We start from the raw sequence: 144,179 nt of genomic DNA on the forward strand, positions 1-144,179 counted from the left end.
AATAATAATAATAATAATAACAACAGCAATACTATATATAATAATAAAACTAATACTAATATAGGCTATATATATATATATATATATATATATATATATATATATATATATATATATATATATATATATATATATATATATATATATATATATATATATAGCAAAATAATTACGTGTTATAGGTATTAGAACTAGATATATGCTAATTTACTCTAATGATCTACTTTCCAAGGCTATGTATAATTTACTCTAATAATCTACTAAACTAAGTGTAATATAATATATAATACAGGCTATGATATATAATGATAACTACAAACTCGCCATACGTACAACCAACACCTCAACACCAATGCAACGTACTGCAAAACCCACTCGAGTTTCGAACCATTTTTATCCGGAGGCGATACTCTGAGTGAAGCAATGACGTATTCAACAGAAAACGAGGCCTCGTTTGTCATCGTCACGTGATTTTCACGGAAACGATACAAGCCTCGAATCGGGGCTTCATCTGGAACGCCCCTTTTTGCTCGACACAAGCTCAAGAATTCACTGTTGTTAACACTGCTTACATTAGATAAATGCAAGTAATATAAAGAAACAATTTTACATAAAGTAAGCATAAGTTGTCTCTCTTATTTGTCCATTAGTACTGTTGATAAATTGAGAAACGTTTGTGCTGGATTAAAAAGTGAGGTAACACATCAGCAACTAGAGACGAGATAGGAGAGCACACAGCGCATTGAGAACAAACAATGGCCATGTGCTTCCACACAAAACATGTGGGACTGCCATGATCCTTTCACAATAAGCCAGAAAACTTTGACAGGGCTATGAAAGAGCAACACACTTTTCTTAAAAATATTTAACAGCATTATACATGAATGTCATTTCTATATAGGCTACAATATAGATACTATATTGATACAGACACTGCCAAGCTGCAGTACTTAATTATAATAGATAAACTGATAAATGAATTCTTAATATTTGTTTAATCATATTGCTATTGTATTACTGTTCATATTGTTGATTACCTGTGAATATAAATGACAGAAATAAGATGTAACAGGAGCGAACACAGTTGCGTCTTTTCTTTCCTTTCTCACCTTTACACTCACCAACACGGTTGATGTTGACAAACTGCATGCAGCAGCACAGATCTTATGACCCATGCTGCAGAAGATGCATCAGCATAAAACAATGCAGTCTGTGCCGAGACACTGTAAGACAAATCCACAGCACCCTCAACATCATACATTGTTTTTCTCTATATTAATATTTCATTTACTGCTGCTCATGTGTTATCTATTTCCAGCTAGCAAAAAAATTTGAACTCATTGTTTAATGTTTATTTCAGATGTGATTCTGAACAAATGTCAGGGATATGGTAGGGATTTATTTGATTACTCAGCAGCACAGTGACTCGACACTTTCCAGCTCTGGCATGAACCTTTCACTGATTCATCACAAGCAATCTCTCCGAATCCCAAAACTCTTATCCTGTAAGTATTCATTTACAATCAGCATCATCATTTTGTTGTTATAGTACACTGAACAACACTGTCATCCATCTTTGATGCTGAATTGGCAAACCTGCTGGTTTGTATATGCACCTTAGCAAAGTGTTGTGATGATGTACATACTGTATAATCACGAGATGACACATATCTGAGATTTCTGCTAGTCATTTTCTATCATACAGTATAGTATATGGTGTAAAGCCATTCACATTAGTTGTAAATGCTAAAAGGTTTCTTGATGTATGATATACAGAGTTAATTTTTAGACTGAAACTGTGTGTGTGGTGTGTGTGTGTGTGTGTGTGTGTGTGTGTGTGTGTGTGTGTGTGTGTGTGTGTGTGTGTGTGTGTGTGTGTGTGTGTGTGTGTGTGTGTGTGTGTGTGTGTGTGTGTGTGTGTGTGTGTGTGTGTGTGTGTGTGTATGTGTGTGTGTATTCATTGATGATGATGATGATGATGTAGAGTACATTCTATATGGCAAGACCTTCATTGATTGTAATCAGGATGCTTTTCATGGCACACAGAAGTCACTTCACACACCTTGCAAACTAAGTTCAATAATTGTGTGACGACTTTGTGTAAATGTGTCAAACCAGCATGAATCATAATGTTTTCTATGTTATAGATTAATATTTAGATTGAATTGCATTGGCCGACACAAGCTCACAAGAGAGATCTGACAGATGCTTTCATTGCCTCAGTTTGACAGTACTGCTGTTTTACTTTCTTTTTATTCTCTTTTAAGTTTTGTTGGGATTCAAGTGTTTTGCATTTAAAATAAATGTTAAATAATGACATGCCCATATACTTGAAAGATGACCTGTAAGATACATGTAGGATACATGCGTACATACACCTATTTTAATTGTGTCTATACAGCATGCATCTAAAATATCACAGCAAACTGCATATACGGTAAGCTTTACAGCAACATAACATCAAAGCACTCATTCAATCTTGTTTGATGTTTTCATGAATAAAAAAACAGTAAATTGTGCTTGTAGTGGCCTGGCCACAATCACTATTAATGCTTTTTAGAATATTGTATTGCGGTGTAAGTTTGAGAGTATGGTATTTACTAAGTATTTTTGTGTATATTATATAATGTTGTCGTTGTGTGGTTAGCTTACCGTATATACGAGGGGATGAGGGTGGGGCTTGAGATAACGTCTGCTGCTTTATTGGTCGCTGGGAACATCACTCAATCGTGGTAATTGCTAATTGGTCAGACAGTTACAGGCTGCGATGTTTGTTGGAGTCGGTTAACTTTTAAGTGTGCGGTCGTGCGGAGTCGCGTGTCTACTGTTTTTCATCAGGATAAGATTATACTTTTATTTCTAACCAGAAACTCCGATATATCACAGCAACATTATTTCCGATGGACGAGGCTGATAAAGTTTCCTCCTGTACACCTGACAAGCTGCTCAAGAATCAATCAGACAAGAGCATGCAGCACGCCGACGACGAAATCATCGCTCCACAGACAAATGAAGAAATTGTTACTTCACAGACAAATGAAGAAATTGTTACTTCACAGACAAATGAAGAAATTGTTACTTCACAGACAAATGAAGAAACTGTTACTTTACAGACAAATGAAACGTTTATTACTTCACACACAATATCTGTAGAAGCTATTCCTCCGGCTGTTGAAATCAGCATTTCTCTGAAGACAACAGAAGTAACCGTTACTGCACACCGAGCAGAAGAAACATATACTTCCCAGATGGGAGAAGATCCTTCAGAAATAACTCGATTAAATAACACAAGTCATCAGGAAACAGTCACGTGGACTTCGCAGAGAACCGAGGATGCAGCAGAAAGATCTCCTCAGCATCCAGAAGTCGGCTGTGTTTCGGCGATTAAAGAAGAAATCATTGCTCTAAACACATCAGACGTAACATCAGAAATATCGCCGGTAACCGCATCTTCTCCAGCGATATCAGAAGTGAGCTCCACCTCAGCAGCTGCTGTTGTAGGCTTACAGACAGACTCGGAGAGAAACACTCATCTCATATCTGGAGATCTACAGGAAAACAAACCCTCTCTTCATACACGTGAGTCTACTTTTAATGTATTGTGATGGTTTTTGTGTTTGCCTGTAACGTTATATCAGAGAGAAATATTACGATACTGATAATATATCGCAGATGATTCATTATTGCGCGAATATTTTGTTGAATTGTCAATAGCAAATGTTTATATTGTGTGAACAGTTTGTCGTCGAGGCCGTGTTTTAGAGAACAGCGTCGTTTTGTGTAGACACGAGGGCGTCAATCGCCTCAGTTTGACGTAAAAGATGAATACATGTTCTCGTGCATTATTAAACTGATCTAATGATCGGTGCAAAATAACGACAAAAAACTACAAACAACGCCTTCACAAGAGATAACATTTACCAGATCATTGCAGTCTGTATATAACGGGATTTAATGCCGCACAACACGAACAGTCTCTCTCTCTCTCTCTCTCTCTCTCTCTCTCTCTCTCTCTCTCTCTCTCTCTCTCTCTCTCTCGACCAGGTTATGTTAGTTTATTGTGATGTGTGATGGTGGTGGAGTAGCTCTTTTGTCTCATGATTCAATGCCACGCCTCATTTCTTAACAATTTAAATGCATAATGCTTGACGTATACTGTATGTTATAAATGTAATTTAATCACATCTCACACCGGCCTGTAGTTTTAAATTGCTGTAGACTACAGGAGAGACAGACACACATTCATAAAGACATTTCTGCTCATAAGCTCTGGTGAGTTAACAACATTCACATTTTGTGTTACTTTTAACACAACTAGTTTTATTTAACACATAATCTACACGAAATGACACAAAATGTGTTAAATAGCACAGCACAAAAAAAGTATAAAAATAAACGCACCCTTTCTCGGAGTGTTTTACCAATATATTACGATCACATTATGGTTTTTGAGACAAGGATCAGATATTTTTTGGGATCAGCAAAAAAGGGGTGGGAAAAATCTAATAAGAATAAATAAAGAATTTACAAAAATGTATTAAAAAGAATGAAGTTGCACATTATTAGGGTCTAAAATTAGCATTTGGTCCAGAAATCTAATCATATGAATATATATACACTGCCCTAGAAAGGCAAAAGGCAGTAACTTCGTTTTTGATTATTTTTATTTATTTATTTATTTATGAATATATACAATTTATATATTTATTTAAAATATTCTCACATTTTGAATGTATTTAAAAAAATTTTAAACGGTTTTATTTAGTAATATGCCGTTACTTAACAATAGATTTTAAAGGCGGAGTCCACGATGTTTGAAAAACGGTTTGGAAAAGGAAGACGGGCCGACTACCAAAACACACTTATAGCCAATCAAATCAAATCAAATGCCGGGTTGCGTATGTGTGGGGCGGGTCTATCAACAGAAGGTCCAGATTCTATTGGGGTAGGGGCGTGTTTGTTTAGGCGATTTCAAATATCAACACTGGCTTTCAAACATCATGGACTCCGCCTTTAATAGTTAACTTTTTCATTCTCAATGTTTAACAGACTTTTATTTTGACACTTTGCTGGATAAGACAGCATATTTCTAGAGCCTACACTTTTATTAAAATAAACTTGTGAAATAAATTCTTAGAGCAGCTCTGGAGATTAGGTTTTATACGTTCACCTGCTCATATGATAAATCCATGAGTGCAGACCTGCCAGCCTTTACGCATTTTGCATAATAGATACGCATTTAGACACCAAACTACGCTGCTACGATTTGTCACTTCAAAATATGCGATAAGCCATTGATGGCTTTGAGTTCGACTGTCTGTGCATTTGCACACTAGGCAACTCGTCTGTGAGTGTAACCGCATTGGGAAGCAACCTGTTGGGAAAAGAAGACCTCGACCAATCATAGCGCTAGTTTTAAACTCTTCAAAGCGAAGAGCAGGGAGCTGTCAAAACGAATAACGAAAATGTTTTTCATCTCGGTCCATCTTCATACTGTGATTTGTTTTACAAGAGAGGATGGTTCTAAACACTTTTTTTAAAGGTAAATGGGCAGCGTATGGGAATTGTGAATTGCATCCATTGTTAATTAGCCTGCCAACCAGGGGGGGTCTAGACCCCCTTTTACCATTGCACGTGCCCCAGTGTAAATCTGTTGTACCCAGTATCCTATATTGTGTCTCAAGTTTAAGTTTTTAGTTTATTTGCCAGTATATTAATTAGAGATCGACCGATACTCATTTGTTTAAACCGATAACAAATATTTGAATGCTTATGTGCCCGATAACCGATATGCTGAACCAATTTTTATTTACTGTTATACTTCTGTTTTTGACATAATTGCTACAACAGGACTGAACTGAACAAACCCTTATAATAATAATAATAATAATAATAATCATCATAATCACTCCCTCTTTGCATACAAAGTCATAAATAGAGGGGTCTGAAAGAGTGAATAATAATATTAATTTAATGAATAATGTTCCCAATACATGGACCATTCCAAACACCCCTATCATTTCGTCAGAAATGGACTGATCCAAAGTTCGCTCTGCGATTTTGACGGAGCAGGAGAGAGAACAGCATAGCGGAGTTGGCTGCATATTGTACATAGTTTATAGAGTAAAACAGGTGGATTAAGTGCCTTTTTTGAGATATAATATCATTGTCTTGACCAGCAACCTGTAGCCTTCAGCAATCCAACCAGTAGTTAGCAAAGAGATTTTACAAATAATATCACTGACTCGAATGCATTAAGGAAAGTAACAAACAAAACTGCTTATATCATTGAATTTTTTAACTGGTATTTGATGTCAGAATAATTAATATTTTGTTGTTATAGCTTATGAAATGGCTGTTGACAGCGTTGTTTATCTATGCATTTACTCACGCATTAACTGGATCAAACTGTGACCGCTTGCAAAGGTAATAAATAATTAATATCCACAGACATTTATTTAGATATTTTAGCAAAATAATGTTTATCTGGTAAATGTTAATATAACTCAGTGTAAATCTTGTTAAAAGTTAGTTGCATGTGGTGGCTGTGCTTCAGCCTTCAAACCCGGTAAGTAAACAGCAATATGAACGTGATTTTACGATGCTAATGATAAGCATAAATAACAGAAAAATGAATTTAATTTAGCGTTTTTAATTCCACAAAGCATTAATTCATGGCTGTTTTATTCATGCAAAACTACTTCGTTATTGGGAGCGGATTTTATGGATCAGCGTGACACTGTGAGTTTGTCTCTATTCTTGAACAAGCTGCATACATTGCTTTTAATAAATCAACTTATTTAACATAACATACATTAATGCACAATAAGATGTGTTATAAATGCTTGCAAATTTGCGAAGTAAGTATACTCAAAGACCTTTTAATGAAGTCACGTCACTCCGCCGTCATATTTTCTGCGCTGCTGCTGCTGCGAGCTCCTCTACTCAGATGCGTCCAGCGCGCAATTCTCAATTCTCTCGTTTATCGGTCAATCCGATATTACAAAACCGATATCCGATCATCGGAAAATGAGCAAATATCGGGGAAAATATTGGGAAAACAGATATATCGGTCAATCTCTAATATTAATTTACATTGCTTAAAATTGTGGCAAAATCTGAGCTATATGAAAAGTAATTCATGCTTGTAAATGCGTTGCAGTCCCACAAATAACGGAAAAGACAAATTGGCGCGAGCACGCAGAAATCGATGTCCACGAGCGGAGCATCTGTGTTTACTTTTTGTAGCACTCAGCCGCCGTTTACTTGGAAGAGCATGTGACGGCACGCGAGAAAACATGACAAAAGTAAGTTTATAAGGCCCAGTTTACATTAGAGCATTTGCGTATGGTAAGTGACACCTCTTTGCAACTTGCTTAATGGCTAACAGAAAGCGATCTAACATGTGGTTAAATTTCACAAAGGATGATGCAGACAATGCTACCTGTAATATTTGTAACAGTAAGTGCAAGGCAAGCAGTGGTAATACATCCAACCTGAGGAAGCACTTATTTAAACACAGTGTGTATTTAAAAGCACAGCTTATTAAGCTTATATAAAAGCTTATTAAGATGCGTTTTCGTCGATCGGATCACTAGTGGACGAGAGAGACAAATTCTGTTTACACCTGGTATTTAGCAACACCAGTCCGTCTCTTTTGTCCACTTTCGATCGCTTCTGTCCTGATTACTTTGAGTGGTGGTCCGTGGAGACCGCGGGGAAGTCCCTTTGCTTTCGTTTTAACGCAAACTGGAGTAATGACGGGTTTAAATGGACGTGAACTAATACTATGCTTGTGTTTTAAGTAAACATGCTGCACAGTGTTTTGTACATGAATATGTTAAAGCTTTCTCAGATTTTTCAGCACAATTAATGAAATAAGATCACACAACTTTCACGCGCTCGCGAAATGAAACTGCGGAGATCAGCCGCTTTTAGCTTTATCAATGAAAGCCTAAGGACTGTGTGTTCACGCTAAAAGTCAGAAATGACGTAAAACTTTGTCCTCAGTACCTCAGATTAGATAAATAGGAGGAGAGAAGGCAGTCCGTGTGGCTGTTCGAACACATTTAACCACATGCGGACCAAATGCCAATGCTGGCCAGATTGGCAAAAAAGTATTTCTGTGTCCAGTCCTCTTCTACATCCTCAGAGCGAGTGTTCTCTACCGCTCTGTCATGGCTTTTACCTGAGAACGTTGACATGCTGATTTTTCTAAAAAATCAACTGCTAGTATTGTTTTCTACATAAAAGTTTACTTTTATGTTGCTTTTAGGACGTTTATGTTCATTGATCATTTGTCTTACTTATATATTTTATTTATTTATTTTATTTATATGTAAGACATATGCCCTGGATGTTATAGGGATTTTTTTTTTTTAAAGATTGTCTGTAGGGCTGGGCGATATGACCCAAAAAATTATCGAGAAAATCTTTTCCATATCAGTCGATATCGATAATTATCATGATAAATAACAAATCTTTACTCCTGTCAAATTTAAAGGCAGATTTTTGCTCCTGAATGAAAATTGTAAAAACCAGACAGTTAATAATGGTTTTAAACTACTTTTTATTCAGAACATGACAAATACAAATACTAAAATCTTGTTTTAATGCATCTGTATTAAATGTAAATCTATTTGTTATGAAATCAACACATTTCTGACACAAAAGCAGCAGACTACTGTCCCTTGAAGACCCCTTTAAGTTTCAATATACTGAGTAACAGCTGTTTATGTTCACTTAAACAAGAAAGAAAACTTAGTTCAGTTATCACGCGTGTGTTATACATATACGAGCTATACACGCTGATAAATGGATATCAAGAGTGTCACGTTGCTGTGGGAGCGCACATACGCAAACACTATATTCACTGCAGTGTTGGATCTGCTGCTTTTCCTCAGTTTCCTGAATTTGTGAATGTCCTGTAAATATACTTTTAAAGCTGTGCGGACGTGTGCGTGCGCAAGGCGGACGCTGAATGAAAGTACAGTATACTGCACCTATTGTGTCTGCTGTGTTTGACGAACCCTGTTTGCGCGTCCAACATTACACACAAGAAACTGTTTCCGCGCATTTGGATTCCGTGATTCCGTCCGCGTTATCTGCATCGCGAAAATCATAGGTCTCTACTAATAAATGAATAACTTGCCTCATCTTCCACTCCTTCAAGTCTAACTGACACTGTGATTGTAAACCAAGAGCGCGTGCCGCATCCGGAAGTGCTCGCGCAACATTACGCACAGTGCGTAAACATTATCGATCACTTATCGAACTGTCCTTACCGTTTTATCGAAAAGTTTATATCGGTAAAATTATCATTATCGAATTATCGCCCAGCACTAATTGTCTGTATTATTAGACATTTCGAAATAAATAACAAAATGTTGAAAATGAGAGGTTTGGGCTTATTATGTCCACTGAAAGTCACTTAAGTCAGAGTAAAGTACCGAAAAAGGTACTGCTGGGTACCGGTATCGAATTCCAGGTACCGGCATCGGAACCGGTACCAGTAAAAATGTGAAAGGTATAACCGCCAAAACCGTGTAATTAAAATATTAAAAAAAAAAAAGTATCATAATGTTTAAATATTAAAAACATTTGTTAACAGTCTGTGTTACACGTCCCACCATGTTCTCACGCAGTGAAAAATACAGAGCGGAGCAGACACTGACAACACACTGACATACAGGACAGACCAGGTTACTTTTCGGTTACTTTTGAGATTAAACATATTAAACAAAGTCTCACCTTTCAAATCATATCTTCCTTCTAGTTAATTTATAGCATCAAATAAACATGAATGACCATAAGAAGGAATGTTGTTTTAACCGCGGAAAGGGGTCAGTACACTCCGCTTTTCAAGTTCAAATCCACCCATGCTAATCTACAAACTCTCCTGAAAGCACATTCACTGCTAGCTGTCTTGATGTTAATTTTAAATAAACGTAGAGTAAGTATCTAATCAGTGTCTAGTTTATTCAAACGCCGGTTTCACTTCGCAAGTATGAGCACTGAGCAGCGCGTATGTGGAGTGTTTACTGCGCATACTGTGCAGTTTAATAACAGTATAAAAATCTCAAGTTTTCTTTACTTTACTTTACATGTATTTATGTGCAAAACCTCTTCAAGACGCTTTTTAAATCCACATTCTGGTCCATGTAATGACAGATATAGGCACAATTAAATCTAATCCTCTATCATCTATTTTAATAATCTTCAAATATAATTTATGCTGGGCAGAGAGTGCCAGCGCAGTCTTCTGGCAACAGTGTTTTTTTTTTTTATATTTCATTGCTTTCTGTTAAATTGTTCAAAGTTATTACTGTTTAAAACACACTTGGCATCACATTCATGATTTTATGGTAAAATGACACTTTCGCGTCAATCCACGAGCATTTAAACAAGCAAAACGCCCTCCCCCCGTGAAGTATAGAAAGTTGGTAGGCCGCCACGGACACATCCTCCAACAAAAGGTCAAGATCTTCACAATTTAGCATCGCAAAGGCCTTTAGATGACACAGATCAAATATGATGATGATCTGAAAAATCTCTAGGAGGAGTTCATTAAAGTATGAAGCCTGGAAATGACCAAATTTGCACCCAAATAACAGAGAAAATTCAAAATGGTCGACTTCCTTTGGGGTTTAGAGCTTGGTTACAAGGGACTTTTTTGTAGGTCTTGGGGGGTGATACATGATCTTATCACATTTCATATTTGTACATTTACCGTAGCGGTTGGGCTGCTCTTAAGTTTTTGTAGGTGGCGCTATAGAGCCATTTTTACACCTCCAGTTCTGAAGCCTATTTCAAATAAAACATTTCACCACATTTTAGATGTGCGCAACGGTTAATGACTTTTTGAGCTTGTTTAGGCTGTCAAAAATGCGATTCATTTGGCGATACTTTGTGAAACCGCCATGGACATGCCCTTTAACGAAAAGTCAAGGTCGTCCATATTTATCATCACACAATATGATGTTGATATGGTTAAATCTCTAAGAGCAGTAAGTCACAACGTAAAACATGGTATTTCCTGCTGCCTCAAGGTGGTGCTATGATTGTTACTGAATTATGCAATGCTGATGTGTTCAGGCCGGGACCTTTATCAAACGTGAGAAGTTGGGGGCAGCTCGGACAATGTATGCCTGAATTACAAAAGCTTCCTGTTTCATGGCGAAACATCACATTTTGACAGGCCGCCATGGACACACCCTCCACCGAAAAGTCAAGATCTTTGCAATTTATTACCGCAAAGAGCTTAAGATCAGTCTGACCAAATATGATGATGATTTGATTAAATCTCTAAGAGCAGTAAATCACAGCGTAAAACATGGCATTTCCTGCTACCTTTAGGTGGCGCTATGACTATAACTGAAAATTGTCATGTTGATGTGTTCATGCCCAAGACCTTTATCAAACATGTGAAAGGTGGGGAAGATTGGACATTTTATGCCTGAGTTATAACAACTTCCTGTTTCATGCGAAAATGGTGAAATTTGTCAGGCCGCCATGGAAACACCCTCCAACAAACCATCCTCCAACCGCAATAGGGATGTTCACATTGACCGTTTAACCATTAATCGAAGGTAAGAATTATGACCGATTAACATTATCAGTTAAAAAAAAATAATTTGTTAATGCATGGTGCGTGTGGTCTTGAGCAGACAGACATTTCGCCACTTTTCTATCTTTAATTTGTGAATGTCCTGTAAATGAAAAAAATTATTGCTGCCCTGACGGTCTGATAAAGTAATAATTTGAATGAGAAATCATTTGTGTGCGTGTTTGGAAGCTGAACGGAGAAGCGCGCGTGTCTGCAAGATGAAGCGGTCCGTCTCAGTCTCGCGCACATCCGGACAGACGTTCACTGATGGCATCTGACCCTGACCATAAACATCTCTCTTTTTGCACAAACGGAGAAAGACGACGCAAAAGCAAAACTTTTTGAAAAGCGTCCTGCTTTAGAAATGACCACTGTGGTAGATTAAACTGAGACAATCTGCCCTTTTTGGATATTAATCATCTGGACTGATCGCGTGCTCTTTGATAAGGTAATGTTGCGTGAATATCTGATAATGTATGAATCCTGGTTCTGTTGTTGATCTGTCCCTGCTGTTTGCACGTTCAAATTAATATTAAAATCTTATAAGTTAACGGTTAATGTTCGGTTCAGAAGCTACGGTTGTCGGTCGGGAAAATTAACTGATATGAACATCCCTACTCCGCAGTTTCACATCGCAAAGGCCTTTAGATGATACTGACCAAATATGATGATGATCTGATTAAATCTGTAGGAGGAGTTCGTTAAAGTACACTGTCAGAAATAAAGGTACAAAACTCAGGGATGAGATTTTTCCGTATTAATCCGGAATTCCGGATTTTCCGACCTGAAAATGTGACCTACGTGAATCATGCAGATATGTAAAAAAAAATAAGGGGGGAGGGGGGTATCTCACAGCCGTCGCCATGGTAACCCGGAAAGGAACCACAATCGCCGTCCCCGCGCAACAGTGCCACACCGGTGGCAGATGACAAAGAGATGCATTTTCCTTCCTTTCCAAGTAGCAACAAGGACGTGTTTCTGACCGTTCGCAAATGGCGGATGGCGAAGTATGATTGTATTCACCAATCAGACCCGATCGTTTCTCTCCTCTCTTCTCCTCATTTGCGACGTTTGGCTGTCACTCGCGTGACTCGAAACAAAGCGGCAAACATATACACGTCGGTTTACTTGGTGGATTTGGAGCAGCAATTTTCACAGAAATGAGAGGAAAAACGAGCGCCATTGCAGAAAATCCTGGTGGCGACTGAGAGAGGGACGATGCAACAATATTGGTTCCGAAAAAAGGCAAGGAAATAAGTTACCTCATCGAGCCTGGTTTAACCTAACTGAGCATTACATTCGTGCATGAAATCTGATCGACAAACACGGAGGGGCGGGAATCGCGGGACAAGGTGGAGTCTAGACTAAGTGATGTTTCTTCATGCTCCGGCGTGAATATAAATGACAGCCACTTCAACCGCGTTTTCATCACTGTTTTCATCACTGTTTTCATCTTATTTACCCTAATAAGATTTTAAAAACATGGTAATGTTTTAATGTCAGACAATCATTGAAATGAGGGAAAAATTAAGAGAAAGGCAGCAGATATAGCATCCTTCTTCAGAAAGAGTAGCAAGAAGCAGCCAAACAAATCTTAGTAAAATACATTAAAGTAGCCTTCAAAATTCACATGATTTTCTGGTCTCTAGTTTTTTCAGCAATGGGAGATATAAATTCTGGTTTCAAAGTAAATTTCAAAAGTTTTATTTGATTAAATAGTTTAAAAAACATGGAGGTTGAATTATGACTATAAATTGTATGTTAATCTCAATTCATTTTAATAAAAATTAAATTATTGTAGCAATTGTATGTTATACATTATTCTGATTAACACACTATAATACTTAAAAGTAGGCCTGGGGCGGTAACCAAATTACCGCCATACCGCGGTCACGTGACCCATGCCGCGGGTCTGAGCTCCTTACCGTCATAACCGCAAAAAAAATAAAAAATACACTTGAAACATTGGCTTGCACTTGTGTGTATATGTGGGGAAGTTATACACGCAGCTTGTTAACAACCGCAGCTTGTTAACTGAACATTAACCTGATATGATTTTTAATATTAATTTGTCATTCAGCCGCAACAGATCAACAACAGAATCAGGTTTCATACATTATTAAATTGTCACGCAACATAGAGCACGCGATCAGTCCGAGGATTGATATCCAAAGAGGTTAGATTGTCTCTTTTTCATCTAGCCTACCACAGTGGCCATTTCTAAAGCAGGACACATTTCAAAAAGTTTTGCTTTTGCGTCTTTCTCCGTTTGTGGAAAAAAGACAGATGTTTATGGTAGGACAGACGCGGACTGCCCGGGCGCGCGCGAGAAAGACGCGGACTGCCCGGGCGCGCGCGAGAAAGACGCGGACTGCCCGGGCGCGCGCGAGAAAGACGCGGACTGCCCGGGCGCGCGCGAGAAAGACGCGGACTGCCCGGGCGCGCGCGAGAAAGACGCGGACTGCCCGGGCGCGCGCGAGAAAGACGCGGACTGCCCGGGCGCGCGCGAGAAAGACGCGGACTGCCCGGGCGCGCGCGAGACAGAGACGGACCGCGTCATCTTGCGCACACACACGCGTCTCCGTGCAGCTTCAAAGCTATACTCAGGCACGGACACATATGCAGTACAAATGATTTCTCATACAAATGGTTACTTTACCAGACCGTCAGGGCAGCAATAATTTGCGTCATTTACATGCCATTCATAAATTAAGGATAGAAAGGTGGCGAAATGTCTGTAGGCACGTTTAGACACGTGCAATGCGTTAACATTTTTTTTTAAAACTGATAATATTAATTGTTCATGTTGTTGAATGTTGAAATTGAAGAAATGTGGAAGGAAATAATATTCACTTTACATGTTCCTTATGTAATTTGCACATGTTTTGTATTGAAGATAAATAAATCATGCATGTTAACTGGTTGTCTTGCCAATAAACCGCAAAACCGCGGGAATTTGTTGATTACCGACCGCGGTAAGAAAAAATCCAAACCGCCCCAGCCCTACTTAAAAGTATTTTAAGGTTTAATGATAGAGATTTTATGTGCAACCCCAGAGTAACTGCTGGCCCCTGCCTGGCCACCCCTATGAAAAATCCCTTGCTCTGCCACTGATTAGCAAAACACAAAAAATACATTATATTATAAATCTTTACCCGGACAAGTGACTTTTGTGCATGGACAAGTGAAACACAAATTTACTTGTCCGAAGGACAAGTTCCTCAAAAAGTTAATGTCAAGCCCTGATAAACATATTACAACAATTTACGATTAACTAAGAATAATAGTAAACTTCATTATTGTTAATATTGTGACTCTTGATGAGTCTTGATGACGTATGCAGCTTAGAAATGCGACCTCCGGAAGGCTGCAGACTTAGGATTGAGAAACGGCCTCTGTATCATCGTTTGTTTCAAAGGTTTCGTGTGTTTAAAGTTTTAAGGTTGACCAGTTTGATTAAAATTAATAGCACCTGCACTTTTTTGTACAATTACTTCTATTTATTAGTGTCAACCTTCTATCATGTTTAACAGCTAACAAAGTTACTCATCTACAGGGGTCTAAAATTAGAAAAAGAGACCTTTAAGACACTTTATTATAACTAATGGTCCTGTGTAGCACATTTACAGATATTTGTATAAAAAAAATACTCTGGTAAAAATAGAAGTACTGATTTAACTTCTTTACTCAAGTAAAAGTATCAAAGTACAGGCTTGGAAATTTAATTAAAGTATCAAATTCAAAGTATCCATGCCTTTAGTTCTTTATAAGCCATTGCATACATTTTATTTGGATGTCGGCAAAATAGACCTTCTTTTGACATGAACATTTGCATGTTGCACATTTAGCTGTTAAAGTTGTGTAAAAATGCAAAACAAAAATAAGTTAAAACATATTTTTTTATCATGGTTGTTGATATAGAGAGTGGTGGTGATGGAGCAGTGGACAAGACACTTGCTTTTGATTCCCACTGTTACACATCCACCAAATAAGTTGTTATGTGTCATACTGTACAAAAAAAGTTGCATGTTGCACATCTAGCTGTAAAATAAATTAAAATGTGTTTTTTTGTTCAAATAAGTTGTTATGGGTCCTACTTTACTATCCGTATAGATCCGCCACCAGTTTGATTGGCGTGTGTGTGTGTGTGGGGGGGTCTCAATATATTTTCCTGCTTTTTTGTCCTTAGCCAATCACATGCCTGAAAACTGTACCTTTTCTGTCACTGGGGCTGTACTCTAAGTTTCTGTTTGGTACCTTTACAGGAATCCAAAACAGAATACAATTTTGGGTAGATTACCGTACCTTAAGGACCTACATTGTTAGAAAAGTCAAAATATGTAACCAATTGGTACTAAATGTTTACACATCTGTACTAGGGATGCTAAACGATTAATCGTTAGCAAAATAAAAGTTTTTGTTTACATCACATGTGTGTAAACTGTGTATAATAAATATGTATATATATAAATATGAACACATTCATGTATAATTTTAAGAAAAAAAATGTATATATTAAGTATTTATATTTATATATAATATAAATTATACATAAATATACAAATGTATATACACATATAAACATTTCTAAAACATATACATGCATGTGTGTACATTTAATTATACAATTTAATTATACAAGTTTATTATACACAGTTCACACACATATATATTATGTAAACAAAAACTTTTATTCTGCTAATGATTAATCACGATTAATTGTTTAGCATCCCTAATCTGTACCTAATGGTCCATACAATTACCTTTTTAAAGGGTGCTGCCCCACTGACAGCATCTTAAACTGCATCTAGATGCAGACAATGCAACAGTTATTCTGTCATCTTAGTTTTACTTCTTTCACACATTCACTGTATGATTTAACGAAAAATGAATGGCATAGTATCACATTTTGAATTAAAATTTACGAAAAACAAGTTACTTTCTTAACTCTTGACAATCCAATTGGCCTTTATTATACATGTAAATTATGATGAAATAAACAAGAAGAGCATAGCTATATATGAATTTACTGTGAAAAGCATGGTTGTTGCGGTTACTTGTCATTCATGCGGTTAAGCTTCTCAGCAGCGCGGTAATACAGGATTGCGGTTACCGCGACAGCCCTAGCTAGTAGTAGTATTTTGTAGAAGACACACCAATATAAATGTTATGCACCAAAATTTTGGATTTTATTTAAGGAAATTAGGGCTGGGACAACGCGTCGACGACATCGACGCAAAAAATATGTTGACGCAAAATATGCTCGTTGATTCATCAGACCCAAAAAGGCGGTGCCGTAGAGTAGTAGCAACGCGAGTGGCTCCAGTCCACTCTGTAGCAACAGTGCTGCAATCGTTTCTGCGGCGGTTCTGCTGCGCTGCTCAAGCTCAATTAAAGTGAAAGTGCTTTGTTTATGGTTTAAATGCTCGTGGATTGACGCGAAAGAGTGTCATTTGACCATAAAATCATGAATGTGATGCCAAGTGTGTTTTAAACAGTCATGACTTTGAGCAATTTAACAAAAAGCAATGATATATGTAAAAACACACTGTTGCCGGAAGACTGCGTTTTCATTCACTCTCTGTACAGCAGTAAATGAGTCCTCATCTATCTTAATAAACTTAAGAGAAAGAGATTTAATAATGTATGTGCTTCTTAAAGGAATATTCCATTTTCTTAAAAGAAAAATCCAGATAATTTACTCACCACCATGTCATCCAAAATGTTGATGTCTTTCTTTGATCAGTCGAGAAGAAATTATGTTTTTGAGGAAAACATTGCAGGATTTTTCTCATTTTAATGGACTTTAATGGACACCAACACTTAACTCAACACTTAACAGTTTTTTCAACGGAGTTTCAAAGGACTCTAAACGATCCCAAACGAGGCATTAGGGTCTTATCTAGCAAAACGATTGTCATTTTTGACAATAAAAATAACAAATATCCACTTTTAAAGCACAACTTCTCGTTTAGATCCGGTCGTCATGCGCTAGCGTGACCCGACGCAATACGTCATCACGTCAAGAGGTCACAGAGGACGAACGCAAAACCCCACCCCAGTGTTTACAAATGTGGTGAAAGAGGACCGTTCCTACGTTGTTATGTCAACTGATACTAATTCATGTCTTTGTGTCAGTTTATTGTTTAAAATGGTCCACAAATGTGCGTTTTATATATGTAACACGTGACCTTTCTACTAGGGGTGGGAATCGCTTGGACCCTCATGAATCGATTCAGAATCGATTCTTAGGGTCCCGATTCGATTCAGAATTGATTCTTGACGCACTAATTTGCATATCTGTGACGTCATTACGTCGCATTTGCTTTCAAAGCCAGGTTAATGTTTGCGCTTTTGCTAGTCTCTGAACTGTCATATACTGTACTTTAATGCAACTAGGGATAAATAATGTCATTCTTATATACATACATGTCCTGTTTCTGTTGTAAGACATTAAAACCAGTAAAAATATTAATTTAACGTGACATATTAATTCTATATGTTAACCGGCATTAACTTCCACGAACGTTAAGCGTCTAATCATCATCATTATACACAGTGATTGGCAGTATTACTGTATTTATATAATGCAGCGCACCCAGCGACTGAATAACAAACTATGTGCATATTTTTACAGAAGTATATTCATGTTATATCTAAACAGTCTGCGGATGGTTTAGGGCAGGGGTGTCCAATACGTCGATCGCAAAGGCAATGCCGGTAGATCGCACAACTGCTGCTCCACGCGCAAAATTGTCATTATGGTCTTTTGGAGTAATTGTGAAACATGCAGGTCTTTTTGAGTTGCTGCACCTTTCTTCTCAAATGTGTTTTGCCATGCCACTGCAGCTCAGTCGTCTTTAACTTCCAAAATTCACATGGATGCGCGTTCTTGCCTCACGCAGTTGCTGATTCACACGCACGGTGTGTGTGAGCGAGCAAACGAGTGGAAGAGAAAGGCAGCGTAGCGCTGATTTGTATGCTTCTGATACTGTTTGTTTCACTAAACCGCATCTCCGCTATTTTAAGGAGTACTCGACATGTACTCAAGGATTTTTTTTAAAACTCCTCAAAAAGAAAAGAGTAATGGTGACAGCCCTAAATTCAACGTAGAGATATATGCAGTATAGTCCTACAAGCATTTAAAGTGTTCTTTCTCTTCTGCTCTTGTAAGCTCCGCTATGCGCTCTTGCAGTGCGCGCTCTCTTAAGTTGTCCATGTGCATCACCGCACCCCCAGTTGAGTTCCGCCTTTTGGTTCTGATTACGTGACGTTATTTTGTAAACTAACATTTAAGAATCGATTCTTGACATTTGTGAATCGATTCAGAATCGGCCCACGTCCGAATCGCGATTCATCTAAGAATCGATTTTTTTGCCCACCCCTACTCCGTACGTCACTACGCATTTACGTTAGATCACGCTGGACCGGACCTAAACGAAAAGTTGTGCTTTAAAAGTATTTATTTGTTATTTTTCTTGTCAAAAATGACAATCGTTTTGCTAGATAAGACCCTTATGCCTCGTTTGAGATTGTTTATTGTCCTTTGAAACTCCGTTGAAAAAAACTGTTAAGTGTTGAATTAAGTATTAATTGTTGGTGTCTATTAAAGTCCATTAAAATGAGAAAAATCCTGCAATGTTTTCCTCAAAAAACAGGTGTGCGACCGCGCGCTTTCAGTGCATGTTTAGCCAGTGGACAAAAACAAAATATAATTTAATTCCAGTCCCTGATTTTGATTGGTCAATAGTTGTACTTTATTCCACTTTACCTTGTGCCTAATACGAAAAAGCATCCTCTCGTAGCTTACTGCTTAAATATCTGTGTTTTACTCATTTAGTGTCAGGGGTTCCCTGCTCCTTGCCTCTTTTATCTAAGGGGTCCTCGCCCAAAAATCATTGAAGACCCCTGATGTAATGTTTACTTGGTTTGATACTTTATTTGAACCAGTTATTATTGCATCATCATCATCATTATTATTATTATTATTATTATTATTATTATTATTATTATTTTGTATTTTTTTTAAGGTTATTGCTCACTATTACCAAAAAATATCAAATACTTTATTATCAATTAGCAAAATAATTGTTAGTGACAGTACTAGATTAGTTAAAACATTTAAAAAATAATGTGATTTCAGTTTCCCATTCATATATTTTATAATTGAGGATTTCTTAAAGTGTAAAAATCTCGTTCTCGTGAACCCAATCTTGTGTCTTGTCTTGTCTCGTCTTGTGGATTTAAACTCTGACGCTCAAATACATTCTCTGGAATTTATTTATTACTAGGGCTGCACGATTAATCGTTTTTGAACCGAAATCGCGATGTGAATGGATGCGATTTTCGAATCGCAAGAGCTGCGATTTTTTCGATTCAAAACTATCAAATATAACAATCATCTAGTACGCAGTTTTTGACAGTTCGCTTCATGCGCATTTTACGTTTGATGCAGTTTAAACCAATAGAGTGCATTAACACTGAGGTGCTGACTACACGTCAGATAACACCATTAGGAAAACATGAGCGAGCAGCAGTTCAACTCCTCAACAAAGTGTACGGCCATATGATTTACGCGATGTGGAAAACACCAACAGAATCGCGAAATGCATACTAATGGAATTAACTGCACAACGCGGAATGTCATGAAGTTGGCAGGTTTTGGATTCAGTCATTTTAAAAACCCATTATAACTCATTAACCGGCAAATGAAAGGACAGAAATGCGCGAAAACATTTCCCTTTTGTGTAATGTTGGACTTAAAGAAAGGTATATACGTCCGTTTCTCGTCATGCATCGCAAACAATGACAAGCGCCTCATCAGACTATAAGCAGGTTTATAGCCCGGAACACAGCAGACGAAAGAGGTACATTATACTTTCTTGCACCCGCACATCTGCACCACTTTGAATATTTACAGGCACGAGGGTTCATGAAGCGCGCACACAGAGAGCAGTCAGCACACGCGTGATCACTAAACTTAAGTTTTCTTTCTTGTCTAAGTGAACATAAACAGCTGGATGTTTATCAGTATATTGAAGCAGAGCAGTTTTAAAGCTGTCTTGTGTCTTAAAGTGACAGACAGTAACCTGGTGCTTTCTGTGTCAGAAATGTTTATTACACACCAAAAATTAAAATCACTCCTTAATCTTAACTGTACAAGCTTCTGCAGCTCCACATTTAAAATCGTACAGTGAGGACTGTGCAGTGTTTTATTTGTATTTTTTGCTTATGTTAAATCATAGATTCTAATAACTAATATATTTACATTTATTACAGATGCCTGAAAAGTAAAACAAGATGAGTATAGTCTTATGATTAAAAGAAAAAACTAAACATTTGCTTGTCAGAAGCATTGTTGTAGTGACAGCCAAAATACATTGGCCTATATGTTATTTTAAATAAAACTTTCAATAAATTTTTGTTAAATTGTATTTTAATGTTCTTAGATAAAAAAAAAGTTTGTCTGCAGAAGAGCAAAGTCCTGCAGACAACTTGGTACAATGTTTAAGAGGTTTTAAATAAACAGCACAGCATCTTTCTTTGGTGCTATTAAAACCACCACAACAAGCCTGGATGTAGCTCTTTTATTATATACTAATGAATCGCACTTTAAATCGCGAATCGCAATTTTTATCAGAAAAATCGCAATTAGATTTTTTCTCCGAATCGTGCAGCCCTATTTATTACCATAAAGTTGACCTGATTTCAACTCTCCTCAATGCAGTATAAACAAATGTGTATATTTTACATAAAGATTAAATTGGTGTTAAATAAACTAAGCTCTATCTGGAGCATTTTCGTCACCATAATGTTTGATTACTGTTCTTTGTTTCTTGTTGTTTGATCTAAACTTTGTTCGCAGTGGTGGATCGGCTACTTTTTTCACCTACATTTTTTTATTTACTGTAAATGTCACCAAACCAGCATAGCCTGATAGAGTAATCATTTGAATAAGAAATAATTTGTGTCGAACACTGGCATCCGTGCACATACTTTGCAGTTAGTATACTTTGAAAGCTGCGCTGACGGAAAAGTATACCCGGCCCACAAGTGTGCACAGCTTACACACAACATTGTTTTGATGCTGGTCAGATGCAAAAAACTGCCACACTGGCGAGCTAACATTTCCTTTTACCCCGGATTTCCACCAACTGTGGAATAGCGGCGGAGTCAATCGGTTTCCATTCAAGTCAATGTGTGTATTTCCACTGACTGCGCTCCGAATCCGTCACAGCTCCGGCCATCCGCAGCCCTCCGGCACAAATACGCTGAGCTTCTATTTTTGACGGATGCCGGACATCTCCGCAGGGCGGAGCCATGACTTTATCGCGTGATCATACCTGAATTCACGAGAACTCGTGTTTTTTTTATTAAATCTTTGCAATACAAACATTACAAACACACACAAATAAAGTCATTAATACTGAAACAACAAATAATAGACAGGAACAGAGCCAGGGGGAGTTTCAAATAAATACATTAAAGATAGATCATATATAAATGTTTTAGCATTCTTATTTTTTGAATTTTGGATGGATTTGATGTACTGCTCTGTCTACGCGAGATCTCGTGTTGTGATCTGGGCTGGTTTGTAAAAACGTCATAATTCAACGGCATAATGGGCAGAGACAGAACTAGGTATCGCGCGATCATCACGTGAATTTGCGAGACCTCATGGGTCCTCGTCACTTCAGCACGCCGCCGCTCTGCAACAAAAACGGAACTGGTGGGTATTGACGGACGGCAGAGTGCGGAGACGTAACGCAGCGGAGCTGATCTGCAGCCGCTCCGCAGTCGGTGGAAATCCCGGGTTATTATTGACTCTCCTCGGCCACAGCACTTACTTTACACGTTTTCGTGCTTTTCCTGTTACATGGTGATGGTGCAACCGAACGCCACAGCAAAACTTGTTTTTTGGCTGTTTGCTTGTCACTCGCTTAGTGGGTTAACCTAACCCTCCTTTATCAGGGCATATAATGGGCTGTTTAAGATCTAGGAACGGCAATGTAATGTAGTGCAATGCAGTTTTAGCAATGCATTAACAGGCGTCATACAGATGTGGCCTTTAAAAACGCGCGTTTTCTCCCGCGGCATTCGCCAAATCGTCTCGCGGAGTCACGCAGAATTCTGCAAGTGCTTTCGGGGGGGCTACTTTCCCTTTTCCCTTAATGTGTTTCGCTTCACAGAAAATCCACCAGGTGGCGCATAAAAAACTACATTTTTATATGCGTTGTCATTGCGGTTGTTTCCAGAAGTTAATAAGGGCATTGCTGAATATTTAATATTTCTATTAAAACAGCAAAGTGACGTCAACCCCTTCTTGCCAGCATAACAGCGCATACATATATTAAGATGACTGTACGTGCAATGGGCATTTATACTAAGTGCAACAAAGAATTTAGTGTGAGCCTAATACCCTTAACTCTATTTACAATGAATATCTTAATTATTTGTGTTGTCGAATTTTGACACCGTTTCATTGTTTGTTTATAATATTAATAATTATGTCCGTTTTTCTAAAAGTATTAATATTTCAAAGAGATTCATGTGGTATAAAAATACATGTTTTAAAGTTAAAAATGTTGTAAAAATATATTAGTATTATTGTTCTTAATATATTAAGAACAATAATATGACACATGTATATTGCGCTAAAATGCTATACATATGGAAAGAGGAATTCTTCTCAACCACCACCAATAAAGTTAAAAAAATATTCTTTAGAAAAATAGCGTTTAAACCCACGCAGAGCGAACAAGAAAACATGGGCCTATGCTTACATACTGTACAGTGGGCATATGATATCTTTATTTAGTTTTACATATTTAAAACTTTAATAATACCTTTCTTGCGCATATAGGCAGTCAGTGTTATGATTTTTTTTTTATCCTTTCAGCCGTTATTCATAACAATAAAAATATTTTTCAGTGGCTTTGTAAATATATTACTAAAATAATGGATTAAAGTAACTTTATAAAATCTCTTAATGTCACTTATGTATTTTTTAGTTGGTCAAAACAAAATAAATGGCTAGAAATAGAACAGACATTTTAATTAAAAATGTACATATATTATAGGCGTATATTATCCTTGTTATTATTGTTCCAGATATCTTATCTCAGACGTTCGCAGTCAACACTTTTAAAACTTTTTTATATAAAATCTAATTTATAAATTAAAAAACAAAGTTTTAAGTTAAGACAATAATAAATATGTTTATTTTTATTGAAAGAAAAACGTAGAAAATGTTATTATGGGTATAGTTGATGCAAATAAAGTGTGCAGTATACAAAAAAATGCAAACAAATTATTTCTAAAAGTGGCAAGATTTTAAAAAGATAAAGGTGGTATAAAGAAAGACATGAGAAAAGTAGAGGTATGCAAAAGAGCACAGTTTAGTTATTGTTAATTAAAGCGGTTTTATACACCTTTGTTTGAATTGACAAGCATTTTATTCGCCACTTTCAACACATTTTGTGATTGATTTACTGATTTATTACAGAAAATTGTTGTCAGAAGCAAAGCTATTGTACAAAGCATCTTTATATGTATGTTTTAAAGTTAAAAATGTTGTAAAAATATATTAGCATTCTTTAATTTAAGAATAACAATATGATACATTTATATTGCGCTAAAATGCAATATACATTATTCTGCAAGCAATATAAATTATTCTCAACCACCACCAATAAAGTGTAAACATTATTCTTTAGAAAAAAACGGCGTTTAAACCCGTGTTGCGTGGAGCGAACAAGAAAACATATGCTTACATGCTTATTCGGCATATGATATCTTTTTTATTTAGTTTTACAGTTTTAAAAGTGGAAAAAAAGTTCTTAAAATCTATATACTGGTTTTGTAAAATTTATATAACTGCAGATGCGTGCGTGGGATCCGGGCAGGTATCATTTTCCTCCAGACCTTGACGCATGGTCGCGGGAAGGCGAGAAATATATTTTTTTTAAGTTAAAATATTTTGCACAATTGATATATTACTTATGAATATTTTAGGAAGTTATTTTTGACACACGTAGGTTATTACGTGTATTTTGGATTTTAATTTCATTACTGTGCCTATCCGTGGCCTCATCCGAGCGCACTTTCTCCGCCTTGCATCTTTTGAAGACATTGGTATGCAGCACCATGACCCAGAAAAGACTCACACACCTTTCCCTGATGCATGCCCACACAGAAATACTGAACTCCCTGGATATTAGTCCTCTAGCTCATGAGAGACTTTGGAATCTCTATTATACAACCGGCGCAATTCGCGAGGCGAGTTTTTTCTGTTCGAGTAAAGAGCGCGTTGATAATATGCGTATTAACGGAATGACAACGCGGGTTTGTTTATTACATGGATGCGCAGCAGCACAAAAACGCTTTTTAATATGAAAAATTAAAGGATTAAAATGTAACAGATTATTATTGAGTCTCTTGGACATAAATGATGACCAATTATGAGACGTTAGAAGGCGCAAAGAGCTGCTTCATCTGTAGCTAAGTAAATAAATGCTTTGCTTTAAACAAATGCATCTACTTTTAAATGTTTTTTTTTTAAATGCTACCCAACGGATTTATTGTATATAATGACTCTGCACCTGTAGATATGGTGAGATGAGAAAACATTTTAAGTAATGCTTTTAAAAAAAAACATTTCGCTGTCCAAGTGCTGAAATGGCTCTCCACACGTTTGTAAATTCTTTATCTTTTGTTTGTAACAAATAAAGTATTTTTACAGTACAAACCTTATATAAAGCCTATTCTAAAAATGTAATTATACACCATGTTTTTCTTTATAAAAGTATACAATATCAGAACTAAACCCATTATTATTTTTGTTCAAATTATGAATTATTTATATGTTTAAAAAAGACAGTAATAGTACTATTTAGTAAAAAAGATCTATATAAAAATATACTAGGTATGTTAATGTGAGAATATTTTACATCTGTTAATCGACGTGTGATCTTAACTTAAAAACGAAAGTAAAATATGTTCGTCCGCATGGACATTGAAAACTGTGAAGTTTAATTAATATTATATGTTGTTATAATATTATATGTTGTATGTAAATTGTAACGAAAGTAATTCCCCCTGGGATAAGTATTTTTGCTTCTGATTAATAGCGCATATTCATCTGAGAACTGATGATGTCTGTGTGTTTCAGACCCTGGCTGTGTGCCCTGAAGTGTATATGACAATAAAGTAGTAAATCTCAATGTATTTATTTTTAAAATGTATTTTAAATAGGCCTATAGGCTCATAGGTTTTTTGGTTAAAAAAATTCACAGCACCCCCTGTTCAAAATGACTTCCAGCGGCCCTGCCTTGACGCTTTGTGTGTTCGACTTTAAAGTCGCCATGAAACGGAAGTAGCGATTGCCTTATTTTCCCCGTGGTGACGTATATCCGAATGAAACGGCTTTTGAGATGAAATAAGGCAGGGCTGGATTTGAATTTGTCCATCGAGATCTGATTGGATCGTTTGAAGTTGGGTCGTGTTGCTAATTGCTAATCACTGCGATCTTCTCCCGGACCCTGCCCACCTGCCATACTTTTGACCGGAAGTGAAGAGAGATCGTTTTGAGGAGGGGAGGAGATTTGCATTTTTGATTAAAGATTATGAGCACACACAAATTTTTAAAAAATAATGAAGCTCACAGATAAGTCATTTGTTAATAATACCACAATATTAAAAATACGTATATAGTTTTTCATTTCAATTTCATTGCGACTTTAAATGGTGCGGCGCTGACTGGTCGGCGTATGACATCAGAGTACCGCGAGAGCAAAGGTAAAGTCGGACCATTTGTAACATTTCGACTTGCTCTCGCGGTACTTTGATGTCTTCGTTGCCGAACTGTCTGCGCAGCGCCACATAGAAACGCCCTTTGACTCTTTAAGGCAAAGTACCAGCAACATGAGAAGTGGTGGCACGCAAAAGAAAGTGAAGGTACGCAGTACGCTAAAATATAAAGTGTCTGTACTGCGAGCACTGGTTTAGTTATTTACATCGTGTGTTGCTCTTTCACCATTGTGCACCCGCGCACTCGCTCTGTAGTTTGTAGCTCGCGCTCCGGCTTCGATAAACAATGCCCGTTTCTCAATACCAAGTAGGTGAGTGGGGTAAAGTGAGCCAGTGGGTAAGTTGACCCACCCCCTTTATCTAGGCAACCATACAGATTTGTAGCCGTGTGACCACAAATACAGGTAGCAACCATAATTTATATTTGGCTATGTTAAAGAGAAGGACAAATTAAAGAGTTATGATTAAAGTATGATTTAAAAAAAAAAAACAGTTTTTATCCTATCAAAGTAAAATGTATACATACCAGGTATAATGGCTGTTATGTCAAAGTAGATTTATCCAGGTCTAAATATTTATACCATAAATATTGGTGATAGGCTAATGTATAAAACCATGTGAATGATTTAGCTAAAGATTAGCCTGAATTACTAAGCTAGGCAGTTTCCCAAAACGGTGGCTGTGGGGCAAAGTGAACCAGATGGGGTAAACTGAACCAGGGGTTCAACCCCACCATGAGGCACTGGAACCTTTGAACATGTTTCATAACAAAAAAAATTCTGTGTAGTTTCGCACAACTGATTTGTTCATTTTTAAACATTTTAGAAAACATATCATGCTAAGACATTACAATATTAATTAATTTTTATGCATTTGGCGTTTTGCAGGTCCACACTGAAAAAACAAACATACCACTCAGAAACGTCCATTGACAATCTCCAAACAATAAGTTGTTCCTCAAAATCTGTATTTTCATCTGATACAGACTCAAACATGAGTGGATGACATCAGAGTACCGCGAGAGCGATTTAAAACCAACCTCCTCCGCTTTATTTCTCGCGGTACTCTGATGTCATCTGCTTGTCGGTTCTTGTGGCGCTGCGTAAAGTTGACCACACCTAAAAAATGTACTGCTAAACTCGACAGAAATGCTCTGTATACCAGCACCTCTTTTATTACTTGTATAGCAGGAAAAGTTCTATTTTACTTCTCAGCGTGATAAATAGCTTACAAGGTTTGGTGTGTGAGCGTGTGAACTGACAGAAATGCGTCTGTCTCATGGTGGGACTTGAGAGCCTAGGTTATATCAACATATGTCAAATTAAGTTACCTGATATCCACTTAATTTTATAAGTTATAAACATTCATTTAAAATAACATACAGCGTATGTATTAGGCCTATTTGCTTAAATTGCATTTTAACAAAGAAACTGCAAGGGTTGAAATTAAAACCCAACGCGCTGGTGAAAACTGGATAAACCGGTTTTCTTTTGATTCCCTGATGATGAGGTGATCGATTAGCATTGGGGGTTGGCAAAGAATTGGCAGACCTAGGGGTGGGTGGTTTTTAATTTCTTGACTCTGTGTCACTGGTAGCTGCTAAAACAAGCAGCTAAACCATGTACAATTAATTACATTTTGGAATTAACTTCCTTCATGTCTTTTTATTTATACACTGTAAAAAATATTTTCTGAATTTTTAAGTAGTTAGCATTAAATATGTTTACAAACAATTGGTTTACAAAGTCTGGGATGTTTGTGATTATCATCATTCAGAAAAGTGGTGCTTGTGTTTAGACTCGTGTTTTACGTGATTAAATCATGAAGATTACATTAGTTTCTTTTCAGTGTAGAACAGTTTGTAATCAAAATGCAAAAATATAGTATATTTATAAACATCGCTGAAACAAAGAGTGAATTAAAATTAAAAAAGTAATAAAGTTAAAGCTGCTGAAAATTTTGTTTATATTTACTAGCCTTTTCTGAGTGAAAAATGTTTAGATTTTGTTAAGTAGCCTAATACTCCAATTTATTTCATTGTGGGTTTCTCATTTTTATCAGCTTTCTTTTGCTTTTCAAAGGGCCGTCTACCTTTGCTAACGCCAGTGCTTTAATGTGGGCCGGTAGGCGCCAGTACTCAGTACCGCCACTTCCAAATATAGCTCTTGCGTACCACCACCTCTCCCTGCGCCCAGAACGTACTTCTAGCGTACCAGAACGCTCATTTGCACATCTGTTTAAATCAGAGGCTTAATTTAATCCTTTGGCTGCGCTGCCGCTTTTCAAAGCGCCCTTCACAATGCAAGCTACCTAATTCGTCCCACCGAGAGCAGAGACTACATTACCCATACACCTTTGAGTTTTACAAGTTAAAAGCGCATGCGTAGCTTTTGCTGCTGTCAATACACTGTTAGATGTCGCTGTAGATTTAGCAGCACTGTACTGTAAAAATCCACAGTACTATACTGTATGTGTACATTACAGTAAAGTACTGCAGTTCATAGTGCATTCTGGGTAAATTTGTTTGAGCGGACAAATTTTACAGTATATTTTGGTCTTGATGTAACCTTGCTGTAGCCATTGCTGTAATGTGCCAGGTGTACTTGCAATAATCAGAGAAAGTGCGCACGAGTCAAATCACACAGAGGGAGAGAGAGCACAACTCCTGGCTGCAGCTGAAGAAGGAGGACGATTGATTTCTGTCAGTTCGGTGAGTTTGGTATATTTTCTGTTTCATGAAAACTAAATTTTTAGTAGAAGAATTTTGTCAATAGTTTGTCATATTGTTTTAAACGTGCAATGAGAGAGAAAATGGTCGCCAACAAAGTTTTAATCTCCCTCAGAAAGTAAGCTAACATTACACAGATGCCTACCGCTGCTTTAACTCGCTTTACACCTTTATTAATGAATATAGGGTTGTTTTAACTAAATTATGACGGTTTTGGTGAGTTTATATTTGTTGAAAGTGTGGTAACAATGAAACTATTTTTAACAAAATGGACAAAGACCACCCGCCAGCGCGGTCTTGCGGTCCCAGCATATGGTCGTTTATCTCGGTGTTTTATCTGTTCAGTTAGCGGTAGAGAGAAGTATTAAGTTCGACTGTTTGGCAAGGCTGAATATCGTTCAGACCTGGGCTCATCTTATTATCAGATGATTGCTGCGCGCTTATTGTTATCATTACGGTATATTAGCAAAACCAAAGCATATTTTCTTTAAAGCGTTTTACACGCCCAATAAGTTGTCCGATACATTTTGTATGGCATATTATTTCCACCACTTCAGATGTATTACATGCAATATAAGTTTCCAAAACACCTCAAATCAATGCACAAAAGGAGGATGGGCTCCACATTTACGTAATAGCATGACAGGTACCTTCTTCTCGTCTGTCATCTGATCCTTCATCTCTGGATGTAAAACAGTCCATTATAACATCGTGTAGGACACTGGCATCAACAGGATTGCTCAAATTGCGGCGATCATGTTAATCCTTAAAGTGAGCAACTTTGTAAAAAAAAAAACTTTGCGTGAAATAGTGTGTTACACCGCCGCCTGTCCGGGTGAAACATTAAAGAGGCAGGCTTGTTACCTTGTCACTATAAATCGCTATTTCCTCACTAAATATATTTTCAGAGATTTTCTGTAGACAAGATGTTAGAATAATAATTTAATAAAAACCCAATTCTGACAAAAGTTACATTTGACTTATTTAGTTACTTTTCTGAAAATCTTATTCCACTGGTATGCATCATATTAAACAATGCTTTCAAAATGTCAGCCAGTAACACATCATATCTTTTTTTTACAGCTCTAACGTTACAGTTTGCTCCACTTTGCTCTGTGGTTTATATGTTTTCTGTAAGTATTGACCACATTTATATATAACCATAGACTGTAAAAAAGTCTACTTATTTCTATGGCTAACAGATTTTGTAACATTTGTATTTTTTACAGTCTTACCATTGCTTGTAAGCTGGATTGAGTAAGATGGATCATCTTTAAAGGAACCAGGCAAGTACAGGATGTACAGTTACACGTTACTAGTCATGTATTTTTTCGACTGCAATATTAAATGCTTTTACGTCACATGTAAAAGTACACAGGAATGTGGCTAATCACTTTTTATTTGTAGTTTACATGAGTGTCCTTGCACTTTTCAGGAGTTAAGGCAGATTTGGAGGCACACGGGTGACACCAGACACACACCAAGCACATTGTTCGGTAAGTTTACACTTTACCACTACAGTTTCTTTAAATACCCATGTATACACTCATACATAATTCCCACACGCAACACTGTCACACGACCACACACACCCACACAGAATAAAATATTGTATCCAAATCAGTAACAATTGTACTTTCTGTTCAGGACATTCAATCATGACATGATCCATGTGGATGCTGTCCATTGAGGAAAGAGTTTGTTCAGAGGTAAGTGAATCTTCTGTATTTTAATGTAATTAGGTGTGGAACATTAGAATAAAAGCAAAAGGTTTCAGAATAGGGGTAAATTCAGGGCTGAGTTTAGGTGTTTTTTAACAATCTTTTTCTATCTTATATTTGTTGACTTAAAGTTTGTGATATTTCTAACAGGTTTCTGGACAGAATTAATCCCAAAGATGGGAAAAAGTGCACATCCAGACAAGGAGCAAGCAAAAAGACAAGGAACTTGGTGCAGAGAAAAGCTGTGGCCATTAACCCCCATGTGAACAGCTTCATGCAGTCCCTGATAGAGTTTGAATGGGCGACTTCAAACTAAAGGCCAGTGTCAGTCTGCCACAGTTTAATGCATTTATTTTTAGTGTTCAATAAAATTCAAATAGAATATTTAAAACTATGGGCCAGTGTTCTTTTTACCACAGTTAAATGTTACCTTTTAGTTGATGATGGACTTAAAACTTCAAACTATGGAACAGTGTTCTTTTTACCACAGTGAAATGTTACCTTTTAGTCGATGATGGACTTTAAACTGAAAACTTCAAACTATGGACCAGTGTTCTATTTGCCAGAGTTAAATATATTACAGCAGGGGCCTCCAAACTTGTTTATACTTTATAATATTTTATTTTATTTTACTTGTTTATTATTGTTTATCTTGTTTTAAATGATTGTTTCAATTACATGTTTTTTTAATAAAATTTTTGATATAAACATTGCTTGGATTGCCTTTTAATTCATAATGTCATGTCAAGGATAGCATTTTTTTACTATATTAATAACTATAGATTTAAACCTAAATATCTAGCTATAATACATTATTGTATTAACTGTAATAAGTAATAAATAGTATTTATGGGTCAATATAGACATTACAGTAAATTACTGTAAAAATACAATATTATTGTAAAATTACAGTACAGTACTGCTTTGTAACTATACGGTACTAGTTTGTGTACTGTAAAACTGGATTACAGTACAGTACTGTAGAACCAAAATACAGTAACTTACTGGCAACCGTGCTGCCAGTACCGTACTGTAAAAATACAGGGAAATCGTTAACAGTGTAGGCTAGTTCGACTTCATGCGGCGCCCCGAGAATCGACAGCCGGAAGACGTCACAGTATCGCGAGAGCGAGGCGAAATATGATTTCTTGAATCATTCTCGCGGTACTCTGACGTCATCCGGCTGTCGGTTCTTGCGGCGCCGCATGAAGTCGAACAAGCATAGTGTTAACAACGTGGTTTGGAGAGGTGTGTGAAACGCGCAACCATAGCTGCTCTGTTAAAATGAAAATACAATGAATACTTAATATGCCCTCCTGGTTTTAGACTCTGAGGAGTAAAAGAACAAGGTCTGAATCAGAGGACTCTGGCTGGCTGACATCCCACCAAGCCAGAATGATATCGCTGCAGGTACCCTTTTGTAGGTACGTGACAATCTCTGCTGTCGCGGCTGTCAGCTTGGTTCCCCTCGACGCAACTTCGGATTTCCTCAGACGATGTGCAGTGTAAAAACATTATTGAAATTGTATTATACATACTTGCTAAACTACAAGTGAACAAAATTTCAATGAATTTGAACGACGCGCACAGGAGTTTTATCACCCGCAAAATGGAAAACAATGGGACAAAATAAAGTGATGACTTTCGAGTTTCAAATGGCCAATATTTTGTTATTCTTGAACATGGTCTTGGTGTCCAGAGAGTATCTTTGCCCGACAGCGACAATATGTTATTAAAAAATAAATTACATCATTATGGATAAATGAGTGCTTGCAGAATATATATATTTGAGAATGCTTATCAGTACTTTTTTGTTTCTTTAACTTTAAAGATGAATATTCTTCTAAATGTGGTATTGCTGAAAATTGCCCATCTCTAAAGAAGAATATTCATTTTGAGCTCATAAAAAAGATTGTTCGCTTATTTAAATGATTTTTTTTATGTTTTTATGCACGTTTAGTTTTGGTGCAATTTCATCAAAAGCTTATAATTAGGAAATACACACAACACGCTTAACGTATATTTTCTATATGTTAAAAATGTTGTAAAAATTGCGTATTCTTATATAATAAGAATAACAATATGATACATTTATATTGCGCTCAAGATGATTTAGAAATGGAAAAAGGAATTCTTCTCAACTGAGTGCTTGCAGAATATATATATTTGAGAATGCTTATCAGTACTTTTTTGTTTCTTCAACTTTAAAGATGAATATTCTCCTTTAGAGATGGGCAATTTTCAGCAATAGCACATTATATTCAACATTTTGAGCTCATAAAAAAGATTTTTCGCTTATTTAAATTACTTTTTTATGTTTTTATGCACGTTTAGTTTTGGTGCAATTTCATCAAAAGCTTGTAATTAGGAAATACACACAACACGCTTAACGTATATTTTCCATATGTTAAAAATGTTGTAAAAATTGCGTATTCTTATATAATAAGAATAAAAATATGATATATTTATATTGCGCTCAAAATGATTTAGAAATGGAAAAAGGAATTCTTCTCAACTACCACCAATAAAGTTTTAAAATTCTTCTTTAGAAAAACGGCATTTAAACCCACGTGCACCGAACAAGAAAACGTATGCTTACATACAGTCCGTGTATGATATATTTTTTATTTAGTTTTACATATTTTTATTTATATGCATTTAATAATAGTCTACCGTAAGGTCATAATGTACACACTGTTAAAAATGATTCAGTGGCTTTGTAAATATCTCTAAAATAAATGATTAAAGTAACTTAATAAAATCTCTTAATGCAGTTATGCGATTTTTTTAGTTGGAAAATAAATTACTAAAAATAGAACAGATATTTTGTGTAAAATGTACATATATTATTTGATGTATACGCCTTAATAATATAAGTATTACATTTACAGATTATTTTAGTCAATATATTTAAAAAGGTCAGAGTAATATATTTAAGTTTTTAAAACTGTAATTGCATATTTCAAATTATTATTATTTCTATTTGACATCAAAAATGTGTAAGTTTTACGCCTAACTTGAAGTATGAATTACTTATATTTTCACATTGATATTATTTGAGTAAATGTAGGCAAAAAATAAATTAATAATAAGTAGAAAAAATGTCAATTTTAAACAATCACATAGCCAACGGTTTTTAATCAGCAACAAAGAAACTGCACATTTTGCCGATGACAAACACCTCAGAAACTCCTCCAATTTATGAATATTTACACTCACAATATGATTTTATTTCCTTAGTACAAAAGTATAACATATTATACAAATTCTCAGTGAAATGTATTAAACACCATTGCATACTTTTTATCGTGTTTCATACCATGTAAAGGGAAACATGATAATATAAAAAGTAGCCTACTGTTCAGTAATGCAGAAAAGTGCAACACAACCATGTTAAAGCTATTAAAACGTTCAGATGCAAAAATGAACTAAATGTAAAATTAGATAAACTAGTTAATGATATTGCGTAAATGCGCTCGGTCTCTTCAAAGGTCTTCGCGAATTATTTTGTTATAAGACTCGATTATCATACATCACGTCTCTTCTACTGTAAGTACACGGAAAAAATAAGACAAATGATGCGCGTTTGAGTCCGATTTTTATGAAGAATATGTGACTGTTTATGTAACTGGCAAAAGAAAACTTCGCCAACAAAATGTTTGCCAAAAAGCATGCATTTGTATGACATCAAAGTCTATCGATAATCCGTGTCATGTTACTTCAATATCATACAGTATACACTCAGCATGAAGTCGAGCACACACATTGTCGTCAGTATGGCCTACATGAAACACGCCTGCCCTCTACAGGTTTTTATATTTCCTGCGTCCCCAACCGAACTCCCCTTCTGCGGGATCTCGCAGAATTTCGGAAGTCTCCGCGGCATTCTGCTCTCAGAGACACGCATTTTTAAAGGCCACATCTGTATCTAGGGCTGTGCGATAAATCACGATTCGATTTCTAAATCACTTCAAAGCACGATTTTTTCACGCTCCAGGCTCCAACCTCCCAGAATGCAGCGCGAGAGCAAAATTACAGAACAAGACCGGGCATAATTCTACAGAAACAGTGAGGATGAGATAAGGACTTGGTGCGCAAAAAAATCAACATCTGTGGTGTGGGATTACTTTGGATACAGGAGAGATGATTTATCAGGTAATTTGCAAGACCTGTCAATCTGTCATTGCGGCAAAACAGGGTAACACAACAAATCTTTTTCAACACCTGAGGTAGTGCCACACAGAGCTTCATGATCATGGCAAAAATCATGGCAAAAATCACAAACCAAAGTACATCCCAAACTGCATTTGCGAGCTGCACACCATGACAGAGTTTAAAAAGGTTTAAAGAAATAACCAACGCTGTCACGTGTCATTTATGCAAATGTCGTCAGTAAAGCCGGCTTCCAAAAAATGATACAACCCCTTGATAAGAGATATCAACTGAAGTTATTTTTCAAGAGTTGCCTTCCCTGAGATGTTTTCCAAATGCAAGGCCAGTGTTGAATCGGAGTTTAAAAAAGTGAAGTTTACACAACTACTTCAGATATGTGGTCAACCAGAACATCGGAGCATTACTTAAGTTTAACGATGCACTTTATTAATGACGATTTCTAAATGAAAAGCCGATGCTTGCAAACGTTATCTTTCCCTGATGAGCACACTGGAGAGAATCTGTCTCAGGGTTTGAGAGATGCTTTTTCTGGGGACTTGGTGAGGAGCAGCAATTGGCAATCACCGCTGACAATGTATCGGATATCGTGAAGGCTGTCGGTCTAAAAAAATGGACAAGATTACAATGCTTTGGACATAGACTGCATCTTGCAATCGGTAAGTTTCATTACATATACAGTTTCCTTTAAAATATGAAAATGTAGTGTATTAATGGAAAATCAGTAGTCATGATAATTTGTGCTTCTTGTTTTCGTTTGTGAAAACTTTTATGGTAACACTTTACAATAAGGTTCATTAGTTAACATGAGTTAATGTATTAACTAACATGAACAAGCCATGAGCAATACATTTGTTACAGTATTTATTCAGTTAATAGAAATAAAGCTTTTAATTGTTTGTTCATGTTAGTTCACAGTGCTTTGACTAACATTTTAATAAGATTTTAATTAGTGCTGCACAATTAATCGCATCGCAATCGCGATGTCAGCCTGTGCAATTATATGACAGCAAAATGTTGCAATTATATTAAATAAATAAATGTGTGGACTTGTTAACACAAACTTTCTGATAACAGTTTGATGATTTTCCTTGCTGTTTAAAAAAAGAAAGAAAAATGAACAAAAAAGGCAGTGCACGTGTGGCATGCACGTGTGTGGTGTGCTTCGTCACATATACCAGAGCGAAGATGGATGCAGAGGAGGTTGACAGTGATCTGGTAGCTAAAAAAAAAAAATCTTATGTCTGTTGTATGGCGGTATTTTGGATTTAGGATTACTGACACTGAGCAGTTGCTACATCACGTGGCAATACGAAAACATTTCTAGTTTTACAAATACAAATTTTAGCTAAACTGTGTGTGGATTTTCTTTAAAACCCATCAAGTTGACTCATGATACCATTTAGTATAATTGCAATCGCACATCGCAATTTTAGCATCAATAACCGCAATGGGAAAAATTACCCAAATCGTGCAGCCCTAATTTTAATAGAGTATTAGTAATTGTTGAAATTAACATTAACAAAGATTAATAAATGCTGTATAAGTGCAGTTCATTAACTAATGTATAGGGGTGTCCTCGACTAAGGATTTACATATTCGAATCAGAATTGTCAAATCTTTCCATAGTCGACCGATAGTCGAATCATATCTATGTGTGTGCATGGGTTGGGAGGGGGCCAGACCAGGTACAAATTGGTAACTTTTATTTTCTTTCACAAGCAGCACACATAAACAACTTTCTGTTAAAGTGACCAAAACTGTCTTTCAAGTGATGAACAAAGACAAAACTGACGATGCATTTATATATTTATTTTTTTAAGGTAAAATATATAGGGCAACATTTGTTTATTTATTCCTCATAACATTTTAAAGCCACGATCTACAGAACATCACACAAAAATACATTTTGATAACTAAACCTAAAAAAAAAACAAAGGTGATTCTGCCTTGGAAACCCCAGCTACAATTCAGTGTTCTTATTTAATTTGGAGAGAGCGCGTCAAAGCAGTCATGACCAAAAAACCCCGACAAATGAGAAATGACAAATAATTTGTGATTGTGACTGTAAATGATAAAAACTAAACTTTATTTACAATTCATTAAACGTTAATTTATAACATGAAAAACACAGAAATTACTGATTTTATAGACACTACGCGTTATTATTTAGCACAGAAATACCTGCTTGCTTGCTCTGACTTTGATCATCTCTGTATTCACTTTAGATACAGAAAGACCGACCGGATGATATTATTTATTTCAGGAATCTCTTTGCTATCATTTGAACGTGAACACCGACCGACCATAATATTAAATCACAAGAAAGACATTCGTGTCAGGCAGAAATAGGTTCGGTGCAGGTAGTTTTCGTTCCATCACCGAAATTTTAATAAACTGCTTACCTGTTTTGTAGTTTAACGTTTGACAAGATGACCAAAATGCATGATAAATACATTTTTAAAACTTATACCCGTCGAAAAACATCAGTTTTTTTAATGTTTAGTTTGATGAACTCCTAAATATGAGACGCAGAGCACCTAGCCCATTCGGCTAAATTACATGCGCAAGCATGGCCAGCACGCAATAGCGCAACATTGATACAACGAAAAGCTATCCAAAATTTACAGACTTAAATTAGATCAGAATTTACGTTTATAATAGATACATTTTTTAAATAAAATAAGGTCAGAAGTAACAAAGTGCGGAACAAATGTGCAAAATGCCTCAAGTGCACAGAAACAAAACACAAGCCAAATAGTTAAATCAGATAACCCAAAGTGATTTATAAATAAAATAAATTAATAAAAGAATAGAAAAGTATAGCCAGAATATAATTGCTTTGTCTTTTAAATGTAGAAACAAAGAGGCAATGGTTTATTAACGAAGAAACCTCCGTGTAGCCCGGTCACAGGGGATGTTGGATTTATTAACGCATTTTAAAAATATTTATTGAAAGCTGTTACTTCACATATTATTTGCAGCATTATCATAATATGCTGTATATTAATATATTGTGAGAAAGCTGTTATATGTGAAATCAGATTATATGTGCACCCATATACGTCCAAAATGGAATGATCCTCATTTCATAACACATCTGCGACGATTCGACTGTGAGATTGGTAGTCGAATCAGGCTTCTTCTATCGATGCATCGAATCTTCGACTATTCGGGGTCACCCCTACTAATGTAGTTAACAAATGAACCTTAATGTAAAGTGTTACCAATTTAATTCACATAATGTTTTTTTTAAATCTTCAGTCATTGTGATTTTGCTAAAGGCTTTGACTTGGTTGAATAAACATGAGCACTACACATTTCTAAAATCGAAAACTGACGCAGGTGTTTTTATATCACTATATTAATTTCTCAAGTAAACCGACTGCATTCAGAAAATTTGGGATGTCAGCGTTTGAGAGCTTTGCCCTGCTTTGTAGGGATTTAACGGTATTATACATTTCGCTGTATTCCGGTATCAAATTTTCCCGGTACCACAGTGTTCACATGATTTAATAAAACGTTCGGTCTTCCAGGCAACAAGTGTAAGGTTTTTTTCGGGCAAGTGGAGCGATCGGAGGGATGCGGGAACTACAATTTCCATAATCCCATGCGTGCCACTCTGATGCCTCTCGCGGAACGACAATGGCGGAAGCAAAAGAAACGCAGATTTTAAATCTGATGTGTGGAAAAATTTCGCGTTTGCTGTGACAAGAAACGAGAAAGGACAAAATGTGACGGACATACAAAAAACGAGTGTGAGTAAATCTGTGAATGAGGAGAGTGTGTATGCCGTTTCTCAATTGGAAGGCTACAACCTCCTTAGGTCGCATATGCAGGCTGCATCCATCATTAAGTCTGGTGTAATTAATAAGGGTGTCACGATTTCGATTTTAAATCGAAATCGATCGAAATTAAGTCACAGCTTCGAACTTCGAATTAAAAAATGGGATCGTCGATGCTGCCACGCCCCCATGTCACGTCCGGTCGGCTTGCCAAGCGAGGGAAAAAAACTCTCAGAGATGCCTTTAAAAACATCTGTCCAGCGGAACGCGATCATATTTTAAACACGAGGTATGCTACAACTCCTTGAAATGCATATCATAAACAGGATTACTAGTGATCTGACTTTGGACAGAGCGGAGCTCTCTGCACGTGCGCGAGAGTGAGGGAGGCGCAAATATGCAGCGGTGTATATTTACACAAAAGGGATAGTTTGCCTCAGCTCGCATGAAACACATACAACTGAACAAATACATAAGGATTACTACTTTAGTTTATGTTTAGACTTCGGACAGATGCGAGAGCGCGAGCGCGTGCACGTGAACGTGAGACAGAGAGAAGCGCAGCTGCTTATGATGCTGGATTTATTTCAGATGCTATGAGTCCAAGACACGCGCATTAAGTCCATGTGCATTAAGTCCTTGTGCGTGCAAGAAGGAATCCTCTCTCTACAAGCTCTCGCGTTAAGTGAAGCCCACAAACTCTCATGCGAGTTGTGCAATGTGCATGTTAATGTTAAACTATAATAATAATAATAATAATAATAATAATAATAAATAATGGCATATCATTTTTGTCTTCAAAAAAAAAAAATATGTAAAAATCGAGAATCGGATCGAATCGTGACCTTAGAATCGAAAATGTAATCGAATCGAGGATTTGGAGAATCGTGACACCCCTAGTAATTAAGTTAACTGAGTATTACATTCGCTAAATATAAGCATATTACAACAATATATGATTAAATAAGAATAGTAATCAACTTGAACCTTTCATCTTTTCTTGATTCTACAATCACAACTGATGCTTTCATAGGAGTACCAAGCATTAGCATTAATAATAATAAAAACACTAGGTCAATTGTGGGAGTGACTCAATTCTTAAAACCTGACTGATTGTGAGATGTTTAAAGTTGACAAACTAAAATGAAAATTACATGGTATAAATATTTTTTTTCCTTTTATGAAAATTTTTAACACTACACTACACTTTGTAAACCATTGTAATGTTTAGTCTTGTTTAATAAACACTTATGGCAGTTTTTCCAAGTCTTCATTAGTTTGTTCCTTCCTGCAAATGGTTCAATATTTACTGTACAGTGGGCATCATACCGAAATGCCACCGCATCATGATTTTTTTATACCGTTACATCGCTACTGCTTAGTGTACAGCATTACCAAGCGTGCCGCACAAGCCCTGAAAAGTGAAGCCAAAACGTCTCGATCGCCCCCTCAGTGACTGGTCCCAGTGTAGGTCATAAACCCCGCCTCCCCATGTTATTCAATGGGACTTGAGACCAACTAAAAAAATTAATTACACTTCAATTTCCGAACCTGGTTTCTGTCATTTATTGTAGTTTTTATCACACTGATGTAAATTCAAATGTTTGTTTATAAAATAAGTTTATGTTTAGTTAGTTATTTAATGATATAAGAACGGTGGTGTCACATCATGATTGACAGCTGTGATATCGTGTGATATGCGCATTCTGCGAGGGCGGGGTTTTGATTTCACGGCTTTACTTCCTGCTCACTACTGCGCATGACTTGTCCCGAAATCACTACTGCGCAGACCCAAGATGTCAGCGCCATATCGGGACACTGGCGGCTTCACTTTTCACCAATGGAACAGAGCGAACAGGTGTCATCCATTTTTTTTACAGTCTATGAGCATTACCAGGAAAACCTCGATCTCTAAAACCAGAACAGCGCCTCCCACTGGGAGATAATGAATTTGCTAATATATGCCGCAACAAATAGGGCAGGTTTGTGGGAAACACTGAATTGCAATCATCATTAGTGATGTAATCAGTATTGTAATCATAATTAGTAATAAATAGAACAAAGTTTTAACAGCAATTTCAGATGTCATCCTTTTTGTGTATAACTTAACAGTTTTCTCTTATTTAAAGGTTTGGTACAGTATAAGATGTTATTCATTGAAATGTTAATGCTTTTTATTTAAATGCACTTTGTCCTGTTTATTTTAGAAAATGCAATTAAGGATGACTCTCGCATTTCCAGCACAGGTTTGTGCAAAAAGTTGGTTGGGCATTTTTCTCATAGTTGGAAGAAGATTGTGGCATTAACTAAAGCCCAGGAAGAAATTCAGCTTCCAAAGCATGCACTCATAACAGTGTCCAACAAGGTGTGGCTCAAGGCAACGAATGATAGAACGAGTTTTGAAAAAAGAGAGGGCTCTGTCTCAGATCCTTTTAGATGATCGCAAAACAAGACACCTGGTTCCACATTGGCAGGACACTGATGTCCTCGAATCTGTAAGCAAGGCACTGAAACCCCTGCAGGAGTTTACAGATGCCCTGTCTGTAAACGTCATATCTGTAAACGACAGATGCCCTGTCAGCATGTCATATCTAAAGTCAGTTCTTATTTGTTGTACACAAAGATACTGGATGTGAAGGATGAGGATTCTGACCTGACCAACACAATAAAATCCAAAATTCTTGAGGACATAAATACAAAGTGTGATGATGAAGAAACACAAGAACTGCTAGATATGGCGTCAGTCCTAGATCCAAGATTTAAGACTAATTACATTGCTGTAGACAAACTTCCAAACATAAAGGCCAAGGTGATGTCTGATATGTAAGAAGTATCACACAAGGTGAGTTTGTGTATGGGTAAATTGACTGGTAGTGTCACAGGTCAATATGTATAATTATAGTATAGTTTACTATTTTTCTGTTGTGTTTGTTCTCATAGGATGCAGTGAGTTCTGAGAGCACCACAGCGAGACAGAATGTAGACACAGATTTACCTTCATCAGCAAAAAACAAAAAAGTCTCTGGGAAGCTTTTTTTGTCTCAGCCATGCCAGCATCTCTGCAGCTTAAAGAAGCCATTGCCTCTGAGATGAACAGCTACCTGCTTACTCCCTCTAATGGCAGCGAGCAAGATCCTCTTCAGTTGTGGAAACTACATCAATTTAACTTCCCCAGATAGAGCAAGCTTGCTCAAAAATATCTGTACATTCCAGCTACAAGCTCACCATCTGAGAGGGTGTTGAGGACTGGAGGGAATGTGGTCACATGCCAACGTTCATGCTTGAAACCAGAAATGGTGGACATGCTGGTTTTCTTAGCAGAAAACCTTTAAAGCAGCTAGATTCTGCCACTGTTCTAATTGTTGTTATTTTGGAGACTTTAATTACCCACTTTAATATACGTGTATATATATATATGTCTGTTCTAGAATCTAGAAATGGGTTAACTTTTCGATAAAGCTCTTACTGGTTTTATTTGGAAATATGTTTCAAATTCACACAGAATGCATTAAAACTGGAAAAAAAATCAAGAAACTATGTCTTTTTTTGTCTATACCGCACAGCCCTAGTCATAGCGCAAGTTTTTGCGATCGTTATCGACAAAGGTGTGTCGACGGTACGTAGCGATACAGTTTTATTGCCCAGCCCCTAGCACAGCACAAGAACTGCAATACATAATTAGCAAAAAGCTAGTCTAACACAGTATACACAGCCATGGGATAGGTTTTTTAAGGACAGAAAATAAAAAGATATTATGCTTTTTATATAGAGTTTTACTCATCAGTGGATAAAGAGACCCTAACATAATCATTTCTTTTGTTTTACAGATGAGCGTGCTGCTCTTTCAGCTCCTACATCATCATCTGTGTCTGCCTTTGTATCCGCACCTCAGTTTACAGCGGGTAAGTTTTGATGAATTTTTATTAAATGCTGTACAAGTGATTGAGTCTTACATACTTATATTTTAGTGCAATGATCGAGCAATACTGAGTGATGTAAATTAGGGATGCACAGTTCTATTATCGACTGATAATGGCTTCTAAATTAGATTCAGATTACGATGTAATTTTTACACACACGATTCATATTTCACAAACAGCTAATACCTTAAGTGTTTTACAGCCTTGCATTGTTGTTTTTGGGTCATATTCTCCTTGTGCACCTGTCGTCTGTAATCTAGTACACAGAACACGGTCTTTCTGCCGTGACCCAAATTCGCTATTTGCAAAACATTGTCAGTGTACCTACAGTATGCAAATATTTAGAATGTGTATATTTTAAGGACAAAAGTTTATTATTAGTGGTAGATTTGCTGTCTGGTTGCTTGCTTTCTGTATCGGCCATCACTGAATAAATGGAGTAATTTACACGAGATAAAGATACATGACCACCGTTATTAGGAATGCTTTCTTTAATTTATTTAAATCATTAAGTAAAACTGATTTATAGTAAATGTCTAATATCTTAAAAGGAAAAAAGTTTTTTTAGATACATATACAGTAGGTAATAGCTAGGAAGACATCGAAAGAAAAATCTTGTCCGAAGCTGAATAAAATGAAAATCTCAGCTGCATACCGAAGAATTTATTTTTCCTAATTATTTGCTAATTTTTTCACCATTGCACAAGTTACATTTTTCAAAGTGGATTTTTACTTATTTATTTCACACTATTTAACAATGACTTTTTTATGTTTCAGCAGTCATTATAGAGCAGGGATGGGAAACTTTGGTCCTGGAGGGCCGGTGTCCTGCAGAGTTTAGCTCCAACAATAATTAAACACACCTGAAGCAGCCAATTAAGGTCTTACTAGGCATACTAGAAACTTTTAGGCAGGACCGAAGTTGCCCAACCCTGTTATAGACCATTTTGCAAAATGTAAACAACACTGGTCCAGAACAGTGTTGTTTTTGGCAGCCCTTTTAGTTTTAGTCTTAGTCTTTTGGACGAAAATGCTTTTTAGTTTTAGTCACATTTTAGTCACTTATAAACTAGTTTAAAATAGTTTTTGTCAACGAAAACACAAAAAGGTTTTAGTTAAGTTTAAGTCAATTTTAGTAAAATAAGTAAAATAAGTCTTTAAAAAATAATTTAGGTTAAAAAGTATTGGAAATGGGCTTAGGTTTGACAAGTAGATTCATGTAAAACTTTAAGCTTATGAAATGTGTCACAAGCCGATTGTCTAGTAAAATGTAATGTATATGATATGTTAACAACGTGATTTGTTAGTTACCTTTAAAAAAATATTAGCGTGATGAGCCTTCTGGTGCCGCTTGCGGTTTGGTATTCTTCCCACCTAGTTTGTGGGCACATTTACCATCGTCTCCTAATATGCATTCCGTTTTTTTCTGATGGATTACACTGAAAGTATGTTCATAAATTATCTCGTCGTTTCTGTTTATTGGCGTCACCGCCACGGTCCTTCGAACTCGCCACAGACGCAGGTGTGTTGTTGTTGTGTGAAATAGTGATAGACCGATATATCGATACGTGGCCGATTTTTTTCCGGCATTATTTACAGGCAGAGTGCTGGAAGCAGCAAGCGATTGCAGGTCATGTGACTAAAATCAACCAACCTTTCCATGACAACATCAAAAGCTCGGCCTAACAGCTGATCATAACTGAACAAAGCGGGTTTTTATTTCTCATCTCTATGGGATGGTTTCCCGGACAGGGATTATACTAGTCCTAGACTAAAATAAATGTAAGAACTGTCTAAACTAATATCATCTCTTTTTAACATATCTTAAAATACATCAGTGCCCTCGGTTTTGCCTCAAAATGGAGACAAGTAATGTTTTTAGTAAGGCATGTTTGTTAAAACTATTTATGTTTCCTAGTTAAACTAAGATCTAGTCCTAGTTTAAGATAATTCCTGTCCGGGAAACCACCCCTATATATATACACATTTATTTATTTATATATATATATATATATTTGTAGTACTAAAGTGCTTGAAATCAATATCCTTTGCTGATTTTTGGAGAGTGCAGTTCATGGTTCCATAGCACCCTCACCTGTTTTTACTATTTGTTTAATATATATTGTTTTTAGTTTAATAAATGTAACTTTTTTAAAATTTAGACTTTTAACATTTGGCATCATCATCGTGTCATTTTTATGATGTAAATTGAGTGAGCAAAAGCAGTATCGGCTCCAAATATTGGCTCAAGAATATCGCCAGCCTGTATCGGTCATCGGTTAAGGCTGATGAAACAAAAATTGGCATCGGCACAAAAAATCCATATCGGTCGATCCCTAGTGTGAAATCTGGTGCGCGTGTGCGGCATTGCGCAGCAGGGTGGTGGGCGTACCCAAAACAACGATAGGAAGTGGCAGCATTGCTGATACTTTTTAGCTAAAAGCAGACAGATTTCACGCAAAATAGGCAGACATTACATGCATTGTGAACGTCAGACTTATCATTTTCGTTCCGTCTTGTCTTGTCAATGAAAACTCGAAAAAGTCTTGTCATGTTTGAGTCACCTTAGAGCCATTTTTAGCTAGTCATCGTTGCGTTATCGTCATAAAAAAGGTACCTCAATGAAATAATTTCGTTATCGTCATCGTTGACGAAAACAACACTGGTCCAGAAACGCCTGTTTTAGTTTGCGACTGTGTTCTTTATTTCACATATATCTTAAAGATGTTTTAAAATTTTTTATTCAGTTCCATATGTTTTGTTGGTTGTATTTTATCTAGGGCTGCACGATTTGGGTAATTTTTCCCATTGCGGTTATTGATGCTAAAATTGCGATGTGCGATTGCGATTATACTAAATGGTATCATGAGTCAACTTGATGGGTTTTAAAGAAAATCCACACACAGTTTAGCTAAAATTTGTATTTGTAAAACTAGAAATGTTTTCGTATTGCCACGTGATGTAGCAACTGCTCAGTGTCAGTAATCCTAAATCCAAAATACCGCCATACAACAGACATAGAGGGTTTTTTTAGCTACCAGATCACTGTCAACCTCCTCTGCATCCATCTTCGCTCTGGTATATGTGACGAAGCACACCACACACGTGCATGCCACACGTGCACTGCCTTTTTTGTTCATTTTTCTTTCTTTTTTTAAACAGCAAGGAAAATCATCAAACTGTTATCAGAAAGTTTGTGTTAACAAGTCCACACATTTATTTATTTAATATAATTGCAACATTTTGCTGTCATATAATTGCACAGGCTGACATCGCGATTGCGATTGCGATGCGATTAATTGTGCAGCACTAATTTTATCCCAAAGTTTATGTAGTGTTAAAAAACTAAACATGAAGTGCTTGTGGAATCTTGCAAAATGGTCTATATAGCCTTTCACACCTGGTCACTTCTCTGATTAGATAGCCATAGATAGACTGTTAAAACTGTTCCATTTATATTTGACCACATAAATAAGTCTTGGCTAAATGGATATTAATCTAATCTTCAGTTCCCACACGAAATCCAAATAACCTATTCATTACTCTGCCTTAAGAAACTTGCAACAATGCATGTATAGCACTGTATGTTGAGCAGGGGACGCACGCCTGCGTGCACGGTCAAGCACGAGCAAAGGGAGAGAGACTGCAGCAAGATTGACAGTAGATAACAGGAAAAAGCGTTCAACAAAGGGGTCTAACAAAAAGCTTATTGTTAACTCTCTGAGGTCGACAGCGGTGTGCCCACCACAAACTCTTTTTCAATCACTCAAAGACACTTAATATTACTCTGCTTATTTTGGAGATATGATTTATACCAGTGGTTCTTGATGTTATTTCTGGAGGCCCACTACTCTGCTATGTCTCCCTTATTTAACACACCTGATTCAAATCATCAGCTCATTAGAAGAGATTTCCATGAACTGAACGGAGTCAAAATGTGCAGAGCATTGGGCCTCCAGGAATGGAGTTGAGAAACACTGATTTATACATTTAAAATGTTAAAGTGTCTAGTTTTTTTGTGCCCACTCCCAATAAAAACAGAATGTTGTGCTTTTCGCAAAATTAAGAAAATAAACATGATGCGCGCTAGGCTTGTTGCGATAGTCGGTGAAACGGTGATTACCGGTGCTTCAGTTGGTTGGATCACTTGCCCACCGCGACACCGTCTTTCACTGTCGTTTTGATATTTTCTTGTAATTAAATCATTTAGTTTCGTTAGAGAGAGCAAACACTAAGAACTGAATGTGTCTGCTGCCTAAATTCAGCAGAGCTGAACGCGCGTCATCACAGAGTAGCGGCTGCGGGTGTCAGATTTTCAACCAAGTTCAAGTGCCATCAACTAAATTATTCCACCATTGAGAAAGAGACACTGGCCATGTTACTAAGCATTACAGCACTTTGAGGTTTATGTGTTCCACCCCATCTCCTGTGACCGTGTATACTGTTCATAATCCGTTAGTTCTCCTGAATCAGATGTACAATCACAACCAGCGTTTTATGCGTTGGGCTTTGATTGTCCAGGGAATTTAATATTCAATATCCAACACAAAAAAGGGTCTGAAAACGTGATTGCCAATGCTTTGTCTCGTGGGTGAGATTTATCTTAACTTGTTATAAGTAGAACACAAGTGATATACCATTGCTGATTATACCTGTGTTAGGAATATACGGTTTATCTGTTAATGATGGTGGTTTCTGTTTACATAACCTATGGTTTTGATCTTAAGGGAGGGAGTGTTATGACCTTAGGATACGTGTACGGTTTGGGGTGTGTTAGTTTCCTTTTGTTCTTACAGGTATTGGCATTTCCCCCCCTCATGTTTTGGTTGCATGAGTGAGAGGCAGCAGTTGTGCCTGATTAATTGATTGAGTGGCGGCAGGTGTGCCTAATCAAAACTCAGTGCTTGGCGGATTAAAGGCTTGTGCTGAGTCCCAATTCGCCTACTTATACTACGACCTAAAAGTATGTACTGTTTTTGTGAGGAAAACGTACATACTTTTGACTGTGTAGCAAAAGAGTATGCACGTTCTGGGACATACTTCGATGACGTCATGCAACGTGAACGAAAATGTGGTTGCCTAGTTACGCACACCACGACTGTAAACAATATTTAATTCATTCTTATAACCTATGTCCAATATAATTTTATTTACTATTCCCATCTTTTTTTCTCATAGTTTTTTTTCACAATACATTTTATAATGTTTTCTACCAAGTTGAGGAGTGAAACAGAGCGTTATTAGAACTAAACGCAGGTCGTTTGGGAGGCGGGTGGTTCTGACGTTCGTGTCAATGTGTGTAACGAAAGCTACTTATTTTAAAGTCAAAATATTTAATATATAGTTTATAGTATAACTATTGTTTAAAGTATTTTATACTTAATTGTATACTTGTATATAACTCAAATACCCAGATGAAAGTGAACCATGCTTTTACTATAGTAAAAGTGTAGGAACCATGTTTCTTTCGTTGGACTTATAATGTTAACATTTGTACAGCCACTGTATTACTACAATACACAAGAGGGTAAGTGTGGTTAAGCTCCTCCCTCCCGCACGCAATGGGTTGTGGGCAATATTAGCCGATAGAGTGTGCATTGATCTGCACTTCCAATTCTAACCGGAAATAGTAGACCATCCGGGTATCTTTTGGATACTCATTTTAATATACTACGATTTGGGACGTACTAATTCTAGTTTCGAAAACTATTTAGGACGGATAGTATGCGAATTGGGACTCAGCAGCCGTCTTCAGACTGCAAGGAGGGATATCCGTGAGCAGACCACGGCCAACCAGTTTGCCCAGCAGAACAGAGACCATCCAGTTAACCAGTGGGTTGAACATTCACTTAGGTCTTTTGTGAGTATAGGAATAGTGTCTGGCCTTTAATCTCTTTGGAGAGAGGACAATTCATTGTTGCTTATTTAACATTTAACTTTGCTCCTTCAATTATTTAGTTTGTGTTTATTGTTTTATTCCGTTTGCTCTCTGTTTTCTTTTGAGAGAGTAATCTTGTATTAATTTCCTTTTACCAATATTGTAATCCACTTTTCAGTTTTTGCACATCATCATCATCATAATAATAATAATAATGTTTAATTTCTATAGCGCTTTTCCCATGCTCAAGGACGCTTTACAAAGACAGTTACAGTACAGCAAACATTATACACAAAAAAGAACAAAGAAATAGATAGTAGTCATTTGCTACAGTCAAAACATAAACGATTGCAGTTGCACATCGCAAGAGTTCAGATATTTATATACACACAGAAAGCTGAAGCATTAGAAGACATACATTATGACTGGTAGTACTGAGCAAAGAGAGAGGTTTTTAGATTAGACTTGAATTTCTGAAGTGATGTTATTGTTCTAGGGGCAGTTAGTTCCTTAGCATATGGGCAATAACAGAGAAAGACCTGCCACCCATAGTTGATAATCGGAATCTGGGTACACACAGGAGCTTGCAGTCAGAAGAACGAAGAGAGCGAGGAGTAGGGATGAGCAATTTGACCTAAAATCAAAACCTCGGTTAATTTAACAATTGACATCGGTTACGATTAATGAGCGATTATTATTATTATTATTTTTTGCCTTATAGTTCGATGGCAAGGTTTGTATTTTAAATATGCTCATTTGTTGTTATCTTTATTTTAAAAAAATTAAGTGAAGAGGGAAAGTATAATTTGTTAAGGTTATTTATTGAACATTTTGACTTGAACTGAAATCAAGGCACACATTGCTTGAAATGAAAACAGTCACATTTTTATTTACTGTATACTGCAAGTTTCCTTAAAGTAGAAAATAAATAACTCAGGGCTCCAGAGTCAGACTAACTTTTTTGTTATAAGGAGTACTGTACCGCCTGACTTAAAATTTTAGGAGCACAAGCAGAAAATTTATGGCACACCTTAAATCAGCCTGTAATTATGCAATTATTCACATTTCCCCCCCAAAATAACTGCTTTACTGAAAAATACTAAATAGACTTGACCATATGCAGTTGCTACACATGTTATTATGCACAATTGATGAAACTTTCAATTTGACTTTACCCGGGCTGCGTAGACTCATCGGTAGATTCAACTGAGCGCAAGGTGACACAAAACTTTTACGCGTCATGCAAATTTGCGGTAAAAACCCGATTGCGCATTCCGTAGTTTTATCACGTGGGCCCGCACATGCGCGACTACTTCGTTTTTCTTTGGCACTAGATGATCTGCTCAGTTAACACAGTGTTTGAGTTCTCCTCCATGTGTCTCTATGCTACTGACTGGACAAGACCATTGAGAGCTTTAAAGGTAATCAGGAGTACTTTGAATGTAATACGAGATAACACAGGTAGCCAGTGAAGATGATAAAGAACAGGGGTGATATAAGTGTAGTGTTTAGTGGATGTAAGCATTCTTGCAGCAGAGTTTTGAATATATTGCAAGCGGCAGATGGACTGCGCTGTTAAACCATAAAATAAGTTAAAACAAATGCGTGATGTGACAAAAGCATAAACCAGTGTTTCAGCATCTTTTAAACTGATGTATGGGCAGAGTTTAGAGTTTAGGCGGAGTTGAAAAAAATGCAGCTTTAGCGAGGCTACTAATGTAAGGATCTAAGGACAGAGAGGGGTCTAAAGTGATACCTAGATTTTTGATAGTGACAGATGAGATGATGGATGTAGCACGGAGGCCAAAGCTAGGATAGATTGTTTTTTGTTAGGGTTGGGGGGCCGGTAAAAGATTTCAGTTTTGGACAGGTTTAGACTTAAAAAATTTGACACATGCTGAGAGTGGTGTGATCTGGATAATGCAGTCTGGTTGGCAGGCAGTATAGATCTGAATATCATCAGCATAGCAGTGGTACTGAAACCGTGATGGCAGATAATTTGTCCAATAGGCATGATATAGATGATGAACAGTAATGGTCCGAGAACTGAACCTTGAGGAACACCTTGTTTGAGTAGGACAGTTGGGGATTTATATTTGTGCAAAGAAATAAAATATTGTCTGTTTGTCAGAGAAAACCAGGATAGCGCTGCTCCAGAGATACCAATCTCTGAGAGGCGCATCAGTATAATTTGAGGCAGACCGTATCAAACGCTGAGCTGAGATTGAGTAATAGTAATAAGGAAACGTTGCCGGAAACACCAGATAGGGGAGATCATTAGTTACTTTGGTAACACTTTAGTATGGGGAACACTTATTGATTATTAATTATGACTTTTGCCTTAGTAAACTTCCAATTTACTGCTAATTTATAGCTAATAAGGTTGTTGTTGTAGACGTTAGGTTTAGGTATTGGATTGGGTTAAGGGATGTAAAATATGGTCATGCAGAACAAGGCATTAATATGTCCTTTATAAGCACTAATAAACCGCTAATATGTAAGGTAATAAGACACTAGTTAAAAGTGAGAATTGGTCCCTAAAGTGTTACCGTAACTTTTACTAAAGCTGTCTCGGTGCTGTGATTTGTTCGGAATCCGGATTGAAAAATGTCAAAATTATTGTTGTCAGACAGAAAACATTGGAGTTGAGCGGCCACAACCTTTTCTATTATTTTTGAAACAAATGGCAAATTAGAAATTGGGCGATAGTTAGCAAAGTCGGTTTGGCCAAGCTCTGCTCTTTTAAGGACAGGTTTAATAGCAGCAGTCTTTAAAGAAATCGGAAGATTACCAGAGAGATGTATTAACCAAATGTGAAATAGCAGCAAAGATGACAGTGATACAGTGTTTTTTAGAAGGAATGTGGGTGCAGGGTATAACTGGCAAGAAGAGGATTTAGATTTTTTTAATTATTTCACTTATTTGAGTGGGGTTTGTCAGAGTAAAGTTATTAAGCAGATGAATAGGCTGAGCTTGCTCCAAAGTAGTAGTAGTCGGCTCAATATTTAAAGCCCTGCATAAGGCATCTAACTTATTTTGAAAATAGGTCAAGAAGGAGCAGCACAAGTCACAAGACTTCCTGGTCTCTTTTTGCCCTGGTTTATCTTTTTAAATATTGTTGCTCCTGCTCCCCCTGGACTTGCCATAGGGAGAAATGTAACAATTAGCATTAAATATCTTGGCTGCATTCTTTCAAGAACCAGACAATAGCTTTCTCGTGGCTCGCATCAGCTGAAGTTGAGACTTGTCTTTTTGAAAAAAAACCTGCCTTGGCCAGTGCGTCTTTTACGCATTCTGAAGGTGCCTGTTTTATCCATTGGTTTTATTGGGTTGCAGTCTATTAGGCAACATTCCGCATAAGATGGGCTTAGATTTGGAAATACATAACATCTACATTTCAGTGGAAACAGATAAGGTGACGATGATTTATCATATATCTAATGAAGCTCGGTGATTGGTCAAAAAAAAAAATTTTCCCCAACCCTATAGGTGGAATCATGAATAGCTCCAAATACTAGTCAATTTTGGCCCAAAAACCTTAAAGCTTTTGTCAAAACACTTAAGATGAAGGGGTATTTCACATCTCAGGATGACAACAACACCTCCAAATCAACAAAGCAATGGCTTCAACAAAAAAAGATGAAAGTTTTGGAATGGCCCAGCAAGAGTCCAGATCTAAATACCATTTGAAAATCTGTGAGGTGATCTGAAGAGGGCTGTGCACAGTAGACAACCAAACAATAAAAAATATGCACTGTAATATATTGGCTGCCATTTCCCAATAAAGGTGGAACAGGTTCCAGCATGATTCATCTTGGTTTCATTCTCTGCAAATGTAACAGGGGTGTTAAGACTTTTTATAGCCACATTTTTGCTTATCTTTCAACCTAACCTCCTCATATAACCTTGCTTCAGCATTTTAAAGTTGTCTACAGCAGTGTTATACAGTATGAGTGAGTGTATAATGTTGCTGCAGATTGTGTGAGGAAAGAAAAACTGTTAAGTTAATTACAGTGTCATTAAAGTAAATGCTTTATTATCTTGCCATCGTATGTGCACACAAGCCCGGATTAACACAGTGTAGTGCCCCATATATTAACTCTAGTCATTCACTCACGGCTCCAGGCAAAAAAATTTGATATTAGGATTACGGTACCCCCTGACTGAAAATTTTAGGAGTGCCCGCAGAAAATGTTAGGCACACCTTGAATCAGCCTGCAATACAAAGTAACTGCATTACTAAAAAATACTAAATAGACTTACTAAATAGACTAACTCTATGCAGTTGCTGCACATGTCATTACTAGGGATGTAGTGATACTTCACAGTACGATACAAACGGGATACAAAAAAAAACACCACGATGTTGCATGATGGGGATATTTATACGATGACATTCTTTTAATTTTATTTGTTGACCAGTCAACACGTGATCTACACTGTGCCAGCGTCACCTGTGCTTCACCGCAGTCACACAGACATCGCTTGAATCACCTGCAGCTTGAACTGAAGGTCAGCAACATGACTTCAGTAGAAACAGAAATTGATATAGATGATGTCCCATCATCTTTTAATTCCAACGTCTGGCAGCATTTTGTTTTCACGCATGCACAAAAACATGTCCAGATGTACGCTTCTGTCCTTTCAGCCGCATACAAAAGTCCAGGAGTCACCTCGCTATTCAGATATCTTATGAAAACATAACAAAACTAAAGTAAGTTTATAAATAATAATGATGATCTTATTTCGATCACTATTGGCTCCTGTATACGTTAAATGATTAACGTGTCATGCAATTGAGTGTCATGCAACTTGAATGCGCATTCCGTATTTTTGTCACAGGTGATCACATGTGCGCGAGTACTTGTAAAAAAAAAAAAATTTTTGTCACAGTCTGGAGCCTTTGGTGCCCCCCTATTGCCTTGTGCCCCAGGGCACTCGCCGAATCCAGTCTATGGATAATCCAGCCCTGTGTGCACATTACTCTTTAGTGTCAGAACCCAAAATATAGCAATGAGGAAAGTTTATTTCTAAGATTGTGATCAATTGTGCATTTCCATGTCAGATTTGTTCAATTTATTTTCTTGCTCTAATGCTGCACACACTTCAACCCACAGACCTCTGGGATTCTCCAGCTGTAGTTTCACAGGACAACAGTATACCTACTATGGATTCATTCAGTAAAATCTCAGGAGGATTCGACTCTGATGTCCTAAACCAGTCAGATGATGACTTACTGGTTGAACCGAAAGACTGTATTTTTTCATCTGATAATGATGCTAAAGAGGGCCTTACTGCTACCAGAAGATCTGTGGAGGTGTCAGATAGCCCATCTCCAGATCTGGTACAGGATGCCTATGATGGAGATGAAAATGAATATTTCACACAGCCACAGGAAATCGAACAGTTTTCTGTTTCAAGTATGAACAAAGAGGGAGATGATCGACCAACAACTCTCCCAGATATTTTAAAGTCTTCTCCACTTAACCCTGACAAAGCGGACTCTGGGTCATCTGAAGGCAGCCCTGATATTAGCCCCGCTCATAAAAGTGAAGATTCCCAAAATGTCCCATTGTCAGTGTCTGCCAGCAATCTATTTGGATTTGACTCCAAAATCTTACTGCTGAAGGAGATGGCTGAGGAGACAGAGGCCAGGGCTGTAGAAAAGGCAAAGCTGGATGCAGAGAAGATTTCTGAGCAAAGTTTTGTTGCTTTTGATCTTGTCAAGGAGACAGGCCTGCCTCTGAAGAGTGAACAAGTACTGAAGGACGAAGAAGCTGAGATGTCAAGTCAAACATATGTACAGATGAGTGACAAATTTGAATGTCTAAATTTTCTTAATGAAAAGAATCAAGAACACTCAGATTCTGATAGTCCAACTGCAGATTCATTCTCTCCAGTGCTCGATGCAGTGGCGAAACAAACATCATGTTTCCATGTAGAGCAAGGAATCACTGCTGTCAGGGAAGAGATTGAAGCCATTGACGAGGTGTCGGAGCAAGAAGTCTCGTCTGAAGAGTTTGAGTTTGTCGAGAGGCCACCGCAAGGTGTCCCTGATGAATTTCTAGAATTACACGATAGTTCGACAATTCCTAAACCATCAGAAATGCCGGTTGATGATGAGCAATCGCCTAGTCTGGAACTGCCGTATCAAATACCTGCAACTCAAGACACACAAGATCAACGTTCTTGCCATCTTCTCTCTCAACAGTCAGACGATTCCTTTCCTGTGAGAGGAAAGGCAGGCCTGGAATCTGTTCCCCAAGGCATTTCTCCAGTGTCTCTAAACCATACTCCTGTGGACAAAACTGGGTTTGAGAAGATGGAAGCTAAGGTCAGCAACATTCCTTCACTGAGACCAGCCACAGGTAAATTTAAAATCGACCATCAGTATCGTTATGTCTTATTTTGATTTTCTGGAGCATTATTTAGCCATAGTTTTCCAACCCATTTTACCATTTTGTGTTCTATTCATTTTTGTTGTTGTATTTGCCTTTATTTCTCATGTATCTTTTTGGCACAGCATGCTGATCACTGTTATATGATGCATGACGTCAACGATTTAATTTATTTGATTACATTTATTGGTTTTTTTCAGTGTCATTAAAGGGTACCCCGACTATAAACACATGTATGGCATAAAGGTGGGGTGCATGATTTAAAAAAAAAACAAAAACATTTTGGACAAGAGAGTCAGGCTACCAAAACACACTTGTAGCCAATCAGCAGTAAAGGGGATCTACTAACTGACATCATTGCCTGCATTGCATATATGTGGGACGGGTCTATAAGGTACAGATTCTATTGGGGTAGGGTCATGTTTATTTAGGTGATTTCAAATGTCAACATTGGCTTTCAGAGATCATGCACCCCGCCAGATTTACACTGCCATTGGCTATATGAATGTGTAAAGATGTTATAGTATATTGATAAACTCTGAAAAAAATTCCACTGGAGGCTGCCATTTTGTTTACTTTACACGACATCAAAAGGTTGCACCCAAAACCCACTCTATTAACGTGACTGTAAGGTTAAACAAAGACAAGAGATATAAATGCACGTGGTCTTGATACCTGCATTTCAGCCCTTTCTGCATGTGTATGTCAGCAGCCGTTTATACACATGTTGTCCAAAAACTATTGTCTTGTGATAAAACATATTTCAGTATAAATAGTCTTAAACATTCTCATATAAAAAACTATCGTAGATACCTTAGTATTTACTATTGTTGTTCCCCGGCAACCTTACACTTCATCGACCCAGAAAGCACTACACATGGAACATAATGGTAGCCTCCATAGGTTACAAATAGTATTACATGTTGTTTTTTTAAAGTAATGAAAATATTTATTGTTTCTAGCAAAAGCAACCTGCCAGGGCCATCTAGGCCCTTTGAGAGGACGTGAACTTCATTATAAATAACTTATTAAATCTTATTACTGAATATGTTTAGTACTTTTGGGCCAGTTTCCCCCATTACAATCGCATTGCAGACTGATTGGCGCATCACATCAAAGTACTGCGAGAGCAATTTTAAAGCATACAGAGTGGTCAAATCTTGCGTAATTTGCGTTCAGATGCCCATGGATTGGTTGGCACAACCAATCCATGGGCATATATCAGCAGGTTATCCATGATAACAATCCATGATAACATATATCAGTAGGTTTAAGAAAAACCTGCTGATATATGTTAGCTAGTGTAAACTTTGTTTTCAAAGTAATTTAATGATCACAGGTAAGTTGTTTGAAATTGAAATAGACTGCCCTGCCAAAATATTATTTCTTTTTACACAGACATTCCGGGAAATACACAGAAAATGCATCCTGGATTTTTCTGGGATCGTTTGATTTTTTTTTTGTTCATTCACACTGCCAATGTTTTGCCGGCATCTGCAAGGTCCTAGAAAGACACGTGACCTCTTTAAAGTCCTGCATCTTTTACGCGGCATATAAAGTTTGCATATTTATTATTTCTCTCTCCAGAAACCACTCTCGCGCATCTTTGTTTATTATAAGACTATAAAGGAGCGTGTGATGCGCAGTTCTATGCTAGTGAATGATCTCAGCTTCAAAGTGGATGTTTGAACAGCTCCCTGATCTCTGCTTTAATACAGTTTTCAGACATTTCTCATCGTGATTGTTAATATGCATTTACACCCCTGTTTTGAGGAGCTGAACGATATATCTGATTGATGACACGCGGACATTTTTGTTTATTATAAGCTCAAATGAGCATGTGACGCGATATTCTTTTATGTTGCTGAATGATCTCCGCTTCGGCGCAGAAAGTGACGAGCTAACTTACCTAATATCTGCTTAAGTCCAGTTTGCTGACATTTCTCGTTGTGAATGTTGATCTCCATGGAAATCTCTCGTTTTAAAGAGCTGAACCATAACTTTTGTTGTGATTACGCGCATGTCCTCACTACGACACGCCCATTGTGGCATTGTTTTGGCTTCTTGTTCACGCAGAGGGTTTTCCGTGTTTCTTACTAGGCCCTCTTTCCGGCAACGATCGCAGAAGATTTACGAACGTGTTTGCGTTCACACAGCAGCTTGTCTGGCAATTTTACATGTATTTTCTGGGACCAAAGGTCTGTGTGAATGGGGTTATATAAACTGTTATGAAATGCTATATTCTACATGAACAAAGAACCTGAATCTGATCTTGTTTGGTATCAAATAGAATGTCTCAATTCAAGTGGTCGAATAGTTTAATTCATATGACAACAGAATTCAATGTTAAAGTGTAAGAATACATTACGCAAACTTCACTCAATGTTAGTAGACACCTCCCATCTTAGACATGAACCAATCACCCACTGTATGCAAATTAAGGACAGCCCTGAGTTTACAGCAAGCAATCAGTACCAAATTCCTATATGCTTTGTTCTCACTGGAAATTTATTTAAGGAAAGTTTGTAAATGGTTCAGATGGGATTTCCTATATTTAGAAATGTACTCCATGGTGATGTGTCTTTGATACAGCACCATGTATGTTTATTTTACTTTGAGGAATCTGCAGCCAGATCTTCCTATTACCTATACTTTGTTGCGGAAAACAGATGGAGCCCCAGTGCGTTGGTTGGCTTGCCGTCAGCTCTGTCAGCTATGTTTGTTTGTGTTGTCATTTACGCTATGTCGATACTGTTCCGTTTTTGCTACAAGGTCCTATGATCCGAATACTTTGTTGGATCTCAGAAACGCGATGGTGACCCATGTTCTTTATGATGGATGCTACCCTCCGTTTGTTTACTTCATCGCTAAGTGCATAATTTGGCTACCCTGCTGTATCTCTAACCGGAGGAAGCGTCGGAGGTGCAAAGGCAAACGTAGAGGCGTCCAGGTGAAGATCAGGAGAGGAGCAGTTTCTCCTGCACAATTAAAGACATTCTAGGTTGGAAAGATCTTTACCTGGCTCGACATTCCTGAGATTTGAGGTACTCTTGTCACATGCACATTACCCTATATTGACCACAAATGCCCATCAGCTCTGATCAACCCAGGTTTCGTGTCCGTAGTGGTGGGGTAAAAACATCCGCTTTTTGGAATACTCTTGCTGCCCCAAGCTGTGTTTTTTCCAGTGCAAAAGCTAAGAAGACTTTCATTTAGAATGACTTTTTCTCGTCACAATCTGGATTTTGTTTTTAACTGAGACATGGATAAGGGCTGGAGTTGGACAGTCCTCTGTTTTTAGTGAACGAATTGTTCATTTATTAGCGCACCCCAGAGGCGTTGGAAGAGGAGGCGGTGTGGCTCTTGTTTTTAGGAACAATTTTAAATTTAAAGACACTGTTTGCAGGGAGATTTCCACCCTTGAACTGCAATGTGTAAATGTACAGTAGTATGTTATGTCACTATTGGTGTGTGTACTGATCTATAGGCCCATAAGCCTGACAAAGACTTTATAACTGAATTCTCTGACTTTCTCTCTCATTTTGTGTCACTCTATGATTGTCTACTTATACTTGGTGACTTTAATATTCATGTTTGCTGTCCGGATAGACCTATGGTTAGCAAATTCTGTGGTGTAATAGATTCCTTTGGCCTTATGCAATATATAGATAAAGCTACTCATACACTGGGACATCCACTTGATTTAATTTTATCATATTGTTTTAACGTTGATGATATTGTGATTTTCTCTGATCATAAGCCCATTACATTTGATATCACCCTTTTCAGTCCCCTGCAAACTGTCAGAGTTTAGGACCATTAGGGGTTGTGTACAACAAAACTTTTACGCCCGCGGCCGGCGCATGTTTTCAATTGTTTCCAATGGAAGCTCGGCGTTTTTCAAATAAGCCAGCAGCTAGCGGGTTTTTTTCGCGCTGAAAACCGGCGCTCTGCGTTTTTTCCGCGCTCGGCGCTGAGCGTCAAGAGTTGAAAGAGATTCAACTTTGGGAGAAAAGCTCCGCTCGTCAATGTCAGTTCTCACACGGCCGCCCAATCACAGTGGAGGAGGGGCGGGACATTACCACAGCAACCAACCGGCTCGCAGCTGAAGTATCACAGCTACCAAAGCGCTCAGCTGAAGAAAGCTGGCACTCAGCCGAAAAACAGCTGGCATTCGGTGTCCTCGAGGCGTTTTCAGCCGCGTTTAAAAGTTTTGGTGTGTCCAGACCCTTACTCTCGCCAGATACATTCTCTTACTGCAACTCAGTTTTCTAAAAGTTTTGAGTCGAAATGTTGCATCTATTATTGCAACAGCGGCATCGTTCTCCTCTGGTCTGGATGAATTAATAAACCTTTTTCACTCGTCTTGCTCTTCAATACTTGACTCTGTAGCACCTTTTTAAGATACACTCGCTCTAAATTAAAATCTCATTACTGGTTAAATGAGGATAACGCGCTTTCTTAGGCAGGCCTGTTGTAAAGCTAAAAGAAAATAGGAAATGGAAAAAGGATCATCTCAGTGTTTCTTTTTACATTTTTTCAATCTGCATTAGCTTCTTTTCAGGCAGCAGCAAGAATAGCCAGAGCAAAGCACCTCTCTGATTTGATCAGTAAACACTCAAACAGATCAAATATTTTATTTAGTACGATAAACTCCTTTATCAACCCTTTAAATTCCCCAGTTGTTGATGTATCTATTGACACCTGCGAGAAATGTTTTTTACTAATAAAATTGAGAACTTAAAGTCGCAATGAAATTGAAATGAAAAACTATATATATTTTTTTAATATTGTGGTATTATTAACAAATGACTTATCTGTGAGCTTCATTATTTTTTAAAAATTCGTGTGTGCTCATAATCTTTAATCAAAAATGCAAATCTCCTCCCCTCCTCAAAACGATCTCTCTTCACTTCCGGTCAAAAGTATGGCAGGTGGGCGGGGTCCGGGAGAAGATCGCAGCGATTAGAAATTAGCAACACGACCCAACTTCAAACGATCCAATCAGATCTCGATGGACAAATTCAAATCCAGCCCTGCCTTATTTCATCTCAAAAGCCGTTTCATTCGGATATACGTCACCACGGGGAAAATAAGGCAATCGCTACTTCCGTTTCATGGCGACTTTAAAGGAATAGTCTACTCATTTTCAATATTGAAATATGTTACTACCTTAACTAAGAAGAGTTGATACATCCCTCTATCATCTTAGTGCGTGCACGTAAGCGCTGGGGCGGGCTGCGACACTTCGATAGCATTTAGCTTAGCCCCATTCATTCAATGGTACCAATCAGAGCAGCACTTTTGGGAGTACTTTGACTCGGTGCAGTAACACTCTCCCTCTCCCATTATGAGAGGGAGAAGGGGAGCGGATTTTTCAGGCGAGTCGAAGTACTCCCAAAAGTGCTGTTCCGCCATACAATATAGTTCCTCTTTTAAATCCGCTTAGAAAAGCGTTTTATTTTGTACCACCAAACTTGCTCGTATAACTACTCGTCTTAAATAGGAAAAACGTTGATGTGTTTGGTCACTTCTAACTTTATCTCTGTGTGTGTACACGTTTAAGTGCACTTTGTAGTGCATACACAGAGAGATGCGTTTCAAAAAGCAAGCGAACATAAAATCTTTATTGACAGGGCACATACAAACTATTTAATATAGACCTTACTTAAAGGGATAGTTCACTTTAAAATAAAAATTCTGTCATGTACTCATCCTCATGTTGTTCTAAACCTGTATAAATGTCTTTTTTCAGATGAACACAAAAGAAGATATTTTGAGAAATGATAGTAAACACACAGCAGATAGTGACCATTGACTTCCATAGTAGGAATAAAATAATATGATGGAATTTAATGGGTACCATCAACTGTGTGCTTACCATCATTTATCAAAATATTTTCTTCATCATTTATCACAATACTTCCAAAATATTTTTCCTACTATGGAAGTCAATGGTCACTATCTGCTGTGTGTTTACCATCATTTTTCAAAATATCTTCTTTTGTGTTCATCAGAAAAAATACATTCATACAGGTTTAGAACAACATGAGGATGAGTAAATGATGACAGAATTTTCGTTTTAAAGTAAACTATCCCTTTAATGTGCAACTTTGTTCTTCTTTATAAATGGTTGATTTTTCCCACCACTTTTTTGCTGATTCAAAAAATATTTTTGCCTCAAAAACTGTAATGTGATCCGAACTGTGAGTTTTGTGATTCGTCACACCCGTCATAGCCATAAATGCAATGGTACTAATAATTGGCATAATTTATTTTGTTTATTCGGTTTTCGGCCAAGAATTTTCCTTCGGTGCATCCCTAAACTTAATGCAATTTATTTGTTAATATTAAGGAATTAAATACTGTTTTTGTCATTAGAGTTACTAAACCCCTGGTCAGAGCCTGACTCCACCCACTAGCAATATTTGAAAAATGCTAGAAAAGTGGGCAGACCCCAACGGAGATAGAGGGGACAAACTGAGCTCGTACCAAGTGTGTGGTGAGATCGTAACAAGGGCGTGGTGAGCTTGAACCTGCTTATGTAGGATCGTACTGCTTACATGGTACCGCAACATCCAACAGGACAATTCAACTGCAGTAGCCACCATTCAACTTGAAGAGGGCAGCACTCAGATGTTTTTACACCATATATTGTAGCATTAAAACACTTTATACCCAAATGTCAAAAAAGTTACTTAAATAAATGAACAGCAATTATAAAGCCCCATTCTTACAGATTATTAACTAAAAAAAGTTGGTTTAGGGTTTAGTTACTTTTACTTTAATTATACATTATCTTAATCCGTAAGCAGTAGTTATTTAACCTTATTACAATTTTAACGTCAGAAGTTTTTTTTAATATGAATATTATCAAAATCAATGTTTATTTAGTTTCACTAATTATTTTTGTTTCTCAGTTAGTATAATATATTTTAAATATCGGACACATTGCTCTCTTAATATCGGCATCGGCCATCAAAACCCATATCGGTGGACCTCTAGTTCCTTGGCCTTATACCAGCAACTTTTATATTTTGTTTTTTACTAACCATGCATAAACATAATTCCCTTAAAAATACAAACATGTGCATACATGTTAGTAACATAACTGTAACACAGTTTGTGCTGAATACAGTGTTAAAACATATTAATGGCTTATATGACCTAAGCAAGTGAAAAAAAGACCAATTGTAAGAGCAGTGTTTCCCGCAGCACATTTCAGTTCAGGCGGCCCACCCAAGCTTGGAAACCCTACCGCCTTAACTAGGTCGTCCAAAAAAAAAAATTCGCTGTCAAGTGCATCTCTGAGAATAGCGCGTATGCGCTCACACCCCGAGCAGGGACGCGCGCCACACGGCCGAAATGAGAAAGAGTGGTCCGGACCATCACTGTCTGGAGGATAATTAGCCAGTTGATAAAACATCTCGGAGAATAGCGTAGACGCGCTTCACATCACGAGCGGCCCAAATGAGAGACGTGGTTTGTCATGTCTGGAGGATAGCCAGTTGATAAAACGCATGTCCGTGAGAACTGTAAGTGGACTTATGTTTTGGGTTTATTTAAGCCTGGTATTGTATTAGTCTATAGTTCTTGCAAATTTAAAGTATGTTAGCTGGTGATTTTGTTGTTTGTTTTGTTGTTTGAGCAACCTGCTAGCTAAGTTTCACGTGCCTGTTGATTAGATATAATTGTTGAGCGCTCTTGTTCACTTTATTTATGTGCATTATTTACATGCTACAGATACACTCCTTTAAGATAATGTAATTAATAGTGGGAAATAATCAGTTTTTACAATTTTTGCTTTATCTATCATCGTTCGGCAGACGTTCTACAACATCTGCTTTAGTTTGTTTATTAACCCTTTAGTTTCACTTCATCATGCAGCTATTCACGTTAGAGGTAAAAACATTTAATTCATTAATAATCTAGTATGTGTTCATTTTCTGTCATAGTTTCTTCAAAATTTAGTTTTATTTGAGTGTTTTAAATAAAAATATTTTATTTTTCATCATGACGCCCCTTTGATTGCCACGCCCTCTGTGCTGCACACCCGCCCAACCCTACCACCTTAACTAACAAATTTTCAGCTGGAAACCCTGAAGAGCATGTTAAAAACTCTACCAGTGTCATCAAACCCTCAGACCCTCAGGGTTAATTAATAATATAGACTACATGATAGAATAAAAAGGGACTATATATACATTTTGATTGTTTATCAAAAAATGCATCAAACTGAGGAGAACAACATTTGATTCATGCTGCAATTTTGTTCCTAATGCATTGCAGAGCTTTCAGTTGTCAAGCATACACTGAGTTGATTTTAATAACCTTAATATACTTAAAATGTCCTACTGTTAGGATAATTTTTTAAGTATCAGATTGGGACTCCGTATCGGCTGATCCTCAAAATTAAATGAATCTGATCAGGAGCACTAAAAATGTGATCGTGAGCAACAAAAATGAGATCGTGACATCCCTAATTCATCTCCTTTTAGGGAACATTAACAACATTCCTTGCACATTTTATCTCATTCAACTGTTTCTAATTTGCAATAACATTAAGAAATTTGTCTTCTGCATGTTTGTTATTCCCAAACCAACACTTTGTGTCTTGTGCAGCTCGGGTCTGTGCTGCTACAGCGATTTGCGTGAATAGGCGCAAACACACAAGAATGACACTGCTTTTAATCAGTGATGATGACAGATTGAAACTAAACGCTAGCTCGTTCTGTCATCTCTCTATGCCCCACCTACATGAGGTACAGTATGATAAGTGCTAACAAAGATTACTCTGCAAACTCATGCTGAATATGTCATTCACTCAATTTAAAACAACAGTATATTCAAACTAACTGGTTTGTATAGCCTTATGTTAGCTATGCTAATTTCACATTGGTTAAAAGAAATTATAAATTTTAATCCATTTAATTCTACTTTTTTTAAATCCCAAGAATAAGTGCAAAATATTGCTATTTCTTCTATTGTATATTATTGTTTGTTTTATTTATTTTGCATAAAGCATTGTTAACTTAAACAATGCAATGCTAATTCCTATTTTGTTTCTTTTTTTAATTAAAATATAAGAAAGCGTCGGTAAGAATACCAGGAAAGTACCGGCTCGATAAGCAGAATCGTAATGGTAAAGGCTAATGTTATACATGACAAAAACAAATGTGATATACATCCATGTATCTGCTCTTCTGTTTTTCCCTGGAAAACACCATAAACTCTTTATTGAACTGCTCCATTCATTAAAGTTCTGCTGATAGGCCGCTTTGAAAAAACATGCATTGTGAAATATGCTATATTTGACCTGAGGTAATATTAGTGTTGTAGTTCTCGAGACCGGTCTCAATACCACTTTTTAAAGGTCTTGTCTTGGAATCGACCGGATTTTTACCCGGTCTCAGACAAAGAGGACTCCAAATTTTATTTCAAGACCAGTCAAGACCACAACTGATGGCACACTGCAAAAAATGATTTTCAAGAAAAAAATGTAAGTATTTTTGTCTTGTTTTCAGTAACAATATCTAAAAATTCTTAAATTAAGATGCTTTTTCTTGATGAACAAAACGACCCAAGAAAATAAAAGTCTAGTTTAGAGCAAAAATATCAAATTTAAGTGACTTTTTGCATAAAACAAGCAAAAAATCTGCCAGTGGGGTAAGCCAATTTGAATTTAGTGTTTAAGAAAAAGGTTCAAGATTTTTTGCTTACCCCATTGGCAGATTTTTTTGCTCGTTTTATTCACAAAAACACTTAAATTTAATAGTTTTGCTGTAAAAAATAGACATATTTTCTTGGGTAGTTTTGCTGATCAAGAAAAAACATCTTTAATTAAGATTTTTTAGATATTTTTACTGAAAACAAGACAAAAATACTAAGATTTTTTTTCTTCGTGAAAATCATTTTTTGCAGTGCACATTAGGGGTGTGACGGTCTTTATATAACCGTGAGACCGACGGTTATAGTTGAACACCGTCATTAGAACTCTATAACCGCCAAAACCGTGTTATTAAAATATTTTTTTTAAACATTTTGTATCATAAAGAATTTTTAAATACTAATTAAAAACAACTGTTAACAGTCTGTGTTATACGCCCCCTCACGTTCTCAAGCAGTGAAAAATACAGAGCGGAGCAGACAATGACAACGCGCTGACATACAGGACAAACCAGGTTACTTTTCGGTTACTTTTGAGATTTAACATATTAAACAAAGTCTCACCTTTCAAATCATCTCTTCCTTCTAGTTAATGTATAGCATCAAATAAACATGAATGACCATGAGAAGGAATGTTGTTTTAACCGCGGAAAGGCGTCAGTACACTCCGCTTTTCAAGTTCAAATCCTCCCATGCTAATCTACTAACTCTCTTGAACGCACATTCACTGCTAGTTGTCTTGCTGTTAAAGCAACACCAAAGAGTTTTTTTTACCTTAAAATAACGCTTCCAAAACAGTTTCAGTCGTTCATCCACTCTAAACAGGGTGAATGGCACTTTCACATTCGCTTTGCAGCCCTCTATCGGCCAAAACCGCACTAAAGAAGTTTCCAAACGTCGGGTAGTGGTCCTGTAGTCCGAGTGAAAACTACAAAAACCTGCTCTACGGCAGTCCTACAATCCAATCAGAGCCAGCTATGCCTCAGTATTTATGACAGTGGTAATGAACAATTACGCTTCTAACCTGTAGGGGGAGCAAAGAGCCAGAGTTCTTTAGTGTTGCTTTAATTTTAAAGAAACGTAGAGCAAGTAGCTAATCAGTGTCTAGTTTATTCAAACGCCGGGTGAGCACTGTGCAGCGCGTCTGCGGAGAGCGTTTGCTGCGCGTGGCCATTGTGCTTTTACACCGGCTGCGTTTAATAACAATCTCAAGTTCACATTACTTTCTTTTACCTGCATTTATGAGCAAAACCTCTTCTATACGCTTTTATCCACATTGTTTTCGTGCTGTTCTGGTCCGTGTAATGACAGATAGACACAATTACAGACATAAAAGCCCAATGCACAAATCTGTTTCTCTGAAGATTATTAAAATAGATGATAGATAGAGGATTAATTTATGCTGGGCAGAGAGTGACAGCGCAGTCTTCTGGCAACAGTGTGTTTTTTTTAATATTTCATTGCTTTCTGTTAAATTGTTCAAAGTTATTACTGTTTAAAACACACTTGGCATCACATTCATGATTTTATGGTAAAATGACACTTTCGCGTCAATCCACGAGCATTTAAACAAGCAAAACGCCCCCTACCGACGGTTATGTGACGAACCGTCACATTTGACTCACGTCATAACCGTCATCACCAATTCTGAAACCGGCACACCCCTAGTGCACATCACAATTTTTTTTTATTCAGGTTTGGCATATGATGTTGGCATTCTTTAAGGATTGTTTAAGTTTCTCCCAATGACAGTTTTTCTAATTTTATTAATAAAACACCTGCATTGTGCATAATAAAACACCTGCAAGTGGATGGCAAGCCATGGGAAGACAGTTCAGAATAAATGGTTAAGTTGATTTCCGCTCTTTAGTGTTTTTCACTTTTATTTGCTTGGACAAAGATAAATTCCCACATATCTGCAATGCCTTTGATTATTTTATCATCTTTTCTGATGGCATACACACACACACGCACGCACGCACTCACACATACACACAAAGACAACAAGTACCTAATCATATGCATATTCCACATTTTATCATAAGTGTTTTATTTCACTGACTTGCAATGGTCTTGGTCTTGACTTGGTCTCGGCCTGTCTTGGTCTTGACTTGGTCTCCACCCTTTAAAGTCTTGGTCTTGTCTGGGTCTCGGCCTGTCTTGGTCTTGGTTATGACTTGGTCTCGGTATAGGTGGTCTTGACTACAACAATAGGTACTATGTTGAACATTTTATGAAAGAGAAATAAAAAGAGGACGTGTGTCATGTTGTAATTTAATGTCAATTAATTGTGGGTAGAGGGTATGTAGAGCAGGGTTCCCCAAATCTTACCCTGGAGGGCCGAAGCACTACAGAGTTTAGCTCCAACCCTGATCAAACACACCTGAGCAAGCTAATCAAGTTCTTCATGATCACTAGAAAGTCACAGGTGGGTAAGTTTGATTAGGGTTGGAGCTAAACTCTGTAGTGCTCCGGCCCTGCAGGGCAAGATGTGGTGAACCCTGATGTAGAGGATAAAAGCTGAGCTTTATTTATGGTAGCTTACTATGATCAGCTGACTAATATTTAACATATAAATGGTCTGTGTGATAAAGCGTCCCAGTGTTTCCTCCTCCCTCCTTTACTACTCCACCCGTCTCCCTAACCTCTAGCCTGCTGTCATTACTGACACACTGTGCTTCTGCGTTCATATTCACACAGAAAATATGGATGATATGAAGGACTGCCAGGCCTCTTCAGACTGGAAACAGATGGGTAGAACAAACTCTCTTTATCTTACAGAAATGTACATATTGTAAGCGTTCATGTGATTGCTTCTGATGTATCAAATTGTGTCAGTAATGCTTTTGATTGCCAATCATTTGAGGTTAGTGCTTGGCTGGTGCAGATGGGCAAATAGTTATTATCAACTTACTAGCTGTTTGTTACTAGAGTCTGGTAGTTTGTTTGAATGAATAGGTTCTGTTAGTTGAAATGAAACGTAATGGTTTTACAGATGCAACCTTTGATACTACAGAAATGTTAATGGTGGGAATAATCTGGTCAAAGGGTTTGGGTGCGGTGGGTCAAATGTAATGGTAGTTTAATGATTTGCTTTATCTTGGTTTATCTTGCAAAATTGTCTGGCATAGAACGAAACTTTCCTAGAAACTGATTGAAAGAAAATTGTCCGCCTTCCATGATTATTTCTGGTGTTTTGTCTTTGTGCATAAATGTCTAGGTAAAGGTTGTTTGGTATTGTGTTCATGCTTTTGTTGTGTCACAATCACATTTTACTGTCTTACTAAGGTCATTGTGTGATGGGTCAGGACAGTGGTTGAAATAATTGTTTGCGATCTAATTGAAACTCAGTAACAGTACATTTTTTGAACACAAATCCTTACTCAAAGTAGTTTTAGTTCGGCCTCCCTCAACTTTTCCAGACTTTTCCAGAGGTGTCATCCAGCACTGTATAGTATAGACCTTTTTCAAGTAGACGTCACCGTTACGTCACTGCAAGCTGCGCTCACAATGCGGTGGCAGAAAAACAGTGGAAATGAATTAGACACGAGTGAAACGAGCAAGATAACTCACTAGAAAATGTCCTGTTGTGCTGTTAAGTGTCAATAGGAATGCCAAAAACCATTTAAAGATAAACGTAGGTGTTTATGGTTGCAATAAGCCCTTAAACGGACAGACTGGAATGAAGAAATCATCTGGTAATCTTTTAATAATTAGAATAGAAAATAATTGGAGAAGATGTCCGGTGTTCTGTTGAAGTCTGTTCCCTCTGTGTTTCTTATAGTGTTTTCATTAACCTAAAAAAATTATAAAAGTAATGTAAAGATTTTAATGGATTATACTGAAACGGCAATAATATCACCTAAATGAAACCACAGAGAAGGTAAGTTTAACACTGTGAAGCACAAGCAAACATGCTGAAAGAGGAACTGAAGGCAACTAAAAACCATCAGGATATAAACACCGGCTTATTTTATTGCATTTGGATCCTTACCTCCAGATAAAGTATTAAACTGGACTGATGATTTAAATGTTGTTTACTCACATGTGCGTTGTTAACTTTGCGGATTTTATGTTGCAGCACTGCTCCACTCGTTCACTTCTCCACGGACTGTTTGTTTACATTGTCGCGTGAGCAGCTACACTGCAGGTTCGACTTCATTTGGCGCTAAAAGCAGACCTCTTGGTGATTGTCAAAGTACCGCGAGAGCGATTCAAAGCAGATTTCTTCATGTGATAACTGCAATTGCTCTCACGGTACTTTGCTGTCACTCGGCTGTGGGTTCTTGGGGCGCCACACCAGTCTGCTCCCCAGTCACTTCTGCCGCTATAGTAATTTGATTTTCATACGCCGATCGGATTGCTCAGTTCAGCAGGAAGTCAAACACACCAAATATATAGACTAATATGTATATGCATTTCAACCTGCTAAAGTAGAAAGTGTAGCAGGCTAATGGTCAGTGCTTCACATCTAAATTATGACTAAAAGTTTGAAATGTCACACAACCATGCTGTTACACATTCATTTTTTAGTGGGTATATGGAAATCCTTGAAAATTCCTAGTGAGTATACGGCGTATACCTGTGTATCACGTAGACTACACCACTGCTTAGCTGTTCTGCTGGTGGGGTCCCAACATCCAAACCAATGTGGGACTACAGTTGTGCAGGCAATGCGCATGCTCCCTGCATGCAGGTGGTACACATTTTTATCACAGATGCAGATACACTGAGAGCGGCTCGCCGTGTGAAAATTTTTTCCCCAGGTTTTCATGGGAAGTAGCAAGTCTTCGAGTCAAAAGGTGGAAGTCCAAGTGAAGTCAATAGTCATTGACCACGTTTACATGCACACCAAAAATGCGATTATTTCCAATAATGCGAGTAAGGTCTTAATCGCAGTAAGATGTTTACATGACTGGAGCTAACCTCTTCACTCCGGTTTACATGCAGTTTTTATTTTCGGATTATTCACACAAAGTTCAATGCAGAGCACAAATGATGAACTCACATATATGGTACACTGTTTTAATTTACTTAACGTTACGTTAAATGACAAACACGTTGTTATAGATGTATTTCATTATCCGGTGCCGTGATGAAGATATAAATATTACAGTGCCTGTAAAGGGCGTTCACATGATATAAAAATATAGTTTTAAAAATCGTTTTATATTAAAAATAATAGCAGAGCTCACACAACAACTATAACGATAGCGATTTTGGCACATGATGAACGATAAACCATTGACAGCCAATCAAATCTATTTGAACTTGAAGTGCACGCGCACTTAAAATGCAGCAGAAAGCTCATTCATTGCTGAGGTTTATAACATAAAATTACCTCAGGTATCCAGCGCTGATGCTGTGAAATTTTTCTACCACACTGACTACGCCAAAAGGTATGATATTATTACACAAACTACTACATTCATTCAGTTGAGGACATCTGCTGGTTTCCCGCTGTGTAAATGCAACAAGAACAGCGTATGTACATATTCAGTGACATGTAAACAATTGCAAAAAAAGTTTTTATTACAAGAAATATTAGGTAATGCCGCGCTCGTTTTATCGAATTAGCATGAAGTTATCATTATGATGTGGTCACTAATATATTTATCGTTATAATTATCGTTATAATGTCATTTAAAGGTTTTATACACTGCTGTCGTGTTATTTGAGCTGTTTCTGAATGAAGGCAGACTGCTGACAGCGAGTCGTGTTGGCAGAGTTCATGTAAAACTTCCTAATGTCAAGATTAAAACGAATTTGTGCTTAAGGTGCGTGACTAAAACACACGTGCATTTAATTAGTGCGGTATAAATGCGATTAAAGCGTTTACATGGACGCATACTGCGATTATAAACGGCGTACGCCACCTCTTTTAATGCGACTTTACTTATTGCGATTATGAGCTTAATCGCATTATTTTTATCGAATTATTGCGTTTACATGAGGTTAAGTATAATCGCAGTATTGACAAAATCCCATTATAATCGCATTATTAGGGTGCATGTAAACCCGGTCATTGATGTTAAAGTCCAAGTCGGAGTTGCAAGTCTTTGTATATTTTGTCGAGTTGAGTCTGAAGTCATTAAATTCATGACTCGAGTCTGACTTGAGTCTGATGCTGCATCCGAAATCGCCTACTTTATACTATACGCGAAAAGCAGTAGGCGAGGCGAGTAGTATGTCCGAATACATAGTATTTGAAAAACAGTATGCGAAAAGTACCCGGATAACCTACTACTTCCGGTTAGATTTTTGCAGTGTGCATACGATGGACGCTTCACTATCCCATGATCCCCTGAGAGAGGAGTTATCCAACGAAGAAGAAGAGGCATGCGGCTGTTTTCGCACTGGAATGATGTGATGATGACGTATGTCACGTGATATAGCAACATTTTGGATGTAGTACGTCCGAATCTCATTCATACTACTAGGATTCATACTATACAGAACCTACTCTTTTAATGGCAAGTAAGTAGGTACTTCATCTTATTCAGTACCTACTGTACAGTATGCGGTTTCGAACACATGACTCGAGTCCACACCTCTGGCTCCGACACACCTGTCTGTAATTATCAAGCAACCCTGAACACCTTGATTAGCTGCCAAAAAGTTAAATATATAGTACAAATTAATACAAAATAAAATCAATTAGTTGTACTATTTCACTGGTAGTCATGTTATCATTTATTTTAAAAAAATCTAAACTGATTTTGTGGTGTTTCATGTGTGTGTGTCTGGGGCGCCACCCAAACTAGTGTGTATGTAGGTCAGTAAATGTGTTAAAAACAATGATCAGTGGAACCAAGTGAAATATCTGGAGAGGAAAAAATTAGGGCCGGGACTTTAACGCGTTAATTAAGATTAATTAATTACACAAAAATAACGCGTTAAAATTTTTTAACGCATTTTAATCGCACTTATTTTTGCACCGCGGAACATTTCTCATGAGTTTCGGCGGACCGATTATACTGGAGCACCAACTAGCGTTCATGACTTCACAACAAACCACAGTGAACATGAACCAAGAGGCTGATGAGATCGCTTTGGTTGGCCCCGTGGATGGGAATTTTTTTTATAAAAAACGAACGGATGTAAGCGTCGATAAAAGCATGGTTGTGTGTAAGCTATGCAACAAGGAATTCACATATCACCGCAGCACATCGAGCATCTCAATGCAAAACATACAGCAGCTAGCGTGGACATTAGCCCGACTCCGGGCACAACGACTTATTCGGACGGGATTAGTTTTACATAGGGATGTGGGGTAAAGCAAGTTTTTATCAGAGCTTCTCGGTGATTTTAGTCCAGTCCGAATGCTCCATGTCAGTAATCATTACGGACAATGTCAGTAAAGATTACGGCGTCTTTTACCTTCTGTAAAAAGGTCCGGAGAAATTACCTCAGGTAATACAAATCCAGTGCGAATAGACCAGCTGTAAATATACACGTAAATCGCGTCATTTCCTTTTAATTTGCGGGTTTCTTTTAAATATAAAAGCGCTTAAAGAAGCGTTTACTTGCGTTCTAGACGGAGAAACAAGTCAGTTACAAGTCAGTTTCTGAATAAAACACGACACAAACTTTAAAAAAAAAGTCAAATTTACTTCTCAGAGGCATGGAACTGTTTATGAAACTGACGTTCTCCCCAAACTGAAATTAAACACAGTGTTTCGCGTTTTCCTTGTCTGTGTCATGTTGTTTGCACATCTGATATCTGGAAGCAAGGTAACATGCACGTGAAGACGAGAGGTGACGCGCTGCGCCAACGAGTTACCCCTCCCACTTCTGAATGTTTTACAGAGATTTCTAATCCCGTCCGAATTGACCATTAATATTACCGACGTCCTGTGGTAAAATTACATTACGCCATCTACCCCTGTAAAACCAATCCTGTCCGAATAGGGCTCAATAAACAATATTTTGTTGCTTAAGCTTATGTATTCAGTCATTATTCATAAAATCCATGTAAAAAATTACTTCTTAATGTTCTCAGGTCAAATATTTATATGCGATTAAAATGCGATTAATTTAGATTAATTAATTACAAAGCCTCTAATTAATTAGATTAATTTTTTTAATCGAGTCCCGGCCCTAGAAAAAATATGATTTTATCCTTACAAAATCCCCCTTTACAAGACATTCAGTTGAAGAATAAATAAAGGATTAAGGAACTTGGACCAGATTGAGCACCAGGAAGTGATCGTAGTCGAGCTTACACTGTGCTTTTCCAGAAGTTATTTCAAACGAAGTTGGCTAACGTTAGCTGGATGCTATGCAAGTTATTTTATCATTATTGCATGATAGACTACTACTTAAACTTTTGTGGCGCATTTAAGCTGCCTTTGCGTGGACATGATGCTTAGATAATCCGGTATATTCCACGGCTAGGTCAACTTTATTGCAACATACTGGTCTTTGATTAAGCAACTTTACTGTGCGTATGTGAATTCGTCACTTTCCGGCGAAATTTGCCGTTTTTGATCCGAAATAGGTCATTCTTGTTATTCGTGTAGATCTGATGAGTTTTTGAAAATCAGGGGTGGGGGGGGTCTACGACAGGGTCACAATAAATTAAATTATGAAAATCATGTCCAGCTATTGTGGTAATGATGTTAAATCACTAGCCAGGTTGTTATTTAGGTTGACATTCATTTCATGCTTATACAGTTGACTTCAGCAGTAACTTTTTTAGCATTTTAGCTAAGCTGTAATGATATTCTATTTGGCTTTTTACAGTCCTGCATTACTACAGTAAAAGTTAGATCTCGAGTTTGTTTACGCCCCCCCCCCCCCCCCAAAAAAAAGGCCAGGTATACCTTTTTCCCCGTCCGCGCAGCTTTCCATGTATACTCCCCGAGGCTACACCCGGATGGACGCATTCGACACTATGCGCAATACAAATGATTTCTTATTCAAATTATTACTCTTCCAGGCCGTCAGGGCAGCACTAATTTGGCGACATTTACAGTACATTAAACAATTAGGATAGGTGAAGAAAAGTAGCCGATCCACCATTGCAAACACGGTTTAGAACAAACAACAAGACAACAAAGAACAGGAATCAAACATTATGGTAACGAACATGTTCCACAGCTTTCTGTTCTTGGAAAAAGTAAAAATTTAAGAAAAACGATAGTGTGTGTGCAAATGCTGTCTATTTTCTTAACCAACCAAAATAAACAAACCAACCATTATATCCTCCAAAATTTGTAATACTAAATATTAAACATTACCGAAGAAACAAACCAAAATATTAATTTAACGAATCAATCATCAAATCAATAATACGAGTAATATTTTACCAAACAAATCACTTAATTTAAGGACGAGTCCCCACATTTGTCACGACCGGCTCGAAGCCGTGACAAATGTAAAGGAGGACATAGTCAGGTTGGTACGTTGCAACAAAAGATATTTATTAATGTAAATATAAAACATAAAATAAAGAATAAAAAAAACCAATACCGACCCCGTCAAACACACGGATGGTTCAAGTGTCAGACAGAACCGATTAACCCAACTATAACATCAAAATAAGCTAAACAAAACCAAACAAGCAGGAGAACAGGTCCCACGACAAACAGCGTTGAGACTTTATAGAGGAACACGTGTAAGCAAATCTGTTGACGTGCCCTCAAGTCACACCCACTGACCGGTCTTAGTGGAAGTAACGAGGGACTCGTCACAAAATACACCTGAGCAAGATAATCAAGGTCCTCATGATCACTAGAAAATCACAGGTGGGTGAGTTTGATTAGGGTTGGAGCTAAACTCTGCAGTGCTCCGGACCTCCAGGGTAAGATTTGTGGAACCCTGATGTAGAATGTATAGCTTTGGGGTCCTCTTAGCTTAGAGGTGGAGTGGAGGGGGAAAGTGAGACAGACACATGACTGCTTGAAGGTGTGATGTTTGAAAACCAAATATGGGCTCTGTGGGAAGTCCACTATAGTCTACAGAGAGTTGTTTTTCTGGGAACACACTGGGCACCCATGCTCTGTTCTTTTGGGATGGGCTACCTTTAGTCTGGATCTGAAATTAGCTTTACAGTGTACTTTGGTTGGGAGTGGGCGGTGTGACAATAGCCCACTCCAGACATCCTTGACACAACAGCATACCCACACTTCATTCATTCTAACTGACCATCTCTACTGCCAACTCTGAGGAGCTGTCTAGAACTGAAGCCATTAGCAGTCATTGATAGTCTTTTATCTCACAGATGTTTGAAATGGTTTGCCAAAAACTTTATTTGTCATTTTTGTTGCTTAGAATTTTGAGTCCTACAGTATGTACTATTTCATTTATTTTTCTCTGTTACATTTTGCATTGACCCTAAAAAGTCTGCCTGTAAACCTGGAAAGATGTCTTTGCATTCCTGTGTTTCCACAGGTGTTGCCAAGAGAGTGCATTCAGCCAACATGGTGTCACGATATCATTCTGAATGCCTGTCTGTTTCCCATCATCCTCCATTCTCTCTTGCCTGTTTTGTGTTTCTCCTCACCTGCCAGCCATCATCTTCATCTCCACACCATTTAAGCTCTGCTGTTTTCTCCAGTCCTTTGTCTGTTCTAATGTTGTTTAACTTGTGCATGCAATACCAGTCTGCCTGTTTTGCTGTTATAGAATTAAAGTTTACGCACAAGCACATTTCCATCCACTTTCAAGCAGGCCCTGTTCACACCACTGCTTTTTTTATAATTATTTTTATTGGATTTTCATTGTAATACAAAAAGAAGAAGACATCTCACAACCACACCACTGCTTGAAAAAGTCAAGTTAAACCCCTCTCTTACTGACAGTTACAGACCCCTCTCACTTTTTTTGTTCGTTGCGAAACACTTTAGAGAGCTGTTTTTTACTAGGTATCCTCCTTTCGATCTCAGAATGACCTACTCAATGACACACAGTCAGGCTTTAAATGCAAATGACTTTAGCCTGATTATCTCATCATAGCAGCAGGTATTACAGCCTGCTTAAAGACATCTCGGTTTGGATGAATAAACACCACCTCCAGCCGAACCTCGCTAAGACGGAGTTGCTTGTTTTTCCAGCACAACCGACGCTACAGCACTGCCTATTCATTCAACTTGGCAACACAACCATTTCTCCTTCTAAAAATGCAAGAAACTTCTGTGTAGTGTTTGACAAACTGTCTTTCTCTTATAACATTGCAAAGATCATGCCGTTTTGCACTATACAATGAGAAAGATACGGCCATATCTTACAGAGCATGCTGCACAACTTCTGAATCAGGGCCTTGTAATCTACAGGCTAGACTACTGCAGTGCTCTTCTTGCTGACCTTCCTGTACGGTCTATTAAACCTCCCCAATTAGTTCTAAACACAGCAGCTCGGCTCATCTTCCAGGAGCCAAAAAAGGGCTCATTTAACGCTGCTCTTCATCTCTCTCCACTGGCTACCAATTGAAGCATGTATTAGTTACAAATCGCTACTACTCACTTACAGAACTTTCACTGGGACCACACCGGCATACTTTCACACATTCATACATTCCTACACTCCATCCAGAACCTTACGTTCACTGAATGAGCGGCGTCATGTGTTGCCTTCACAAAGGGGGCACTAAATGATGTTCCCGCTCATTCTCCTTCACTTGTCCCTGCTGGTGGAATGACCTTTCTATTGCAGTCCAGTCCGCCACATCTCTTGAAAAATTCAAAACACAATTAAAAACTGTCTCTTTCAAAAATACTTATTGATATACCAGTCCTTCCAGAAAAACGCTAAGTTTTTTTTGTGATTGTTGCGGGCAAAAATCCTTGATCTTGTTTTCTTAAAAAATGCAATGGAATATGCGGGATATTTATATAATTTTATGCTATGAAATTGCGGGAACTTTGCGAAAATTGCGGGAACTTGCAAAAACTGTTTGCAGCTTTTGCAGCTTTTCAGTGATGTTCACGTCACATAATCACGTCACTTTATAACGTTCCCATGGCACTTGTGTGAAGTTAATGCAACATTTTTCAACTTTCTGCTAAGATGAAATCATACAAGCCACGCACAGTGTTTCCCACAGGATTTTTAAAGACTGTGGCGGTGATGACGTCACACTAATTAGCATGTACTGTATGTGACGTCGTCATGTGTTTGCGTTTGATCGAGTGTTGGCATCTGAAATGTGTTTCACTTCTACTCCTTGATCTGTCACATTATATTGCATTGTAAGATAACTAAATGCCACTCTTACATATGATCTGTTCTGATGTCAGACATAAAACGAGTAGACTGTTGCTGAAATCCTAAACGTGACATCATCTGACAAAATCACCATACATTTACATTGAAGCCTTACTGCTGTTGCTCTTCTCATCAATGTATTGTTGTGTTATGAGCAATTTATTATTTGAAAAGTGAGTTTTATTGTATATCGCGTACAGCGCTGACAATTCGTTGCAAATACGGAATTATGTGAGAATAGGGCTGTCGCGGTGAAGTAATTTCCCTTGCGGTGATTTTGCGTGGCTCACCAGCGCGGTATGCTGTTTTACCGCCTTCATTTACTAAAATAAAATATTTTTTTTAAATCCAGAACAATGAGGTCAACTAATGTAGAAGGGTAGGCTACATGTATTTCCCCTTATGAAAAAAAGATTAACACAAGCTATACTACAGCTAAATATATTTTTGAGAAAACAAAAATTAATTGAAAAACATCATTTAGGCTTGTTAAGCGCAAATTAACAGAGCATCGGTCAATACAAAACACAGCAGTGTCTTAAAGAAATTAAAATTAGCCAGTATTTGTGCACCTGTAAATGTACAAAAAGAATGCAATACAGAAGGCAATGCATAATAATTTAGGGCATTTTTAATAATACATTAGTAGATAAATGAACATGTGTATATATAAAGTATGAAAACGAATATCATTATTTTGGCTAAATTAAGCTGGAGAGGTCATTTTTACACAGATTTGTCATCATTTCAAAACAAGCTTAAATGCTATCTATAATAACTTGCATTATATCCTGTGTGTTCCTTTGTCAAAAAAATGTAGAAATATATCAGGGTGTCCGCGGATCCTTAAAAAGTCTTAAAACGTCTTAAATTCCGTAGTATGAAAATAAGGCCTTAAAAAGCATTAAAATGTCTTAAATCCGGGTATCAAAGGTCTTAAAATGTTGTCCAACCAACACCGCCAAGAAGATTGTAACTGTTTTATACATGTTCGTCTCATGTGTCAGGAAAAACTGAATAGGTGGAATCTACTAAAGCACAAGTTTGCGGGGAGTTCGCTAAAGTGCGTGGACCGGGTATAAGCAAATGGAGAAAAGTGTGAGTTTTAGCTATGGGGAAGTGCACATTTAACTCTTTCACCGCCAGCATTTTTTAAAAAAGTTGCCAGCCAGCGCCAGCGTTTTTCATGATTTTCACCAAAGTTTAATGCCTTCCAGAAAATGTTCTTCTTCAGATATATAAACATACAATATACCAAATGAAAGAACAGACCCTCTGCTTTCAAACAAAAAAAAAACGTTTCATCCTACCTTGAGTAGTTCTTTTGTAATTAGCTTTTGAATATGGGTAGGTTTCTGTAAAAACACCACATTTTGAGCAAAAAGCAGAGATAATTCCATGTTTGTGACGGACTTTTCATAGAGATCCCATTCAGAGCGATCTTTAAAACAGACACGGACATGCAGCAGCTTGCCATAGGGCAATACTTCCGGGTTTAAAAAGTTGCGGAAGGGCGCCACCTAGTGGATAATAGCGGTATTGCGGAAAGACGGAAAATCTCGTCATTGGCGGGGAAGCGGTTTCTCTTAATTGACGAGATATCTCGTCAATGGCGGGGAAAGAGTTAATGAAAACTGGTTACTTAACCCTGATTTTGCTCCGTGGTAAAGACAAGTGAGCGTACGGGGTCCGTTGTTTATTTTGCAAGAAAGCTGTAAAACTCAGAACAATGGGCATCAAAGCTTTAGTGTCACGCATGCAATGTAAGAAACATAAAGCCGCTGCAGAAACCTGTTAAAAACATCCGGCATTTCTCCGTTCTGTTGTGCCTACAGCAGTAGCCCTAAAGAGCACCACGGCATGCTAAACATCTGCATCAGCAGTTTTAAGCACCACGGCTTCTGCTCCATCAGACATCCGATATACGTTTGGCTCCACTGCCAAGTCCAAAAACGAACGAAGCCTGTCTTCTTTTTTCTTTTAATGGCGGTTGGCACCTAGCTTATAGGTGCATTAGCGCCCCCTCTGCTCCGGAGGGTGGATCTACTACACTCTTTCCCTTACACCTGGTCTCATCAATTTAATTATTTCTATTTTTGCCATAAAATATTTCACTGCCAATGTTTTGTCTCAAGATGCACACCAGTAATGTATTTTGTAAGTTATATTTTAAAAAAAACCTCCTTAAATGTCCTAATATAAATAAGACCTAGTCCAGGTTTAATCTGGGTAACCACACCTAATATTTTAACATTGTTGTTACATAAAACCATGTGTTTATTTTATGCACATTATACATTATTTGAACCAATTATTATTGTCTCATCACTATTGTCATCGTAAATGCTTTGGCCCATTTAGCTCTATTTTTATTACCAAAAAATATCAGATTACTTGATCATCATCCTTACCAAAATAATTGTTAGTGAAATCCCTAGATTGGTTAAAACATTTTAAAATTATGTGATTTTAGTTAATTATAATGCTATTTTTCTTCATATATTTTATCATTGGGGATTTCTTAAAACTTCGTATGACTTTTTAGGTGAAAAACTTGTAATATCAGCAAAGTGTAAAAATCTTGTCTGATCTTATTCTTGTGAACCAATCTCATTTTATCTTGTGGAGCAAGTGTCTTGTCACACCCCTAGAAAATTCTGTTTTTGTTAAAGATAAAAGGTTCTAAAAAACTAATGGATGCATTCACACTGGACCCCAGATAGCAATGAGTCGGCGGACCACCGGCGGTGCTCTGGAGGCAGTAGAAGCGTCATGAAGGCGTAATCGCAAACACGTCTGACGGCGGACCGCCGGCGGCAGCCGCTTTTTAAAAGCGGCAGCCGGCTGTCTACCGCCATCAATCCGCGGCTGGCCCGCGGGCCAACCGCCGTTCGGCCGCCTTTATATTGAAGGCGGCTCTTTCGCGGCCCGTCGGAGGCAAACACTTTTTTCGAGCGATTTTCCCCCGCTTATTGTGTATATATATATATATATATATATATATATATATATATATATATATATATATATATATATATATATATATATATATATATATATATATATATATATAATTTACATAGGCTATTTCTAGCATGCAGTTTATCAAGAATAATGATTGAACTAACCAGACAAATTCCCATTTGGAGTTTTTATTCCACATTTCAAAGTACATTAACAGTCATTGAAACAAGATATGAAGAGCTCTTTTCCAAAACGCTATAAATCCATTTCAATAGTTTTCAGAAAAAGTACATGTTTTACCTAGACCTACACATTTTGTGAATATTCAATTTATACTGTTAAAATGGTTTTTTTTGCTCAATCTGAACATGTTGAATAATGATTATTAAATCAAACAACAATATTGTTGATTATAAATTCAAAGTTAATTTTATTTTTTTTCAAAACGCTATAAATCCATATATTTTTTTCCATAAATGAATGTTTTTTCTTTAAAAAACAAAAAAAAAAAACAAATAAGAGAATATGCAACATATACTGTACTCAGGGACTCTTCATACTATAAATGAATAAGTAAATTATTCATATTGTGATATACATTGGAGCCAGTTTGAAATAAACAGAATTACACATAACTAACTTGCTATTACTTCCTCCACCATTTCAGTTTTCTCCTTAGCAGGGCATTAGGAACCCCTTTTGCTTAATATTTCACCTCTCTCTCTCTCTCTCTCTCTCTCTCTCTCTCTCTCTCTCTCTCTCTCTCTCTCTCTCTCTCTCTCTCTCTCTCTCTCTCTCTCTCTCTCCTGCTCTCTCTCGTCTACACACAGCGAGCTCCCATTGATCTGCTCTCAATGACATACCATGTAACAACACGCTCATAATGTCCAATCCAAAAAGCACAACTTTACAGATGTCCCTGCATTGTTCACTACCGACATTTTGTACTTTTGCACGACATTGGTCAATGTATCAAACGCCATGTCTGTCTATCAGCAGGCTATCGAGCTATTCAGTACTTTTCATGTTACGTTAGCAGGCTTCTTCACAGGAAAAAAACTTTATCGCGAACGTACAAAACGGTATTAAACGAGCCAGTTCTGAAACGAAAGTTGTACATACCAAACACTTTGATGAAGATCGCCTTGCAAACGGGTACCTTCTCCGGGTGATGTATTAACATGACATTAATCCTCATTTTGAGTAATGAATGAACATAAACAAACATCTGTTCAGAGCGCCGCCATTGGATTGCGTCGAACGCTCATCGAGTTCTGATTGGTCGAGAGGATAAATCGCGTTTAGGCTAAAAATAGGCTCGGCGCTTATCGCGTTTTGGAAAAGAACGGCATCTTGTACCTACATTTTAACAAGGAAATTTAATAATTTGACATAAAACCTTCATGGAGCAGTGAATAGGTTCAGTACACAGCCAAATGACATGACAAACTCATTTTTTTTAAAAATGGCGTTTATCGCGTTTTGGAAAAGAGCTCTTCATATGTAAGAGCACTGAAATAAACAACTGAAAAATAAAAAAGTAATAAAGCCATGCAGGTTTCCAAATAAATTCTAGTAAAAAAAACATTACAAGCAAATTAGAACATTTACAATAATTGTTAATAATTTAGAGGTCGCTCTAGGATGAAAAGAATTAGGCTACCAGTAAACATTATATCAAGTAATGAGGATATTTGGTACCAAAGAACGTGCAGCATACCAAATAAATCGTCATTTCTAACAATAAATTATTACCACTTATCCTAGAGTAAAGCTCTGGACTAGAATAGACTATTATAATGGCACTGCTGACCTGGAACACAATATTTTCACTTTGCTGCAATAAGATCTGTATATTGTGAATTAAAAATGAACGAATACTTTACTGATCCTCAAGGGGAAATTCAAGGTTCCAGTAGCTTATAACACCACACACCAACATAAACAGAATGATTAAAAAAAAAAACATATCCACATGACTAAAAAAAAAAAGTAAAAGACACAAGATATTAAAACAAAGATCCACATGAATGTAATGTATAAGCATGAGGCACTTACAATCAGTACTTTATCTCGTGCACCTGTATAAAGGACAAACAACCTTACCATTTCGTATCTATTCGAGGAGCTGCCCTTAAGGCAGGGTCACAGGGAATTTGAAAAAAAAAAAAAGAGTAATTTTCAAAGTGAAGTGTGGATTGGTTGAGTGTAGTGTGATACTTCAGGATTCTTTAGGGTTCTTGATGTTACTGACTGCAGGATACAGAAAGGTTTCCAGTTGTCAGCGATGCTGGGGTGTCAGTAGTCAGCCTCGGTTTAAGGGGTCATCTGTGGGTCCCTCTCAGCTGTGTGCTGCCTTTTTCCGCCTTCACGGTCAGATGCTCCTTTCAGGTAACACGTAAAATTAACCTGGACAGCCCAATCAGTGGCATCCTGGGTTGCAGGGTTCTTCCAGATGGCTCCTGTAGAAAATACAGAACTGTCATTCCATTTGAATAACATAAGGCCATACACATCTACTTAAATATAAAAATCTAACTTACTTTGATAAAATGGTCTTCAGAAACAGGTCTCTAAAACATGCTTGATTCCCTACACCAGTCCAGGTTGTATTAACGGAAAGGTGATTAGAGAAGATACTCTAAAGCTAAAAATTCAAAAAAAAGTGTTACAAAATACATTTCTCTGAATTTTCTCATACATAAATGAGAGACGGGCTGTGGATTCAGACTGTATATGCAGTATACAAACTTAATTTTACTTTTTAGATTACCCTACGGCAAAATTAGCACACTTACAAATTGTTCCTGGAGCTTTTTATCCTGCCTCAAAGTGTTGTCAAGCCACGCCAAAAGTGAGCCGCTGTCATTCCGAAGCTACAAAATGAAAGGCATATGGTAATATTGGACCTACATCACAGACAAAAAAAGTAAAATTTAAGAAAGAGTGCATGTTCTCAACTGCTCGTTCACTACGTTCCCTCAGGGCTTGGTTCTTCTCCCTCACACTGCAAAAAATTATTGACTTACCTAGGTTTTTTTGTCTTGTTTTCTAATATTAATATCTAAAAATTCTCAAATTGAGATACATTGACTTGGTAAGCAAGTGGCTTAAGATATTAAGTCTTGTTTATTGAAATAAATGATAAACTTAAAAACAAGTCAACTTAAAACAAGTCAAAATATCTGCCAATGCAGTAAGAAAAATAAACTTAAATTAAGTTGATCAAGTTGAAACTGGAATTAAGTTTATTTTTCTTACTGCACAGGTAAATATTTTGACTTGTTTTAAGTAAACAAAAACCTCTTGATTTCCATCATTTATTTCAATAAACAAAACTTAATATCTTAAGCCACTTGCTTACCAAGTCAGTGTATCTCAATCTAAGAATTTTCAGATATTAATATTAGAAAACAAGACAAAAGAAAACTAAGAAAGACATTCATGTTTTGCAGTGCAGGGCTTGGTTTTCATTCTGGAGTCTCTAGAAATCTACATTATAAAAAAAAACAATAACTAAAGGCACTATTTTCAATACTGTTAAAACACTGCACACTAAGACACAGGCCTAGAATATACTACCTTGATAGCTGAAAACTTCATGCTGTACACGAGATGCTGTGCTCTGGGCAAGTTATCTGCAAGAAAATATGAACAAAACCACATTGTTAATGCCACTTCAGCTACTGGATTAGCAGCAGAGAGCAAACTTAGTGTAACAACTTTTAAATAAAAAATAAAAGAACTAGAACTTTGCTTAACCTCCGTGTGTACTGTAACAAAGGCAAACCAGCATGTCTTCGCTAACACTTGCTAGCCACTTTAGCTAGGGGATTAGCAGCATACTTTTTCAAACAAACGAAGTAATTTAAACAACTTATATACATGAACATAATCTTGCGTTACACAAAAATGAAACATGTACTTACTTAAACGATCGTAATTGATGCCTTTTGTCTTAAATCTGTATTCTTGATCCTCTCTTCAAACACTGAAAACGTGTGATGACGAGTGCTCTCTGGCAGGACACGGTATCTTCCCGTTTACAATTCTTCCGTCTTGTTGAGGTGCTGCCCCTCTCGACCGGTGGCGGTACTTCACTGTTTGTGCTTTAACACTTCAAAATTAATTTGTACAGATCGCAATCGCTAAATAATCCTTGTACATGTAAAAAAAAATCGATGTTGGAAAATAATGAAAGACATAAAGGAAATTTCCAGTCAAGTGCATAAATCAAAGACATGTAAAAATGTTGACCTAAGTGCATACAATAATTCGATATATTTTACATATATTACTGTATAATCGCTTCAGAGTTTCAAAGTAATTTAAATGTAATTTCCTAAACCTTCAAGAATCTGTTATAAACCCTACTGGCTTTAGATGCATGTGAAACATGCTTGAACTCACTCAGGGTGTAAAAAAAGGAAACTAACTGAACACACGTTCGTATAAACATAACTTACATATCTTTGCTTTGGAGCAAAACAACTATCCTATTGGATATAATTAACATATATAGGCTATTATGATTTTATAACCGCTGCAAATGTGAAAGGTAGTTAAAGTGCTGTCAGTAACTCAATGGCCAATGGTCGATTTAGAGAACATTTCAAAGCGGCTTGCCGCCAGCCTGCCGCGGTCTATTAGACGGAGGCAACCACCAGAGAAAATTAAGCAGTCGGGCAGCCGGCGGCAAATCGCAAGACAGGGGAGTGACGTATTCGGCGGCAAACGTTTCATCCCCGCCAGCGGGACACACCTATAGCCGACAGCTTAGGGCTGGCGACAAAAAGAAGTCCTGCAGATATTTTTTGCTATCTGGGACTATAAAATTGGACTTCATTGTCGTGATATATGTCTTAAATTTAATTCATTATGGTCTTAAAAAGGTCTTAAAAAGTCTTAAATTAGACTTGGTGAAACCTGCAGAAACCCTGTATATGCGAGTAAAAAAGTATAAAGCGTAACGTTTAGCTCACGCGGAGCGAAGGAAAAGCCGTTAATAAAGCAGACTCTCCGTGTATAGAGGATGTGATGAAACAGTCGAGTCGGCAGATGATCATCAATGTTTAAAATGTTTCACGCAGATACAGTTTATGAAAAACTTGCATATCTAAATGTCTAGGCGAAAGTCAAATGTGCAGTCAGTTCACAAAAGCAACCGCAACGTTATATTGGCTGCATCCACGGAGCGGACGCTGCAGATGCACAAAGAAAAAAACTATAAAGGTCTTTTTTATTAGGTTTTAATGCTGGTAAGCAACAAGTTATATTTTGGCATTATTTGTGTTGATCAGTTATATTAAAGTAATTTTAATCTTTAAAACTGCATCTAGAGCCAGATGACGCCACAGTTATTCTGTCATCTCAGTTTTACTTTTTCACAGATTCACTATATGATTTAACGAAATATGAAGTATTACATTTTTAATTGAAATTTTAAAAAAAACAAATTGGCCTACTCTCTTAACTCTTGACAATCTATTTGGCCTTTTTTATACATGTAGTGTATGACGTGAAAAACAAGGCGGCATATAGTTTCATGAATTTAACGTGAAAGGCACGGTTGTTGCGGTTGCTTTTTTCCATGCGGTTGGGCTTGTCAGTAGCGCGGTAATGCGGTTACCGCGACAGCCCTATGTGAAAATACACTGTAACTGTTACACAGAGTTACTACAAAACACATGCACGTTCATACAGCATATAGAGGGAGAGAGCGGGTGTGTGTGGGAAACACTAATGCTAACCTTTTGTCAAGTCATGATAAACTCGATCAGCCGTCTTCTCTGTCAGTAACATCTGTGACTGTTGACGTTTACGCGAAAAAGAAAGTATATGGAGGAACAGACATTGAAAACACCGCCACCTTCTCACGGTTATGTTGTATAGAGAGAGGTGAGTGCTGCACTCAACATGAGAGAAAAGGAGTGGGGCTGAGCGCTTGCACCAATGAATTAAGCCATTTTTAAACAGTGAAATATAAATGTTAATGGGAATCATGAAAAATCCATTTGTTGTGGCCAGTGTTGATTCTGTGGCGGTGCGTCACGAGTAAATAAATGTATGGGAAAAACTGCCGCATATTTTGCGCACAGAAATCTTCTATTTATGCTGCGAAAGTGTGGCGTATTCAAAAAAATGCGGCCCCCGCGTAAATATGCAGACTTTGGCTGATTATGCATTAAATCATGCAATCGCATAACCATGTTTCTCTGGAGGGACTGATATACTGAATACATAAATATTGACCACATTTCTTTCTTTTTTCCTTTTTAGTAAAATAACACCATTTTATATCTCTTGAGATCTTTGAGGAACCTTTTTTAACTAATGATATGTAATTTGGGGTCTTATAGACCCCAAGGACCATTTGAGGGTTAATATAGGAAACTTTATAAATTGCAGCTCTTGTAAAGTTTAGTCAGCGCTTCACTATGCTGCTATTGAAACAGCGCCATCATAGTGGTGTAAGGCTGCAACTGCACTTACAATCCACATAGTGCAACAATAGTATGTGTTTTTCTTGAAGACACATGACAAAGACACCTGTTGAAAGCTGGAGGCGGCACAAAATTTGAGGAAGGCGACTGCCTCAAAATTCTCTATGCAGGGGTAAAAATCTTAATTTCACTGTACTTGTATAGTGACAATAAATAATCTTGAAGATCTAGAAGACCATGCTACACGACTCCCTTCAATAAACTCTTTTCCGCTGATCTTTGGTCCTGCTTCTTTTAATGTATTACTTAATGTTTTTTTTTTTGGGTTTTTTTTTGTATTTCAGTAGTGGATCTCCTGTACTGGCGTAACTTGAGGTCAAGCGCTGTGGTGTTTGGTTCCAGTCTCCTCCTCCTCCTCTCCATCTCCACCTGCAGCATCATCTCTGTTATCACTTATGTGACTTTGGCTCTGCTCTCAGTTACAGTGACAATTAGGATATATAAGGGAATCCTGCAGGCCATTCAGAAATCTGATGAAGGACATCCATTCAAGTGAGTTACAGAGATCTCAACACATCTGCTATAATAAAGCATAAATACAGTGTGTAGGCTGTCGCCAGAGGCTGATGGGATTAATTGAAGTGTTACAATAAGACTCAAATTAGCTGATTTAATGAGCAACAAATTATTTTTTGTATTTAGCTCCAGCTTCACACAGACACACAAACATACAGGGGTGTGCATAAACCAGTGTTGCCAGTTTCAAGTTTAGAGACTCTTCCCAGAAAAGCATACACCAACATTTTTAGCAACAGTTTGGTTAAATGTTAGCCTTCCCTCAGCGAAAGGATTTTGATAGGACTACCCCGCCAGATGACTTGTGAATGAATGAGTACAAAAACAGTGTTTTCAGACACTTGTCTGTATATTGTTTTGTTCCTCAATTGTTTTAAATGTTAACAATTTATTTGACTGTTTAAATATATTTATCCTAAAAACAGTTTGTCTGTATATACACACATAGTTTGGACTTCAACAGAGGTTGTGCCCTATGTGAGATATAAATTAATTCAGTCTACAGCAGTAATTCTCAAAGTGTGGTCCGCGGACCACTAGTGGTCCGCCAAACCCCCCCAGTGGTCCGCCAAAAGATTACCTAAATTAGGCAAGTGTTTATACAACACTTATTTAAGTAGATTTTTAATGCACTTGTGAAACTGTGATATCAGTTCTTGCCATTTTGTTTTAATAACGTAAAATGGATCGGTGGCTAAACCAAAGAGGAGTCAAAAGATAAGATCAAGCGTCAACTGAAAGCAGCTAAAATCCACAGATCTATTAGTTTTGTAATGTACTAGTTTTTGTTTCATGTGTAAAATCACTGTAATTTCAGTGATTTTGGACATTAAGGGGACATTTTTTCAGCATTTTATTGTTACAATAGATACAACCATAAACTTCACATACCCACCACCTCAGTTTTAAATTAATGGCTCTTTGGAATGACATTAAGTGGTACCTAGGCTGTTACAGTATGTTTAATTGCAGTTTTTTTCACATGTGCAGTTTGTTGTTCATATTAAGCTGCAACTCATTTCACATTTACTTTTTCAAATGAAATAAAATTCATATAATAATTTCTGAACATAGCATTGCATTTGTGTTTAAAAAATTAGTTTTTGACTTAAAACAGTTGCATATTAAACTTAAATTTAGCTTATCCTTCCTATTTTGTTGTTTTTTTTTTGGGGGGGGGGGGGGGTGTTACAGTCAGATTCTGTTAGGTGGTCCTCAGAAAAATATTGGAAGATGAAGTGGTCCTTGGGCTGAAAAAGTTTGAGAAACACTGGTCTACAGTGATTTTGTCAGACAGCCTTGTGGTTATAAGTCAAGATTTGTGCAGTTCAGTGGACGTGACTGCTGATTGTTTACTAGTTTGCACCAAAAAAAGAAAATGCACTGACCGGCCACTTTATTAGGTAAATCTTGCTAGTATCGTGTAGAACCCCTTTTTGCCTTCAGAACTTAATTCTTCTTGGCATAGGTTCAACAAGTTGTTGGAAACATTCCTCAGAGATTTTGTTCCATATTGACATGATAGCATTTGCTGTTGCTGCAGATTTGTCAGCTGCACATCTGCTTTATTGGATTGAGATCTGGTGACTTATAATTTTTTTCTGACTCCCATCCTCCCCTGAGGTAACAACAACTACATTGAAGGGGTTTTATATACAGCAGTCAACAGACGACCTTATAAAAATAATAAATCCTTTAATTAGTTTGTTGATTTGTTTGAGCTAGAAATAGCTACTGAACATAAATAAAATGTGCAAAAGGGTATTGAAAAAGCTTTTGGCCCAATTCCATTTCTCTATCTTACCCCTACCCCGTTTTGCACGTTCATGTGAGAGTAAGGACCAATTGGGATAGCCCTTTTGCTCTCGTGAACGTGCAAAACTAAGAGGTAAGGGGAAGGGGTAAGACAGAGAAATGGGATTGGGCGTTTGACCTGCAGCGATATCATTTTGGCTTAATGGGATGTCACGCCTGTTTCACACATACTCTGTATGCAGTGCGTTTGCGTTGCGTATTGCAGTACGTATGCAGTGGGATCCGTCAAGCATCCGTTGTGCTTTCACACATACTCCGTTTGCAGTGCGTTGCTAACCGCTGCTTCTGCGTATCAAATGATCATGTGATTGACACTTTCTGTTGAAAAGCGCCTCATCAATAAACAATATAATAGCCTGCTGTGTTTTTTTTCACAAAACAATATACTTAGATATATAACATATATATTTAGCAGAGATGGGACCAAGTCACACATGTGCAAGTCTCAAGTAAGTCTCAAGTCTGAACCTTCAAGTCTCAAGTAAGTCCCAAGTATTTTTTTTCTTGGGCAAGTCAAGTCAAGTCGAGTCACAGGCTATGTCAAGTCAAGTCCTATAGTAGGTCAAGTCAAGTCCAAGTCAAGTCACCTTATTATTGTAATTTTACCTGCAGAATCTGATCTTAATAAAGTGACAAGATATACAGTAAGTAACTATCAGTAAATTACAATAATTTGGATTTGCATTGTAAATACTCATGTTCAGTAAAATACATCTTGGAATCAAACAAAATTGTAACTTCATAAATTATTTATTTTTCACTTCTGCCAACCGTGTTTGAAATTTTCCACATGGAGTCCATAAAACAAATAACAGCTTAACATCCAACAGACCCCTCTCTGAACACCTCCCTCTCTCTCAAACACAGTTCACCTACAACATTAAACTTTGTTACATTTCTCCCTCTCTCTCTCTCTCTCTCTCTCTCTCTCTCTCTCTCTCTCTCTCTCTCTCTCTCTCTCTCTCTCTCTCTCTCTCTCTCTCTCTCTCTCTCTCTCTCTCTCTCTCTCTCTCTCTCTCTCTCTCTCTCTCTCTCTCTCTCTAATGTCTAATGCCCTGCGCATTCTCGAGGATGTTCTGAAGTTGTGTTTGACTTGACGCAAAGCTGTTAGACCTCGGAAGATAATGCGCATGGTATTAAAAACGCGTCGTGCAAATGAGCGGTAAAAACCCGGTCGGCAATTTCGAGAGGATGAATCCTACCTTTCATAGGCATGAAACACTCGCTTTGCGTCAGTGGAAAGTGGTCGCTTAAATATGGCCAGGGGTTTCTTTCATAAGATTTGAACTGAGGCGGGTCTGCATTAGCGCGCGCCTGTCTCGTCCGTCTCCATGGTTCTTTTTGCGCGTTCCCCCGCCCATCAATCATCAAAAAGCCGATACCCATTGTTTATTAATTAACTGCATAAAGAAATCGATTATATGTAAAAAAAAAAAAGCGTTAATGTTGTTAATAAAATAAATGCTGAATAGCAAAAACCACATTTGAAGGTTGTCATGCTGTCTTATTATATTTGTTTTAGCTTAATTTTTGCCTCTCTTTTTATGTTGGTCAGTTGAATGTTAATTAGATCCAATCCATGTTCAGTAAAAATTATTTGATGCAGAAATAAACTAGCTAATAGACCAACTGTATAGTATTGTATACAAGTGTTTAATATCTGTATCGACATCGGTATCGGCCAGAAGTTGTCTGTTTAAATCGGTATCCCTAATAATAACCATATAGGTTTTATCTTTGTGTATCTAAAGAGTCTGCACCTCCGCGGATGATAGAGTTGCAGTTATTGTTAACTCTTGACTTTCACATATCATGGGCATTTAGATGTGCAAGTTTTTCTTCGGAAATATCTGCGTGAAACATAAACATGATGATCATCTGCCGACTTGACTTTTTCAGCACATCTACTACGTTATTACGGAGAGTCTGCTTTATTTACGGCTTTTCATACGCTCTTCGTAAAAAAAAGTTTTTGTTTTGTTCTTTTTTACTGGTATGTATTTCTACATATTTTCGACCAAGGAACACACAGGATAAATTTAAATTGTTGTGGTTAGTATTTAAGTTTTTTTATGAAATGATGACAAAATCTAAGCAACTAAAAATGATCTCTCAAGCTTAATTTAGCTTAAATAATAATTCATTTGTAAATACACGTTAATTTATCTACTGAAATGCCATTAATATGAATTGCCTTCTGTATTGCTTTCGTTTTGTAGATTTACAGGTGCATAAATACTGGAATTTAATTTCAATAAAACTTGTTTAACAAAAAAATATGCGGTGCTTGATTTGTTTATATTATTGAGCGTTTGTGCTGCACCGTTTTGTGGGCTTATGAGTATCTTTCTCCAAGATAAAGTGGGTCTTTATAATTGGAATATAATTTGAATATTATTATCTTCCAAGTACGAAATTCGAATGTATTTTTTCAGCCATTTGACAGCCCTACTACTTAGTGACTCAAACTCTATAGCTAGCTTACAATTTTACTGTTGGTTTTGTCTTTTGAAATAAAATCTGTACTTTACAATTATACAGACAGTACCTGGACAAAGATGTTGGTTTTTCAACGGATCTTGTGCAAAAATACAGTGACATGGCTCTGAGTCAAATCAACAGTGGATTGATTGAACTGCGGCATCTGTTTCTGGTGGAGGATCTTGTTGACTCTCTGAAGGTCAGTCTTTCTTTGGATATTAAAGATGTATATTGTTTGCTGTGTTTTAAAATATTATAATAATGCTTTAAACTAACCAACAGTTACAAGTTAGAATCTTGGCCCAGATTCACAAAACATCCTTAAAGGATTAGTCAATTTTCTTAAAAACAAAATCCAGATAATTTACTCACCACTATGTCATCCAAAATGTTGATGTCTTTCTTTGTTCATTCGAGAAGAAATTATGTTTTTTGAGGAAAACATTCCAGGATTTTTATCATTTTAATGGACTTTAATAGAACCCAACACTTAACTCAACACTTAACTCAACGGAGTTTCAAAGGACTCTAAATCAGTTCAGTTCTTGATGATCCCAAACGAGGCATAAGGGTTTTATCTAGTGAAACGTTTGTCATTTTTGGCACTTTTAAACCACAACTTCTCGTCTGTCTCCGGTCCTGAAAGCGCCAGCGCGACCTCTCGCAATACGTCATCACATCAGAGGTCACAGAGGACAAACGCGAAACTACGCCCCAGTGTTTACAAGCGTGGAGAAAGAGGACTGTTCCGACGTTGTTGTATGTGGAATGATTCTAATTCATGTCTTTATGTCAGTTTATTTTTAAAGGGATAGTTCACCGAAAAATGTAAATTCTGTCATCATTTACTCACCCTCATGTTGTTACAAACCTGTAGGGCTGTGTATCGCCAACAATGACAGGATACGATACGCATCGCGATACATGCAAAAAAAAAAAAACACCCCACGGTACGATGCGCATCACGATACAAGGCAGTTTTTAATTAACCTTCTTTTGAGCAGAATTTAGTAAAAGTAATATGTTTATTGTTTAAATAAAAAATCTGTGTAATAATATTTCATGTGAAAACATCAAAAACACATTGAGATTAAATTAGTTACTGTGGCAAAAATAGAATACATTTTGATTTGATAGTTTCTGACACAATGATGACTAAACTATAGTGACAAATATTCTTACTGAAATGCTGTAGTGTAACATAAGGCTCAAAACATATACCCTGAAAGCATAAACTGTAAAAACTTTGGTTAACAACTTGGTTATCATAAACACATTTTACACATATTTAAAATTATTCTGAAATATTTTTCAAGTGTTGAAATATGCTTCAAACTACACTAGTCAACATTCGAAGTGGATCAAAACCATTCATAAAAGTTTACATAAAACCAATCCCTAATACCCGTTCTTGTCTTAGGACAACTTTAATAAACTTTTTTGATCCACTTCAAATGTTGACTAGTATATTTCATTTCTTTACATTGTTGAAATCATTTTAAGATTAGGATACTTTCAGATTTTTGTTAAGAAACAGTAACTGATCAACATGATCAGGATTAAGTGCACTACTTTTTTGCTGTAATGATATCTCCTTCTCTGCTGCCACACTTGTACCAGGCATGCAGAGGGTACATCTTGCCAAGTTTGAAAGTAAAGGAAAAAGAGACTGGTGCTCCTTCCACCAGTTAAGTGGATCGTCTGTAAGTGGCAATGGCTCTGTATTTCCTAACTTCATCCTCCGCTTGGTCATGCAGTGACAGAGGTGAATTTTGTCTTTTGGGAGTGGAAAACGCATCTCCAAATAAGTCCTCAAGAGCTCTCTTTTTTCTTGCAGGGTTGGGACAGATCTGGCACAGCATTTTGTCCTTCAGCCGCATGTTGTCCAACTTCATTGTTGTGGTTCTGAAATACACAACATATATCACATTATAACACTAAAATGAATTATTGAACTCAAGTACCCTGTATTTTGTGAAACACATTAATAAATATAAAGCAAAAGAATATCACATATAACAAAAGATTAAGAAAACATTAAATGTAATAAACTGACTGATATAATTAACATTAAATTAACATTAACGTTTTTATAGTATAACTTACCCTCTTTGATGCCTCCATTGTTATTTTGGTGTCTTTTCCTCCAAAAAGGGCAATGCTTTAAAGCGCGGATCTAACGCTGAAGCCATGTACAGAAGAGGCATTTCACTTTCATATCTCTTACAAAGATCTCCAAATACTGTGCTCTTTATGTCGCGCGTCACAGCAGAGTCGGTTTCTTCAATTCGTGTCCCTTGACTTAACTGCGCATGCAGGGGTGCGATCATAGAGACTGTTGGGGTCTTCTCCTCACACATAACATGGGTTGCGATTTTCAGCGGCCTCAGGGCATTTATAACATCTTCGGCACAGGTTATGTCTGCCTCTGTTAATGTCCACATATCTTTGGCGTTTTTCCGTACCTCGGATGAGAGTAACGCTGCGCAAATTGCGGGCTGTTGTTCTGTGAACCGCTCCAGCATATCATGGGCGCTGTTCCATCTCGTGCATACATCACTTACTAGTTTATGGTTAGGAAGTCTGAGTACTTTTTGCTTTTCATGCAGGACATGGCAGCCAATAGTACTTTTTCTAAAAAAGGTTGTGATGCTCCGAACTCATCCGAGAATACGGGAAACTGCCGGTAACTTAAGAGCCCGTTGAGCGGCCAGGTTTAAACAGTGGGCAAAGCACCTCACGTGAACTAATCTGGCTATCTCTGCAGCCACTGACATGTTACTTGCATTGTCTGTGACGAGTACAGGATCTTTGTCTTGTATTCCCCATTCGTGGATCACATCATTTAGCAATTCTGCTATGTTTGCTCCCGTGTGATTTTCAAACATTACTCTAGTCTGTAGAACGTGCGATACTAGTTCCCATTGTGAAGATATGTAATGGCTTTTTATCGTAATGTATGATTGTGTGGCTCTTGATGTCCAAGCGTCGCATGAAATTGAAACTCTGTTTGCTGAAGAGAGTGACTGCCTGACGTCTCTCTTAATCTCATCATACAACCGGGGGATCGCAGTTTCTGTTAAAAAGTGGCGCGTGGGTATTGTGTATCGCGGCTCACACTCCTGAAGTAATTGCCTGAAGCCCGTATTTTCGACAACGCTGTACGTCCGTAAATCCTGACATATGAAACGAACTAATGCATTTGTTATTTTTTGTGAGCGAGAATGCGTGGATGGGAGCTTAGATATTAAAGTTTCAGGCAACGTTGCTTGCCTTTGAGATGACACGTGTGTGTGCTGCTGCTACCTGTTGCAATAGGAGACTGCTCTGGGTGGTGTCTTGTCATATGCAGATGGAGATTAGTAGTGTTGCCGCAGTACTTTACTTTTGTTTTGCAGTGCTTGCATACAGCATGGCTCATGTCCAACGTCTGACTCTCCGGTTTAGCTAAAAAGCCAAAATTCTCCCATATTTTTATTTTAGTTTTGCCGGCGGTGACAAAATCCTCTCGTCCATTTTAAAGTACTGCGCTGTTGCCTCACGCATTGCTAAAATGGCGTCACATGATTATAATTGGCTAATGGGGCAACAGAATCGATACGGAAGCAGCTGTATCGATGCACGCATCGTCAGGATTTTATGACTATGTATCGGCGTATCGATATTTTGAACACGGCACTAAAAACCTGTATACATTTCTTTGTTCTGATGAACACACAGGAAGATATTTTGAGAAATGTTTGTAACTAAACCGTTTGTGGACCCTATTCACTCCCATAGTAGGAAAAAATAATGCAATGGAAGTAAATGGGGTCCATGAATGGTTTGGTTTGAAACATTTCTCAAAATATCTTCCCTTGTGTTTATCAGAACAAAGAAACTTATACGGGTTTGTAACAACATAAGATTGAGTAAATGATGACAGAATTTTCATTTTTGGGTGAACTACCCCTTTAAAATAGTCTGCAAATGTGTGTTTCATATATGTAACACGTGACCTTTCTACGTCATTACGCATTAACATGAGGTCGCGCTGGCGCTTTCAGGACCGAATATAGGCGAGAAGTCGTGGTTGTGCATATTTTTGCTTTTTCTTGTCAAAAATGACAATCGTTTCACCAGATAAGACCCTTATGCCTCGTTTGGGATCATTTAGAGTCCTTTAAAACTTAAGTTAAGTGTTCTATTAAATTCCATTAAAATGATCCTGGAATGTTTTTCTCAAAAAACATAATTTCTCCACGACTGAATAAAGAAAGACATCAACATTTTGGACGACATGGTGGTGAGTAAATTATCTGGATTTTTTTTAAGAAAATGGACTAATCATTTAAGAAAATTCTTCGTAACTGCCATTTTTTTCAGAACAAAAGTTATGAACATTTTCCACTCCACTGAAGTCTAAACTTCCTTAACAGGGAGCTGTTGATCCAAATATCAATGAGTGCGTTTACATGCACAGTCTTACACCGATTATGCTTAATAAACTGATAACACGTGGGGTCATGTAAACGCGTAAAACGGTTTTCTTTAATCGGGGAAAGCCCATAAACGGCGTAAGCAAAAACCGATCGGCACAGGTAGTTTTTTGCTCATTACGCCGATTTCGCGTGGCATGTAAACACCTTAACCGGCTTTCTCACGGTTTTGTCCATGTGCGCATGTCTCCGCGTATGAAAGATAAATGTCACACGCGGAAGTAAGTGCAAAGTAATTCATAAAAGTCTCAGCTCGACTAAAGCAGTTGGCAGAGAAACTGTTAAAATAGAAGCTCATGTTACATTTACTGGTTCTGCAGACACGAGGAGAGATACAACACTAGCCTCATTCACACAGTAATTCTAGTAAATTACCATGAATTTACCAGAATGAATTTACCAGTAAATACAAAAATGTGCTGTTCACACATGCAGTGACGTTCCGTCTTTTTACCAGTAAGACATCATTCACACATCAGTATCAAAATACCGGTAAACTCGGAGAGAAAGCGGAAGTTACCTGTGGCGTGCGGCCACGAGCTCCGTGTCGTATTTGTACACAATAGCGGGTTATGACTTAATATCGTCGGTCCGTATTTAGTTGTTTTCACATCTGTGGCAAACGGTCGCGAAGTTGCTTGTGACCAAACAACATTGCGTTAGGCGTCAAACGGAACCTGTGTTTGCACATTAGGCTTCACCGAGGTTGTGCTAAGGACGTCGGCATTTTGGCAAATATATGGTAAGCTGTTTTAAACAACTTTGAAGAAATGTGGATGTTAACTTCAGTTGTGCTTGACTTTTAAGCAGCATGGGTGTGGAAACGAACGTAAACAGTGCGGTGGTAAACGCGTCATCTGTTTAAAAACGTTCTGATTGGCCTGATCTGTCAGCGGGGTCTGACGTTGTTTGTTCTAAATGCCGGTAATCCTATATTTTTCGTTCACACATAGCGCTTACCGGTAAATTACTGGTAATCTTACAACCTGTCTTACTGGTAAATTGGGAGCACTGATTTACCGAAAAAGGTTCTGTTCACACATGACATTAACTGCAATTTACCAGTAAAGACTGTATGTGTGAAAGGGACTAATATAGCTTAAGACAGATATGCCGTCGGCTGTTTGATCGACTATTATGTACTATAGGTGGTGACGTCACTGCCTGCAAGAAAACTGATCATTCTCCAAGTCCCATGTAAACGCAGTTGACTGCATAGCCGGCTTATTGATTTGCATGTAAACGCATGAAAACAGTTTTCTATAATAAGCACAAAGCCCATTTTAACCCTAAACTAAGTTTTGACCAAATGCGTAGTTACTGCGCTTTGGCTTCGTAGGGCAGTGTAAATAAAACTCTGCCAGTGAATGAATTAATCTTGATATGCTAAACAGATACTTAAAACATTTTGCGTAAAGGAGGTTTCTAGATTTTACTGCATTCTTTTGGTTTTCAGAGTTTTTCTTCATCTTATTTGATATCTTTGTATTCATTCATTTTAATTGGCACGAAAATAATCCCATATTAGTCTTTTCATGTATTTTCACAACTCTTCTGATCTTTAGTTTGCAGTGTTCTTGTGGATCATGACGTATGTTGGTGCCATGTTTAATGGACTCACACTTCTTATTCTTGGTAAGACCACCAGCATTATTCAGGTTATTAAGTCGTTTAAACTTGACTGTCTTGCTCATCTTTTAAAGGATTTATTTGTTGTTGTGGTGTTTGTTCAGTGTTTTAGTGCTCATATGTCCCCTCTTCTGCTATTTTATTTTCACACTGCAGGCTTGGTTGGAGCTTTCACCTGCCCTGTGATCTATGAAAAACATCAGGTAGGACTGGCCAGTCATTGATCTAGTGTTGTGTTAATACTTAAATCTAGAAATCTCAATGTGGGTTGGATTTATTTGTAATACAATTTTTTTTAGATGATTTTGTATGTGCTATCAGGGGCGGATCTACCGGGGTGGCACGGGGTGGCAGTTGCCACCCTAAATAAAAGCATTGCCACCCCATATGCCACCCCAGCGCGGGTATCCTAATATATATAATTTATACCCGAGTAGGCTCTTTTAACCAGAAAGGCAATGTAGTTTTTCTCTGCGTGTGTTTGGGGGTGAGAGACACATATCTGACGATGATTGGTGTGTGTGTCTTAGACGGGGTGGGACAACCACGTAGCTGATGGTGATTGGCTTAATTTCCATCGTTAGCCAACCAGAGGCAGCAGAGTTCATACACAAGCATGCAGTGAGTCCGAGCAGAAAGTCTTTTACAGTGTAAAAAAAAGTCCGCGCAGATTTGCCAAATTGGTGACTTTGTCGCTAGATTAAGAAACTTTTAGACCCCTTTAGCGACTTTATTAAAAAAGCGACTAAGACAAATCTAGCGATCTTTTCTGGCGTGGTTGGAGACGTTTGGAAACTGCGGTGAAAGGATGCATCGCCCCATCCAAGGCACTCACATGCAGCCCGGTTCTCGCGCTGCTGTTCATCCGTGATCCGAGTCGCACAAACCCGCAACAACAGAGCGATGACAAGTACAACGAGCTCAAAACAAAGGTAGCGGACGCAAGCACAAAGTATAAAAAGCACAAACGTTACTTTTCCATCGTTGAGGTTAAAGGCAAAAATGTTTATGAACGTGCAACTTATGCCCATGAAGAAAGAGTCTCTTCACGTCTGTAGCGAGGAATTCTGATCTAATAAAGCACCTCACATCATCACATGCTGCCAAAACAAATTCTCTTTAGTGTCTTAAAGTGATTAAGTTGAGCATCACATCAGCAAATCAGAGTACTAAATACGGTCATATTTATAGATAAATGTTGCATCAGGATAAAAATACAAAAATTAAACTGATGTTAAATATTGCACGAGGTGCTTGGTAGTTAAAACAACTGAACTGCAGGTTTGTGTAAGCAGTAAATATCTTTTAAGCAGTTCTTTCTAGAGTTAGCCCGTCATGTCTTAGCTACTGCAGCAATCAAAATATTCCATACGTGCATATGAAATCGCTCGTTATGATATAGTCTGATGTTTTTATTTGTCTTCGTTAAGGAGACAAAACTATTCAGTGTTGTGTATGTTTAGAAAGCTTGAAAGACAACTTAATGCGGCATTTTCCAGGATATTATGAAAAGAAAGGCTGATATCCATTCTTTTTACCAAAAATATTAGAAAAATCAAATACTATGGGAGTGGAAGGTACAAATAAAACAGAAAAATATGTTGTGGAAGGAAGAGGAGTAGATGAAGTCATGAAAGAAAGAAACATATGGATGGCAAAGAGCTAAAAAGAAGTGAAAAGACAGAAATCCATCATGAAGTGAGTGAAAGGATTAAAGATGAGGGTTATGAGAGAAAGAGATGTTTGCCTTTCAAATATGTTTTACATGAATATAAACTAGGCAATCCTATTTTATTTATATAACTGTCTTTATACCATTATGTTCAACCAGTCAGTGTTTTTAGATATCGATAAGCTGTATGTATTAACTTAGTATTATAAGACAAAGGGTGCTACAGAGATGCTAAAGGTAGCTGCTTGGGTACTTACTTATAGGAACATTTGTTGTTGCGTTTATTAATGTTATAAAAATTTGAGGTCCAGTGTTCACCGAAAATAGTATATACAGTATATAATTTCTTGAATCCACGACAACCATGCAAGGACGCTTACTTCATTGCCACCCCTTGTAGTTCTCATGCCACCCCCTTGCCACCCCATACATAATTTTCTAGATCCGCCCCTGTGTGCTATGACTGCACAATTAACCCTCATAAGCCCTAATTTTCCTGTTTGCATAAAGGGTCCGTGGGGGCAAAATGACCCCAGAAATTGATAGTGATTACAAAAAATATATATACATTTTAATGATACAAACGATAGGCCTATATCATTTTTTTGTTTACTTGTAGGGGTGGGCCGATCCACTTTTTCTATTACCGAAATATATTTATATATATATATATATATATATATATATATATATATATTTTTTTTTTTTTTTTTCTGCAATTGTTTTTCATATAAAGCTGTTGAATATATTAGGAAGACTTTGAATATAGTGTGTAAAATTTTTTATGGTGCTTATATGGTGTTTATGGTTATAATAGTCTGACTTTTCTGTAGCATGATAGTAACAACAACGAGTAACGCACAGTATCGAATTTGGATCGGCCCGTTATTCCGATATCCGATCCAGCAAAAAAAGGTCCGGATCAACCCGATATCCGATCCAAAGTATTGGATCGGCCCGCCCCTAGATAACAATATAAAAAATGTGCATAAAAACGACCCCATCTTGCGATTATAAGGATATGATTAATAAAAACTTTATTTATATAAAATTATTTGTGGAACATCTTTGTGACATTGAAGCATAGATCATGTGCCCCTCTGTGAACTCTACGTGGCACCAGGCAAGGAACCATTGTTATAAAATATCATTCAGTTAATTATTATTTGCAGTACAGCATCTGGTTATGTCACTGCAAGATAAATGTTGAAAGAAGATCATTTCTCAGCACCGACATTGTTTAGCCGAAACCCTAATAGCCACTTCCAATTTAATTCTGATTAACCCTCATAAGTCCCTCGGGGTCATAAGACCCCAAGCCACTTTTCTTTAGTTAAAAAAAAATGGTTCCCTTCATCTCAGTGGAATAAGATTTTGTGACTTTTCTAGACTACTTATATAAAATACTTATAGAAATATTTATATAAAAAAACTGGGCTTGATTCGGTCGTTCTAAAGATGTGTAATTTTTAAAAAAAGAGGCCCTTGGGGGTCATAATGACCCCAATTGAAAATGAAAAAAAAACACGCACACAAACAAACAAAAAAATTCTTCTATTTTAAATATTTGTTTTTAATGTCCTTTCTAATGTTTATATAACCCTAAATAAACCCTCTGCTGGTCAAAATGATTTATTTCAATCACATTTAAATCATAATTAATGTCAAATTATTTTCATACAAATATATTTTACATGAAAGCTAATGGTGTAGTTGAGCTAATGGTGTAATTTATTGGTAAACAGGTACAAAATTACTTCATATCTCCCAACACACAGCATTAATGTATAGATGGCAAGTAATTAGGGGTGGGCCGATCCAATACTTTGGATAGGATATTGGGTCGATCCGGACCTTTTTTGCTGGATCGGATATCGGAATAACGGGCCGATCCAAATTCGATACTGTGCCTTACTCGTTGTTGTTACTATCATGCTACAGAAAAGTCAGACTATTATAACCATAAACACCATATAAGCTCCATAAACATTTTTACACACTATATTCAAAGTCTTCTTAATATATTCAACAGCTTTATATGAAAAACAATTGCATATATGAAGATATTTAAGGTCACAAAAACTCTGGTTGGTCTGGTGCTCGTGGAGTTAATGCACTGGAGTAGCGGTGAATAAAACGCGTCATACACACAAGACACACACTAACACAATAACCGTATATACATTTATTTATGTGTGTACACACACACACACATTTCTACTGTGTAACGCATTACTGTACTCTAATTACTTTTCCTGATAACGCAGTAACGTAACGCTTTACATTTTAAATGTATGTAATTTGATTACAGTTACCAATGACAACAAAATTACGTTACTAGCGTTAAAAATTAGGTGTTGAAAAATTAATTAAAATGTATTTTAAAATGACGTTTTGCCATTGCACGGCAACGTCTGTTAACAAGCATGCGCGCAGCGTCATGTGCTTTACTCACTCGTCTGAGACGCAAGGAAATGGATGATATGTGAGCCGTGGTTGATCCTTCAAGTGGAATACAGACAATACATGTCCAAAACCTTGGCATTTCAGAGTGGGCTTTGCGCGATGACATCTGGTCTGCCAGAAGCGATCGTACAGGTGTGTTTTTAAATCACTAATCTACAATAAGGTTTTATTTGTTAACATTATTTAACTATGTTATTTTATCATGAGCTCAATGCGTGCACTGCATTAAGTAATCATATGTTTATTTAAACAATTACCAAAACAACTTTTAATTGTTATATTTAACAAACTAACATGAATATTAACATTCTTTAACTTGACCAAAAAGCCCTCGCGAATGCGACGACGTGTTAAAACTCTAGTTTCTGTCTCCGCGACCGCGAATTAAGAGATAGATAGATAGATAGATAGATAGATAGATAGATAGATAGATAGATAGATAGATAGATAGATAGATAGATAGATAGATAGATAGATAGATAGATAGATAGATAGATAGATAGATAGATAGATAGATAGATGTTAATGAATGTAGAATGTTTAATGAGAAATGATAAACTTCTGTAACTTATTATAAAAGCTACAAATATTTCTGGATTACTATATGACCAGTAATTTTAGGAGGGGGCAAAATCACACCAAATGAAACATTTTCACATTTACACTGCGTTTAGGTTCATCCGTCCTTGTTTCTGACAGTTTCACTTTGTAGTTTTTTACATTTGATGTTGTCAAAGTAACTTAAAAGTAAAGTAATTAGTAATTAGATTACTTTTTGCATGTAGTAATCAGTAATGTAATCAAATTACAATTTTAAAGTAGTAATTAGTAATTTGTAGTGGATTACTTTTTTTGAGTAACTTACCCAACACTGTCGGTTGATACTCAGAATTTAGGAATCGAAATCGGATCGGTAATGGAAAAAGTGGATCGGCCCACCCCTATTGTTATCTATCATATTTAAAGCGTCCATGAAACCCAGCTGTTTCAGCTCCAGTCTACCTCACTATCATTTTGAAAAATGCAACTTAAATGGGCGTGGACGCTGTGAGAAGAATGGCGATGAGTGGGCGGGGCAACTAATATAAGCTAAGATTGACTAAGATTAGCAGTATTACAGAAATAATTAAACAAATATAATATTTAATTTAAACAAAGGTCCAGTAAAACTGTTATAGTTGAAATAATAGCGTGTTTGAAGATGATGAAAAGTCCTCAGGACATGGTACCTCAGAACAGATCAAAGTCCACCAGCTTTCCCGAGCAAATTCAGTTAATTTGTCTAGTCCTGACAGCATCGCGGGAAAAATCATCCAACGTATTTACATACAGAACATTGCTTTACTATAGAGAACCGTATCCATGTGCGATCATCCTGAGCCGCAGACATCCCTCCCTCGGCTGACCTGGCCACACGGAGCACATGCATGTGCGCACACACAATCGAAACGTCTCCGCATTGGATAAGAACACACTATCTTATAAATAATAATGAGACACTGACAGTAATAAGGTACTACAGTAATTTGCCACGTCACAGCTCGTGATGTTTACACGTTATGGAGTTTAAACCCGGAAGACAAAAATATCACAAAAAAAGCTGAAAATGAACTAGTTTTCTCCTAATGTTAAAATTAATAGATAGTAACATTGTCTTATATGATGTGCAACACAACTAACTTTAACATCTAAAAAAATGTTGGTTAGTGTTTCATGATGCTTTAAAACCTTTTGGGAACTTCAAATTGTTGTTTATGTACATGGTAACCACTGTTTTATAGTAGATGGTGTGTATATATACTGTCATTGTATGTTTTTATTCATCCACCTTTGTTTGTTTGTGTGCCACTCGTGTATGAAGATCTGATATAGTTGTGATTTTATGGTTGATTGATTTGTGAAGGATTTTTGATCATATCAATTAATGATTTATATGAAAACACAAATTCCCTTTTGATACAATTCCACATTTCGTCATACACCGAATACTGAAACCTGATTTGTTAATGTCTGTGCTGTGCACTTGGCATTTCAGCCTGCAAAACATGTGGGATTACTGCTTGTATAAATCTCGCTGAAATGCCAGATCGCCACAATCTTTCTCCCTCAGCATTATGTCCATCAAACATAGCTCAAACAAGGAAAAAAGCATCTCTGCTCGCCGAAACACAAGCCCTTATGCCTCAACTGTCTAGCGCTTTACCTGTGGCCATCTGGCGACTATGATAGCAATTTTCCTCTAAAAAGGTTTTATTTTAGTACTACCTCGGTTGAGGTTCCAGCGAGCCGTACTGATACGTGGTGCGTAAACACTGCAGATTACTGATTGGTCAGAGAGAATCATCACTACCCACCTTATTGCTCAATGCAACATTAGCTTAACCTGAAAAAAGTGATTGTGGTGTCATCATCTGTGGATGCTTCTCAATTCTTAAGGGGATCGCACACCGGCCGGGCAGCTCGGCGTCGCGTCGTGTCGCGTCTACGACAACTCGGAGGTATCGTAAACCGGAAGTGCACATTAAATAGCGCCAGCTTCGTCAGATAGCGTCTACATCAAAATGCAAAATAAAGGTTAGCAGTCAATGTTAATCATTAATGATTTGGGACAAATATGATGTTATTTAATGTTAAACTATGGGAGTGGCGCGACAGGGATTTGAGCAACTTCCTGAGTCAAAGCTGGGCGCGCCGGTGTGCGTATACTCATAGAAAACAATGTGTTCGGTTTTTTAGAGCGGCGCTGAGCTCCGCGGCCGGTGTGAGACCCCCTTTATAGTGCATAAAAATGTCTTTACTGTTTAAATGAAATTAAATTCATCTTTTTTTTAAGTTACAGAATTGATTTTCTGTCTTTTGTTGTTTGAATATCAGCAGCATGTATATTATCCAAACCCACAATTACACACAATGAGCGCAGAACTTGCAGAAATAATAAAAAAGTGAGCAATATCTGCAATTCTGCAGCAAATTTCAGGCCCAGCAACTGAAAAATAAGTAGCTATACTCCGTACTTTGACTTGGCAGCTGTATGCCCACAAATGGTCCATATTTTCGTGCCTTGAATCCAACAGCAAGGTGGTCCTTAGGCCGAGGAAAGGCTTTGTGCCTAAGGTGCTCATAATGTGTTGGTGATGTTGCTATTACTCTCTTGCAGACAGAGATCGATCAATACATTTCCATGGTCAAGACCCAGATCAAGGATATTTTTGGGAAGTAAGTAAAATCTTTTTATGGATTGAACTACATTTTTATTGTTAATGGAGAATTGTATGCTGTTGTTCTGTTTTGCTCGGTTGTAAAGTACAGTTGTGTTTCTAAGAATTCAGGCAAAGGTTCCTGGAATGAAGAAGCTGGAATGATGTTGGAAGCAAGCAGATGCCGAGTTATTCCTCATCTCTCATCAGTCATTGTGTTTGCTTGTTTGTTGACATGAACAGATTATTTTGAAGTAGTGCTGGTTAATGCTGATTGAAAAACAATTGTGTACTTATAGACTGACAGATCTGGTTTCTCGCCTACAGTAATGTCTTCAACCTCAGTATTCTAGTGTTTTCTTTTTAAATGAAGGAAAGTTAAATAGTATTTAAGTTATGAATGTGATTGATCAATACATTTTCTGATGAGTTTTTCTGTAGTGCTTAATACACCATAGTCTTGGAAAAGTTAACTTAGTAGATAAAGACATTTTACCTCACCACAGTAACATCTCTGGATAGACAAAATAATTTATTGTATTTAGAGTAAATCTAAGAATATCACATAAGATGAGAGTGTTGTTTGCTATGCGAGTAATTGTGAATGATACTCATACAGCTGTATTGAACTCTCTGAAATGCATTGCGAGATAAAAATGAGTACCAATAAAGCTTGTCAAATACTCAATGAACTGCTTGAAGATCAATTGAATTGATGAATTTTGTATTCCTGACTTAAAGGATTACTTCACTTTTATAAGAACATTTCCTGGTCATTTACTCACCCCCATGTCATTTAAAATGTTTGTGTTTTTATTTCTTCAGTCAAAAAGAAATTCCAAAAATATTCCAGGATATTTCTCAATTTAGTGGACATCGATAAAACCCAACAGTTTGATGGTCCAAATTGCAGTTTCAATGCAGCTTCAAAGGATCCCAACCGAGGCATAAGGGTCTTATTTAGCAAAACCATTGTCATTTCTGTCTAACATTATGATTATACTAAGTCTGAGTTAGCCAATGTTTACATTATTTCATTCATATCACAACATTGTGAGTTATTTACTAAGTCATACAGTCAGACTATCTCTTACCATTTGTAAGTTAGATGAACTTCATCCACGGGCTTCCGAAAAGGAGCTGGCAACGACCGCTAGTTATATCTACTGTATGTTGTCATGCATGTGCTTCGACGTGATGCCCATTTCAGTTGCTTCTTTCATTTGGTCGTCCATAAGTGCAAGTAAAGCAGAAACAACAATGACCACTGGGTTTTCATTGTATCCCATTTTCTTAGCAACCATCGGGTCCAGCTGATAAATTGAACTTTTTGCTGAATCCCATAGGAGGGACGGCAATAACATCTTTTGGATCAACAAATGTCTTGATCGCATAGCTCTTTTAAATTCAATGCGCTGTCGATATGGCAGAATCTTCTGATTCAACACAAGCGCTCATTTGTGACGTGGTTGATTACGTTACTGTTGATCATCTGTCCATCATCGTATAAAGCCCTCCCTGACAATTTGATTGGTTCGACCAGCTTAGACTGAACTTCCCGACCTGAAATGTTGTGGGTGGGGCTAAGTTCGGCTGGCACTCAGGCTAGTGAATATAGTCTGGGACAACAGTATCTTTAGCCCATGGGTTTTTCAACATGGGGGTCCCTGTTGGTGTTACCAGGGGTCCTCCAAAAATGTTTCAATTTAATTCATTTTTTTTTAGAAGATCCAACAAACTACATTAGTAGGCTAATAATCAGAATGAAAACTTGATTAAAATGAAGGTTCCCACATTAAAATCTATTCACGAAAATGTAAAAGGTTGTGCAGTGTGTTACGCGTATATGACTCTGTATACCAAAAATGATTATTTTAATATCTTTGTGATATAACCATCATAAAAACTCCGCTCTATCCATTAAGGGGGCCTTGGCCTGAAAAAGGATAGTAACCCCAGCCAAGTATCAACACATTATATTTGAGTCTTTTCCAGAGCTTACTGATGACGTTTTCATGTTACGTAATGTATCTCATTTTCTTACTCCAAAAGTTAAAATCGTACTGTTTATAATACGAATCGAAGAGATTATTATCTTTAATAATCCAGAAATGTATTTGCCTATACTAAATCCCGAACTCTACAAACCTCGGGTGTAGAGTAACGTGTCAAGCCGTTTAAAAGTCGAAATGAAATTAAAAAACATATGACTCAACTAAACGAATTTGTTTTGGAATATTATGTTATTATGTTGGCTTGAGAAAGCCAACATACTGTTGTTGCACTTAAACTTATTAGTGGTGCTTGCATTTATGCAAGGCATCACTATTACTATTCCTCAGGGATATTATTATTATTATATTTTATTCTTACATCTGCACGTTTTTTCGGCACCTAACTCGTCCCGCACGGTTTGTCGTAGACCCATGAAAGAGGGCTCAAATCGACGGGCTTATTAAGGACACGACTGCTATGACTTTTATCAGCGATCGGGTGCAGGATTTTCGAAAGGGGGGCGAAAAACCACCCGAAAAATCCCATTGACTTAACATTGAGCCCAAATTTGACGAGTCATAGCTCCGCTCGAGGATTTTGTAGAAACATGTAGGTTACAACATTTGAAGAGGGTGGTAGACTCTGTAAGAACATATATCACAATGGGGTGTAAGTTGTACCCCTGGGGTGTAAGAGGCGCCCAAAAGTGCCCCAATGAAAAGTCAATGGGGCGAAAATCCCATATCCTTAACATTGCAAATACTTTGACGGGTCATAGGTACGAGCGAGGATTTCGTAGAAACATGTGGGTTACTAAATTTGAAGAGGGTGCTAGACTCTGTCAGGACGTTCCCCACAATGGGGTATAAGGTTACCCTAGCAACCATTTTGGGCACCCTAGCAACCTATCCCATAGACTGCCATTATAAAATGCCCAGATGGATATCTTTGCACCACAGTGTCACAGAGACATGGGGGTGGGCTCATTTTACTCAGGCATCCAATCAGTCTCTCAGGATCCTTATTGAGGTATTAAGCCACGCCCCTAGCAACCAGTTTTGAGCACCCTAGCAACATAAAATTCAAACAGGTATATCTCGGCATCAGAACATCGTAAAGACACGGGGGTTGGACCGTTTGACTCGTGACTCAGAGTGTAATCACTATGGGATGCCAAATTTTTCCCTAGCAACCAAATACAGTACCCTAGCAACAGAGTAAACAAAGCCTTATATCTCAGCATCAGAACATCGTAGAGACACGGAGGTTGGACCCTTTGACTCGTGACTCAGTCTGTAATCACTATGGGATGCCAAATTTTTCCCTAGCAACCAAATACAGTACCCTAGCAACAGAGTAAACAAAGCCTTTTATCTCCGCATCAGAACATCGTAGAGACACGGGAGTTGGACCGTTTGACTCGTGACTCGGAGTGTAATCACTATGGGATGCCAAATTTTTCCCTAGCAACCAAATACAGTACCCTAGCAACAGAGTAAACAAAGCCTTATATCTCCGCATCAGAACATTGTAGAGACACGGGGGTTGGACCGTTTGACTCGTGACTCGGAGTGTAATCACTATGGGATGCCAAATTTTTCCCTAGCAACCAAATACAGTACCCTAGCAACAGAGTAAACAAAGCCTTATATCTCCGCATCAGAACATCGTAGAGACACGGGGGTTGGACCGTTTGACTCGTGACTCGGCGGGTAATCACTAGTGGATGGCAATTTTTTCCCTAGCAACCAAAAACAGTACCCTAGCAACAGAGTAAACACAGCCTTATATCTCCGCATCAGAACATCGTAGAGACACGGGAGTTGGATCGTTTTACTTTTGGCTTGGAGTATGATCATATATGTTCCCCAGAATTTTGCCACGGCAAGCACCACTCACATTTTCTTCAGGAAATGTACCTATCTAGTTAGTGGTGCTTGCATTTATGCAAGGCATCACTATTATTATTGCTCATACTTATTAGTGGTGCTTGCATTTATGCAAGGCATCACTATTATTATTGCTCATACTTATTATTATTATTATTATTATTATGTTGGCTTGACAAAGCCAACATACTGTTATTGCTTTTAAACTTATTATTATTATTATTATGTTGGCTTGACAAAGCCAACATACTGTTCTTCGATCTAAGCTTATTATTATTATTATTATTCTTCTTCTGTTCATACTTTTTACCAATTGTAACTCCTCCTAGAGCTTTCAAGCTACACCCACAAAACTTTACAAAACTTTTAAGACTGGTCCGTAGATGGGTGCTATGACTTTTCTAACTGATGGGACCTACCGAATTCCTAAACGGGGCGCTCAAACACCCCAAATTTTCCATTGACTTAACATTGCGACAAACTTTGACGGGTCATAGCTGCAAGCGAGAAATTTGTAGAAACTTGTGGGTTACCACATTTGAAGAGGCTGGCAGACTGTGTAAGAACATACATCACATTGGGGTGTAAGTTTCTCCCCTGGGGCGTAAGGACCACCCAAATTTCCCCATTGACTTATAATGGGGGAGGGAACATGCCCATATAAGGGAATAAAAGCGTCCCAGATGGAATATCTTCACTTTAGAGTGTCGTAGAGAAATGGGGGTGGGCTCAATTTAGTCAGGCATCCAATCAGTCTCTCAGGATCGCCCCATAGCTATTAAGCCACGCCCCTAGCAACCATTTTTGGGCACCCTAGCAACATATCCCATAGACTGCCATTATAAAATGCCCAGATGGATATCTTTGCAGCACAGTGTCACAGAGACATGGGGGTGGGCTCATTTTACTCAGGCATCCAATCAGTCTCGGAGGATTCTTATTGAGGTATTAAGCCACGCCCCTAGCAACCAAATATGAGCACCCTAGCAACATAATAAACAAAGCCTTATATCTCTGGTTCCGAACATCATAGAGACATGGGGGTTGGGTCTTTTGGTCATGTTAGCCTTATGCTAGCTCCATGCTAAGTCATACTAGCTTCATGCTAGTTTCGTGCTAGCTTTATGCTAATTTCATAATAAATCTTGCTAACTTCATGCTAATCATGTTAGCATCATGCTAGCTTCATGCTAATTCATGTTAGCATCATGCTAGCTTCATGCTAATTCCTGTTAGCTTCGTGCTAGCTTCATGCTAATTCATGTTAGCTTCGTGCTAGCTTCATGCTAATTCATGTTAGCTTCGTGCTAGCTTTATGCTAATTCATGTTAGCATCGTGCTAGCTTCATGCTAATTCATTTTAGCATCATGCTAGCTTCATGCTAATTCATGTTAGCATCGTGCTAGCTTCATGCTAATTCATGTTAGCATCGTGCTAGCTTCATGCTAATTCATGTTAGCATCGTGCTAGCTTCATGCTAATTCATGTTAGCATCGTGCTAGCTTCATGCTAATTCATGTTGGCATCGTGCTAGCTTCATGCTAATTCATGTTAGCATCGTGCTAGCTTCATGCTAATTCATGTTAGCATCGTACTAGCTTCATGCTAATTCATGTTAGCATCGTGCTAGCTTCATGCTAATTCATGTTAGCATCGTACTAGCTTCATGCTAATTCATGTTAGCGTCGTGTTAGCTTCATGCTAATTCATGTTAACGTCGTGCTAGCTTCATGTTAATTCATGTTAACGTCGTGCTAGCTTCATGCTAATTCATGTTAGCATCATGCTAGCTTCCTGCTAATCATGCTAGCATCATGCTAGCTTCATGCTAATCATGCTAGCATCATGCTAGCTTCATGCTAATTCATCTTAGCATCATGCTAGCTTCATGTTAATTCATGTTAGCATCATGCTAGCTTCATGCTAATTCATGTTAGCATCATGCTAGCTTCATGCTAATTCATGTTAGCATCGTGCTAGCTTCATGCTAATTCATGTAAGCATCGTGCTAGCTTCATGCCAATTCATGTTAGCATCATGCTAGCCTCATGCTAATTCATGTTAACATCATGCTAGCTTCATGCTAATTCATGCTAGCTTCATGCTAATTCATGTTAGCATCGTGCTAGCTTCATGCTAATTCATGTTAGCATCGTGCTAGCTTCATGCTAATTCATGTTAGCATCGTGCTAGCTTCATGCTAATTCATGTTAGCATCGTGCTAGCTTCATGCTAATTCATGTTAGCATCGTGCTAGCTTCATGCTAATTCATGTTGGCATCGTGCTAGCTTCATGCTAATTCATGTTAGCATCGTGCTAGCTTCATGCTAATTCATGTTAGCATCGTACTAGCTTCATGCTAATTCATGTTAGCATCGTGCTAGCTTCATGCTAATTCATGTTAGCATCGTACTAGCTTCATGCTAATTCATGTTAGCGTCGTGTTAGCTTCATGCTAATTCATGTTAACGTCGTGCTAGCTTCATGTTAATTCATGTTAGCGTCGTGCTAGCTTCATGCTAATTCATGTTAGCATCATGCTAGCTTCCTGCTAATCATGCTATCATCATGCTAGCTTCATGCTAATCATGCTAGCATCATGCTAGCTTCATGTTAATTCATCTTAGCATCATGCTAGCTTCATGTTAATTCATGTTAGCATCATGCTAGCTTCATGCTAATTCATGTTAGCATCATGCTAGCTTCATGCTAATTCATGTTAACATCGTGCTAGCTTCATGCTAATTCATGTAAGCATCGTGCTAGCTTCATGCCAATTCATGTTAGCATCATGCTAGCCTCATGCTAATTCATGTTAACATCATGCTAGCTTCATGCTAATTCATGCTAGCTTCATGCTAATTCATATTAGCACAATGGTAATTCATATTAGCATCATGCTAGCTTCATGCTAATTCATGTTAGCATCATGTTAGCTTCATGCTAATTCATGTTAACATCATGCTAGCTTCATGCTAATTCATGTTAACATCATGCTAGCTTCATGCTAATTCATGTTAGCATCATGCTAGCTTCATGCTAATTCATGTTAGCATCATGCTAGCTTCATGCTAATTCATGTTAGCATCATGTTAGCTTCATGCTAATTCATGTTAGCATCATGCTAGCTTCATGCTAATTCATGTTAGCATCATGCTAGCTTCATGCTTATTTATGTTAGCATCATGTTAGCTTCATGCTAATTCATGTTAGCATCATGCTAGCTTCATGCTATTTCATGTTAGCACAATGCTAATTCATGTTAACATCATGCTAACTTCATGCTAATTCATGTTAGCATCATGCTAGCTTCATGCTAATTCATGTTAGCATCATGCTAGCTTCATGATAATTCATGTTAGCATCATGCTAGCTTCATGCTAATTCATGTTAGCATCATGCTAGCTTCATGCTAATTCATGTTAGCATCATGCTAGCTTCATGCTAATTCATGTTAGCATCATGCTAGCTTCATGCTAATTCATGTTAGCATCATGCTAGCTTCATGCTAATTCATGTTAGCATCATGCTAGCTTCATGCTAATTCATGTTAGCATCATGCTACCTTCATGCTAATTCATGTTAGCATCATGCTAGCTTCATGCTAATTCATGTTAGCATCATGCTAGCTTAGTGCTAAACATGCTAACATGGTAACTTTTGGTATCATGTTTACGGAAAGTTATAATACTAAACTAAACTTGTTTTAAATTTCTCTCAATCTGTTTTAAACGTTCAGGCTAGGCTTTGTCAAGCCAACATAAAGTTTGTCTTCAAACTTTTCTATCTAGTTATTATTATTTTTCTTCTGAGACTAAATTTCTGCAATTAATGCGGCCTACAGCTTTCAAGCTACATCCACCAAATTTTCCACGGACATTCTGAATGGTCTGAAGAAGTGTGCTATGACTTTTTGAAGGAATCTGACTTACAGAATTCCTAAAACGGGACATTAAAATTCCGAAAGTCCCATTGACTTAACATTGGACAAACTTTGACGGTTCATAGCTGCAAGCGAGAAATTTGTAGAAACTTGTGGGTTACCACATTTGAAGAGGCTGGCAGGCTGTGTAAGAACATACATCACATTGGGGTATAAGTTTCACCCCTGGGGTGTAAGAGGCACCCAAATTTCCCCACTGACTTATAATGGGGCAGGGAACATGCCCATATAAGGGAATAAAAGCGTCCCAGACGGAATATCTTTGCTTTACAGTGTCGTAGAGATAAGTGGGTGGGCTCATTTTACTCAGGCATCCAATCAGTCTCTCAGGATCGTCCCATATCTATTAAGCCACGCCCCTAGCAACCATTTTTGGGCACCCTAGCAACATATCCCATAGACTGCCATTATAAAATGCCCAGATGGATATCTTTGCAGCACAGTGTCATAGAGACATAGGGGTGGGCTCATTTTACTCAGGCATCCAATCAGTCTCTAAGGATTCTTATTGAGGTATTAAGCCACGCCCCTGGCAACCAAATATGAGCACCCTAGCAACATAATAAACAAAGCCTTATATCTCTGGATCCGAACATCATAGAGACATGGGGGTTGGGTCTTTTGGTCATGTTAGCCTTATGCTAGCTTCATGCTAAGTCATAGTAGCTTCATGCTAGTTTCATGTTAGCTTTATGCTAATTTCATAATAAATCTTACTAACTTCATGCTAAATCATGTTAGCATCATGCTAGCTTCATGCTAATTCATGTTAGCATCGTCCTAGCTTCATGCTAATTCATGTTAGCTTCATGCTAGCTTCATGCTAATTCATGTTAGCATCGTGCTAGCTTCATGCTAATTCATGTTAGCATGGTGCTAGCTTCATGCTAATTCATGTTAGCATCGTGCTAGCTTCATGCTAATTCATGTTAGCTTCGTGCTAACTTCATGCTAATTCATGTTAGCTTTGTGCTAGCTTCATGCTAATTCATGTTAGCTTCGTGCTAGCTTCATGCTAATTCATGTTAGCTTCGTGCTAGCTTCATGCTAATTCATGTTAGCTTCGTGCTAGCTTCATGCTAATTCATGTTAGCATCGTGCTAGCTTCATGCTAATTCATGTTAGCATCGTGCTAGCTTCATGCTAATTCATGTTAGCATCATGCTAGCTTCATGCTAATTCATGTTAATATCATGCTAGCTTCATGCTAATTCATGTTAGCATCGTACTAGCTTCATGCTAATTCATGTTAGCATCATGCTAGCTGCTAGCTTCATGCTAATTCATGTTAGCATCGTGCTAGCTTCATGATAATTCATGTTAGCATAATGCTAGCTTCATGCTAATTTATGTTAGCATCATGCTAACTTCATGCTAATTCATGTTAGCATCATGCTAGCTTCATGCTAATTCATGTTAGCATCATGTTAGCTTCATGCTAATTCATGTTAGCATCATGCTAGCTTCATGCTAATTCATGTTAGCATCATGCTAGCTTCATGCTAATTCATGTTAGCATCATGCTAGCTTCATGCTAATTCATGTTAGCATCATGCTAGCTTCATGCTATTTCATGTTAGCATCATGCTAACTTCATGCTAATTCATGTTAGCATCATGCTAACTTAGTGCTAAACATGCTAACATGGTAACTTTTGGTATCATGTTTACGGAAAGTTATAATACTAAACTAAACTTGTTTTAAATTTCTCTCAATCTGTTTTAAACGTTCAGGCTAGGCTTTGTCAAGCCAACATAAAGTTTGTCTTCAAACTTTTCTATCTAGTTATGTTGGCTTGACAAAGCCAACATACTGTTATTGCTTTTAAACTTATTATTAGTGGTGCTTGCATTTATGCAAAGCATCACTATTACTATTGCTCAGGGATATTATTATTATTATTATATTTTATTCTTACATCCGGACACTTTTTTCGGCGATTAACTCGTCCCGCACGCTTTGTTGTAGACCCATGAAAGAGGGCTCAAATCGACCGGATTATTGAGGAGAGGTGTGCTATGACTTTTATAAGGGATCGGGTGCAGGATTTCCGAAAGGGAGGCGAAAAACCACCCCAAAAATCCCATTGACTTAACATTGGGCCCAACTTTGATGGGTCATAGCTCCGCTCGTGGATTTTGTAGAAACATGTGGGTTACAACATTTGAAGAGGGTGGTAGGCTCTGTAAAAACATAGATCACAATGGGGTGTAAGTTGTACCCCTGGGGTGTAAGAGGTGCCCAAAAGTGCCCCAATGAAAAGTCAATGGGGCAAAATCCCATAGACTTACCATTGCAAAAATTTTGACGGGTCATAGGTCCGAGCCAGGATTTCATAGAAACATGTGGGTTACTAAATTTGAAAAGGGTGCTAGACTCTGTCAGGACGTCCCCCACAATGGGGTGTAAGGTTACCATAGCAACCATTTTGGGCACCCTAGCAACCTATACCATTGACTGCCATTATAAAATGCCTAGATGGATATCTTCGCACCACAGTGTCATAGAGACATGGGGGTGGGCTCATTTTACTCAGGCATCCAATCAGTCTCTCAGGATACTTACAGACTTACTAAGCCACGCCCCTAGCAACCACTTTTGAGCACCCTAGCAACATAAAATACAAACAGTTATATCTCGGCATCAGAACATCTTAGAGACACGAGGGTTGGACCGTTTTACTTGTGACTAGGGGTGTAACAATTGGGCACATCATTGGCCACTCCCAAGCCACGCCCCTAGCAACCAAATTTGAGCACCCTAGCAACCGAATAAACAAAGCCTTATATCTCCGCATCAGAACATCGTAGAGACACGGGGTTTGGACCGTTTTACTTGTGACTCGGAGTGTAATCACTGGGCACATCATTGGCCACTCCCAAGCCACGCCCCTAGCAACCAAATACAGTACCCTAGCAACAGAGTAAACAAAGCCTTATATCTCCGCATCAGAACATCGTAGAGACACGGGGGTTGGACCGTTTTACTTGTGACTCGGAGTGTAATCACGGGGCTCATCATTGGCCACTCCCAAGCCACGCCCCTAGCAACCAAATACAGTACCCTAGCAACAGAGTAAACAAAGCCTTATATCTCCGCATCAGAACATCGTAGAGACACGGGGTTTGGACCGTTTTACTTGTGACTCGGAGTGTAATCACTGGGCACATCATTGGCCACTCCAAAGCCACGCCCCTAGCAACCAAATACAGTACCCTAGCAACAGAGTAAACAAAGCCTTATATCTCCGCATCAGAACATCGTAGAGACACGGGGTTTGGACCGTTTTACTTGTGACTCGGAGTGTAATCACTGGGCACATCATTGGCCACTCCAAAGCCACGCCCCTAGCAACCAAATACAGTACCCTAGCAACAGAGTAAACAAAGTCTTATATCTCCGCATCAGAACATCGTAGAGACACGGGGTTTGGACCGTTTGACTCGTGACTCGGAGGGTAATCACTAGTGGATGCCATTTTTTTCCCTAGCAACCAAATACAGTACCCTAGCAACAGAGTAAACAAAGCCTAATATATCCGCATCAGAACATCGTAGAGACACGGGGGTTGGATCGTTTGACTCGTGACTCGGAGGGTAATCACTAGTGGATGCCATTTTTTTCCTTAGCAACCAAATACAGTACCCTAGCAACAGAGTAAACAAAGCCTTATATCTCCGCATCAGAACATCGCAGAGACACGGGGGTTGGACCGTTTGACTCATATCTCGGAGTGTAATCACTAGTGGATGCCAATTTTTTCCCTAGCAACCAAATACAGTACCCTAGCAACAGAGTAAACAAAGCCTTATATCTCCGCATCAGAACATCGTAGAGACACGGGGGTTTGACCGTTTGACTCGTGACTCGGAGTGTAATCACTAGTGGATGCCAATTTTCTCCCTAGCAACCAAATACAGTACCCTAGCAACCGAATAAACAAAGCCTTATATCTTTGCATCAGAATATCGTAGAGACATGTGGGTTGAATTGTTTTACTTTTGGCTTGGAGTATAATCATATATTGTCCCCCGAAATTTGCCACGGCAAGCACCACTTCACATTTTCTTCAGGAAATGTACCTATCTAGTTATTATTATTCTTCTGTTCATACTTTTTACCAATTGTAACTCCTCCTAGAGCTTTCAAGCTACACCCACAAAACTTTACAAAACTTTTAAGACTGGTCTGTAGATGGGTGCTATGACTTTTCTAACTGATGGGACCTACCGAATTCCTAAACGGGGCGCTCAAACACCCCAAATTTTCCATTGACTTAACATTGCGACAAACTTTGACGGGTCATAGCTGCAAGCGAGAAATTTGTAGAAACTTGTGGGTTACCACATTTGAAGAGGCTGGCAGACTGTGTAAGAACATACATCACATTGGGGTGTAAGTTTCACCCCTGGGGCGTAAGGACCACCCAAATTGCCCCATTGACTTATAATGGGGGAGGGAACATGCCCATATAAGGGAATAAAAGCGTCCCAGATGGAATATCTTCACTTTAGAGTGTCGTAGAGACATGGGGGTGTGCTCAATTTAGTCAGGCATCCAATCAGTCTCTCAGGATCGCCCCATAGCTATTAAGCCACGCCCCTAGCAACCATTTTTGGGCACCCTAGCAACATATCCCATAGACTGCCATTATAAAATGCCCGGATGGATATCTTTGCAGCACAGTGTCACAGAGACATGGGGGTGGGCTCATTTTACTCAGGCATCCAATCAGTCTCGGAGGATTCTTTTTGAGGTATTAAGCCACGCCCTTAGCAACCAAATATGAGCACCCTAGCAACATAATAAACAAAGCCTTATATCTCTGGATCCGAACATCATAGAGACATGGGGGTTGGGTCTTTTGGTCATGTTAGCCTTATGCTAGCTCCATGCTAAGTCATACTAGCTTCATGCTAGTTTCGTGCTAGCTTTATGCTAATTTCATAATAAATCTTGCTAACTTCATGCTAATCATGTTAGCATCATGCTAGCTTCATACTAATTCATGTTAGCATCATGCTAACTTTATGTTAATTCATGTTAACATCATGCTAGCTTCATGCTAATTCATGTTAGCTTCATGCTAGCTTCATGCTAATTCATGTACGCATCGTGCCAACTTCATGCTAATTCATGTTAGCATCGTGCTAGCTTCATGCTAATTCATGTTAGCATCGGGCTAGCTTCATGCTAATTCATGTTAGCATCGTGCTAGCTTCATGCTAATTCATGTACGCATCGTGCCAACTTCATGCTAATTCATGTTAGCATCGTGCTAGCTTCATGCTAATTCATGTTAGCTTCATGCTAGCTTCATGCTAATTCATGTACGCATCGTGCCAACTTCATGCTAATTCATGTTAGCATCGTGCTAGCTTCATGCTAATTCATGTTAGCATCGGGCTAGCTTCATGCTAATTCATGTTAGCATCGTGCTAGCTTCATGCTAATTCATGTACGCATCGTGCCAACTTCATGCTAATTCATGTTAGCATCGTGCTAGCTTCATGCTAATTCATGTTAGCATCGTGCTAGCTTCATGCTAATTCATTTTAGCATCGTGCTAGCTTCATGCTAATTCATGTTAGCATTGTGCTAGCTTCATGCTAATTCATGTTAGCGTCGTGCTAGCTTCATGCTAATTCATGTTAGCGTCGTGCTAGCTTCATGCTCATTCATGTTAGCGTCGTGCTAGCTTCATGCTCATTCATGTTAGCATCGTGCTAGCTTCATGCTAATTCATGTTAGCATCATGCTAGCTTCATGCTAATTCATGTTAACATCATGCTAGCTTCATGCTAATTCATGTTAGCATCGTACTAGCTTCATGCTAATTCATGTTAGCATCATGCTAGCTGCTAGCTTCATGCTAATTCATGTTAGCATCGTGCTAGCTTCATGCTAATTCATGTTAGCATAATGCTAGCTTCATGCTAATTCATGTTAACATCATGCTAGCTTCATGCTAATTCATGTTAGCATCGTACTAGCTTCATGCTAATTCATGTTAGCATCATGCTAGCTACATGCTAATTCCTGTTAGCATCATGCTAACTTCATGCTAATCATGCTAGCATCATGCTAGCTTCATGCTAATCATGCTAGCTTCATGCTAGCTTCATGCTAATCATGCTAGCATCATGCTAGCTTCATGCTAATCATGCTAGCATCATGCTAGCTTCATGCTAATCATGCTAGCATCATGCTAGCTTCATGCTAATCATGCTAGCATCATGCTAGCTTCATGCTAATCATGCTAGCATCATGCTAGCTTCATGCTAATCATGCTAGCATCATGCTAGCTTCATGCTAATCATGCTAGCATCATGCTAGCTTCATGCTAATCATGCTAGCATCATGTTAGCTTCATGCTAATCATGTTAGCATCATGCTAGCTTCATGCTAATCATGCTAGCATCATGCTAGCTTCATGCTAATCATGCTAGCATCATGCTAGCTTCATGCTAATCATGCTAGCATCATGCTAGCTTCATGCTAATCATGCTAGCATCATGCTAGCTTCATGCTAATCATGCTAGCATCATGCTAGCTTCATGCTAATCATGCTAACTTCCTGCTAATCATGCTAGCTTCATGCTAATCATGCTAACTTCATGCGCATCATGCTAGCTTCATGCTAATCATGCTAGCATCATGCTAGCTTCATGCTAATCATGCTAACATCATGCTAGCTTCATGGTAAATCATGCTACCTTCATACTTAAACATACTAACAGCCAGATAGCCTACTAAACTAAACTTATGTCAAACCGTTTTAAACGTTCAGGCTACGCTTTCTCAAGCCAACATAAAGTTTGTCTTCAAACTTTACTATCTAGTTATGTTGGCTTGACAAAGCCAACATACTGATATTGTATTTAAACTTATTATTATTATTCTTCTTCTTCTTCTGAGACTAAAATTTCTGCGGCTAACTCGTCCGACAGCTTTCAAGCTACATCCACGAAATTTTCCACGGACATTCTGACTGGTCTAAAGAAGTGTGCTATATCTTTTTGACGGGATCCGACTTACAGAATTCCTAAAACGGGACATTAAACTTCGGAAAAGTCCCATTTACTTAACATTGCGACAAACTTTGACGGGTCATAGCTGCAAGCGAGAAATTTGTAGAAACTTGTGGGTTACCACTTTTCAAGAGGCTGGCAGGCACTGTGAGAACATACCTCACATTGGGGTGTAAGCTGTACCCCTTGGGTGTAAGAGGACCCCAAAATTCCCCATTGACTTATAACGGGGCAGGAAACATGCCCATATAAGGGAATAAAAGCGTCCCAGATGGAATATCTTCGCTTTACAGTGTCACAGAGACATGGGGGTGGGCTCATTTTACTCAGGCATCCAATCAGTCTCGGAGGATTCTAATTGAGGTATTAAGCCACGCCCCTAGCAACCAAATATGAGCACCCTAGCAACATAATAAACAAAGCCTTATATCTCTGGATCCGAAAATCATAGAGACATGGGGGTTGGGTCTTTTGGTCATGTTAGCCTTATGCTAGCTCCATGCTAAGTCATACTAGCTTCATGCTAGTTTAGTGCTAGCTTTATGCTAATTTCATAATAAATCATGCTAGCTTCATGCTAATTCATGTTAGCTTCATGCTAGCTTCATGCTAATTCATGTTAGCATCGTGCTAGCTTCATGCTAATTCATGTTAGCATCGTGCTAGCTTCATGCTAATTCATGTTAGCAACGTGCTAGCTTCATGTTAATTCATGTTAGCATCGTGCTAGCTTCATGCTAATTCATGTTAGCATCGTGCTAGCTTCATGCTAATTCATGTTAGCATCGTGCTAGCTTCATGCTATTTCATGTTAGCATCGTGCTAGCTTCATGCTAATTCATGTTAGCATCGTGCTAGCTTCATGCTAATTCATGTTAGCGTCGTGCTAGCTTCATGCTAATTCATGTTGGCGTCGTGCTAGCTTCATGCTAATTCATGTTGGCGTCGTGCTAGCTTCATGCTAATTCATGTTAGCGTCGTGCTAGCTTCATGCTAATTCATGTTAGCGTCGTGCTAGCTTCATGCTAATTCATGTTAGCGTCGTGCTAGCTTCATGCTAATTCATGTTAGCGTCGTGCTAAATTCATGCTAATTCATGTTAGCGTCGTGCTAGCTTCATGCTAATTCATGTTAGCGTCGTGCTAGCTTCATGCTAATTCATGTTAGCTTCATGCTAATTCATGTTAGCATCATGCTAGCTTCATGCTAATTCATGTTAGCATCATGCTAGCTTCATGCTAATTCATGTTAGCATCATGCTAGCTTCATGCTAATTCATGTTAACATCATGCTAGCTTCATGCTAATTCATGTTAGCATCATGCTAGCTTCATGCTAATTCATGTTAGCATCATGCTAGCTTCATGCTAATTCATGTTAGCATCATGCTAGCTTCATGCTAATTCATGTTAGCATCATGCTAGCTTCATGCTAATTCATGTTAGCATCATGCTAGCTTCATGCTAATTCATGTTAGCATCATGCTAGCTTCATGCTAATTCATATTAGCATCATGCTAACGTCATGCTAATTCATGTTAGCATCATGCTAGCTTCATGTTAACTTCATGCTAATCATGCTAGCATCATGCTAGCTTCATGCTTATCATGCTAACATCATGCTAGCTTCATGCTAATCATGCTAACATCATGCTAGCTTCATGTTACTCATGCTAGAATCATACTAGCTTCATGCTAATCATGCTAGCATCATTCTAGCTTCATGCTAATCATGTTAGCATCATGCTAAATCGGCGTAGCCTCATACTTAAACATACTAACAGCCAGATAGCCTACTAAACTAAACTTCTATCAAACCGTTTTAAACGTTCAGGCTACGCTTTGTCAAGCCAACATAAAGTTTGTCAACAAACTTTTCTATCTAGTTATTATTCTTCTTTTTCTGGACACTTTTTCGGCGCGTAACTCGTCCCGCACGGTTTAACGTAGTCCCACGAACGAGGGCTCAAATCGACCGGATTATTGAGGAGAGGTGTGCTATGACTTTTATAAGGGATCGGGTGCAGGATTTCTGAAAGGGGGGCAAAAAACCACCCGAAAAATCCCATTGACTTAACATTGCGCCCAACTTTGACAGGTCATAGCTCCGCTAGAGGATTTTGTAGAAACATGTGGGTTACAACATTTGAAGAGGGTGGTAGGCTCTGTAAGAACATGGATCACAATGGGGTGTAAGTTGTACCCCTGGGGTGTAAGAGGCACCCAAAAATTCCCATTGACTTATAATGGGGCAGGAAACATGCCCATATAAGGGAATAAAACAGTTCCAGATGGGATATCTTTGCTTTACAGTGTCATAGAGATAAGTGGGTGGGCTCATTTCACTCGGGCATCCAATCAGTCTCTCAGGATCATCCCAGAGCTATTAAGCCACGCCCCTAGCAACAATTTTGGGCACCCTAGCAACATCTCCCATAGACTGCCATTATAAAATGCCCAGATGGATATCTTTGCATCACACTGTCACAGAGACATGGGGGTGGGCTCATTTTACTCAGGCATCCAATCATTCTCTCAGGATCCTTACATACTTACTAAGCCACGCCCCTAGCAACCACTTTTGAGCACCCTAGCAACATAAAATACAAACAGTTATATCTCGACATCAGAACATCGTAGAGACACGGGGGTTGGACCGTTTTACTTGTGACTAGGGGTGTAACAATTGGGCACATCATTGGCCACTCCCAAGCCACGCCCCTAGCAACCAAATTTGAGCACCCTAGCAACCGAATAAACAAAGCCTTATATCTCCGCATCAGAACATCGTAGAGACACGGGGTTTGGACCGTTTTACTTGTGACTCGAAGTGTAATCACTGGGCACATCATTGGCCACTCCCAAGCCACGCCCCTAGCAACCAAATACAGTACCCTAGCAACAGAGTAAACAAAGCCTTATATCTCCGCATCAGAACATCGTAGAGACACGGGGGTTGGACCATTTTACTTGTGACTCGGAGTGTAATCACTGGGCACATAATTGGCCACTCCCAAGCCACGCCCCTAGCAACCAAATACAGTACCCTAGCAACAGAGTAAACAAAGCCTTATATCTCCGCATCAGAACATCGTAGAGACACGGGGGTTGGACCGTTTTACTTGTGACTCGGAGTGTAATCACTGGGCACATCATTGGCCACTCCCAAGCCACGCCCCTAGCAACCAAATACAGTACCCTAGCAACAGAGTAAACAAAGCCTTATATCTCTGCATCAGAACATCGTAGAGACACGGGGGTTGGACCGTTTGACTCATGACTCAGAGGGTAATCACTAGTGGATGCAATTTTTTCCCTAGCAACCAAATACAGTACCCTAGCAACAGAGTAACCAAAGCCTTATATCTCCGCATCAGAACATCGTAGAGACACGGGGTTTGGACCGTTTGACTCGTGACTCAGAGGGTAATCACTAGTGGATGCCATTTTTTTCCCTAGCAACCAAATACAGTACCCTAGCAACAGAGTAAACAAAGCCTTTTATCTCCGCATCAGAACATCGTAGAGACACGGGGGTTGGACCGTTTGACTCATGACTCGGAGGGTAATCACTAGTGGATGCCATTTTTTCCCTAGCAACCAAATACAGTACCCTAGCAACAGAGTAAACAAACCCTTATATCTCTGCATCAGAACATCGTAGAGACACGGGGTTTGGACCGTTTGACTCGTGACTCGGAGTGTAATCACTAGTGGATGCCAATTTTCTCCCTAGCAACCAAATACAGTACCCTAGCAACCGAATAAACAAAGCCTTATATCTTCGCATCAGAATATCGTAGAGACATGTGGGTTGAATTGTTTTACTTTTGGCTTGGAGTATAATCATATATTGTCCCCCGAAATTTGCCACGGCAAGCACCACTTCACATTTTCTTCAGGAAATGTACCTATCTAGTTATATCTTATTCTTATGTCTGCACACTTTTTCGGCGCGTAACTCGTCCCGCACGGTTTGCCACAGTCCCATGAAAGAGGGCTCAAATCGACCGGATTATTAAGGAGAGGTGTGCTATGACTTTTATAAGCGATTGGGTGCAGGATTTTCGAAAGGGGGGCGAAAAACCAACCGAAAAATCCCATTGACTTAACATTGGGCCGAACTTTGACGGGTCATAGCTCCGTTTGAGGATTTTGTAGAAACATGTAGGTTACAACATTTGAAGAGGGTGATAGACTCTGTAAGAACATACATCACATTGGGGTGTAAGCTGCACCCCTGGGGTGTAAGAGGCACCCGAAAATTCCCATTGACTTATAATGGGGCAGGAAACATGCCCATATAAGGGAATAAAAAAGTTCCAGATGGGATATCTTCGCTTTACAATGTCATAGAGACATGGGGGTGGGCTCATTTTACTCAGACATCCAATCAATTTATCAGGATAGTCCCAGAGCTATTAAGCCACGCCCCTAGCAACCACTTTTAAGCACCCTAGCAACATAAAATTCAAACAGTTATATCTCGACATCAGAACATCGTGGAATCATGGGGGTTGGACCGTTTTACTCATGACTCGGAGGGTAATCACTGGCCGCATCAATGGCCACTCCCAAGCCACGCCCCTAGCAACCAAATTGGAGCACCCTAGCAACCGAATAAACAAATCCTTATTTCTCCGCATCAGAACATCGTAGAGACAGTGGGGTTGGACCATTTTACTTGTGACTCAGAGCGTAATAACTTGCGACATCATTGGCCACTCCCAAGCCACGCCCCTAGCAACCAAATATGAGCACCCTAGCAACCGAATAAACAAAGCCTTATATCTCTGCATCAGAACATCGTAGAATCACGGGGGTTGGACCGTTTTACTCGTGACTCGGAGGGTAATCACTGGCCGCATCATTGGCCACTCCCAAGCCACGCCCCTAGCAACCAAATACAGTACCCTAGCAACAGAGTAAACAAAGCCTTATATCTCCGCATCAGAACATCGTAGAGACACGGGGGTTGGACCATTTTACTTGTGACTCGGAGTGTAATCACTGGGCACATAATTGGCCACTCCCAAGCCACGCCCCTAGCCACCAAATACAGTACCCTAGCAACAGAGTAAACAAAGCCTTATATCTCCGCATCAGAACATCGTAGAGACACGGGGGTTGGACCGTTTTACTTGCGACTCAGAGTGTAATCACTGGGCACATCATTGGCCACTCCCAAGCCACGCCCCTAGCAACCAAATACAGTACCCTAGCAACAGAGTAAACAAAGCCTTATATCTCCACATCAGAACATCGTAGAGACATGGGGGTTGGACCGTTTGACTCATAACTCGGAGGGTAATCACTAGTGGATGCCATTTTTTTCCCTAGCAACCAAATACAGTACCCTAGCAACAGAGTAAACAAAGCCTTATATCTCCACATCAGAACATCGTAGAGACATGGGGTTTGGACCGTTTGACTCGTGACTCGGAGGGTAATCACTAGTGGATCCCATTTTTTTCCCTAGCAACCAAATACAGTACCCTAGCAACAGAGTAAACAAAGCCTTATATCTCCGCATCAGAACATCGTAGAGACACGGGGGTTGGACCGTTTGACTCATGAATCGGAGGGTAATCACTAGTGGATGCCATTTTTTTCCCTAGCAACCAAATACAGTACCCTAGTAACAGAGTAAACAAAGCCTTATATCTCCGCATCAGAACATCGTAGAGACACGGGGGTTGGATCGTTTGACTTTTGGCTTGGAGTATAATCATAAATTGTCCCACGAAACTTGCCACGGCAAGCACCACTCACATTTTCTTCAGGAAATGTACCTATCTAGTTATTATTCTTCTTTTTCTGGACACTTTTTCGGCGCGTAACTCGTCCCGCACGGTTTAACGTAGTCCCATGAAAGAGGGCTCAAATCGACCGGATTATTGAGGAGAGGTGTGCTATGACTTTTATAAGCGATCGGGTGCAGGATTTCTGAAAGGGGGGCGAAAAACCACCCGAAAAATCCCATTGACTTAACATTGCGCCCAACTTTGACGAGTCATAGCTCCGCTCGAGGATTTTATAGAAACATGTGGGTTACAACATTTGAAGAGGGTGGTAGGCTCTCTAAGAACATACATCATAATGGGGTGTAAGTTGTACCCCTGGGGTGTAAGAGGTGCCCAAAAATGCCCAATGAAAAGTCAATGGGGCAAAATCCCATAGACTTACCATTGCAAAAATTTTGACGGGTCATAGGTCCGAGCCAGGATTTCATAGAAACATGTGGGTTACTAAATTTGAAAAGGGTGCTCGACTCTGTCAGGACGTCCCCCACAATGGGGTGTAAGGTTACCATAGCAACCATTTTGGGCACCCTAGCAACCTATACCATAGACTGCCATTATAAAATGCCCAGATGGATATCTTTGCACCACAGTGTCATAGAGACATGGGGGTGGGCTCATTTTACTCAGGCATCCAATCAGTCTCTCAGGATCCTGACAGAGGGATTAAGCCACGCCCCTAGCAACCACTTTTTAGCACCCTAGCAACATAAAATTCAAACAGTTATATCTCGGAATCAGAACATCGTAGAGACACGGGGGTTGGACCATATTACTTGTGACTCGGAGTGTAATCACTGGCCACATCATTGGCCACTCCCAAGCCACGCCCCTAGCAACCAAATTTGAGCACCCTAGCAACGGAATAAACAAAGCCTTATATCTCTGCATCAGAACATCGTAGAGACATGGGGGTTGGACCGTTTTACTCGTGACTTGAAGGGTAATCACTAATGGATGCCAAGAGGTGTTAAGCCACGCCCCTAGCAACCAAATATGAACACCCTAGCAACAGAGTAAACAAAGCCTTATATCTTCGCATCAGAACATCGTAGAGACACAGGGGTTGGACCGTTTTACTCGTGACTCAAAGGGTAATCACTAGTGGATGCCAAGAGGTGTTAAGCCACGCCCCTAGCAACCAAATATGAACACCCTAGCAACGGAATAAACAAAGCCTTATATCTTCGCATTAGAACATCGTAGAGACACGGGGGTTGGACCGTTTTACTCGTGACTCGAAGGGTAATCACTAGTGGAAGCCAAGAGGTGTTAAGCCACGCCCCTAGCAACCAAATATGAAAACCTAGCAACGGAATAAACAAAGCCTTATATCTCCACATCAGAACATCGTAGAGACACGGGGGTTGGACTGTTTTACTCGTGACTCGAAGGGTAATCACTAGTGGATGCCAAGAGGTGTTAAGCCACTCCCCTAGCAACCAAATATGCACACCTAGCAACGGAATAAACAAAGCTTTATATCTCCACATCAGAACATCGTAGAGACACGGGGGTTGGACCGTTTGACTCGTGACTCGAAGTGTAATCACTAGTGGATGCCAAGAGGAGTTAAGCCACGCCCCTAGCAACCAAATATGAACACCCTAGCAACGGAATAAACAAAGCCTTATATCTCTGCATCAGAACATCGTAGAGACACGGGGGTTGGACCTTTTGACTCGTGACTCGAAGTGTAATCACTAGTGGATGCCAAGAGGTGTTAAGCCACGCCCCTAGCAACCAAATATGAACACCCTAGCAACGAAATAAACAAAGCCTTATATCTCTGCATCAGAACACCGTAGAGACACGGGGGTTGGACCGTTTTACTCGTGACTCGAAGGGTAATCACTAGTGGAAGCCAAGAGGTGTTAAGCCACGCCCCTAGCAACCAAATATGAACACCTAGCAACGGAATAAACAAAGCCTTATATCTCCACATCAGAACATCGTAGAGACACGGGGGTTGGACCGTTTGACCTGTGACTCGGAGTGTAATCACTAGTGGATGCCATTTTTTTCCCTAGCAACCAAATACAGTACCCTAGCAACCGAATAAACAAAGCCTTATATCTCTGCATCAGAACATCGTAGAGACACGGGGGTTGGACCGTTTGACTCGTGACTCGAAGTGTAATCACTAGTGGATGCCATTTTTTTCCCTAGCAACCAAATACAGTACCCTAGCAACCGAATAAACAAAGCCTAATATCTCCACATCAGAACATCGTAGAGACACGGTGGTTGGACCGTTTTACATCTTGACTTGAAGGGTAATCACTAGTGGATGCCAAGAGGTGTTAAGCCACGCCCCTAGCAACCAAATATGAACACCCTAGCAACGGAATAAACAAAGCCTTATATCTCTGCATCAGAACACCGTAGAGACACGGGGGTTGGACCGTTTTACTCGTGACTCGAAGGGTAATCACTAGTGGAAGCCAAGAGGTGTTAAGCCACGCCCCTAGCAACCAAATATGAACACCTAGCAACGGAATAAACAAAGCCTTATATCTCCACATCAGAACATCGTAGAGACACGGGGGTTGGACCGTTTGACCTGTGACTCGGAGTGTAATCACTAGTGGATGCCATTTTTTTCCCTAGCAACCAAATACAGTACCCTAGCAACCGAATAAACAAAGCCTTATATCTCTGCATCAGAACATCGTAGAGACACGGGGGTTGGACCGTTTGACTCGTGACTCGAAGTGTAATCACTAGTGGATGCCATTTTTTTCCCTAGCAACCAAATACAGTACCCTAGCAACCGAATAAACAAAGCCTAATATCTCCACATCAGAACATCGTAGAGACACGGTGGTTGGACCGTTTTACATCTTGACTTGAAGGGTAATCACTAGTGGATGCCAAGAGGCTTTTAGCCACGCCCCTAGCAACCAAATATGAACACCCTAGCAACGGAATAAACAAAGCCTTATATCTCTGCATCAGAACATCGTAGAGACACGGGGGTTGGACCGTTTGACTCGTGACTCGGAGTGTAATCACTAGTGGATGCCAATTTTTTCCCTAGCAACCAAATACAGTACCCTAGCAACCAAATAAACATAGCCTTATATCTCTGCATCAGAACATCGTAGAGACACGGGGGTTGGACCATTTTACTTTTGGCTTGGAGTACAATCACAAATTGTCACTCGAAGTTTGCCACGGCAAGCACCACTTCACATTTTCTTCAGGAAATGTACCTATCTAGTTATTATTCTTCTTTTTCTGGACACTTTTTCGGCGCGTAACTCGTCCCGCACGCTTTGTCGTAGACCCATAAATTAGGGCTCAAATCGACCGGCTTATTGAGGAGAGGTGTGCTATGACTTTTATAAGCGATCGGGTGCAGGATTTCCGAAAGGGGGGCGAAAAACCACCCAAAAAATCCCATTGACTTAACATTGCGCCCAACTTTGACGAGTCATAGCTCCGCTCGAGGATTTTGTAGAAACATGTGGGTTACAACATTTGAAGAGGGTGGTAGGCTCTGTAAGAACATGGATCACAATGGGGTGTAAGTTGTACCCCTGGGGTGTAAGAGGTGCCCAAAAGTGCCCCAATGAAAAGTCAATGGGGCAAAATCCCATAGACTTACATTGCAAAAATTTTGACGGGTCATAGGTCCGAGCCAGGATTTCATAGAAACATGTGGGTTACTAAATTTGAAGAGGGTGCTAGACTCTGTCAGGACGTCCCCCACAATGGGGTGTAAGGTTACCATAGCAACCATTTTGGGCACCCTAGCAACCTATACCATAGACTGCCATTATAAAATGCCCGGATGGATATCTTTGCACCACAGTGTCATAGAGACATGGGGGTGGGCTCATTTTACTCAGGCATCCAATCAGTCTCTCAGGATCCTTACAGACTTTCTAAGCCACGCCCCTAGCAACCACTTTTGAGCACCCTAGCAACATAAAATACAAACAGTTATATCTCGGCATCAGAACATCGTAGAGACACGGGGGTTGGACCGTTTTACTTGTGACTAGGGGTGTAACAATTGGGCACATCATTGGCCACTCCCAAGCCACGCCCCTAGCAACCAAATTTGAGCACCCTAGCAACCGAATAAACAAAGCCTTATATCTCCGCATCAGAACATCGTAGAGACACGGGGTTTGGACCGTTTTACTTGTGACTCGGAGTGTAATCACTGGGCACATCATTGGCCACTCCCAAGCCACGCCCCTAGCAACCAAATACAGTACCTTAGCAACAGAGTAAACAAAGCCTTATATCTCCGCATCAGAACATCGTAGAGACACGGGGGTTGGACCGTTTTACTTGTGACTCGGAGTGTAATCACTGGGCACATCATTGGCCACTCCCAAGCCACGCCCCTAGCAACCAAATACAGTACCTTAGCAACAGAGTAAACAAAGCCTTATATCTCCACATCAGAACATCGTAGAGACACGGGGGTTGGACCGTTTGACTCATGACTCGGAGGGTAATCACTAGTGGATGCAATTTTTTTCCCTAGCAACCAAATACAGTACCCTAGCAACAGAGTAAACAAAGCCTTATATCTCCGCATCAGAACATCGTAGAGACACGGGGGTTGGACCGTTTGACTCGTGACTCGGAGGGTAATCACTAGTGGATGCCATTTTTTTCCCTAGCAACCAAATACAGTACCCTAGCAACAGAGTAAACAAAGCCTTATATCTCCGCATCAGAACATCGTAGAGACACGGGGTTTGGACCGTTTGACTCGTGACTCGGAGGGTAATCACTAGTGGATGCCATTGTTTCCCCTAGCAACCAAATACAGTACCCTAGCAACAGAGTAAACAAAGCCTTATATCTCCGCATCAGAACATCGTAGAGACACGGGGTTTGGACCGTTTGACTCGTGACTCAAAGGGTAATCACTAGTGGATGCCATTTTTTTCCCTAGCAACCAAATACAGTACCCTAGCAACAGAGTAAACAAAGCCTTATATCTCTGCATCAGAACATCGTAGAGACATGGGGGTTGGACCGTTTGACTCGTGACTGGAAGTGTAATCACTAGTGGATGCCAATTTTTTCCCTAGCAACCATATACAGTACCCTAGCAACAGAGTAAACAAAGCCTTATATCTCCGCATCAGAACATCGTAGAGACACGGGGGTTGGATCGTTTGACTTTTGGCTTGGAGTATAATCATAAATTGTCCCTTGAAACATGCCACGGCAAGCACCACTCACATTTTCTTCAGGAAATGTACCTATCTAGTTATTATTATTATTATTATTTTTCTTCTGAGACTAAATTTCTGCAATTAATGCGGCCTACAGCTTTCAAGCTACATCCACCAAATTTTCCACGGACATTCTGAATGGTCTGAAGAAGTGTGCTATGACTTTTTGAAGGAATCTGACTTACAGAATTCCTAAAACGGGACATTAAAATTCCGAAAGTCCCATTGACTTAACATTGGACAAACTTTGACGGTTCATAGCTGCAAGCGAGAAATTTGTAGAAACTTGTGGGTTACCACATTTGAAGAGGCTGGCAGGCTGTGTAAGAACATACATCACATTGGGGTATAAGTTTCACCCCTGGGGTGTAAGAGGCACCCAAATTTCCCCACTGACTTATAATGGGGCAGGGAACATGCCCATATAAGGGAATAAAAGCGTCCCAGACTGAATATCTTTGCTTTACAGTGTCGTAGAGATAAGTGGGTGGGCTCATTTTACTCAGGCATCCAATCAGTCTCTCAGGATCGTCCCATATCTATTAAGCCACGCCCCTAGCAACCATTTTTGGGCACCCTAGCAACATATCCCATAGACTGCCATTATAAAATGCCCAGATGGATATCTTTGCAGCACAGTGTCATAGAGACATAGGGGTGGGCTCATTTTACTCAGGCATCCAATCAGTCTCTAAGAATTCTTATTGAGGTATTAAGCCACGCCCCTGGCAACCAAATATGAGCACCCTAGCAACATAATAAACAAAGCCTTATATCTCTGGATCCGAACATCATAGAGACATGGGGGTTGGGTCTTTTGGTCATGTTAGCCTTATGCTAGCTTCATGCTAAGTCATAGTAGCTTCATGCTAGTTTCATGTTAGCTTTATGCTAATTTCATAATAAATCTTACTAACTTCATGCTAAATCATGTTAGCATCATGCTAGCTTCATGCTAATTCATGTTAGCATCGTCCTAGCTTCATGCTAATTCATGTTAGCTTCATGCTAGCTTCATGCTAATTCATGTTAGCATCGTGCTAGCTTCATGCTAATTCATGTTAGCATCGTGCTAGCTTCATGCTAATTCATGTTAGCATCGTGCTAGCTTCATGCTAATTCATGTTAGCTTCGTGCTAACTTCATGCTAATTCATGTTAGCTTCGTGCTAGCTTCATGCTAATTCATGTTAGCTTCGTGCTAGCTTCATGCTAATTCATGTTAGCTTCGTGCTAGCTTCATGCTAATTCATGTTAGCTTCGTGCTAGCTTCATGCTAATTCATGTTAGCATCGTGCTAGCTTCATGCTAATTCATGTTAGCATCGTGCTAGCTTCATGCTAATTCATGTTAGCATCATGCTAGCTTCATGCTAATTCATGTTAACATCATGCTAGCTTCATGCTAATTCATGTTAGCATCGTACTAGCTTCATGCTAATTCATGTTAGCATCATGCTAGCTGCTAGCTTCATGCTAATTCATGTTAGCATCGTGCTAGCTTCATGCTAATTCATGTTAGCATAATGCTAGCTTCATGCTAATTCATGTTAACATCATGCTAGCTTCATGCTAATTCATGTTAGCATCGTACTAGCTTCATGCTAATTCATGTTAGCATCATGCTAGCTACATGCTAATTCCTGTTAGCATCATGCTAACTTCATGCTAATCATGCTAGCATCATGCTAGCTTCATGCTAATCATGCTAGCTTCATGCTAGCTTCATGCTAATCATGCTAGCATCATGCTAGCTTCATGCTAATCATGCTAGCATCATGCTAGCTTCATGCTAATCATGCTAGCATCATGCTAGCTTCATGCTAATCATGCTAGCATCATGCTAGCTTCATGCTAATCATGCTAGCATCATGCTAGCTTCATGCTAATCATGCTAGCATCATGCTAGCTTCATGCTAATCATGCTAGCATCATGCTAGCTTCATGCTAATCATGCTAACATCATGCTAGCTTCATGCTAATCATGCTAGCATCATGTTAGCTTCATGCTAATCATGTTAGCATCATGCTAGCTTCATGCTAATCATGCTAGCATCATGCTAGCTTCATGCTAATCATGCTAGCATCATGCTAGCTTCATGCTAATCATGCTAGCATCATGCTAGCTTCATGCTAATCATGCTAGCATCATGCTAGCTTCATGCTAATCATGCTAGCATCATGCTAGCTTCATGCTAATCATGCTAACTTCCTGCTAATCATGCTAGCTTCATGCTAATCATGCTAACTTCATGCGCATCATGCTAGCTTCATGCTTATCATGCTAGCATCATGCTAGCTTCATGCTAATCATGCTAACATCATGCTAGCTTCATGGTAAATCATGCTACCTTCATACTTAAACATACTAACAGCCAGATAGCCTACTAAACTAAACTTATGTCAAACCGTTTTAAACGTTCAGGCTACGCTTTCTCAAGCCAACATAAAGTTTGTCTTCAAACTTTACTATCTAGTTATATCTTATTATTCTTATGTCTGCACACTTTTTCGGCGCGTAACTCGTCCCACACGGTTTGTCGTAGACCCATAAATTAGGGCTCAAATCGACCGGCTTATTGAGGAGAGGTGTGCTATGACTTTTATAAGCGATCGGGTGCAGGATTTCCGAAAGGGGGGCGAAAAACCACCCAAAAAATCCCATTGACTTAACATTGCGCCCAACTTTGACGAGTCATAGCTCCGCTCGAGGATTTTGTAGAAACATGTGGGTTACAACATTTGAAGAGGGTGGTAGGCTCTGTAAGAACATGGATCACAATGGGGTGTAAGTTGTACCCCTGGGGTGTAAGAGGTGCCCAAAAGTGCCCCAATGAAAAGTCAATGGGGCAACATCCCATAGACTTACCATTGCAAAAATTTTGACGGGTCATAGGTCCGAGCCAGGATTTCATAGAAACATGTGGGTTACTAAATTTGAAGAGGGTGCTAGACTCTGTCAGGACGTCCCCCACAATGGGGTGTAAGGTTACCATAGCAACTATTTTGGGCACCCTAGCAACCTATACCATAGACTGCCATTATAAAATGCCCGGATGGATATCTTTGCACCACAGTGTCATAGAGACATGGGGGTGGGCTCATTTTACTCAGGCATCCAATCAGTCTCTCAGGATTCTTACAGACTTACTAAGCCACGCCCCTAGCAACCACTTTTGAGCACCCTAGCAACATAAAATACAAACAGTTATATCTCGGCATCAGAACATCGTAGAGACACGGGGGTTGGACCGTTTTACTTGTGACTAGGGGTGTAACAATTGGGCACATCATTGGCCACTCCCAAGCCACGCCCCTAGCAACCAAATTTGAGCACCCTAGCAACCGAATAAACAAAGCCTTATATCTCCGCATCAGAACATCGTAGAGACACGGGGTTTGGACCGTTTTACTTGTGACTCGGAGTGTAATCACTGGGCACATCATTGGCCACTCCCAAGCCACGCCCCTAGCAACCAAATACAGTACCCTAGCAACAGAGTAAACAAAGCCTTATATCTCCGCATCAGAACATCGTAGAGACACGGGGGTTGGACCGTTTTACTTGTGACTCGGAGTGTAATCACTGGGCACATAATTGGCCACTCCCAAGCCACGCCCCTAGCAACCAAATACAGTACCCTAGCAACAGAGTAAACAAAGCCTTATATCTCCGCATCAGAACATCGTAGAGACACGGGGGTTGGACCGTTTTACTTGTGACTCTGAGTGTAATCACTGGGCACATCATTGGCCACTCCCAAGCCACGCCCCTAGCAACCAAATACAGTACCCTAGCAACAGAGTAAACAAAGCCTTATATCTCCACATCAGAACATCGTAGAGACATGGGGGTTGGACCGTTTGACTCATGACTCGGAGGGTAATCACTAGTGGATGCCATTTTTTTCCCTAGCAACCAAATACAGTACCCTAGCAACAGAGTAAACAAAGCCTTATATCTCCGCATTAGAACATCGTAGAGACATGGGGTTTGGACCGTTTGACTCGTGACTCGGAGGGTAATCACTAGTGGATGCCATTTTTTTCCCTAGCAACCAAATACAGTACCCTAGCAACAGAGTAAACAAAGCCTTATATCTCCGCATTAGAACATCGTAGAGACATGGGGTTTGGACCGTTTGACTCGTGACTCGGAGGGTAATCACTAGTGGATGCCATTTTTTTCCCTAGCAACCAAATACAGTACCCTAGCAACAGAGTAAACAAAGCCTTATATCTCCGCATCAGAACATCGTAGAGACACGGGGGTTGGACCGTTTGACTCATGACTCGGAGGGTAATCACTAGTGGATGCCATTTTTTTCCTTAGCAACCAAATACAGTACCCTAGCAACAGAGTAAACAAAGCCTTATATCTCCGCATCAGAACATCGTAGAGACACGGGGGTTGGACCGTTTGACACATGACTCAGAGGGTAATCACTAGTGGATGCCATTTTTTCCCTAGCAACCAAATACAGTACCCTAGCAACAGAGTAAACAAACCCTTATATCTCCGCATCAGAACATCGTAGAGACACGGGGTTTGGACCGTTTGACTCGTGACTCGGAGTGTAATCACTAGTGGATGCCAATTTTCTCCCTAGCAACCAAATACATTACCCTAGCAACAGAGTAAACAAAGCCTTTTATCTCCACATCAGAACATCGCAGAGACACGGGGGTTGGACCGTTTGACTCGTATCTCGGAGTGTAATCACTAGTGGATGCCAATTTTTTCCCTAGCAACCAAATACAGTACCCTAGCAACAGAGTAAACAAAGCCTTATATCTCCGCATCAGAACATCGTAGAGACACCTGGGTTTGACCGTTTGACTCGTGACTCGGAGTGTAATCACTAGTGGATGCCAATTTTCTCCCTAGCAACCAAATACAGTACCCTAGCAACCGAATAAACAAAGCCTTATATCTTCGCATCAGAATATCGTAGAGACATGTGGGTTGAATTGTTTTACTTTTGGCTTGGAGTATAATCATATATTGTCCCCCGAAATTTGCCACGGCAAGCACCACTTCACATTTTCTTCAGGAAATGTACCTATCTAGTTATTATTATTATTATTATTATATCTTATTATTCTTATGTCTGCACACTTTTTCGGCGCGTAACTCGTCCCACACGGTTTGTCGTAGACCCATAAATTAGGGCTCAAATCGACCGGCTTATTGAGGAGAGGTGTGCTATGACTTTTATAAGCGATCGGGTGCAGGATTTCCGAAAGGGGGGCGAAAAACCACCCAAAAAATCCCATTGACTTAACATTGCGCCCAACTTTGACGAGTCATAGCTCCGCTCGAGGATTTTGTAGAAACATGTGGGTTACAACATTTGAAGAGGGTGGTAGGCTCTGTAAGAACATGGATCACAATGGGGTGTAAGTTGTACCCCTGGGGTGTAAGAGGTGCCCAAAAGTGCCCCAATGAAAAGTCAATGGGGCAACATCCCATAGACTTACCATTGCAAAAATTTTGACGGGTCATAGGTCCGAGCCAGGATTTCATAGAAACATGTGGGTTACTAAATTTGAAGAGGGTGCTAGACTCTGTCAGGACGTCCCCCACAATGGGGTGTAAGGTTACCATAGCAACTATTTTGGGCACCCTAGCAACCTATACCATAGACTGCCATTATAAAATGCCCGGATGGATATCTTTGCACCACAGTGTCATAGAGACATGGGGGTGGGCTCATTTTACTCAGGCATCCAATCAGTCTCTCAGGATTCTTACAGACTTACTAAGCCACGCCCCTAGCAACCACTTTTGAGCACCCTAGCAACATAAAATACAAACAGTTATATCTCGGCATCAGAACATCGTAGAGACACGGGGGTTGGACCGTTTTACTTGTGACTAGGGGTGTAACAATTGGGCACATCATTGGCCACTCCCAAGCCACGCCCCTAGCAACCAAATTTGAGCACCCTAGCAACCGAATAAACAAAGCCTTATATCTCCGCATCAGAACATCGTAGAGACACGGGGTTTGGACCGTTTTACTTGTGACTCGGAGTGTAATCACTGGGCACATCATTGGCCACTCCCAAGCCACGCCCCTAGCAACCAAATACAGTACCCTAGCAACAGAGTAAACAAAGCCTTATATCTCCGCATCAGAACATCGTAGAGACACGGGGGTTGGACCGTTTTACTTGTGACTCGGAGTGTAATCACTGGGCACATAATTGGCCACTCCCAAGCCACGCCCCTAGCAACCAAATACAGTACCCTAGCAACAGAGTAAACAAAGCCTTATATCTCCGCATCAGAACATCGTAGAGACACGGGGGTTGGACCGTTTTACTTGTGACTCTGAGTGTAATCACTGGGCACATCATTGGCCACTCCCAAGCCACGCCCCTAGCAACCAAATACAGTACCCTAGCAACAGAGTAAACAAAGCCTTATATCTCCACATCAGAACATCGTAGAGACATGGGGGTTGGACCGTTTGACTCATGACTCGGAGGGTAATCACTAGTGGATGCCATTTTTTTCCCTAGCAACCAAATACAGTACCCTAGCAACAGAGTAAACAAAGCCTTATATCTCCGCATTAGAACATCGTAGAGACATGGGGTTTGGACCGTTTGACTCGTGACTCGGAGGGTAATCACTAGTGGATGCCATTTTTTTCCCTAGCAACCAAATACAGTACCCTAGCAACAGAGTAAACAAAGCCTTATATCTCCGCATTAGAACATCGTAGAGACATGGGGTTTGGACCGTTTGACTCGTGACTCGGAGGGTAATCACTAGTGGATGCCATTTTTTTCCCTAGCAACCAAATACAGTACCCTAGCAACAGAGTAAACAAAGCCTTATATCTCCGCATCAGAACATCGTAGAGACACGGGGGTTGGACCGTTTGACTCATGACTCGGAGGGTAATCACTAGTGGATGCCATTTTTTTCCTTAGCAACCAAATACAGTACCCTAGCAACAGAGTAAACAAAGCCTTATATCTCCGCATCAGAACATCGTAGAGACACGGGGGTTGGACCGTTTGACACATGACTCAGAGGGTAATCACTAGTGGATGCCATTTTTTCCCTAGCAACCAAATACAGTACCCTAGCAACAGAGTAAACAAACCCTTATATCTCCGCATCAGAACATCGTAGAGACACGGGGTTTGGACCGTTTGACTCGTGACTCGGAGTGTAATCACTAGTGGATGCCAATTTTCTCCCTAGCAACCAAATACATTACCCTAGCAACAGAGTAAACAAAGCCTTTTATCTCCACATCAGAACATCGCAGAGACACGGGGGTTGGACCGTTTGACTCGTATCTCGGAGTGTAATCACTAGTGGATGCCAATTTTTTCCCTAGCAACCAAATACAGTACCCTAGCAACAGAGTAAACAAAGCCTTATATCTCCGCATCAGAACATCGTAGAGACACCTGGGTTTGACCGTTTGACTCGTGACTCGGAGTGTAATCACTAGTGGATGCCAATTTTCTCCCTAGCAACCAAATACAGTACCCTAGCAACCGAATAAACAAAGCCTTATATCTTCGCATCAGAATATCGTAGAGACATGTGGGTTGAATTGTTTTACTTTTGGCTTGGAGTATAATCATATATTGTCCCCCGAAATTTGCCACGGCAAGCACCACTTCACATTTTCTTCAGGAAATGTACCTATCTAGTTATTATTATTATTCTTTTTCTTCTGAGACTAAAATTTCTAACTCTAACTCGTCCTAGAGCTTTCAAGCTACAGCCATCAAACTTTGGACATACCTTCGGTCTGATCTGACTCGAGTTGCTATATCTTTTCTAACTGATGGGACCTTCCGAATTCCTAAACGGGGCGCTGAAACACCCCAAAATTTCCATTGACTTAACATTGAGACAAACTTTGACGGGTCATAGCTGCGAGTGAGAAACTTGTAGAAACTTGTGGCTTACCACATTTAAGGAGGCTGACAGGCTCTGTAAGAACATACCTCACAATGGGGTGTAAGCTGTACCCCTGGGGTGTAAGGGGCCCCCAAAATTTCCCATTGACTTATAATGGGGCAGGAAACATGCCCATAAAAGGGAATAAAAGCGTCCCAGATGGAATATCTTCACTTTAGAGTGTCTTAGAGACATGGGGGTGGGCTCATTTTACTCAAGCATCCAATCAGTCTCTTAGGATCACCCCAGAGCTATTAAGCCACGCCCCTAGCAACAATTTTGGGTACCCTAGCAACATCTCCCATAGACTACCATTATAAAAAGCCCAGATGGATATCTTTGCACCAGAGTGTCATAGAGACATAGGGGTGGGCTCATTTTACTCAGGCATCCAATCAGTCTCTTGGGATTCTTATTGAGGTATTAAGCCACGCCCCTAGCAACAAAATATGAAGACCCTAGCAACATAATAAACAAAGCCTTATATCTCTGGATCTGAACATCGTAGAGACACAGGGGTTGGACCGTTTTACTTGTGGCTTGAAGTGTGATCATTATGGGATGCCAATTTTCTCCCTAGCAACCAAACTTAGTACCCTAGCAACGGAATAAACAAAGCCTTATATCTCCGCATCAGAACATTGTAGAGACACGGGGGTTGGACCGTTTTACTTGTGGCTTGAAGGGTGATCATTATGGGATGGCAATTTTCTCCCTAGCAACCAAACTTAGTACCCTAGCAACGCAATAAATGTTAGCTTCATGCTAGCTTCCTGCTAATCATGCTAGCTTCATGCTAGCTTCATGCTAATCATGCTAGCTTCATGCTAATTATGCTAACATCATGCTAGCTTCATGCTAATCATACTAGCTTCATGCTAATCATGCTAACATCATGCTAGCTTCATGCTAATCATGCTAGCATCATGCTAACTTCATGCTAATCATGCTAACATCATGCTAGCTTCATGCTAATCATGCTAACATCATGCTAGCTTCATGCTAGCTTCATGCTAATTATGCTAACATCATGCTAGCTTCATGCTAATCATACTAGCTTCATGCTAATCATGCTAACATCATGCTAGCTTCATGCTAACATCATGCTAGCTTCATGCTAATCATGCTATCTTCATGCTAGCTTCATGCTAATCATGCTAGCATCATGCTAATCATGCTAACATCATGCTAGCTTCAGGCTAATCATGCTAGCATCATGCTAGCTTCATGCTAGCTTCATGCTAATCATGCTAACTTCATGCTAGCTTCATGCTAATCATGCTAGCATCATGCTAGCTTCATGCTAATCATGCTAACTTCATGCTAGCTTCATGCTAATCATGCTAGCATCATGCTAGCTTCATGCTAATCATACTAGCTTCATGCTAATCATGTTAACATCATGCTAGCTTCATGCTAATCATGCTAACTTCATGCTAGCTTCATGCTAATCATGCTAGCATCATGCTAGCTTCATGCTAATCATGCTAACTTCATGCTAGCTTCATGCTAATCATGCTAGCATCATGCTACCTTCATGCTAATCATACTAGCTTCATGCTAATCATGTTAACATCATGCTAGCTTCATGCTAATCATGCTAGCTTCATGCTAATCATGCTAGCTTCATGCTAATCATGTTAGCATCATGCTAATCATGCTAGCATCATGCTAGCTTCATGCTAATCATGCTAGCTTCATGCTAATCATGCTAGCATCATGCTAGCTTTATGCTAATCATGCTATCATCATGCTAGCCTCATGTTAAATTATGCTAGCTTCATGCTAGCTTCATGCTAAATCATGCTAGCTTCATGCTAAATCATGTTCGCTTCATGTTAAATCATGCTAGCTTTATCTTAAATCATGATAGCTTCATGCTAAGTTGTCAAACTCTCAGACTAGGCTTTCTCAAGCCAACATAAAGTTTGTTCCGACAAACTTTTCTATCTAGTTACAAATGAGACTTATCTGTGATTTTCCAATTTTTGTTAAGTTAGTATTAACACAATTATCAGCACAGTAAGGTTTGAAAAGTTTCCCGGCCCTTTTATGGTGCTGTTATTTACCATCCGGTCACCAACCTAAAATGAGTTTGACATCCTTGATTTACATCTTGAACTTGTATCCTAACAAGTACCCCAAATCGTTTTTAAGAATGTTATAAACTTTCTTCATATTTTTTTACAATCATACATTTTATGTTATGCTGTTTCTTTCTACCTACAATACTCACATAAACCGTTCTCATGTACTCCAGTAATAAATAGTGATGCATTCAGTCCTGTGTGTCAAGACTTTTTCCCTCTGGTTTCTTACACTTATATTTGGTTTATTATTAAAAAAAATTTAATATGTAATAAATGCCTTCCCTTGTTATCAGAGTTCTATATTTCCTGCCAATCAATTTAAATGTTTTCTATAATTAAACTGCTGTCTACAATCCGTGTGTTTGTTGTAGTCCAAGAAAAGAGATTTACGCTGAAGACGATAACTCGCGTCATCGCTTACTTTGGGGTTTGTACCTTTTGCATATCATTAACATGTACTAATACACACTTACACACCAATAGAAAGTAAAATTGTGAATCGGACCATAGGTGCCCTTTAAATCATCTTTTGCCAATTCATCAGCTGTGTCATTTCCCAATATACCCACATGTGCTGGTACCCAGCAGAAACCAACTATTACTTAGCTTAAGCATCTTTTATGAACATGCCTTTGAAATATGTAACTGGTGTGTATCTTGAGACAAACCAATGGCACTGGCTTATTTTAAGCCATTATTAATGACAAACGTACTCATTCTGAAATCTAAATAAATAATCATGCTTTGTACCGTATGTGCATGCAATAATTTGCTGGTTTTGTAATTATATTATCTTTACCAATTGCCTAAACTTATTTAGTGAAATAACGCTGACCGTGTAGCTGAATGTAAAAAAAATATATATATATATATACCCGTGTCATTAACAGAATGCAGCAGACACACTCACCTTAACGGGTTTTTATAAATCCCTTATCTTGCCCGATTAAAACATAAACATTGCATATAACACCAGAATTAACAATTAAAAGAACTGTATGTAGAATTGTGGCCAAAACTGGTTCAGCAATCACAAAACTTGTGGCTAAAACTGGTAATGCAATCACACAACTGGTGGCCAATAGTTGTGGCGGAGTCGACCAGAATGGAGGAAGAGCGTTACAAGATCAAATCTGTGTCCCAGGGCTGAGAGGGAAGCTGGACAACTTGGGAGTTGTGAACAGAAGCATCACCTGGGCAGACCTGTGGAAGATCCCGCAGGCAAGGCTCCGCTTCCTAATCTGCTCAACCTATGATACGCTTCCCTGCCCTCGAAACCTTCACCAGTGGTTCGGGAGTGAGGAAGGCTGCACGCTCTGCAATACCCCTAATGCAAGCCTTCAAAACATCCTGTCAGGCTGTAAATTGTGCTCTCCCAGGGACGCTCTACTTGGCGCCACGACCAGGAGAGAAAAGCTAGCCGAGGGGCGTCGACAGAGCAGTTCCACCAACAGAGAAGCACAACCATCAGCTTTGTAATGGAAGATGGGGGAAAAGAAACATCAGGCCAAGAGAAACGGCTAGGGTGCTTTACCCTGACCAGGAGTGGAACATGAGAGTCGACCTCAACAGGCAGCTTCGTGTCCCGGTCGAATTCACTGCTACATCTCTCCTCCAGATGTAATGGTGTGGTCCACCAAGGCAAAAATCTGTGCTCCTCATTGAGCTTTTTTAGCAGTAGAAAAGGGAATGTAAGCTGCCTACGAACCCAAGAAGGCCAAGTACTGAGAGTTGGCTGCTGAGTGCTGTGAGGCCGGCTGGAAGACCATCATCTATCCAGTGGGAGTGGGATGCCGAGGCTACATGGGGCTATCAACCACGTGTTTTCTGAAGGACATAGGAGTGACTGGAGGGCACATAAAGAAGGCAACAAAAGAGCTAGTGAAGGAAGTGAAAGGGAGCTTTTTGCTTTGGCTGAGGAGAAAAGACAAGATACATTTTTTATTCATAAAGTTTGATTTATCTTTGAGGTTCGCTTTGAGGATGATAGTGAAAGCGACATTATAGCTTGTGTGAGTTGCATTTCAAGAAATGAATGTTAGAAACCTTTCAAACTAAAACATCATGGAAATGCCACCTAGGTTGCTTTATTGCACTGACCTTTCATGTAGGCTAGCTCGTTTTTTTATTCAGTTATAGACGTTATTTACGATATTGTTATATCAAAGTATATGACTGAATTTAGCTCTCTCTGTTAAGAAAACTGGGGGGCGGGGCACAAATTCTTTCTAGGGGGCCACGCCCCCTTTATTATAATAATCATTGATTCATCTTTAATACAGTTGCAAAACTGACTAGAAAAAAGAACAAACAGAAACAGATGCCAAACTCCAGCACAGTAGTAAAGACTTTATGAGCTTCTTAACAAAAATTGTGGTTATTAGGGAAAATATTGAATCTATGCAAGCAGCCACCATTTTTCCAATAGTACACTGAACACTAGATTTCCACATAAAAAGGTACTACAATAGAGGAGCTCTCAAAATTAATTAAATCATCATTGTATATATTAGATCCTGTCCCCACAAAATTACTAAGAGGTATTCCCTGTAGTGTCAGACCAAGTACTAAATATCATTAACTCATCACTAGAACTAGGATTCGGTTCAACTGCTTTCAAACTGGCAGTTATTTGACCCCTCATTAAAAAGCATGTCAGTGACTGGATGGCAAATTATTTTCTTATATTAAACTCCAATAAGACACAGATTCTTATTATTGAACCAAATAGCTAGAAACAAAATGTCAGGTTACAAGATGCCCATAGACGGCTGCACTGTTGTGGCATCTTCCACAATCAAAGGACTGCTATTTGACGGCAATCAATCCTTTAATAGTCTCTAACGTCTGCCGTACAGCATTCTTCCATCTAAGAAATATCTCAAAAATATGCCATACAGTCGTATGCAAAAGTTTGGGTACTTGTAAATACTTAACACTGATTAATTGGAACACACAATTGGTTTGGTGAGCTCATTAAGCCTTTAACTTCTCAGACAGGGGTATCCAATCATGAGAAAGGGTATTAAGGTGGCCAATTGCAAGTTGTTGTTCTCTTTGACTCTTCTCTGAAAAGTGGATACATGGCGGCCTCATAACAACTTTCAAATGACCTGAAAACAAAGATTGTTCAACATTATGGTTTAGGGGAAGGCTACAAAAAGTTATTGCAGAGATATAAGCTGTCAGTGTCCACTGTGAGGAACATAGTGAGGAAATGGAAGACCACAGGCACAGTTCTTGTTAAGGCCAGAAGTGGCAGGCCACGTAAAATATTGGAGAGGTGAAGAATGGTGAGCACAGCCAAAAACAGACCACCTCCACAGACCTACAACATCAACTTGCTGCAGATTGTGTCACGGGCTGTTTCTCAATGTCAGGGATACTTCATTGGCAGGACTAGTCCTTACAAGTCACTTCCTTCAAAGTCTAGGCGAGGCTCCTCTTAAGCATTCGGAAAACACGTTAAATGGAACAGGCTAGGAAGTGCACGTCATTGCGTCAAAGAAATGTGTGCTTTCGGTGCTGCGCGCATAGGATTGTGGGTGATTTCAGCGTGTCGAGAGCACGAAGGATACACATATGCATCCTTTTTTCTGTATATGGGATATTTCTCGAATGAAGGACTCAATCCTTGACCGAAATTCCGAGGATCCTTGACATTGGAACAGTCCTTCGACGG

General features: G+C 38.7%; 1 protein-coding gene and 2 long non-coding RNA genes across 7 annotated transcripts; 2 read left to right on the forward strand and 1 right to left on the reverse strand.

The window, feature by feature from the left end:
- The first annotated feature begins 2,766 nt into the window (after positions 1-2,766).
- On the forward strand, positions 2,767-105,299 carry rtn4b (reticulon 4b). 4 transcript variants are annotated; one of them, XM_065250703.2, is made up of 9 exons: positions 2,767-3,579; positions 42,645-42,719; positions 53,733-54,983; positions 86,638-86,845; positions 91,226-91,364; positions 97,209-97,278; positions 97,429-97,475; positions 104,568-104,626; positions 104,733-105,299. In XM_065250703.2, the coding sequence occupies exons 1-9, from the start codon at positions 2,901-2,903 to the stop codon at positions 104,770-104,772; spliced, it is 2,568 nt and encodes an 855-aa protein (XP_065106775.1). In that variant the 5' UTR covers positions 2,767-2,900; the 3' UTR covers positions 104,773-105,299. The 4 variants fall into 4 exon arrangements, with proteins under 4 accessions (XP_065106775.1, XP_065106784.1, XP_065106792.1 ...); XM_065250712.2 differs by lacking the exon at positions 53,733-54,983 and having other exon boundaries at positions 2,769-3,579; XM_065250720.2 differs by lacking the exons at positions 42,645-42,719; positions 53,733-54,983 and having other exon boundaries at positions 2,769-3,579.
- Positions 28,958-31,712, forward strand: LOC135730549 (uncharacterized). 2 transcript variants are annotated; one of them, XR_010526017.2, is made up of 6 exons: positions 28,958-29,123; positions 30,225-30,274; positions 30,371-30,427; positions 30,577-30,637; positions 30,789-30,850; positions 31,013-31,712. It is a non-coding gene; the product is annotated as an uncharacterized lncRNA (long non-coding RNA). The 2 variants fall into 2 exon arrangements; XR_010526016.2 differs by having other exon boundaries at positions 30,577-30,850.
- Positions 83,031-83,840, reverse strand: LOC135732559 (uncharacterized). Its single transcript, XR_010526774.2, has 3 exons — positions 83,780-83,840; positions 83,433-83,488; positions 83,031-83,342 (listed from the first exon to the last, which is right to left on the reverse strand). It is a non-coding gene; the product is annotated as an uncharacterized lncRNA (long non-coding RNA).
- Positions 105,300-144,179: the final 38,880 nt, after the last annotated feature.

This window comes from Paramisgurnus dabryanus, chromosome 20 (genome assembly GCF_030506205.2).
Source record: "Paramisgurnus dabryanus chromosome 20, PD_genome_1.1, whole genome shotgun sequence".
Classification (NCBI taxonomy): domain Eukaryota; kingdom Metazoa; phylum Chordata; class Actinopteri; order Cypriniformes; family Cobitidae; genus Paramisgurnus; species Paramisgurnus dabryanus.

Excerpts from the sequence above, each read along its gene's own strand:
- rtn4b (XM_065250703.2), top strand. The coding sequence starts at position 2,901 with ATGGACGAGGCTGATAAAGTTTCCTCCTGTACACCTGACAAGCTGCTC. Across the intron at positions 3,580-42,644 it reads CAAACCCTCTCTTCATACAC|ATGAGCGTGCTGCTCTTTCA; the intron begins GTGAGTCTACTT and ends TTTGTTTTACAG. Across the intron at positions 54,984-86,637 it reads TTCACTGAGACCAGCCACAG|TAGTGGATCTCCTGTACTGG; the intron begins GTAAATTTAAAA and ends TTTGTATTTCAG.